This window comes from Ochotona princeps, chromosome 6 (assembly GCF_030435755.1).
Source record: "Ochotona princeps isolate mOchPri1 chromosome 6, mOchPri1.hap1, whole genome shotgun sequence".
Taxonomy (NCBI): domain Eukaryota; kingdom Metazoa; phylum Chordata; class Mammalia; order Lagomorpha; family Ochotonidae; genus Ochotona; species Ochotona princeps.
In genome coordinates, this window is record NC_080837.1 from 80394964 (window position 1) to 80517692 (window position 122729).

Here is a 122729-nt window from a genome sequence, read left to right on the forward strand (position 1 = left end):
GGAGTGATCAGAGTGGACAACCCACTTGGGCTGCTGGCATTGCAGGTGGAGCATTAGTGTACCCCTGACTCAAACATTTTCCATTTGTGGGGCTAAAACAAGGGGCCCATAAAAACCCATCTCCCGCTGCCGTTGGGTTGTCTCCGTTCAACTCTTGGTTCTCAAACTCTTAACGGGCACCTGGCTCCAGGCTGCCGGATGCCTGCCTTTCACAGGACTGAACTCCCTGGGCCTGAAATAAAGAGTGGGAACACACCTGCAAGTTGACATGACGGGCTCAGAGCAGGGAAGCGGCTGGGGGCCTAACTCCCAGGATGCTGTCCCTGGACGCAGGCTCCTGCTGGTCGCATGTCAACCTTTCATTCTGGAGAACAAGAACCCTGAGGGTCGTGGGAGACACTTCAGGCCCCAGGCAGACAAACAGCAGGCAGAGGCCAGAATTTCTCACACCCGGGGAGGGGCGGGCCGGCAAGCACGCGGGCACGAATCCAGTCTCCCGGGCCGCCCCTGCCCTCCAGGGCCCCAGACTCCGAGCAGTACCAAGAGCCTCCTGGCCCTGAGGAGAGAGCGCATCCTCGCTCACCGCACCGGCCCGCCCCGGCCGGGTGTCGGGGCGGAGCCGGGCCGCCAGTGGCTGGGATCGCTGGCACGTCCCGGCGCGCCACGTGTACGTAGGGACGAGCCGGAAGCGGTCGGCTGCAGAGGCGACGCGCCCTGCCGCGGCCGTCATGGAGGCAGAGGGGGACGTGCTGTCCGCGCGGCCGGCCCTGGAGACCGAGGGGCTGCGTTTCCTGCACGTCACGGGTGAGTCGCCGCGGGTCGCGGCCCAGCGCGCCGCCATGATCGGTGGGTCTCCCTGTGCCTGGGCGACCGTGGATGGCCTCACGCAGCCCTGGGCGGGCCGCCGAGCCGGATCTCGGCCGGGCCGGGTGGGCGTAGGGAAGCCGCGGCTTGGCGCGGGGGCGCCCTGCTCTGGGCGAGCGAGCCCCTCGGGTTGCAGTTACCGGGTCCCCGAAACACCTCGTTCCCCATCCCACTCGCGACCTTTCTGAGTCGGGAACCTCCTGGGGGTCCTCCCCAGCCAGTAGCTCTCGGGTCCCCCCCCACCCCGTATGCCCGGTAGGTGGCAAAGTCCCGCAGCCCGGCGGTGCCCCAGGCCGGCCGCGGTCACTGGTTCCCGGTTCTAGAAGCCTGCCGCCTTCTTCCTTGCAGTGGGCTCCTTGCTGGCGAGCTATGGCTGGTACATCCTCTTCAGCGGCATCCTCCTCTACGTGGTCTTCCAGAAGCTCTCTGCCCGCCTCGGGGCCTGGAGGCAGCGGCAGCAGGAGCGCGCCCAGGCCGCCCTCGGTAAGTGCTGGGCCCGGAATCTGGAATCCCGGATCCCCCAAGCCGCAGTCCACACCCATATCTGTCAATATTTAGACGTCAGCTACTTGGGAGCAGTATGTGAGTCTCCTTGTGTGAGGGGAACAGGTCTCGGGCCCCTGAAGCCCACTGTGTGTGGGTTTAGTTTGTTTGTTTTAGGTTTATTTGTTTTTATTTTAAATTTATTTTAAAGGTTTATTTATTTTTATTGGAAAGGCAGTTTTACAGAGAGAAGACAAGACGGAGGAAAAGATCTTCCATCCACTGGTTCACTCCCCAAATGGCCACAACGGCCTGAGCTGAGCTGATCTGAAGCCAGGAGCTTCTTCTGGGTCTCCCACATGGGTGTGGGGTCCCAAGGCCTTGGGCCGTCCTCAACTGCTTTCCCAGGCCACAAGCAGGGAGCTGGATGGGAATTGGGGCTGCTGGGATTAGAACCAGTGCCCATCTGGGATTCTGATGCATGCAAGGCGAGGATTTAGCCACTGGGCTATCACGCCTAGCCGCGTTTTGAAAGGCTGAGTTACAAGCAAGTAAGAGATCTTCCATGCCCTGGTTCACCCTGACTGGGAGCAGTGGCTGTGGCTGGGCCGGCCAAAGCCAGGACCTTTATTGCAGTTCTGCCATGTGGGTGCAGGCGTCTAAGCACTTGGGCCATGCTTCACTGCTTTCCCAGGCACTTCAGCAGGGTGCCGGCGCTGTAGGCTGAGACTTAGGTCATGGTGATGAACATTTTGAGAGCCTGTGTAATTAAGCAAGTGCAGATGGCATTCACCTGAGCCGTTCATTACTGAGGAAGGCTTCCTGTCACGGACTGGACAGAAGCATAGCTCCCCCTGGAGTACCCATGTGCCCGTATCTGTTCTGAACGCTGGATGTTCTGCCTCGTCACCTTTGTCCCAGGCAGGTCTGGGCTCATTACATGGCGGACAGGGCTTGTGACAGCTTTCTCTTCCCTCAGTTGTCTCCTGGAATTCAGGTCACCCTGTCAGGGAGGCGTCCATGTTGTGTAAGGACACCTCACTGTGGCCATCAGATCGTCGCTGGGCAACCACGAGGCGAATACTCTTACATGTGGGACTGCCAGGAGGAGCCCAGAGGTCTTCATTTCTAGATGTGGGTGTTTAGAGCTGAGGGGCCGTCCCCTGTCCCCTGGCTGTGGGATGTGTGCAGAGCAGGTGGGACTGCTGCCGTGAGATCCTGCTGGGCCTGTGATGTGTGCACCCGAGTTTCCAACACTGTATCTCGCCCTTTCTCACGTTTTAGAGCCTGATGTGGTCGTGAAACGACAGGAAGCTTTAGCGGCTGCTCGTTTGAAAATGCAGGAAGAGCTAAATGCGCAAGTGGAAAAACATAAGGAAAAACTAAGACAGGTATGAAGTGGCTTTGGTTTGAATAAGATTTAATGCTGTTTCTCTGAAAGCCAGAATTAGAGATAGATTCCCTTTGCTGGGTTCATCCTCAAGTAGCCGCAACGGCTGAAGCCAGGAACCAGGAGCCTCTTCCAGATCTCCCATGTAGGGACAGGGGCCCAAGCACTCGGTGCATCTGCTGATGCTGTCCCCTGCACGTGAGTAGGGAGGTGGATGGGAAGTCGGACAGCCAGGTCTCACCAGCACCCACATGGGATGCCAGCATTGTAAGGGACAGTGCAACGCCGGCCCCTCTTGCTGCTCTTTGTCGGCCTCAAGAATGGGGTCCTATTCCATCAGAAGCAGCCAGTAATTTAGGGCCTACACTGTGAGGAGTAGTGACGATAGCGAGGGAGATTTGGCTGTGGTCTGGGATGGATGGCCGTGTGAATCTGGTAACATGCAGGGAAACTGCGAGTAGCTTGTCGACTTGTGCCGGTGCGGGCGGAGGATGGCAGCAAAGACGCTGCTTTGGAGAGCATCCGTTGGAGCACATGGACACGGTCTGCTGCTCGCCCTGTCGCTCACAGACCCTCACGTGGTGGAGCCCAGGAGAGACCGCAGCCGAGGGCCTGACCAGGGGTCATGTGAGCAGTGCTGGGGAGCTGGCGTGGGCTTCTCAAAGGTTTCTGGAGATGAGGAGGTCGGCCGTGCAGTGGGAGGGAGGACCAAGGGGTGTGGTGAGTGGCCCTAGTGTTTCCCGAGCCCAGGCCTCACTGCCGCTGCTGGTACTTGCATTGTTCTTAAGATGCTTGAACCAAATCATGACGTAAAAGTCCATGTCGTGGAAATAAAGTGTGTGAGAAAACTTAAAAATTGTAGAGTGGACCTGCTCAAATTTCAAGCGGGCAGCTGAGTTTTAAAATAGTCCAGCTAGGTAGTTCTGGTTGGGTCTGCCAGCCTGTGGCTACATGGGACCTGCTGTTTGTCGAGTCTGCCGTGGCTGTGTTCTGGCTTCCCCTGTGGCCTGCCAGGCACTCAGAACCACCTGCCCTCCAGGGTAGCTCCTCAGGCCCTCCTGTGCTTACAGGCAAGGCAGGCGAGGAGCAAGGGCAGACAGGGGTTTGGGGAAGCAGTGGTGGGACTGGACTCATGGGCCACTTCCAGGATGTTTGTTTTTCAAGGTGACCTTTCACATACCGTTGGGACATCATGCTATGATTGGAACAGGGAGGAACTCGGCTAGGTCTGGATTCTAACAGAAGTGAGAAGTGGAAGTGACCGTGGCGTGGCTGGACGTTGCTGCAAGGAGTGCCACGTAGTGCCTGGGCCTGAGTACTGGGAGCCCATCCACCAGGGACTGCACGCTCCCACTAAGGGACTATGGGGCATGGTTTTCTGCTGAGACTGGTCTTGCCTGAGGTTTCTGGAGTGTTCGACTTGGCGGAGCACCTTCAGGTCTGCTCTAATGCTGACAGCCTGAGCAGCCAGGTGATGACAAGCCTGACTTGGCCCAGTTCTTGCACAGGCCAAACTTGTCTGTGTTTCAGGACTGGCCCTATGTTTGTTGCTTGCCTTACTAGCTTGCGAGTTCAGTTCACACCACCAAATTGCAGATCTTAGGGTGCCTGAGGGAAATGCAGAGGAAGATGTGTTTAAAAGGACCTTTCAGTGTGTGGCTGGCCGCTGCTGAGTTCTCCCTGGTCAACATCTGATTCCTCCGCAGCTGGAAGAAGAGAAGAGGAGACAGAAAATTGAGATGTGGGACAGCATGCAAGAAGGCAAGAGTTACCAAGCCCGAGCGAGGAGGCCCCCGCCGGTAGGACCGGGAGTTTTCGTTGGGGCTGACTTTGGAGCAGGAGGCTTGCTTGGTTCCTAAGCCCGTGTCTATCCCAACAGGAAGAAGATGGTCCTGGGCCTTCTACGTCGTCTGCCGTTCCAAAACGGAAGTCTGACCAAAAGCCTCTGCGGGGAGGGGGTAAGCGCTCGGTGCTGTCGGATGGGAAAGAATGCTGACACTGGTAGACACGGGTCTGTTTGTTTCTTTGAGGGTGACCACGCGCTCAGGTTGTAAAGGGTACACAGAGGCGGGCACCGCGCAGGGCCTGGGGCCTCCCCGCTGTCGGTGCAGGGTGCTCACCTCCAGCACAGCCCTGCAGCAGGACGATGAATGGTTTGGGTCTTTCTCTCCAGGGCCACATTGCTGCTAGTAGATAACTTACCCAAGGAGAGGTAGGCAGGTGGTACTCGGAGTCCAGCCCTGCCCTCTGGGAATGCCCTGGCCTTCTGTCTCCACCCTGTGCCTGAGTTTCACAGCTGGAAAGATGGGATTTGCACAAAAAACAGAAATGAATAATCCTTTGTGGCTGCCCAGAAATTCCAAGTTAACACACAAAAGGAGAGAGCAGGAATGCTGGCATTCTGGGTAGGAGCACTTTCTCCTCCATAGGAGGAGGGGGTCAGGCCAAGGCCTGAGCAGCAGGTCTGAGTCCTTGGGGGAGGCTGGGCAGCGGGCTCCCAGGCAGCACAGCCACGCACTTGACTGAAGTTAAGGCTCGGCTCACTGCAGGGACGTGGACCATCTGGGGAGAGCATGGTGAGATTGAAGAGAGAGGAAATCTTTTTTTTTTTTTTTTTTTTTTTGTTAAATAAAGCAAACATTTATTAAATTGTGATAAAAACATTCCATCAAATTACAAAACCTGAGTAAGAAAAACGGCACATGCTTAACTGTAGTTGACATTCAAATGAAATTTACATTCCCAAAATATTATACAGTAATTAGAAAATACCAGCCAAAGTAATATTAGGATACTTTTAAGTGCAATCTCAACAAATTTGAACAGAAGCAAGTTTTAACAAAGGTAAATTTTACAGTGAAACATAGCAGTAGATTAAGGATCTTAACATGTTTGTTTTACTGCTATTTGACACTATGATACAAAAATAAGAGGATTTACTTGACATTTTTAATAAATATCTCATGGGCTGTTGAGTGCCTTACTAGTGAAAAGATTTAACTGGCTAATCTCATCAATCCATTTTGTACATTTAGTAAGCATCAACTCTGCCCTACATAACTCTTAATGCAATTCACAGCACACAAATGGTTATCATATTAAATACATAATCAACTCGGACTTCTCAACAACGAGGAAATTAGTAAACCATCAAATGGACTGCTTACCATACACTTTCCTCATAACTAAGTAACACACAAAAAAATCAAAATAATATTTGTCATCACTCTAAACTATTGCCAGCAACTGATGGAAACTGCCAATTTGCCATATTCATGTTTACAACATGCTAAATATACTCTGCTGTTACTTCATCCATGGAAATCTTACAGAGGAAATCTTACAGAGCGTACTGCACGTGATATGCTTATGTTCGTGAGTAGCCCAGTGTTCCCACAGTCCGGGACCACCTTGATTTTACAAATAAAGGAAACTGAGGCCCAGAAATTCCATAATTCCACAGCAGCTGAGGAGCAAAAGCAGCTGACTCTGGTTGGCTCCGAGTGCAGGCACTCCACCAAGTCACCAGCCGCACGCTGACGTCAGGAGCTGATGGGTGCCCAGCTCTCACGGGTCCACTCTGCTTTGGTCTTGTGGGGTCATCTCTGTAGCTTGAACAGCCCGTGGTAGAACAGTGCTGCAGGAGTGTCCAGCAGCTTGAATCAGCCAGAGCTTTCCAGGATTGAGAAGCTGCAGGGCTCTCCTGCCCCTCGCCACCAGAAAGTCAGTGCCAACACAATCACAATAGGAAACAGTTTTTGAAAGTAAGATTTATTTATTTACTTGAACGAATTACACAGCAAAAGAGAGAAATCTTGTATCTCCTGGCTCACTCTCCAGATGGCTTCAATGACTGGGGCTGGACCAGGTCAAAACCAGGGGCTTCATCTGGGTCTCCCACCTGGGTGCAGGGGCCCAAGCACTTGTACCATCTTCCGCTGCTTTTCCCAGGCCATTAGCAGGGAGCTGGATCGGAAGTGGAACAGGCAGGACTTGAACCAGCACCATGTGGGATGCCGGTGAGGTAGGCAGCAGCTTTACCCACTATACCACCACACTGGCCCCAGCGTGGAGTTTAAAGTCCTGAAGGGCCCTGGACTCTGTTCATGAACTTGAATCCTCATCCCTGCAACACTGGGCGTGCTGGCCTCTGTATCTGCTGGTGTACCCGGTTTTGTTTTGCATGTAGAATGTTGCCAGATTTCCCAGCCATCAATACCATTCTGCTTCCTTTCTCCCACCCCAGGTTATAACCCTCTGACTGGTGAAGGAGGCGGAACCTGCTCCTGGAGACCTGGACGCAGGGGTGGCCCATCATCCGGTGGATGAGGCTAAGAATCTTGCTAGTGTCACTTTGGACATTAGCAAAGAGAGTCCTTAACCCTCCATTCAATTGCCTTATACACACTTTTCACAGTGACTGGCCAAGGGGAGGTGGGAATTCTTTCCGTTCTTCATCCTACCTGTGTCTTGAAGGGCTTCGGTCATAGGGCATGGGCATTAGCACTAGGCTTTGGTCACACTCCACTTAGAGATGGTGGTTACACTCCTGGATCAGGGTTAACTGCTGGCTGGTAGGTTAAGATCTCCAGCCGCAGAGCAGTGTTGATGAAGGAAGCCTAGTAATGATCCGTTACACTATAGGTCCTGGCCGGTAGGAGTCGCTGTGGCAGGGTGTGTGGAATGATGTCTTCCTTATAAATGGTGAGCCCACCAGTGAGGATTACTGATGCAGACAGTTGATGGGGTTTATTTCTGTATATTTATTTTTGTGTATAGAACTTTGTTTAAAAAAAAACCTATAAATATTAAAAAAAAGTGAATAAAACATTTCTAGCATCCTTGTTAATTCTGTTTATAGACCTAAATCTGTCAAAGATTAAATAGATTTTTCTTCCTCAGTCTCCAGCTGTTACTGCTTCTTCCTCACAAGAAACACGTGTGGCACATGGCTGACTCCCTGGGGTCTGTCTGCAGGAGCCAGCCCCCTTGGGGAGCCCTCACGGGACACAGAGGGCGAAGGCCCCCTGAGACGCCTGCATCCCGTTTAGATGCCGGTTGATGTCCCAGTTGCGCTTCTTTGGATCCAGCTCCCTGCTGACAATGGCCTGGGAAATGCAGCAGATCACACTTGAAGTGTCTGGATCCCTGCCATCCGTGCGGGATACCCGTGTGACACTTCTGGCTTTGGATGGCCCAGTACTAGCCATTATGGCCATCCAGGGATGGGAGAGATCTCTTCCCTCCTCCCTCCCTCCCTCCCTCCATCCCTTCCTCAGTCTCCAGAACTCTGACATTCAAACTACATCTTTAAAAACAAAAAAATGAAGTACAGTAAGTTAGGAGGCACCTGCTTTTTAAAATAGTGGGTTAAGCTGCCACATCAGCATTCCATGTGAGTGCCGGTTTTCATCCCAGCTACTCCACTTCCAAACCACCTGCCTGTTCATATGCCTGTGAAAGCAGCAGCAGATGGCCCAAGTACTTGGGCCCCTGTGCCCACAAGGTGGGACCTGGTTGGAGCTGCAGAACTTCTGGCTGTGGCCTAGAAGATCCAGCCATTTAGGCAGTAAGCAATGGATGGAACATGTCTTATCTCACTCTGTCTCTCAAATCAGTCTAAAGAGATGAAACTAGTCTTGCCTCAGGTGACCACAGCTGGCCAGGACTTTGCAATCCCTGTGGACCACTGCCCTTACATCTCCTTCACTGAGTCCTTTGGTAAAGGCTCTTGGGGATGTTCTACAAAGGGGTGGTGATGTACAGGCTACAGATGGTCTGTGTCGCCCAAGTCCTTGGTCTTTACAATTTTGTATTTAGAAAACAAAAGATCAAGACTTATTAAAGGGCTGTGAGTGCTGGCAACCTCATAGAAAGGATTCTCCCTACCCAGCCTGGGATCATCTTTACTCAGGGTGGCACCTAAGGGATGATCCAAAAGGAAGGTGGGTAAGGGAAAAAGATGCCATCTTCTGTAATCTCTTCAATGCTGAGTCAAGGTGTTGTCCTTAAGGAACCAGAATGAAAAATCCTTTATCAGCTCAAGTTTTCACATTAAAAATATATATATTAGAGTCTGGTGTCATGCCATAGCAAGCAAAGCTGGTGCCTATAACACCATCATCCCATATGGGCACCTGTTCAAGTCCCAGCTGCCTGGCTTCCAGTCCAGTGCCCTGGTAATGACCTGTGAAAAGCAGCAGAAGATGGCTCAGATGTTTAGGTCTTTGTACCCTTTTGGGAGGTGAATAAAGCCATCTGGGGAGTGACCCAACGGATCGAAGCTTCTCTTTCACCTTAATTTAAAAATTATTTTTAAGAAGATTTTTGGCTTGTGGGCTGACATGGCCTGCATGCTGCCATGTGTGAACCCCTGCAGAAGAGCATAGGCCATAGAAGGAGCAAAGTTAACCTTTCCAGGAATGAGATGGAACATTCTGGAGTGATCTCGTGTGAGAGTTGATTAGCACTGTGTTCACATCTGATGCAGACAATCTTCTCTGTCTCTTGACAGAGAAGACAAAGTTCAGTCAGGTTGTGTGGACTTCAGTGTGCTCAAGGCAGGGCGAAGCACTGGGGAGAGCAGGAAACAAGCTGTGCAATTACAGAACCCCACATTTGAGGAGGAAATGCAGGTCGCGGAGGTGGGCCCAGACAAAAGAGAGTGTTGGGAACAAGGAAGAGTCTTGTGAGGTTTGGAGATCCTTCTCTCACTTTCCATTTTTTGACGGGATTGGCTTTCTGCCAGCATGGAAGGTTTGCAATGTGTGAGAGTGTAGATTCATAAAAATATCCCATCCCAATTTGTTGTTTACTTCTGAGAGAGAGAGAGAGCCTTGTAGGACATAAAGAGACTTAAATACTTCCCCTTTGGAGCAGGTAAAGCCACTCAGTTTGAGATACCAGCATTCCATGTAGATGCCGGTTCATGTCCCGGCCACTCCACTTCTGATCCAGCTCCCTGCTATTGGCCTGGGAAAGGAAGCAGCAGATGGCGCAGTTGCATGGGAACCTGCCCCTCAGGGGACACCTGGGTAGAGCTCCTGGCTTTGGCCTCCCCAGATGTGGGGAGTAAACCAGCAGATGGAAGAGCTCTTTCTCTGTAGCTCATGTTCAAATAAAATCCTTTTGTGATCTGCTTTCTCTAGTTGAGATCTTGTGTTCAGGGGCTGTCCATATTCATTGTAGAAGCAGAGGCTCCTGCCATTCCTGCTGTCTGCGTGCCGGAGTTTGGGGTTGAGGGCAAGCTAGCATCTCTTCTCGGGCGCCAGGGTTTGCCCTTAAGCCTCATTCTCCCCATAAATTCACAAAGTATCAGGTCATGAATGCAGGTGAGACATCAAGCACTGGATGTGCAGGCAGGGAGCCTGGTACACGTGATAGCGTTGAAGGGCAGTTACCACGTGGCAGGTACACACAGTTCTATTTAATCCCACTTCAATCCTGTGAGTAAGTACTGCTGCTAACCTTGGTTTTCAGGAACTGAAGCTTAGAGGAGTTAAGTCACCTGCCCGAGGCCCTAATTGGTATTGTCAGGTTAGTCCTTTTGTTTCCGTCAGCCCAGGGCCTTGGGTGACCCAGGTGTGTGTGGTCACTCACCACTGAAGCCACTGTCCTGTGAGGCGGTGAGCGCAGGTTGGAGCTGTGCGCCACACGTGCTGGGCAGTGCCCTTCCGAAGGGACCTGAGGCCTCTGGGGCAGAAAAGGCTGGGCCAGATCCAGGCCGTCTCCCCATTGCCTTGGCCATTCGCAGAGGCTGCAGTGGGGCTGGCAACCGTGCCAGGTCAGGGGGGACGTTGGGGAGCTGTTAGGCTGTCAGTGGGGTTGGCAGCTGTGCCGGAGAGGGGGCGTTGGGGAACTGTTAGGCTGCAGTGGGGCTGCTGGCTGTGCCAGGGGGCATTGGAGAGCTGTTAGGCTGCAGTGGGGCTGGTGGCTGTGCCAGGGGGCATTGGGGAGCTGTTAGGCTGCAGTGGCCCAGTCCCATCTTCGCTGTGGAGCAGCTGTGGTAGCTCTGAAGGCAAGATGTGCTTGTGCTCCTGTGGACAGGTTCCAGTAGGTGGCAGCCTGCCCTTGGCCAGATGCTGGAGGAGAGGCCTGAGCAGTACATTTGTATCTCCCCAACCCTTTCCTCCTCAGGGGTGTTATCCGGTACTGATTGTGCTTCCTCAGTTGTGTAAATCACATGGTTGAGTCCCTTAAAGAACAAGGCCTCATTGTGGCACTGCAGTTCTAGTGTCGGCTGCTCCACTTCCCATCTAGCTCCCTGCTAACGTGCCTGGGAAGGCGGCAGAGAATGGTCAAGGCCTCGGGCCCCTGCCTGCCACTTGGGAGACCCCGGTGGAGATCCAGGCATCTCTGGCTTTGGTCTGGCCCAGCTCTTTTGGGCATTTAGGGAGTGAACCAGAGTATGGAAGATCTCTCTCTCCCTCCCTCTCACTCACCTTACTTTTCAAATAAAGTGTTTTTTGTTTTTTTGTTTTTTTAAAAAAAAGAAGCAAGCAGTTCACCGTTATTCTGATGTCACTGGAAGTGGCCTTGTGGATTCCATAAAATGGGCAAAGGTATCTCCTAGGGATCGTGCAGGTACTTAGAGCATAAACCGATGTCATGTTATGTGTGAAAGATGACATGCGTCCAGGCAGGCCAGGGAGTACAGAGGAGACCATGAAGCACACAGGTGCAGGCCCTGCCCCACTGGCCTTGCCCTGTGTCACGGGAAGACGGGCCATGCACAGTGACAGGCCAGATGACAGATGGGGCTGAAAGCTACAGCCAGAAAGTACAGGCTGCAGTAAGTGGTTTGACCCTCAAGGACCTCTGATCTGTGCTCTGCAGCCACAGGCCCCACCTTCGTGGAGTTGGAGAAGTTGGGGGATAACTTAGAAAAGCCCATTGCTGAGCTGCTCTGGCCAAGCGCTGCAGATTGGTGGCTTGCCGGGAGTCCCAGATCGGGGTTCTGGTGAGGGTCCTCTTCCTAGGTGCCAACAGCTGACCATTCTTTGAATTCTGTGGTGAAGAGCTCTCCTGAGGATGTCCCTTATAAGGGAACTAATCCCATTTCTGAGGGCTGCACCCTGATGGCCTGACCACCTCCCCAAGGCCCTGCCTCTGGATGTCACCACATGAAGCTCAGGGAAATACAAATACTGGTCTATAAGAGCCACAAACCAGGAGAAGCTATAGTGCTCAATACTTGGTCCACATCATGCCGGACCCCAGAAGCTGTGTCCTCAAAATCCAGGCCCCTTGCCACCATCAGAGGGATCAGGAAATCTTCAGGGATAAGGCCTGGTGATCAGAGTGCAGCGAGTGGAGCTGCCCGGTTGGGAAGACGGGTCAGCTTTCTGAGCATCCCACACCCTCTCGGAATGACTTGGCACAAGCCAGACTCTGCTGGGCTGGGCACTGTTGATCTTGGCTGCACTCACTCATGCATCTGTGGTCAGTTGATGGCTCAGCTGGAGGCGGGCTGGGCCAGGGGCCTCCCTCCCGGCAGCCAATGGCTGGCTCATGTGTTTGTCCATCTGCAGGAGGCCAGCCCAGGCTTGTTGACGAAGTGGTTCAGTTCCAAGAACAGCGTGCTTGAGCTTGTCAAGCGTTTGCTTGATTCACAGTCTGCTACTGACGCACTGGCCAAGGCAGGTGGCAAGGGCAGTCCCAATACTAAGGCTGATGGAGGACTCTGCCTCTGCATGGGAGGAGCTGCGAGGCCATGCTGCCGGGGTGTGGGTCTGGGGGTGCTGGAGAGCCTGGTCTTTCCCAGAGTTGTGCTCCAGAGTCAGCTCTGGCAGCTCCCATGTGCCTGCTGCAATCTGCAATGTTTTTCCCAATCTGGATCACCATTGTGGCTTCTAAGGGAGTCCTTCACCAGAACTCCACCATACCGGCACCCACAATGTACCAGTTTAAGCGGATGCAGCCCATGGGATCTCAGTCACAGCTCCATGAGAGACAGCTTGGAAAAATCCTCTCTGTTCCAGCAATTGGCGGGGTTTCTATCCCCTGCCTGGGCTCCTCAGGACACAGTGATTCTTGTGAGACCCTGCGGCCTGTGAGCTCTGCTCCCACGACATCATCAAAGTTGAGGTTGGTTGGCCTGGGCTGCCTCCAGGCCAGCAGGTGAGAGCCTAAGTGACACATCTCACCTTTGCTTTTTTTAATCTCTGCTCTTGGTGGGCAAAGCAGTGGGCTTTATTGCCACTAACTGCTAAAATGTTTTTTGCATTAGCATAAATGTCTGACTTAACAAATGGCATGAATGTTCTCTTGTTAAAAAATATTTGAAAGAGACGCAGATCTTCCATCCTCTCATTCGCTCCCTAGTTGCCGACACCAGTTGAAGCTGGCCAAGACCCAAACCAGGCACTCAGAACTCAGTCCGGGGCTTGTGCGTGGGTGGCAGTGACCGACAACTTGAACTATCACCTGCCGCCTCCCGGGCTGCGCGTTGGATGGAAAGTGGAGCAGAGATTCCAACTGCAGTATCTTGACCACCCTGCCAAAGGCCTGCCCCGGGGTGTGCATTTTGTAGTCATGTAAAAGCATTAACTGGACAATATCAAGACATTTAGTGAAATTTCAGCATCCCTGAAGTGCCGAGATTCTCAGCAAATAGCAGTGCCAACTGTCTACAGGTCACTTGGCATCTGTGATCGTTTCTAAGATTTATTTATTTGAAAGAGTAATAGAGAAAGAGAGAGAGAGAAAGAGAGATCTTCCATCCAGTAGTTCACTCCCCAAATGGCTGCAATGGCCAGGGCTGAGCTAGACTGAAGCCATGAGCCAATTGCTTTAGGGGCCCAAACACTTGGCCATCTTCCATTACTCTTTCCAGGCTGTTAGCAGGGAGCTGGATCTGAAGTGGAGCAAGCCGGGGCATACACTAGTGCCCATATGGCATGCTGGCATCTCAGGTGACGGCACTGACCCATTATGCCACGGCACTCATGTGCGTTAGATTGAGTCAGCCTTCTGTTTACTTGGTAAGAAGCACCATGTTGGGGTGGGATGGGCCCTGTGAGCTCAGGGGTTACCGGGTCTAGGGCCTTTCCTGGGGGATGCAACCAGGGCCAACACTGGGCAGAAACCTGCTCTGCCTGCAGTTCGCACATGCAAACATGGAAAGTGCCATTTTCAGGAGAATTTGCAAAGGAGGACAGAAGGCCAGCCCCCAGGAGGTCAGCAGTGCCTCGCGGGGGAGAGGTGGGCTCCCTGCCGATGGCCTGGTGCCAGGGAGGCCAATGAGAGCCCGATAGCGTGAACAGTCTCCTGGACTGTTAAGCCTGTTCCCTTGCCCCACCCTGACTCCATGCCCAAAGGAGGAATTCCCAGGCAGGGGGCCTACCCTGCGAGGACTGCTACGTCACCTGCATACTTGGACGCTCTCAGAGCAGGCAGTATGAGCAGGATAGTGTCCTGAACAGCTGTCAGTTTTCACAGCCGTGGGGTGCTGCTTCTTCAGACCCTTCAAGTCCAGCCTCACCTGCCTGTGGCCCCCAGGAAGGGGCAAGAAGACAGAAGTTTCCCCCACAGCATCCAGGACCAGAGACCATCAGCCCTGGCTGGGCTGGCTGACGGTTTGCAAGCCCATCTCTCACACAAAAGCAGAGAGTCATAGCTCCCCAGCCCATCTGAGCAGCAGAATCCCTGGGGGTACCTCCCAAACCTGCAGACACGAGCCCTCCCTCACCCTGAATTTCCCCGCTAAGCTCCTGAGGCAAGGGGCAGATTCTAAGCAGATGGCTCTTCAATGCAAACTCCTCTGGCTTTACAGCACCACGAGCCAGCTAACCACATGTCCAGAGCCAGGAAATCACCTTTGGAAATCCTGGGTTGGGTAATAATTACAAATAGGTTACGGTTAACCATAAAATAAGATGTCTGACCATTGAGTAAGAGATGAAAGGAAATCCTTACCGAACAGGAATCGCTGAGGCCTCAAGGGGGCGCCATTGTCATGAAGTTCCAGCATCACCCGCACTAGCCCTTGGTGGTGTCCAGCTCTCCTGGCAGATAGCTAAGAAAACTTGGATGGCTTCCCTCTTTTGTGTGTTTAAGGGTAAAAGAAGATATAGCACAGGACCCAAGATTATGGGAGGCCCAGGAATAGGCTTCAGGAGGAGCATGCAACACCGGGAAGAAGCAGCTGGCCATCTGAGAAGGCCCTTTAATGCTTTCCCATGCTGCAAGAAAATGTCTGGAGAGCCCAGGTTAAGACCAGAAAGTTGTAGTTCAGCGAGTGCTTTCAACCCCCCTCAGCAGTCGCCAGGGCAGGAGAGACAAGATGTGGAAGGAAAAAGGAAATTCTGGGAATTCTTGCTTAGAGACGGAATGGGCATCTGGCCAGGTGGTTAAGTTGGCTGGCCGGATGCCCGGGTTCAAGCCCTGTGTTCAGTTCCAGCTTTCTGCTGACGTGCACCCTGGAAGGCAGCAGGTGAGGGTGTAAGCACTTAGGTCCCTGCCACTAGTGAGAGACCTGGCTTTGGTTCCAGGCACCCTGGCTTTGGACTGGCCCAGCTGTCGTGGGCGTTGGGGGAAATGAACCTGCACATGGAACGTGTGTGCATGCTCACACGTGTGCCTTTCAGATAAACAGAATTAAAGCAAAGCAAGGAGGAAGAGAGGCACTCTGAGCTCGGATTCTGACCCAGGGACCCTGGCTGGCGGCAGCAGTGGCCCCATGCCTCACTCGCTGGCTTTGTCTCCACTGGGCCAGGTGCGCTTTTCGTCAGACCAGAGCAGCTCAAACTGTCAGGCAGGGCCTCCTCTGCCAGGATTTCCAGGCAGCTGGTGGGAGGAAACCCCAGGACCCTTCCGTTACCATTGTTTGGCCCCACAGTGCCCACTCCATACTTCCCTCCTGGCCCCTCATTGGGTATTACTACAATGACAGTCTTGTACCATGGTTGTTGTATCCCAGGATGGTGGGAAGAGAAAACTCAGAAGTAGGGCTGTGGGCCCGCAGTAAATGCACCTGTTGTTGGCCACGTTGGCAAAGCTGCCCTGCACACGCTGGCCCTCCACAGGTGGGTAGAGCTGTTCCCTCCGAGGTCTCCTGAGAGCAGGTGCCATGGTACTGTAACCTGTTGACCCTCTGTTGCGTGGGCATGACAGCCTACCCGGACGGTGTGAGAACCTGTTCTCAGCCCTGCATTGAACCTCAGGGGAGGGAGCGCAGACCTGAATCCCTGCTGCTTTCCTTAGGCACTTCAACTTCTGCAGCTTGAGTGTGTCCCCCAAGCAATTTTACACTACCCTAGATGTGGCACAAACACAAGCCACACACTTGGTGTGGCTCCACAGGTGTCTGCCGGGTGCTGTCCCCAGTTGAGGCGAGCCCTCAGGTAGCCAGGCTGCCGGCCAGCTGGCGCTCCAGCCTCTCTAGCCTGCAGGGACACTGGCAGCACTTTAAAAGTGAGCGCATTTCTTTGCAGCGAATGGGAGAGACAAAATCCTGTTGCCAATCAAGCTTGTGTTGCTTCCGCAGTGAGGTCGTCTCCAAACATCAGGCAGGCTGCTGCCCCAGACGCAGCCAAGGGTTTCTGGAAAGATGACATCCCCACCCGGAAAGCAGTCAGAAGTCTGCTGCTTTTCCTCTCACCTGTGTCACACACCCAAGCAGGCCAAGGGAGCGTGAGGAGCCGTGGGACAGCCTGGCACAAGCAGTGCGGGCCCACAGTGGCCCAGTTCTAAGCTCACGGGCCCTTCCTGGCATCTTTGCTACCAGAAATGTCGCAAAGAGGAAAGGAAGATTGAGCAAAATCAGGACGTTTATGAGGACTTTCCTGGCCGGCTTCCTGGAGTCGAAGGTTGTGTCAGGAGAGGGCTCGATAGAGGGGCTCTTCCTAGTAGGCTATGGACAGAAGCTTCTGGAAGAACAGGTCCTCTCAAAAGAGGGGTCCCTAAAGCTTCCAGGAACCCTGACAATTAGGAAAAGATGGGATTTAATGATGTGTCTTTGGGAATCACACAGCATTGGCAGGAAGTCAGGAGATCCTGCAGCCTTGGGTGGTTTTCTGAATTGTCTGCAAGTGCCACTGGAGGAGTCTGAGCAGCACATGGTGTGCAGACAGGAAGAGCCCCCGAGTGTGGCCCAAGCAGGGTTCACAGACTTGGCACCGGGGTGCAGTGTGTGCCTTCAGGAGGTCTCATGGAGTCAACTCCGAGTTGGGGGGTCTCCCTTACACACTCCTGTCCCTGAGTAACACCACAACTCCTGTTTCTACCACGAGGAAGATGGCCAATGCCACCGGCCACTGGGCAGAGATTTCCAGTACAGTAGATCAAGATCCTGGTCTTCAAGCCCTCGGCTGACCTTTGTGCAACCCGCAGCCCTCCACAGCCTCCCTTCCCCCAGGCCTCTTGCTGGTCAGGCTGGCCAACTCTGGAAGAGTGCCCCATCCCCGAGTCACTGGCCGTCTGGGCTCTGGGAAATCTGTCACCCAAGTCTGGCGCCTTGCATTTGCTTCCGGCCATGAGATCACCACTGAGGAAAGCAAGCAGTCTCCTGACCCAGGTCCCTCATGGAACAATCTGGATCCTCCTGACCAGGGGGCGGGACTTGGCCACCAGCTACTGTGTGCAGGCTGCACGCCATCCCCCAATTCCCAGGAAGCAGCCTGACCCGCTGTGCCTGGAAGGACCTCCCTTCCGTCTTATTCTACCTCTCCTTCTGGGCTCCAACGCCTGTCCAGGCTCTGCCTGGCTAACTGTTCTTCATCAGCAGGCGAACAGCCAGCCCACAGGGTCTGCACAATGAGCATTTTATTTTTAGACGTAGCTCACCTCTTAGGGAGGCTGTGGGAAGGTTCAGGAATGGCCTTTTTTTCTTTTGATACAAGTCACAATGTTTGAGAAAGCGGTAATGCCCCAGAAAGATGGCCATTCGGTGGCAGGGCAGAGATCCACAAGTCCCATAGAAGAGTGGCCAGCGAGCCGAAGGGTACCCAAGCCTGCTTTCCAACTCCCAATTCTTGGGTTCATTTGGTTGAGAGCATCTTGAAGGAGCAGGCCGGTTCACTTCGCTTTTCAAATTTCCTTAGAAAACTCCCGCCCACGGGCCGTTTATACATAACCATCTATCCTAGGCGCACCGCCTCGCCTTCGGGGCCCGCACCCGGAGTTTCTGTCACAGGAGACACTCAAAATCGGCCACAGCAAAGCCAGAACCCCAAGCCTGCCTTTCTCCGGCATCCTCCGGCTCCCCTCACAAGTGGCTTCCAGCCAAGGGGCACCCGCTGGCTGCCCGCTCCCGCGGCCCCGCCCCGGCCTGTCCATCCTCCGCGCCCGCTACACCCGGGCGCCCGCTACACCCGGGAGCCCCGAGCAAGCCTGGGCAGACGTGAAGGACGGGCCTTCCCCGCCCCGGAGCCTCGCCGCCGCGGCCTGCCGCCTCCTGCCCGCCTCACGGCGCGAACAAAGCCGCAGTGTGGAGGGCAGCGCGGCGCCCGAGCCGGGAGGTCGGCCCGGCGGCGGGCGGGGCGCCGGGGTTTATCTGAGGACAGCCCCGGCCAGGGCAACGTGCGCTCCGTGGACCGTCCCGGGGCCGCAGAAGCCCCCTCAGGCAGGCGCCCCGGCGGCTAGCAACACCCCCGGGCGTCCTTCAGGCGACGCCTCGTGCCGGGAGCCAGGGGCGCGACCGCGGGGCCGGCGCTGCCGGCGCGGACCACGGAGCCCGCTCTTCGGCCGGGATTGCCCCGCCGAAGCCCGACGCCCCTCGCCGCGACCCCGGCCGCGCGGTGGGCGGGGCACGCGCGGGGATTTTTTTTTTTTTTGGTCAAACTTTAGCCACGTGAACCGCCCCCCATTCACTTTTGCGCCAATCGCGCGGCGCGGACGGATCCCGAGAGGGGCCACGGCCCGCCGCTTCTGCCGCCGCCGCCGGTGCGCTTCATAACGCGCTGTGCGTGACGTGAGGGGCTTCTGTTGCAATGGCGAGCTAAGCCGGAGGATGTGCAGCGGCGGCGCCGGCCACGAAGAGGACGGGGGCGGGCGCTGCGCGAGCCGAGCCGAGCCAGCCGCGGGACGCCAACGGGGCGGGACGGGGGTCCGGGCCCGGCTGCCACAGCCGTCGCCATCGCGCTGGCCCCGAGCCCCCGCGCACGAGCGGGAGGAGCCGCCGCCGCCGCCGCCGCGTCGCGTCCGGGCATGGTCCCCTCTTAAAGGCGCAGGCGGCGGGGGCGGGCGTGCGGAACAAAGCGCCGGCGCGGGGCCTGCGGGCGGCTCGGGGGCCGCGATGGGCGCGGCGGGCCCGCGGCGGCCGCGGCGCTGCCCGGGCCGGACCTCGCGGCGCTAGGGCGGGCTGGCCTCCGCGGGCGGGGGCGGCGGGCTAAGGGCGCGGGGAGCCTGCGGCGGCGGCGGCCCGGCGGGCGGAGCGGCGCGGGCATGGCCGCGCGTGGCCGGCGCGCCTGGCTCAGCGTGCTGCTCGGGCTTGTGCTGGGTTTCGTGCTGGCCTCGCGGCTCGTCCTGCCCCGCGCCTCGGAGCTGAAGCGAGCGGGCCCGCGGCGCCGCGCCAGCCCGGAGAGCTGCCGGCCCGGGCAGGCGGCCGTGGCGTCCCAGGCCGGTGGGGCGCGCGGCGACGCGCGTGGGGCGCAGCTCTGGCCGCACGGCTCGGACCCGGATGGCGGCCCGCGCGACAGGAACTTTCTCTTCGTGGGAGTCATGACCGCGCAGAAATACCTGCAGACCCGCGCCGTGGCCGCCTACAGGTGAGCCCCGCACCTCCCGTGTGCGGCATCCCAAGGCTCCGGGGCTTCCCGTGCGATCGGGGTACCCCCCCACCCCGGCCGGTGCAGGGCGTGGGTATCAGAGGTGTGCGGCACCCGGGATCGCGGTGGACTTGCAGGGACTCAGAGGGACTAGGGTCACCCCTCGGGGTGTGTGTCTCCCACTGACCTGCCGGGCAAGTCCGCTTGTTGAAAGAGCCCGAGGGCCCTGTTTGTGCTTTCTAGGGCTGTGGAAGACACACAACCCGCACCCGTGACAGTGGTGGCTTCTCCGCCCATGCAAAGCCCGAGCCCATGTCCGGATGCTTTTAGGTTTCCCCGTGGAAGTCATTCCTGTACGTGGAAGGCAGGGCGCCGGCTACACCAGCTCTGCGACGCCGGCTCTGTTGAGCAGAAGGAAAGAGAATCGGGGACCAAGCTGCCCCAAGAGCGGGGTGGGTTCAGTGGAAGGCGTCTTGCTTTGGCCCCCGGTGCAGGGCAATAAGCAGTGTGGGCAGGCTTCCCCTCACAGGAGTCCTGAAAGTGACTGCAGGCGCGTTGGGGATTAACAGGGATTAATGCGAGTCTTTAGTACCGGGAGGTGGTTTTGGAGGGGCAGGCGTGGTTGTGTGGGAGTGTGAGGGCAGTGCAGAGGCGGATGGAGGCCACCTGCTTGACTGACAGAGGCTGGGTTCCCCTCTGTGAGGATCCTGGGGCCGTGGGTGCTGAGCAAGGCTGGCCAGGTTCTGTGTTTGTAAGCAGCACCTTTGCTGGGCGGGGCTGGAATTTGAAGCACTAGATGCTGTTGGGAGGAGAAAAAAGCACCTTGGGGTCTTCCTCACCTAAAGAGGAGGAAGTAAGGGATTGAGAAGAAAGGCGATGAGCAGCCAGTGTGGCTGAGGTCCTAGGCCAGTGCTGTGCCAGGGAGGGCTCTGTTAAAAAGCTTAGAATGCAGCTTGGGCACCGGGTGTAGCAGGCAGGAGCCATGCGCGTGGCCAGCTCCCAGGGTTTGGTGAGAATCCTAAATTGTCTGAGGTCACTACGATGCTAGACACAGGCCAGAGGCTGAGGGTGAGTCGCCACTGTTGGATTTGCAGTTTGGTGGCAGGCCACTGTGAACCCGCAGCCAGCTGCAGGGGCCCTTACAAAGGAGGTCATCCAGGTGGTACGTTAGGTGATCCCTGGTACCCCGGCTCCAGCAAATACCGTGTGCGTGGTCACAGAACCGTGTCATCCATGCTCAGTGTTGTACCAGCCGGAGTTGGCATTGTGCTCTTGGACATGGCTTTCGAGAGCTCAGGCTTTGTCCTACCTCTGCCCGCCTTGCCACATGTCCCACCTGATCTTAACTGTGCATGTAAGATTGTGTCTGGTGTAACTTCTGTTGGGCCGTGAGGGGACCTCTGCCTGTGTGATAAGCAAAAACTGCTACAAGCCAAGGGCTACCTCGCTTCTAGGCCCTTCTCTTCCGGATCTGACAGGCCCATGGGTTCGGGGGCTGCCGGGGTGCCATAAGGGCTAAAAAACCCCACGAATCACTGCGGCAAGGGGAGATAAGGCTGTGTGTGTCACAGACCCTTCCCTTCATGGGCGGAGCAGCCCTGCCATTGCCCACGGTCACTTTACACTGGACGTGGAGAGAGGGTCCACCGCCAGAGAGGCAGCTACAGCTGATCACAGAGCAGATGGAGATATTCGAAGACTCCAGTGTAGGGCAGAGGCCAGTGTGGTGTGTCTCACCCTCCAGGCCCTAGGAGCCCTCGCCTTGCCCTGAGGCTGTGTTAGAGCACTGACCACGCTCCACCCCTGCGGGGCCAGACCCTGAGGGCCTGGCATAGCACCACCCAGAGGCTTTCTCTCCTGGTCAGGGCAAGCCACTCAAAGAGGTTGTTGGCTGCTAATAGGTGCTGGAACGGGACGGAGTGGGGTGGGGTGGGGTGGTATCCTCCCTGCTCTGGGTGTCATGAGGCTTAAGGGAGCATGGCATCAGGCTGAGGCTGCCAGCCAGCAGCCTCCTGTAGGCATCCCTGGTTGGACATGCTGGGCTCAGGGGTTGAGCTGCCTTGCTGTGGGGCAGGAAGAGAAGGGACTGGGAAAGACCTGGACAAGAAAGGCAATCACCTCTAGCCAGGTCCTGGCTCTGTGAGAAAGCACCCCGGCCAGGGCCTTGACGTGGGAAAGGCAGGTGGGTGGCTGGCAGTCCACAGATGAGCAAGAACTTTGCAGTTGTGCCCCAGCTGCAGTGTTTGTGTTTGGACCCCACCAAAGTTGTTTATTATGCTAATTAGTAGCCAGTTGGGAAGACTCTAGCAGGGTTCCTTGTGTTTAGTTAGTAGTCGCAGTTTGATTTCTCAGTTACATTTTGGCTATGAGGAATTTGCAGTTTGGTGTGTAACTTTCCCTTTCTGGTTCGCTTCCCTCACCCCCACTTCAGCTCAGAAAATTACTGGCTTGGGGAGCTCTGTTTATTTATTTTTAAGATTTGTTTTATTTTTTATTTGAAAGGCAGAGTTAAGAGATTGTCCATTCGCTGGCTCATTCTCTGAATGGCTGCAGAGATGGGCTGGGCGTGTCTGGTCTGAAGCTAGGAGCTGGGAACTTCCTCCGGGTCTCCCACACAGGTCCAGGGAGGGCTTTGGGCCATCTTCACTGTTTTCCCAGGCAGGTTAGCAGGGAGCTGGATTGTGAAGGGCAGGGTGGGCCTCGAAGCAGTACCTGTGTGAGAGGCCAGCATTGCAGGCAGTGGCTGTTCACTTTTCCCGACTTCAGGAAGGGTAGGCATCATGTCAGCCGTGTGACTGCCCCTCCCCCAGCAGTGCCTTGTGTCAGCACCATGTGTTGGGTAAGCGCTCATCTCCCTACTGATTCCAAATGCCATCTTTACCACATTCAAACTTCCTCTGGCTCCACTGATCTCTTCTTTTAATCTTGCGCCAGTACCACCCATTGGCATTATTGGAAGTTGAGTAACATTTTAATATCCGGTAGACGAAATTCCCTTAATTCCCATCTGTTTCAAACATTTCTTGGCTCCCTCACCTGACCGTGCCTGCAGAGTTCTGCTGCCGCTGAGACCTGGCTGCAAACATCTGCCCTCACCCTCGTCGGTCCAGCACCTTGGATTTAGTTCAGTTCTTACCTCTCCCAGGCTGCACATGGGTGAGGCTTGTTCTTCCTTTACTTTCTCAAGAGAAAAGAGGCAGCCGCTTTTTCCCAGTGCATGCCCTGGGAGGGCCGTGGGGCAGAGATGGCATCAGTCTGCGGGGACCTGTGGGAAGAAAGCTGGAGAAGCCCTCTGAGGTGCCCGCCTTGCATTTCCCGATCGCGTCACACTGGCCAGTGGCTCTTCCAAGGCTCCGGCTGAGGCCGCCTGTTCCTGTTCCCAGCCTCACCGAGCTCCTCCGGCCTTATCGCGCTCCGAGTTCATTTCCTGTTTCTTGGGTTGAGTAAACTGTGTTTATCTAGAACCAGTTTAGAACACTGCTCGCTTTCCTTGGTGCCCGTTGACCAGGAGACTCCCGGTCAGCAGCCTGCAGGTGAACTTGAGGAACGCAGTGTGTCCAGGCCATGAATGTTCTGTGGGAGATGAAGAGTCGGGGTTCTGTCTCCGTGCAAGGGTCCGGGGTTCCCATGTTGGTGCCTCCGCCCCGGGGTGCCCCCTCGCTGGGCTTGTGTTCTCCTCCTGTTGGTGGATGCCCTTTTCCCAGTCTGTTACTTTAGCTGTCGCTGACACAGAGGTCCCAGTGTTGCTGAGTGCAGTCTACAACAGGAAAGGATGGCGGTTCTGGGAGTGGAGGGACCTGAAGGAGTCGCTGCACCCACTGTGCGGACGGGCACCGTCTTGGAGGATGCCAATGCAGAGACAGCAGCAGGTCCCCTGCAGTGAGCAGTGACAGCCACGGGAAGCAGCCGGGAGAAGGGACAGCTCTGTGGGTGTGAGGTGTGGGCTGTGGACAAGGCTGGTCCCGGGAACGTGGGTTTTGTGTTACAGGTGTCTGGAGCTGACGGGACACATTCCAGCAGGAGGGCACCTGGACAGGATCTGTGTTTAGAGGACCGGCCAGCAGCATTACTGTTAAGTGGGTGGCAAGGACTTCCTGCTGTCAGGAACCATTTATAGCAGCATTTTCAGGCTGTACAGAGTTACCAACTTATATACTAGCCTGCTATAGATGTGTGGAATTTAGAGTCCTGCCTGTGGTTACCTTGGCCAGGCAGGACCAGATGGTGCTGTGCACCCTGTGTGGCCATGGGCCTCATGTGGCCTGGGGGCTGGACGCTTCCCTGGCCAGCCCTGGATGCTGACTCCCATGGGCTACATCTGGTGGTTTTTCCGGCTGGCTGGTTTCTAGGCTCAGCCAGTGGAGGCCCCAGCAAGAGAGTGGAGGGTTGAAGGAGAGAAGGTTGGTGGCCTGCTCACGGCTCCTCCAGGGCTGCATGTGGCGGCACTCTGGGCCCTCCTGACCCCAGACCCAGATGGGCTGCCCTCCCAGGGCCTGCCCTCCTAGCGTAGTTAGCACCAGTTCACCCCCTACGCCTCCATCCCTGGAGTGATGGTGAATGGCTCCCACTGTGGCTGCTCCCTGAGGACCCCAGAATTTCCCCACCTGCTGTTGTCCTTTGCGACCATTGATTATACACAGAATCTGAGGAACAAGACACCCAGGTAGGAGTTAAAGTGTTGGAAGCCACCTGCTTCCCTTAACTGAGGTCGTTCCTGAAGGGAGCCTCAACATTTACTCTATAGACTAATGCAGATGATTAAATGTGAGGGACAGTCTGTGTTGCTTTGTCATTCATCCAGTAGGTTCTTGAAAACCAGAAGGTCAGGGGTGACTGAGTCATAGATCCAATGCCAGGAAGGAGCAGTACAGCTGGAAGAGCTTTGGGCATCGCGCACGAGATGCTAGTGGTGGCCACAGGCACGTGGCGGGTGCCAACCGGACCATGGATCCAGCACACGGAGGGTTTCGGAAGCTCCCGTCTGCATTAGGTGTTCTGGCCTTCAGTTCAGTCCAACCCCAGTTGGTAACTGGCCGGTTTTGTCCGGGTTTTTGTGCAGGCCAGGCAGACAAAGGGCCTGTGAAAGTGGTTGAAGTACGTGTCAGGCTGCCTACCTTATCTGTGAGGACTGTTTCCGCAGCCTTATCAGTAGTGGCTGAGAGACTGGAAAAGAAATGTGGGTGATAACCCCTGGCACCCACGTGTGGGATGGAGCAGTAGCTGCCTGGACTGGCCAGTGCGCTCCGTCACTCCAACCCATCTGTAGCCCAGCTCCAAGCTTCATCAGCTTTCTGGCCTCAAGCCTCAGTCTTCTCACCCATTAAATGTGCGTAATGACCTCCCACACCTCATGGAGATGCTATGCGAGATGGCTTGTTGCAACGCATTAATTGTTCCGTTAAAGGGTAGCCGTTGGTCATTGTTGAGCAACATTCTCTTGCAGAGGGGTCCACACCACACGGCTCCAGCTCCCCCCTTACAGTTAGGTGTTGTTGACATGGCATGCTTGGCATGTGCCACAGCAGCGGGCAGGTGAGGTGAGGTGACGGCAGCATTCGCCAGCTGTCTCCGACCCTGTATGCTCAGATTCTCATGTTTGGGGTGGGACATATCTGTGGTCGCCATTGGTTAACCCTCGCATTGTCTGCTGGAAACCTGGACTCTGCGGACAGGTGGCTGGAGGTGCGTCCCTGGCTGGTGGCCAGGCCGATGCTGAGGTGGGCTCAGCGGGGCTGGCTTTCCCCCGTGTGTGTGTTGTAGCTTGGCAGGAGTGTGATGTGACGTCAGGATTTCTGTTCTGCCTCCCCAAAGCTCTTGTGACTGCTCATGTCCGAAGGATGTGCCCAGCGAGACAGTGAACATTTTTAAAAGAGGAAACTGCACAGCCGGAAACCACATTCTCGGGAGGGGGAGCTGTAACTGAATACATTCACTGCGCTGCCGTGGCCAGGACCCAGGCGGAGCTCCGCGGCGGGGGGCCCGGCAATGCCAGTCACCTCCTGCCGGCTGGCCAGGAACGACCAGGGCTGCTTCGACTGGCAGTGGGGTTCCACCATCCGTGTCCCTTTTGGGGACTGAACTGGGTCCGCACACCAACCACTTCAGGTGGCCCCTGGCCTCTGTCATGGAGCAGTGGCCATTCGAGCTCCTGGGGTCAGTGTTGGAAGCAGGGTTCACCCCTAACCTGGGCACGGGTCCCCAGGGATTCGCTGCGTGGTTTCCTGCTCTAAGGCTGCTGGCCACTCGGGCCCATCTGAGCCCAGCTGAGGGTCACGATGGCACACAGTCCCGCTCCAGTGCTGGTGTGCAGCAGGCGGGGCAGTGCCCACAGGGCGGTGCCAGCGGGGCTGGGGCCTGTGCGCCTTGCCCTCAGGCTCTCCTTCCCGCTTTGCTGAGGCCTCATATCCTTGCTGATTTTTCTTATCCTGTAGGTATTTTAGTTGTCTTAAGTCCCTTTTTGTACAGGGAAGAGCATAAATATCTAAGTTTTACCAAGGAAAACCCTGTTTTCCTGTCCCCTCACTTCAGAGGTGCGTCTGTCCTGAGTGCCTGGGACTTCCTGTTTTGTGACCATGGATGAGTAACAGCGACGGGGGAAACTTGCTGAGTCCCCCCACCATTTAGCAAGCAAATGGGAGTGTAAGTCACACGCTTCAAAACTTAGAACTCCTTTTAGTGTTTCTCTTTCAGTTTTGTGCCTGTTACACAAAGAAAAACTGTTTCTTTTACATAGAAGTGAAATCTCATCAGTCCTTACATTGCTTTGGTTGCTGTTACATTAAACAGCACGCCCAGGTGGTTTTTTTCCTAAGCTTTCGATACACCCCTCCATGGCAGAATGTGCAGGACAGCCGGTGCACACAGCCAGGCACCCTGGGAAGGCGCTTCCAAGTGAGGACCTGCGCCCGTGCTGAGCTCCCTGGGAACAGGGGCAGGTGTGTCGCACCAGGCTGACTGTCACTGTGAAGCTTCAGGAACCTGGCCTGCTGCTGAGGCGGACGGCAGGCCAGCCAGGTCCCCGGCAGCCTGGCATCAGCCCCGGGGTGCTCAGCCCTGTCCTGCTCCCCACTAGGAGTGCGGCTGAAGCTATCCCAGTAGTTGAGATGATCATTCCATCCCTCCCTGCGGTTGGAGTGTGCAGGCTCCCTAAAGAGAAATCTCCGAAGGCCCCAGGGAACAGCTGGGTGCCCTGAAACTTTCCCTGGGTCGCTTAGAAGGCAGCCAAGGATCCCTGGGCAGAGGCACCATGACACTGTGGGGACGCTGTGAAGGCTTTCTGAGGGGGGAACCGGGGCTCCTTGCTTAGGCGACGGGGCGTGTCTGCAGGACACTTGGAGCCCCCGGAGCCCGACAGTGCCACTGGATGGGCTCTCCCTGAAACGAGGGTGCGTTTTACAGTTGCTGCATCACGGGGTGACAGTGGGCTGTCGCATGTTTTCAGTAGGAAGAACCGTGACACATCTTACAGGTGTGTAGGCGAGGAGACCTCAGCCACTGGGCTACCACACCGGGCTCGTAAATTGTTTTTAAACTTAACTAATTCTGTGTTTTAGAATGTCAGTTTTGGGGCCAGTACAGTAGCCTAGTGGCTGAAGTCCTGGCCTTGAATGTGCCGAGATCCCATATGGGCGCCGGTTTTAATCCCAGCAGCCCCACTTCCCATCCAGCTCCTTGCTTGTGGCCTGGGAAAGCGGTTGAGGACGGCCCAAAGCCCTGGGACGCTGCACCCGTGTGTGGGAGAACCGGAGGAGACTCCATGCTCCTGGCTTCAGATTGGCACAGCTCTGGCCATCGCGGCCACTTGGGGAGTGAATCAACAGACGGAAGATCTTCTCTGTCTCTCCTCTCCTTTCCAATAAAATTTTTTAAAAATCTTAAAAAAAAAAAAAAGAAAACGTCAGTTTGATAAGCGGAGAGAAATTTTGTGGCTCAGTTGTAGTGACGGTTACACAACGGGCATAGACTTCGTGCCTTGAAACTGCACTCAGAGGTGCGGAGGCGCTGTGTTCTGGGAGCGTATCTGGTCATGACAGACTTACTGCATTTCTCCCGATGCAGAGATGTGAGGGCAGTAAGTGATAATCACCTCTGCCCACCCCCCTCCCACCTGCTGCACCCAGTTTTCCCACGATGTACCTCTTTCCACACGTTAGGTTCCTTTTCAGGTTGTTCTCTGGGTGGCTGCTTAGCCCAGCACAGCAGAGTGCCTGCCGTCCCTGGGTCTGGCTCGTGGCTGCAGCTTCCTGCCGCCCTGCTGACCCCTGGCTCAGCTCCGGCCACCACGGGCATTTGAAGTACAGGTGCTCCTGCTCTGCCTCTCCCATCGTCCCTCTTTCCTTCAAGCAAACAAAGTACATGGTTCTTCAAATCACTTTTTCACTGTAACATACACAGCTGCAACAGTGAAGTAAGATAATAACGTCCCCTGGGACGAAGAGAAGCACGCACCCGTGACTTTCTTCATCCTGACTTCGCAGTGTCCCCTTTCTTTGTGTTTCCTGGGAGCAGTGGTTGTCGTGGCTGTACGCCCTCAGCTCTTAGCATCCAGCCTGAGGGAGGCGTGGAGGAATGCCGTGGGAAGGTGCCTGCCTCTGATGCCCATCAGTAGCCAGCTGCCAGATGGGCAAACCGTGTCCTTCCTCGCCTGGTCTGCACTGCTGTGGGAGCACATGGCTCTTCTCCCCGTGGCCTGCTGGTTCCTTCCCGCTCTGTCCCCACCCTGGGGACCTCAGAGCACACCTGCATTCCTCGTCTTCTCCATCCTTCTGTGGGTTGAAGAGTGCGGAGATGCCCATGTCTCTGTGGGCTCTGCCAGGCCCTGAGGGGTCTACCTCCATGTCGGCATGACAGCATTGTTTCCCCCCACACACCAGTCTCTGCCTCAGACTCTCCACCGTCCCTCTGCCCTGGAAGAGTCTGGGCTGCCGTCTGTACCCTGCTCTTTTGAATAACTTGTCTCAAGTTTGCAGGCTCTTCTGAAAGCCGTCTGTCTCCTGATGTCAGCTGTGTGTTAGGGGTCGTGCTTGGCACCTGCTGGGCAGAGAAAACATGCTGAGTGAGCAGTTCATTTGTTGGTGGAGATGTTGGTGGTGATTTTATACAGCGGGGAGCTTTGTGGCCAGGGAGTTGGTGGTTTCAGAAAATGAACCTTCCCATCCTGGCCTCACTTCTTTGGCCATTTGGGTTTCTCCTGGAGCCAGGGCTTAGGCCAGGATCTTTAAGGATTGGGCTGCACGATTCCCGGTAGCCTGAACGGCCATTAGAAGGAAGTAGACAGGTCAGGCAGCTTCAGGGAGAACAGCCGGGGAACTTCTGCAATAAGCAGCTCGGTGTCAGCTGTTGGCTAACTGATACTTCCTTTAATTCCAGAACGTGGTCCAAGAGCATTCCTGGGAAGGTGGAGTTCTTCTCCAGCGAGGGCTCGGACACATCGGTGCCGATCCCCGTGGTGCCGCTGCGGGGCGTGGACGACTCATACCCCCCGCAGAAGAAGTCGTTCATGATGCTCAAGTACATGCACGACCACTACCTGGACCGGTATGAGTGGTTCATGCGCGCAGACGACGACGTGTACATCAAAGGAGACCGCCTGGAGAACTTCCTGAGGAGTCTGAACAGCAGCGAGCCCCTCTTCCTGGGGCAGACGGGCCTGGGCACCACGGAGGAGATGGGGAAGCTGGCCCTGGAGCCCGGGGAGAACTTTTGCATGGGGGGACCCGGCGTGATCATGAGCCGCGAGGTCCTGCGCAGGATGGTCCCGCACATCGGGAAGTGCCTGCGGGAGATGTACACCACGCACGAGGACGTGGAGGTGGGGAGGTGTGTCCGGCGCTTCGCAGGTGTGCAGTGTGTCTGGTCGTACGAGGTAAGAACAGAATTCCTTCTTGTGGGAAGAACTTTTGGCCTTGACAGTGCTGGGGAGTCAGCCAGAGAAGCTGGTGGTTAAAGTAGGCCCTAATTGATGACGTGTTTTTAACCTTTCTTTTTAAAATTTGAACTCCTGCCCCTGCCTTTTCTCTTGGCTGCTAGAGCGTCCCTTCAGTCAGTGAGGCATGGAGTGGGGGGCCTGCAGAGACAGAGATGTCACAGTGATGTGTTCATGATCATCCTGCAAGTCGTCCTCTCTGACCTGTGCCAGCGTCCCCTCCTCCGGCCTCCCAGAGGCCCACTCTCCTGTCACGTTGGCCCATGCAGGGCAGGAGCCCACACAAGGAGGAGTGATGACGAAAGGCCGGGATTGATTTTGCGTGGACCTTGACCTTGGCTTCGGGGATGGTCATCCTGTCTGAGTGGGCACTCTGTTTATCCTCTCATCATCAAGGCTGACTGGTGACATCTCAGCTCTTCCGACATGCAAAGAGCGGCGTCCACAGGAGCTGTACTTGTTAGGTGTCGGGGGAGTGGGCTGTTAGCGCTGGCCACTGTATTGGCAGGTGTGTGCCCCTGGCCTGCACCGTGGGAGCCGGCCATGCGGTGTCAGGAGGGGCTGCCAGCCGCTCACGCGGCGACAGCAGTGCGTTTCTGCCAGGTGCGGTTGCCTTTGCTCTGGCGCCAGGTGCAGAGGCCGTAATTCTTGCCCATACTCTTCTCACCCCACATTTGCTGTGACTGTCTTGTCTTTTTTTTTTTTAAAGATTTATTCATTTTATTACAGCCAGATATACACAGAGGAGGAGAGACAGAGAGGAAGATCTTCCATCCGATGATTCACTCCCCAAGTGAGCCGCAACGGGCCGGTGCGCGCCCATCCGAAGCCGGGAACCAGGAACCTCTTCCGGGTCTCCCACTTGGGTGCAGTGTCCCAATGCATTGGGCCGTCCTCAACTGCCTTCCCAGGCCACAAGCAGGGAGCTGGATGGGAAGTGGAGCTGCCGGGATTAGAACCAGCACCCATATGGGATCCCGGGGCTTTCAAGGCGAGGACTTTAACCGCTAGGCCAAGCCGCCGGGCCCTGTGACTGTCTTTTCATGACTGTTTCTCTTGTGGGAACTTTGCCAGTAGTGGGTGGGGTTTCAAGGGTGCTTTTCTATGCGATTTTAGATGATAAATTCATGATGTTACAATTGCTATGTGATCCTGCACATCCAGCTCCAATCTCCCCGTGAACAGACACCTATTCTCAATCCAGGGGAACCCTCTTGGTGAGGTTTCTGCAGCAGAGAAAGTTACTTGGGGCTTCTTTCTGCTTTTTCTGCTTTATGCAGACTACAGCTGATTGTATCTTTTTTTTTTTTTTTTTTTTTTAAATTGGAAAGGCCGAGTTACAGAGAGAGGGAGAGGCAGAAAGATCTTCAGTCTGCTGGTTCATTTCCCAAGTGGCTGCAGTGCTGGAGCTGAGCTGATCTTAAGCTTCTTTGAGGTCTCCCACATAGTTGCAGGGTCCCAAGGCTTTGGGCCATCCTCTACTGCTTTCCCAGGCCACAAACGGAGCTGGATGGGAAGTGGAGTAGCCAGGACACGAACTGGCACCCACATGGAATCCTGGCGCATGCAAGGCAGTCATTTGGCCACTGAGCCAGTATGCCAGGCCCTGGCAGTATCTTTTGAAATTTATTTATTTGAAAGATAATTACAGAGGAAGAGAGAGAGGTCTTCCATCCACTGGTTCACGCCCCAAATGACCACAATGGCCAGCACTTTGCCAGGCCAAAGCCAGGAGCTAGGAGCTTCTCCCAGATCTCCCAACTGGTTCAGAGGCAACTGAACCGTCTTCTGCTCCTTTCCCAGGCGCATTAGCAGGGGGCTAGATTAGAAGAGGAGTAGCCAGGACTCAAGCTGATGTTCACATAGGCTGCTGGCCCCCACTGGTGATATTTCTGCATTTCTCCTATCCTGAATTTTACGCAGTGATAACATTACAGTGAAACTGTGTAATGGCTTTTTGTGTTTTGGAATTCTTTGCGCTTAGAAGCCTTGCTGGAGTTGCATTGGCTAAGACTTGTCTTATGCAGTCCTGATGATCCATGGACATCCAGCAGAGCCAGGATCTTGAACTTTATCATGAACTTCGCTATAGGATTAGTGCCAAGATGGAATTGTGTCATCCAGGAGCCACGAGATCGGAGGCTATCTTCAACCAGTTTTTTCCCCTTCCCCTAAAGGTTTCCAGCACCCTACACTGGGGGGGGCCTGGCGTCACCCTGTCTGGGTGCTTGGAGTCACCCCTTAGACTTGATGTTCCCTGTAAGTGGCCTTGGGGCCTGTGTCAGGGACAGCAGCATTGAGGTCCACCCTGGGGTAGGCGAGTCAAGGGCCCTTGCTGCTTTTTGGTCCTTTGAGTGCATAATGGCAGCAGAGTTCCTGAGCTGGCTCTCCAGGGGCTGTGCCTGCCCACCTCCCCCTGCCTTGTGGGAGCTCGCTCCCTGCTCCTGTCTGTTGCCTGTTTGCAGTCTTGGCCCCACATCTGCTGAGATGCTGCCTGTATGATGGTTTTGTTAGAGCTCTTTGTTCTGGAAGCAGTGTCTTCTCCTGGATGGCATCGTGGGATTTTTACTCTGCATGCGTTGTGAATTCAGGCCCAGTGTCATTCACTATTCTTCCTGATGGGGTTTTTATTCTGCGCACATCACAACTCCAAGCATCATCTAATCCATCATTCTCTCCTCGTGGCTTGTGCTCTGTATGTCTCATTAAAAGCAGTTCTTCCTGTCTCTGGGCCACAAACGTCTGTCCGGTGTATTTTTCAGTGTGCTGCAAGCTTCTCCCTGGCAGCTTCTTGTTATCCTTTGTAAGGGTTTTCTCCTTTGGGATGTTTGCTGTGTGCTGAGGCCTCTCCGTTTCCTTTTCCATGGGGCTTCGGTGCTGCCCGCTGGAGTCCTCAGGGTTTGTTATTGTGCTCCCAGGAGTCCTCCTTCCTGAGTCCAGGAGCTTTCAACACACCAGCCTGTGGTTGGACTATGAGCTCGGACTATTCCAGAATCTTTTGAGAAACATCATTGAAAAATAATTGAAGCAGTAATTTGTTTTATTTAGACAAATATGTGAAACACCATACCATACTGTTATTAATAGGTAACGAAAAGATGGCTTAAGTATTCTTTTCATTTTATTTATTTTTTTATTTAAAGTGTTCTTTTTTTTAATTGGAAAGGCAGATCAGATTTATGGAGAGAAGGAGAGCCACAGAGAGAAATCTTCCATCTGCTGGTTGACTCCCCAAATGGCCAAGCAGCCAGAGTTAAGCTGATCCGGGTCTTCCATGTGGGTGCAGGGGCCCCAGCCCGTCCACCGGTGCACTCCCTATGGGAGCCTGGGACTTAGTTCAAGTCCATGTGGGTGGCAGGAAGCTGAGACCACCCATCAAGAGCCATCATTCCTGTGTGTTAGCAGGAAGCTGGAGTTAGGAGCAAGGCTGAGTCAGACACTCTGCCATGGGATACGGGCGTCCTGCTTGGTGGCTTCATGTCAGGCCGAATGCCCGTCCCACCCCTGGTTTCTGGCTGTCAGACTTGCTTGGAACCCCTCTGTGTGGTTATCCGACTCCCTTGCAGCTTCCTGCCTTCCCTTGGCCACCCAGTGTGGAGTGACTTCCTTGGGTCTGTCATGCTTGGAGTTTGTCGAGCTTCTTGGGTGTGCAGGTTGCTTTTCTTTGGTGTTGAATGTATGTCACTTGTTTCTTTAGATATTGTTTCCACCGCACCTCCACTGCCATGAATGTCCGTCCTACATCTGCTGGTCTCTGTTAACTTTTCTGTATGGGTTGTCTCAATCGATTTTGGCCATTACACTGACTCCTCTGCTCAAATCTGCGGTGAGGTGCTTTTTTGTGTTTTTTTTTTTTTAAGATTTATTTTTATTGGAAAATCAGATATACAGAGAGGAAGAGAGACAGCAAGGAAGATCTTCCATCCACTGATTCACTCCCCAAGTGGCCACAATGGCTGGAACTGAGCCAATCTGAAGCTAGGATCCAGGAGCTTCTTCCAGGTCTCCCAGGTGCAGGGTCCCAAGGTTTTGTGTTGTCCTTGACTCCTTTCCCAAGCCACAGGCAGGAGCTGGACGGAAAGTGAGGCTACCGGGATTAGAACTGGCGCCCATATGGGATCCCGGCGTGTTCAAGGCGAGGACTTTAGCCACTAGGCTACCACGCTGGGCCCTGCAGTGAGATTTTCATTGTAGAAACTGCTTTACAGCTCCAGAATGTTGCTGGACTCTTTAAAATAATAGTCCTAACAGTAATAACAGTAATGTCTGATTGGTTAGTGCTGCCCTTTCTCGGCTGTGAGTGAGCCATGCTGTCTTGTTTCTGTACCCATCTCAACTGTAGGATCTGAGAGTTTATTAATATTGAAATGTCAGACTCTGGCCCCTCCCCAGGGCTTGGCGGTGTTGCTGCCTGTGGTGAGTTCTCAGAAGTGGCCCAGTGAAGTCTGTCCCTGTCGTGTGTGTGCTCCCGCAGGCGCCCACGTGCTTTGCTTAGTGGACAGACATCTTTTGGGTGCCCCAAGGGGAGACACATCCTTGTGTTGGCCGAGAAAGTGTGTACCTGTTCGTGCTTGCCCTGAACATGGGCCAGGCAGTGGAAAGCTGTGTCTTGGCCGTCGCTTCCTGCTTGTGCAATGCCTCCAGGTCAGGTAGTGATGGGGCTTTCAGTCTCCTTCCTGAGCTTGTCAACAACCCCTTGCGTGCCTGTGACCTTCTGGGTTCTCAGGAACCTAGACTGTGGGACTTTGCAGAGTCCCAGACGCACAGCTTCTTCCCCTGCTTCTCTTCTGAAGCGGTTCTCGCCTGTTCTTTGCCCTGTCAGCCACACCCTGGGGCAGTTCAGTATTCAGCAGTTGCTTGTGCTTGATTTTGACAAATGCCCAGAGAGGCTGTAGGGGAGCTCTGGGTAGGCTGGCTAGGACAGCCATGTCAGGGAGGCCTCAGGATCCAACAGAGGTCACATGATGGCAGTTTGCTGGGAATGAGTCTTTGAAGGAGCTCCAGGCCCGCCTGTGACCCTTGTGGTGGCTTCAGGCTGCTCCTTTTCATTGTGATTGTGGGCTTGGGTTTTGAAAGCCAAAGCAGACCCAGGAAGTGGGGGGTGGAAGTAAGGCAAGTTAAAAATGGCACAAAGCTTAGTTCCCATAAACACTCCACATCATTACACACTGTCAGCTCAAACCCAGAGCCTGGAAATGGTCGCCTCTGACAGTGTTGGCAGTGGTCTCTCTACTTTTCTGGAAGAAAGGATGTTCGGGGGTCTTTAATAAAACTCTGCTCCCTTTCATTGAAGCCACCCAAGACCATCCATTGCGGTGTCGCTACACTTGAATTTGCTTTGCCTGCTTATGTGAGCTTCTCTTAAGTATCCCTTTCTATTCTGTTTGGGAAGTCAAAGTGTTGTGCCTTAAGAATTAGAAAAACTTGGGACCGGTTAGTTAAAACATGCCTGCATATCCATTTATTACTTAAGTCATGGTGTCTTGGCAGCAACACACTGCCCACTTGGGGCCACAGCAGCACAGGAAGTGTACTCTGCCATCTTCTAGCCCGGTGGGACTTGGAGTACAGAGGGACAGAAGTGGAAAAAGAAGGGTGGGATGCAGTAAGGTGGAGTGACAAGGTAAAAGGTGGCCCCAGTGGCGCAGGTGGTGGTGGTGAGGATGCACCTGTGACACAAGGAGGGCTGGGCTGGAACCAGTGTTCCACTCAGCTTCATACTTCACTCACGCGGCTCTGGGCAGCAGGTGACCTAAATCCTCGGACCTGTTCCCTTAAATGTAGGCTCCTAGCAGGGATTGCCAGGTTGCAGGATTCTCTCAAGGGCTGAAGAGATTCCTGGGACCACAGCAGGTGACAGGCACAGAGTGCATGTCCAGGAATGAAAGGCAGGCCGTGCGTGTGTTGTGTTCAGTGAAGCCAGCGTGGCTTTGCACTGGCCACCTAGATTACATTTGGGCTGTGAACACGGTGTGTTTCATGGAAAACTTGCATTGTAGTGCATGCCCATGAATTATAAGACATGCTTGTTTGTAAGACTTATTTATTTTTATTTGAAAGGCAGATTAATAGAGGAAAGGAGAAACAGAGTAAGATCTTCCACCTGCTGATTCACTCCCCAAATAGCCACAATGGCCAGAGCTGAACTCATCTGAAACAGATAGGAGCTTCTTCCAGGTCTTCCATATGAGTGCAGAATCCCAAAGACTTGAACCATCCTCTAGTGCTTTCCCAGACCATAAGCAAGCAGCTGAAGCAGAAGTGGAACATCTGGGACACAGATTGGCGCCCATAAGGAATGCTGGCACTGCAAGGCAAAACATTAGCCTGTTGATCCATCATGTTGGCTCCATGAGATCTGTTTTCTGCGAGTAGGGGTTGGGGATGATGGTCCACCAGTATCTGAGAAAGATGGTCATGGGGAATCACTGGGAACTCAGGCCCTCCGTGGGCGCGTGCCTGACGATGACATGTAGAACGTTGGGGTCTTCAAGTCCCTGTTGAGAAACTTGAAGTTACAGGCATCGTCTTCTCAGTTTCTATAAGAGAATTGATCATCTGCATTTTAAGATGTGTCAGTATTCCAAGTGTGATTCAAGTCATTAGTAATGAGAGTAAAGTGATTCCTCAGTTATGAAAATTTATCATTAGTATGTGACAGCGGGTTATTGTGTGTAAAACCTGCCTCACCACCAAGTTGATGAACCAGAGTCCCATGGCATAAGCCACGTGGGAAAGCAGGCTGGGAGGGAGGCTGTGGATGTGCCCGATTACCTGGGTCACCTGGAGTTGTGCACCGCCTAGTTGCCTTGGTGGAGCCTCTCATGGGCTAGATCTTGCAGTTCCAGTGTCAACTTTATCAGACTAATAGGACCATGTGGTGTCTGGGAGGTAATGAGAGAGGGGGAATGGTGAGCGGCCCTGACCCTCGCCGTAGCAGTGTCGTTTGGCTGAGGCGCTGCTCTCTGTGTTAGGGAAGAGGTGGTAACACTGCAGAAGGTCTGCACGTGTAAGGCAGCCTTGCTCAAGCTTGAGCGGTGCAGAGGTCTGTCAGGAAAGTGTGTGCACATATGTGCATTCATAGTACACATTGTTGCCCTTGCAGCTCCTCCACCCACCCGGGTGCTTGTGGAAGGCACGAGACCAGGTGACGTGCCCACCAACAAGCAGATTGCCGGGCCCCACGCCTGGCATCTCGCAGGTGGAGTCCAATGACCTGCACTGGTCACTGGCTTCCTTGGTGACTCCTGCCTTTGCTCCTGTTCGAGAGCGGTTGCTGCTGCTCGTCCACACTCAGATGGCCCCCCACTCCTGTGTTACAGAGATCTGCACTGCGTCCACGCGTGTAGCCCGTGTTCCTCTCCTGCTCTAGACTGTGGTCGCAGCTGCAAGTTGCGTTCCAGTTGGGAGTGGAGGTCAGTGGGCAGCGTGCAGAAAGACCAGGGTTGACCAGGCACTGAAAACAGAGCATTTGTGGCCATAGGTGAAGCTGGCAGACCCTGAAGCCGAAACTAAAAGATGATTTTAAGTGCGGTTGGTTTTTCAAGCGTGTCTGGGTGATCTGGTCAGAAATCTCTCTCAAGCCTCAGATTGACTTATGCAGTGATCGGCACTTTTTAAAAAGTAGTTAGGGAGTGTGGTTGGGTGACTGCGGTGGCTGGAGGGCCTCCTGTGGGGGTAGAGCCTACCTCCACCCCTTGCATTCCCCAGCGTCTCCGCAGCACATCTTGGGTGTGTAGGCTTCCCGGGCCAGCACCCCACCCAGGCAGGAGAAAACCCGACACCTACCTGAGGGTGGCAGCTTTTACAGGATGCCTGGCCTGGGCTCTCCCAAGAGAGGAGAGGGATGCAGGGACTATGATGGTCGTGTGCCGTGAGGTGCCCTGGACGGGGAGAGGGAAGGGATGGTGGGCAGGGACAGATCAGGCGGAAGTCTGTAGTTGGGTTGTAGCCTCTTAGCTTTCATGAGTCTTTGGCGTCAGGGGCCAGCCTCGCAGGCCATGCCTGCTGCCCTTTTGAGGGAGGCGGGGCCCTCTGTGGCTCTGAGTGGACATTGTGTAGGGTGTGACAGGGAGCCTGGAGACTTCTAGGAAATGGCAGACAGGGAGGCCTTTGTTTGCCAGGGCTGCAGGCGTGGAGACCTCATAAAGAGCTTATCATCTGAGCGGGCTTATAATGAACCGTGTTATTACTGCAGAAAATGTGTAACGGTCCGTTAGAGCAGAGCTTCCCCCGGCTGAAAAGGATTCTTGCGTTTTCGCTCAGCAATGTAACGCCAGTGCCCCTGCTGATCTCATCGTGGGTAACCCTGTAGTGTCTGGCTTCTGAGTTTTGTCTCAGAGAAGGGATAAAGAAATCAGAAATGACTTTCTATGAGTTTTTCTCCATACCTCAGAGTAAGGATAAAAGAAATCAGCACAAATATTTTCTTTGGTGCCGGGCCCTGACTTGTGAAGCTTTTCGTTTTGTAAGCCATACCCCTGAGCGGGAACTACTGAAGACATTCTTTGCACACCCATTAGTATGTCAGTGTGTCTCCCACACCAGGGACTCCAGGTTTATGTTCTTAGCCATACTGATGCCGTTTATCAAGCGTGTCCTTGCCTCCTTGAGGAATGTCTGTTTGTCATTTTGGTGTTTATAAACTGACTACGTAATAACTTAGAATTCTATACATTTCATCAGGTAAGATGCATGTGAACATCGGAACACCCCACACAGTGCAAACACGTCACTTTAGAAACAATGGCTAAAGTCACATGAGAACTGTGTGTCTGCTGTGTACTGGGCGCACTGCTGCTCCTACTCTCCCCTTGACTTGACTTCTCAGTGGGAGTGTCAGGAAGTGAGGGCAACGATGCTGAGTTACTTGGAGGGATGGAGTCACCAATGTGGGCGAAGCTGAGGAGGAAGCTGGAGTCAGCCGCGCTTGGATGGTGTTCAAGGGCAGTTGGTGGGGAGAAAGGAAGATCTCTAGGGCGTATGTGCTGGGAATAGTGTGACAGTACTCGGGGACAGGCTTTGTAAGAAGTCAGTAGGTCCTGAGGGTTCTGGCCCCATAAATGGAGGAGAGTTGCCACAAGGGTAGGCTTGATGGGAAGTTGGCCTTGGCCCACTCTTGCCTGTTTTTGTCCTCTGTGTCCAGCTGTGGACCGATGCAGCAACATGCACTCAGCAGGTACAGGTCTTTGACCTTGGACCTGCTGTGCCAGACGTATGAGAGGTCTGGGGTCATGTCCCGGATAGTGGAGGAGGTGCTATCAAAGCAAGCATTTGCTTTAAAAAGTGCCCTCAGAGAATGGACAGGGTAGGAGCGTGCACCCCCTCTTCCCACAGCTGGCTGCCAGCCTGCAGGGTGGCTGGGGACAGCACCTTGGACGAAAGCTGAGTGTGGCTGGTGGGAGTAGTGAGCTGCAACCTGGGCCCTCTGCTAGAGGTTTGACTGTAGCGTGATGTTCACATTCTCACTTAAAACTGCCTTCTAAGAAGAAAGCTGCTTTCCATTTAGAGCTATGTGTGCCCCTCGGAAGTCCCTCACAGCCTTTCCCGGAGCCCCGGGGATGGCCCAGGCACAGCCTTGGTTTGTGCAGCTCCCTTGCCAGGCCGTCTGTCACACTCTAGCTGTCACAGTAGGTCAGTAGCATTTCTGAATGGACACTTAGAAATCAGTGCTGATTTCAGGAGACTGTAACAATGGAACATTGATTCAGCTTTCCAGTAATTTTTTTTTTTCTTTTTTGGCATGGATAAGATCAAGAGGCTCCATTTGCTTTTTGGCGTAGAGAGAAAACTCGTCTAAGCTGTGTTTTCCTAAGCCTGTTTCCTCTTCTCCACGTAATTTACCCACTCAAGGCCACGTTCCTTGTAAGGACAGCTTCGGAACTTGATCTGGGCGGCTGCACTGCAGGGCCTGCGATTCCGCTCATCACAGTCACTCTTTGTAGGTATGAATACAGTATACTCTAAATGGAGCAAATCTAATAATAATAGTAATAAATAAATAGAGCAAATCTTTGTTCTTTTTTTAACTTGTAAATGTTGTCATTATGTACTTGAATCAGTCATTTTCAGTTGTGGACGATTTAAAACAAAGGGAGACTTTTTATGGTTCTTAAATTTACTCATTGGGGTAATTTCTAGTATCTTCATTTTTTTTAAAGATTTGTTTATTTTTTATTTGAAAGAGTTACAGAGAGAGAGAAGCAGAGACAGAGAGATCCTCCATTGGTTCACTCCCCAAATGGCCACAACGCCTTGAGCTGAGCTGGTCTGAAGCCAGGAGCCAGGAGCTTCTCCCAATCTCCCATGTGGCTACAGGTGCTCAAGGACTTGAGCCATTCTCTGCTACTTTCTCAAGCCCATCAGCAGTGATCTAAATTGGAAGTGGAGCAGCTGGACTAGAGCCAGCACCCATATAGGATGCCAGTGCTGCAGGTCGAGGCTTAACCTGCCACACTGTGATTCCAGCCCCTTTGTTCCTTTGTTTAGGAATTTGTTGTGGTGATAATAGGTGTCATGCATTGGCCAGCATGACTTGTTAGTCTTGCCAAGCCAGTGTGGAGGTTAAGGCTGTGGTTCAACTGGATTATTGAAAGTATTATAATTGGAGATTATATTGTAACTGGAGATTTTAGCTCTCCAGTTTCTAGACTCTCTTAGGAAGTTTTCAGTGTTCTGGACCGTTGCTCAAACAACAATAGAAAGTTCTCAAAATACCTTCAGGGTCTCTGGATTCTAGCTTCTTCCATGAGAAGCCTCTGGATCCTCCCGCCTCAACAGTGGGTGTTTTTTAACCATGTGATTTGGCTTGAGAAAGTAGGAGGTGAGAATACTCCTTGGGCAATCAGGTTTGTGTTGTATTCTGAGGTGATCGCAAGAATGAAAAAAGCCTGACAAGTGCTTGTTAAGAAATCTTAATTCTCTGCCATCTTTTTGACTTCTCTGTGGCTGGTTGAACTGTGGTCCCCTCAGGAAGCAGGTGCTAATCCTGGGCATTGCTGGGTGTTATTCTGCCTGGCAAAGGGCTTCTGCAGATGAATTGAGGCTGAGTGTCTGGGGTGTGGACTCTCACTTCGGCCATCCCAAGAGTTCTTAGGGAAGCAGAGGAAGAGCTGACACCCATGAGCAAGAAGGTTGAGATAGGGATTGGAGAGATGTGTCTGCAGTCTCAGAACCCCTGTGGCCGTGAGAAGCCAGTCCAGGTAGGGGTGGTCCCTGCACTGAGAGGGAAGACATGTCTGTGTGCCAAGTCTCCAGAAGGGAATTCAGCACTTCCTGGAGCACAGCCCTCTGAGAGGCCCAGGGAGGACTCTCGGCTCTGTTTCCAGGCAGTGGGGTTCCCACAGTTCCATTGTGCTATGGTGCCTGGTATGCTAATAGTAAACCCTTGGTCCCGGGTACCATCCTCACTTGGCTGGTTTGAAGCAGGGATTCTGATTTTACGGGTGGGGTCCCTGGACCAGGAGTTGCAGCAGCACCTGCCCCTTTGGTACCCGCTCCTGTATCAGGACACTCAGCCTGTAGTGTGCCTCCGCATCACAGGTGTGGGGTCTGATGGATAGACCCACTCTGATAGCTGCTGGGCTAGGGGCTGGGGACGCACAGGAGAGGTCTTGGGAAAGTTGCTGAGCTACCCACACTTCACCCAGAGATGCTTGGCTCTCCCAAGCATGTCCTCATTGCCCCCTGGTCTGTGGCAGTCCTAGGCTGTCCTTTGTTGGCGACCTTGGCAGTGTGGAGTGTTCTGCTCAGATGCTTGTGTGATGCCCCTCTGCATGTCTGCTTCACTGCCTGCAGCCCCCAGGGAAGGCCGTGTGCTCCACCCTGCCAAACATTTAATCCAGAGTTCTCCTGGAGCCTTGGCTTACCCTCTATCTGTGCAGTTGTTTGTTGATGTTAGTATGAGGTTGTGGGTATTGATTTCCTATTTTGGCTTATGCAGCACTTTATTTTGGTTGCTCTAATTTTCCCAGCCTTGAGTGTTGGGTGCTCTGTGGGTTGGACCTGCCTTCCTGGCTCTCAGCACCAGAAGCTGCACTGGACCATCTTGTGTGTTCCCTGCCCCGTTCTCAGGATCAGTTAATTCTTTACGACACCCAGACCCCACAGAGAAAACCGTGGGCACCAAGATCTGGGCACTGGGTATGCTTGTGGCTGTTGGGGTGCTGTTTCCTTCCAGACCTCCTCAGGGCGCAGGGCAAGAAAATGCATGTGTGTGTGTGCCCCAAGCCGTGCGTGCATAAATGTTTGAGGGGCCATCGACCTGCATTAAGGGCGACGTGAATTGATGGTGCCTCCAACTCTAAACTTTAGCATGTGTGTCAGTGCAGCCAGCGTCAGCTTTAGCACCCGCTGTCCGTGGACCCAGTTCCTCCATTCCAATGTGATCCAGGGCTTCAGGCGTGGTCATGCATGTTGTATGGGAAGCACCGTGATATTTAGGGGTTCAAGAGCCTTTATTTAGTCTTGCAGGCTCGGCTTGGGTCCGGACGGACTCAGGTCAGTTTTCTTCCAGCCTCTTCCCAGAGGAGTCCTGTTATTTTTAATTCAGTCATATTGTTCAGTCACTGTGCCATCCTGGCATCTCTAACCTCTTCAGAGGTTTTGTTTTTAGTAATTCATGTGTATGAGATGGTTGACTCTCCTTAAAGCTCCATGTCACATATCCAGCATTCTGAAGAATTTTGCTGCCCTAGGGGTCCCTGTGCTTGCCCTATTCAGGGCTTCCCCCACCTTCACCCCCAGTGCCCTTGACAGCCATTAAGGTTTTGTTGCCTCTTTGGTTTTGCCTTTCCTGGAGTGACGTGTAATTGGAATCACACAGGTTTTTTCTAACTGGCTTTGTTCACTTGGGAGTGTGCATTAATTTATTCCTGTCCTTTTTTATTTCCTTTTCATCACCAAATGATGTTGCTTGGTGGAGCTTCAGGCATGGGGCAGCTATGATTAAAGATGCTGTAAATATCCATAAAACTCAAATGCATGTTTTTGTGTGAACATGTTTTAAATTGGCTGGGTAAACCTCTAGGAGCGTGGTTGCTAGACCACCTATAAGACCATTTAGCCTTGTAGGAGACCGCCGGATGGCGCTGCCACGTGGCTGCAGCGTGTGGCATGGCCAGCAGCCTTGAGTGGGGTTCCAGTGGCTCTCTGGCCTGAGCCATGACTGATGTTGTCAGAGCTGTTAGGATAGGAATCAGTTCAAGTCGGAGCAGGTAGGTGGGGGGAGTGTCTGACAGATGGCTTCCTGGTGGGACACAACCCAGGTTCACTTCCACGTGACAGGTGACTATACATCTCAGGTGGGGGGATGAGAGAAGGTGGCAGCTTCTTGGTAGGCACATGTGAGGAGTGATGGTAGTTCAGGGTGCTTGCCCTGGTGGGCTGAGACAGGCTGGAGTGGTTCCTGCAGGGCGTTCCAGACATTCCTAAGGAGATAAGGCCTAAGTGATCATCCTGGACTCATTCTCACTCCATCCAGCCTAACAGGTGCTCTGGGTTCTAGCTGTTCACTGTTTTGGCTTGGGAAGAGGTTGTTAATGTCTGCTGATGTGTTTTTATTTGATAATATGTTTCTGACTTTGTAATTGGCAAGTAGTTCTTTCCATCTTGGTGTGTCCAGTCCCGTTTAACCTGTATGTATTCATGCCAAACACTCATGAGGATATGGAAGGTGGTTGGACTAATCTTCCTTGAGGCTGGGTTGGCTTCAGGTTTTCTTTCTGCTCTTTTTCTGGCTGTCCATATGCTTGTGCACCTGGACTATTCATCCAGTGTACTTAGCCCTAAGTATACCAACATAAGCCTTAAAAAGTCTGAGCAGTTCACAGAAGGTGGTCATGTGCCATGTTTCATACCCAAGGAGAATTCAGCTGAAGAAGATTTTGAAGATGTGTGTGAATTGCTCATTCATGTTCATTCCTTCTGTGGTGGGGGGGATGGAGCTAGGCAGGGGGTCGAGGGAGTGTACATAAGCCCACCCTCACTATTATGAAGTTTAGTTAATGGGTATAACAGATTTGAACAGTACCATTACAGAGAAATCTTGCACCCGCTGGTTCACTTCCCAGATGGCAGCAGTAGCTGGGGCTGGGCTGGGGTAAAGCTGGGAGCCTGGACCTCTATCATGGTCTCTAAAGTAGGTGCAGGGGTTCAAGTAATTTGGCTATCTCCCACTATTTTCTCAGACACATTAGCAGCGAACTGGGTAAGAAATGGAGCAGCCAGTAGTTGAACTGGCACCTGTATGGGATGCTGGTGTCAGAGACGGTGGCTTAACCTACTGCACCTGTCACCAGCCCCTATGTTGATGTATTTCTGTGATTCATTCAATGCTCAGCACAGTTGACTTTCAGCAAATGCTTGTGCCTACTCTGACAGTCACTGGGCTCAGCCTCAGGACACTGTCCCGTGCACGGCATGCTGTGTGTGACTCCTGCCCCGTGCACAGTGTGTGTGTGGGAGGGATTGTTCCCCTGTTCCTCACAGGCACAGCGCCAAAAGCGTAACCTTCCTGGACTGGCAGCTCAGGGGTGTGGGACCTTCACCTGGATTAGAGTGTTGCCACTGTGGAGGGCCACGGCGGGAGTCCCAGTCTGAGCTGGCTGCTGTCATGTGGCAGAGCCCTGCGTGTCCTGGCCTCCTGGCCTTCATGGGTACGCCTTCCCCAGCTGGTGCTGCACACCGATCCCTTCCCTTCTTCACAGGCAAAGTGCCTGTGGTGTGATGGAATGGACCGTTGCAGAGGAAAGGCGTTCTAGAGAATACATTTTTTATATTTTTATTATGCACTAGAAACATTGCAAATATGTAAGAATAAAAAGTAGTCTCTATCTTGTAGCCAAAGGAAATCTGAGATGAGTAAGACAAGGATTTCCCTGTGCCATGGAATTTGTGGGCCCCAGGAGAGGACACATGTCATATTACATCTCAGGAGAGCACGTGTGTCATAGTGTATTCCGGGTAGATGTCCTGTGTACTAACACATCCCAAATGGATCTCCGGTGACACAGTGTATCCTTGGAGGTAGACAGCCCTGGTCTACCCAGCACGGAACTGGCTTGTCATCAGGCCAAGTGTCGTTTTATTTTAGAGTTCTTAAAAAAAAATTTGTTGTTGTTTAATCATTTTTATTTGAAAGGCTATGAAGAGGTGGGACAAACACAGAAATGTTTTAAACTACTGGTCCATTCCCCAAATGTGCCCGGTAGCTAGGACTGGGCCAGGCAAAAGGCAGTAGCCTGGAAGTCCATCCTTGTCTCCTGTGTGGGCAGCAGGAAGCCAAGGACTCCAGCCCTAACCTGCATGCGACCTTCCAGGATGCACATTGGCTGGAAGCTGGAATCAGGTGCAGGGCCAGGACTTGCACACGAGCGTTGCACTGTGAGATAGCTGTGTCCTAAGTGGTGGCTTGGTTTTTGTCCCAAATGCCTGCCTTGGATTTCTTTTCCGTCTATTGATTTTAAAAAGACAAAGACATAATGACAAAGAAGAGGAGAGATGAAGACCTTCCACGTGTTGGTTCACTCCCAAATGGCTATAACAGTCAGGCTGGGCCAGGCCTAAGGCCAGGAACCATGAGCTCCCTCCAGGTCTCCCCTGAGGAACAGGGAACCAAGTCCCTGGGCTCTCTCTAGTCCACTGCCTGTCTGAACGTATTAGCAGGACCCTGGCCTGACAGCAGAGGAGCCTGGACTCAACCAGAGGGCATTGGCAGCTGGCAGTGCCGCAGTGCCAGTCCCATGGAGTTGCTTCTCACCTTGATAGCCCCCCAGCCTCCTGCCGCTGTGAGCACTGTGTATGTTCTCAGAGGGTAGCCATCCGCAGGAGCAGCCTTGGATTTGGCTGTGTGGCCGACTGAGCAAGATGCATGGCGGCTGCCTCTGCCCCTCCCCTCTTGACTGTGCGGGCTAGTCTTACTGTTGCATAGCAACTGGCCTGGTGTTTGCTGTTTTTATTTAGTTTTTTCCTATGGAACATTGAATTGATCTAACATTTTCCAGTCCATTGAGCATCAGAGATGAAAGTTTTTGTTTAACCCTTGTTCCTGAAAATAAAAAAATGTTTCATGGCCTACAGGCATATATATCCCTGTGGCTTTCCTGTAAACCTGGTGAAAGCTAGCTTCTGTGAAAATGGATGAGATTTTAAATCTAAGTTTCTTTCTCACTTTCCATCTGAAACCAGCCCTCCGACTTGTTTTTTTGTCTTTTGGGTTTTTTGTTTTTTCATGACCATGACACTTGAAGATTCCAGATAGTGGGTTATTTGCATTTTTGTTCTTTTTTTTTTTTTTTAATTTTATGGAAAGTCAGATATACAGAGAGGAGGAGAGACAGAGGAAGATTTTCCATCCGTTGATTCACTTCCCATTTGGCCGCAATGACCAGAACTGAGCCAGGAGCCAGGAGCCTCTTCCAGGTCTCCCACGTGGGTGCAGGGTCCCAAGGCTTTGGGCCATCCTCAACTGCTTTCCCAGGCCACAAGCAGGGAGCTGGATGGGAAGTGGGGTTGCTGGGATTAGAACCGGCACCCATATGGGATTCTGGTGCGTTTCAGACGCCGACTAGGCCACTGCACCAGTCCCAGGTTTTTCATTCTTTTCTGTTAGAATCAAGGTATATGTGATTGTTGGCAGAAGTGGTACCGGCACAATGCTACATCAGGTTCTACAGTCAGTGGGTTCCACCTGTTCATTGCTTGGGCATCCGCCAGCTTCTTGTGCTGGGAGACCGCTCTCAAATTGGTGAGCCTCGCTGTAGGGAGGTGCATGGAGACCTGGGTATCCCCTTTGCCCCTTGCTCGCTCCGGCCGGCTGTGGCATCCCTCCTGCGTTTTTTCTGCTCTGTGAGTTGCATCTTGTCCCTGTTGATTGTGTGTGTGTGTGTGTGTGTGTGTGTGTGTGTGTGTGTTGGTATGGATGTCGGGTGGGTTATCATCTTGTCCCTGTTGATTGAGAGAGAGAGAGAGAGAGAGAGAGAGAGAGAGAGAGAGAGTGTGTGTGTGTGTTGCTATGGACGTCGGCTGGGTTATCATCTTGTATGTGACTGCTGTGTCCCAGACATCTCTGTCTGGCTCTGCCCCTGCTGTCTCTTGGATGGCCTCTTCCTTTCTGGCCCAGTACCTGTCCCTGCCCTGGCCCCCAACCCTGCAGGCCACTGTCTCTCAGAGACCCTGCTTCCTTTTAGTGGAAAAGGGCACAGCAACACCTGAGTGACCTGAGTATTCATCCACGAGTCAGGCTGGACCCCAAATCCACTTGAACTTGAAGGGTTATGCCTGCTGCCACCATCCTGTGTTTGCAGCTCCTGCTGTGACCGTCAGAAGGCCTGCTCCTATGACCGCACATGGACAAGTGGCATCAGTTTCCTTTTCATGTGAGCAATCTCTTGCCCACCGCCTGGCCGCCTGGCTGCCTGGCAGGACTCTGGCCCTGAGCCCCCACCAGGGCCCCTGCTGTGGCCACCCTGAGCCCAAATGGCACCTCCTTTCGGCTCCAGCATTGACACTGGACCGCTGGGCCTGTCCATCCTCACCCCATCATGGGACCCAGCCTGGCTTGACCCCACTAGGGCCTTTTTGTTTCAAGGACGAGGTTGGAGGTGGGGAGTTGGGACTTGGGCAGTCTAATCCGTCTTGCCTTGCGGGTTTTGGCTTTATTTGCTTGGTCCCAGGTAGCACCGACCGTGCCACAGTGCTCATTTGGAAAGTATTCCAGAAGCTTTCTGGGAAATGTATCCAAGCAGAGTATTTCCGATTTGGTGGTCTGGTCTTTGAGGATCTGTTTTCTCTCTGCCTGTCAGCTTTGTCATTCTCTGCTGTGAAGCGTTTCGGCGTTCCAGTCCTCTGAGGTTAATCCAACATGTTGGCCTAAGGACACGTACAGCGGATATGTCAGCATGAAGCGTGTCCTGCCCACGTGCTGGTGGAATGCCGTGGAAGGCATCAGAGGGCCTTGCTGTGGCCGAGGGCAGCTGGCCTGAGGAGCACACAGAGGTTTCCCTCCCTCTTCTCGCAGCCAAAAACATATGGAAGTATCAAAGTATAGTACAATAGTATAGAAGAAAAGCCCTTTGTTCCCACTGTAGGTCATGAGTGGTGTCTTTTCCTTTCTGGCTGGAAATGCTCTTAGTATAGAATGCATTTGGCAGGAGGAAGCTGCCGAACAGCCATGTTGTTTCAGGGAGCTTGGGAGGGCACACCTGTGCAGGCGGGGCTTCCTTGGTCATGTGTCATCCACTCTTGCTTCCCTCTTTTTCAAAGGTTTATTTATTCAAAAGTAGGAATTACAGAGAGAGAGCTCTTTCATCCATTGGTTCACTCCCCAAATGGCCACAGGAGCTTCTTTTAGATCTCCCACGTAGGTGCAGGGGCCCAGGGACTTGTCCCAGACACATTAACAGGGAGCTGGATTGGAAGTGGAGCAGCTGGGTCTCGAACCAGCACCCATATAAGATGTTGCGTCACAAGCAGCATCATTACCGACTGCACCAGAATGTCTGCCCTGCCTCCGTTTTTAAACCTTTGTTTATTTCTTTGAAAGGCAGAGGTGAAGAGACAGAGGGTCCCTCCAGTCCACTCCACGAGTGGCCACAACGGAAAAGGCAGATCTCCCACATGGGTGCGGTGATGCATCTGGGCCGTCCTCCATTGCTTTCCCAGTTGCACTAGCAGGGAGCTGGATCTGAAATGTAGCAGCCGAGACTCAAACCAGCCCCCATATGGGATGCCAGCACGTCATGCAGCCCCTCTACCTGCTGTACCATGATGTTGGCCCCTCTTATTTCTGTGGAATGTAACATTGGAACCAGTTCCCCTGGTGGGAGCAGCTCTGCTCAGGTGGCCTTGAGGACGGACTAGCAGTGTGCACCCTGTGAGCTGCGGGAAGGTTAATTTTACCTGAGGTTTGACGGAGAACATTTGAAGATTTAAACTGAGAAGGAAAAAAGCACACAGAGGACAGCTCTCGGCCGTGGCCCAGGTCGTGGGAGCATTTGTACTGTGTCCTCAGCCAGGGAAGGCGTGTGTGTCAGAGAGGAAGTGAGAGTGCTGCCGCCTGGTTCTCGCAGGTGCTGGAGCTGGTTATACCGACCGCCTTTCCCATAGCCAGTGAGTGCCCACCCGTCTTCCCAAGTGTCCTGTGTGAAGTAGGTCCCGGGGTGCTGGTCCTAGGAGGGTTGTTTTCCCCCCACCCTTTCCTTTTTTCTCTTTCTTTTTTTTTTTAGAGATGTATTTCATTTTGCTTGAAAAAGTTCCAGAGACAGAAGGAGAGGCAGAGAGAGACTTCACCCACTACTTCACTCCACCAATTGGCTGCAGCAGCCTGGGTCGGCCCGAAGTTGGGAGCCAGGAGCTTCTTCCAGGTTTCCCGCAATAGTGCAGGGTCCCTAGGCTTTGGACCGATCTCTGATGCTTTCCCAGGCCACAAGCAGGGAGCTGGATGGGACTGGAACACAAACCCGTGTCCATATGCGATGCCAGGATTAGCGTGCTGTGCCACCATGCCGGCCCCCTCTCCCCCTTTTCTCTAGGAAGCACTTGTGCTGATGCCCGTGCCAGTGGCACACGCTGTCCTCGGTGTGTCCTGGGTACCAGGTGAGTCAGAGGGAGCTGCTCCTGCCTGCAGGAAAGGGTGTGAGGTGTCCTGCACCCCAACCCACCCCTTATCTGTGGCTGAGCTCCTTTCAGTGCTGAGCCACAGGACCTGTTCATCAGTTACAAGCTCTGACTCATTTCACACCTTGGCTGGGGAGTGAGGCAGCCTGTGTGGTCTCTGTCCTGTTGATTAGGCCAGCCCCCCCGGCTCAGACTGCCTTGTGTGGTCTCCGTCTTGTCGATCAAGTCAGCCCCCCGGCTCAGACTGCCTTGTGTGGTCTCCGTCTTGTCGATCAAGTCAGCCCCCTGGCTCAGACTGCCCTGTGTGGTCTCTGTCCTGTTGATTAGGCCAGCCCCCCAGCTCAGACTGCCTTGTGTGGTCTCCATCTTGTCAATCAAGTCAGCCCCCCAGCTCAAACTGCCTTGTGTGGTCTCCAACTTGTCAATCAAGTCAGCCCCCCCGGCTCAGACTGCCCTGTGTGGTCTCCGTCCTGTAGATTAGGCCAGCCCCCCGGCTCGGACTGCCCTGTGTGGTCTCCGTCCTGTAGATTAGGCCAGCCCCCCGGCTCGGACTGCCCTGTGTGGTCTCCGTCCTGTAGATTAGGCCAGCCCCCCGGCTCGGACTGCCCTGTGTGGTCTCCGTCCTGTAGATTAGGCCAGCCCCCCGGCTCGGACTGCCCTGTGTGGTCTCCGTCCTGTAGATTAGGCCAGCCCCCCGGCTCGGACTGCCCTGTGTGGTCTCCGTCCTGTAGATTAGGCCAGCCCCCCGGCTCAGACTGCCCTGTGTGGTCTCCGTCCTGTATTAGGCCAGCCCCCCAGCTCGGACCGCCCTGTGTGGTCTCCGTCCTGTAGATTAGGCCAGCCCCCCGGCTCGGACTGCCCTGTGTGGTCTCCGTCTTGTCAATCAAGTCAGCCCCCCGGCTCAGACTGCCCTTTTTTGAGGGGGAGGGTCTGGGGCACAGGCGTCTCACACAGGTTTGTGTGTTTCATCCTCCAGTGACTCCTTGTGCCGCGGAGCAGCATGACCTTGCACACAGTCCAGGGAAGCTGCAGCCAGCTAGAAGGGATTGAAAGGGAGAGAACAACAGCCAGCACGGGCGGCAGACTGATGTGCTAAGCCATCCTAAGGACTAGGCTTCTGCACTTGGAGCAGGCAAGACCTGGGCTGGCTGCATGCTGCAATGACAGCAGGAGAGACCAATGGGGTCTGGTGATGGGCAGGCTGTTGAGGCAGCTCCGGGTGGCTGTGAACGTGTGGCCCCCGAAGGCTGGTGGCGCTGTTTCTTCTGGTGGTCTCTGCAGGCAGATAAGCCAAGGGGTAGCTGGAGAAGCCGTGCGTGTGCGGGTAGCAGTGTGTCCTGGCTTCTCCCTGCTGAGTCATTGGTGGGGATGGTGGCAATTTAGTAATGAGGAGGCACTGTAAATTATTGGTTATAATAGATTGATGTCGTGCCCACAGCACAGTGAGCAAAAAGGATGAGTTAGAGGCAGAAATAGTAACAGGTTTTTGTCTAGGAAACCTCAGAGTATATAATGAGGTGTTACCATGTTGATTACCTTTTAAAAAGGGGAAAAAGGGCTCGGCGGCGTGGCCTAGTGGCTAAGGTCCTCGCCTTGATCCCATATGGCCACTGGTTCTAATCCCGGCAGCTCCACTTCCTCTCTATCTCTCCTCCTCTCAGTATATCTGACTTTGTAATAAAAATAAAATAAATCTTTAAAAAAAAAAAAGGGGGGGGGGGAATCCAAAAGACAAAATATTGAAACATCAGTCTGAAAGCAGACTGTTGGGATCGAAAGCTTCTTGCTTTATCCTTTTGAAAATCTGAGTAAAGAACATGTGAGCAGCCTCTTGCCATTAACTGGATGCTTTATTTGTTGGTGAATGGAGTCTGAAGTATTGCAAAAATTAATTACTCTAATGGTTGCCAATTGGCAGTGTTTGTCACTCCTCCAGATGGTCATTTTTAACTACTCTTTTTAATGAATTAAAAAAAATTTTTTTGAAACCATTGTAGGCCTGCCAGAAAGTGCCTGCGCTGACCCTTCACCCAGATTCTCACACTCACTTCCAGGAACAGAGTGCAGTCATCAGATGCCGAAGGGACGGGTGATGACATCACTCGCAACTTCACCAGTGGCCCCGGGAACGTCCTTCCCAGCAGAAGGCCAGATGCCTCAGGTGTCCTGGATGCCACGTGGGGTCCACATGTGCTGTCTGTGGATTCTTACCCAGGCTTGTTTTTGCTGTCCGTGACCTTGACTGGCAAGTGGCTGGGCAGGTGTCGCCCCCAGCTGAGCAGCGCTGTGCTGTCTGCAACATAGCATTTCACAGACCACTGGGAGGTATCAGTGTGGTCCAGGGTGTCATGTTGGCTCACTGCCCATGGGGTGTCAGCATGGTCCAGGAGGCCATGTTAGCTCACTGCCCGTGGGGTGTCAGTGTGGTCCAGGAGGCCATGTTAGCTCATTGCCCATGGGGTGTCAGCGGAGTCCTGGTGTCTGTGTTAGCTCACTGCCTGTGAGGTGTCAGCATGGTCCTGGTGTCTGTGTTAGCTCACTGCCCGTGTGGTGTCAGTGTGGTCCAGGAGGCCATGTTAGCTCATTGCCCGTGGGGTGTCAGCATGGTCCTGGTGGCTGTGTTAGCTCACCCCCGCCCGTAGGGTGTCAGCGTGGTCCTGGTGTCTGTGTTAGCTCACTGCCCGTGTGGTGTCAGTGTGGTCCAGGAGGCCATGTTAGCTCATTGCCCGTGGGGTGTCAGCATGGTCCTGGTGGCTGTGTTAGCTCATTGCCCGTGGGGTGTCAGCGTGGTCTGGGTGGCCGTGTTAGCTCACCCCCCCGTGGGGTGTCTCCACTGTACAAGGACTTCCCAAACCCCGTGATTAATGCATGTCTTGGAGGGAGTATTCTGAGAGCCGAGACAGCCTGTTTCTCTGCCAACTTTCACCCGCTTGTGATTGTTACTTGGAGTCGTTGCTGCATTTATTGGGTTCTGGACTCCTCCAGAAGACACTTTTTATTTTGAGCTGGGTTAGGCAGGGTCTGGTGGTGAATGTCTGCTTTCTCAGAAGAAAGCTTGAGTGAATGGGGGAAGCTAGAGTGAATGTCGTGTCAGCTGAACGGGTGTCTGGCTTTGACCTCAGCATCTGAGCTGGTGCTGCAGAGGGGGACTGGATGTGGCTGTTGGGTGGCAGGTGGGCCTGGGATTCTGCCCTGTGGCTTCCGGGACCCAGCAGCCTCTTACCCTAAAGCTTGGCTCTAGTTGTGAACACTGGTCACAGACTCAGTCTGTGCTGATTTTCTCATTTCTTTGAAAACAGCTGCTCCCGAGTCCTACTGGAGGGTTCTGTGCACTCGGGAAGTTTTCCTCTGAACAGACAGCCTGTAGGAGCAGTGCAGAATGGACTTGGAAAGGATAGACTGACTCTGGGTCTCCATCCCGTGGAAAGCCTGCAGACTGTGATGTGTCCCCAGCTCACAGCTGGTTCCTAATGGAGTTTGTAAAAAGCTGTCTGAACAACGTGTTCCGCCCGTGTCTTCAGGTTTCTTTGGAATGGGGACTTTTGCTTTATTTGTTTTCTTTTTGTCATCTTTGTCCTTTAGTCCCAGTCACCTCCCTAGGGTTCCTGATAATGATTTAAAAAAAAAAAAAAGATTTATTTGCAAGGCGGAGGTGCAGAAGTCAAGAGGGAGAGAGAGATCTTCCATCCGCTGGTTCACTCTCCATATGGCTACAATGGGCCAGAGGAAGCCAGGAGCCCGGAACTCCATCCAGGTTCCTTCCTGGGTTCAGGGCTCCCAAGCACACTTGAGCCATCTTCCACTGTTTTCCCAAGCAAATTAATAAGGAGCTGGATTGGAATGGAGCATCTGGGACTCAGATGAGTGTCATTATGGGATGCTGGCATTGTGCCTAGTGGCTTTACTCTGTGTTAACAATGCTGACCCTGAATCAATCTTTTAAAGTTAAAAAAAAGAAGATTCCTCAGTAGGAGCCCCTTATACCACCTACCCTGTGAAGGCCTCCAGGGGTTTAGGGCCCGCAGCCTCCTGCCTCTGTCCTCCACAGCCTCTGAAATTGGTGCCCAGCAGGCTGCCCCATTCCATGAACCCACAGTGAAAGCTGAAGGGTATCCAGAGGCCAGAGGATGGACCCCTGTGGCCGTGGCCTATCCCCGACTGGCCGGCTGCCACATGAAGATGGTCTCCGACCCCTGTCGGTCCCCTCTGAGAGTCACTGTCACTTGGGGCACTGCCTGTCTTCCGGCTGCTGGCTCTGCCGCCCTCACTGAGACTTGCTCCTCTGACTTCCTGCCCTCCAGCTGCCCTCCACACAGCCTGAAGGCCTGCTAAAGAGGAGCCGGACTTCCCTGCTGCACTGTAGGGTCAGGACATGGAGGCGCCAGGCTGGGTCGCTTACCAGCTGCACATGTTCAGCCATCCTCCTGGGCGTCCTCGCCCACACCTCACTGCAGGGGAGCCATGGCGCTCCCGTTTGCAAATGCCTTGCTGGTGTGTTCCCACCAGCTGAGAGGGGTGAGGTGTGAGGAGGGTCAGGGCCAAGAGCCCAGCTGGTGGGGCGTCGGGAGGATTCAGGGACTGTGTCACCAAGACAAAGGTCCCCTAGCTGTGTCTCCTGGGGAGGCAGCAGCAGCCAAGCCGCTCCCTGGTGCCATTTCTTGTTTGCCATGGGAATTCTAGAAGACTGTCCATCCTCCCTCTGTGCCCTGTACCGACACCCCACAGAGCCTGCAGGAAGCCAGGCAGGCTCCAGCCTGTCTCTCCTGTTCCTCGTGTGACCGGCTGCCTTCTGTGACAGCACTGCACGGCCAGCAGGGTTGTGTAAGACTTCTGTTACTTTGTGCCTTGAAAGGTAGGTTCAAAAAAATGATCCTGCACAGAGGCAGGCTCCTGACCTGTCTGCCTGTGGGACCACCATCCGCTTCCTCAGCCTGGACAGCCGTGATGAGAAGGTGCGTTCAGTATTCTGCAGCACAGTTGGCAACTGTACCTTACAAGCAACTGTCATGTCTTAAAAAGAGCTAGAAGGGAGGGGTGAGTACCTGTCAACCAGCTAATGCTTAAGAGGCAGAGCTGCCCAGATTTGACCACTACAAATTGTATATGTGTGTCAGATCATCACAATGTACCCTCCAAATAAGTGCAGCTGTTACATGTCAGTTTAATATGTGTGTGTGTGTGTGTGTGTGTGCATTTGCTGCAGAATGTTGGGAAAGCATGGTTGCGCTTGGCATTTGCTGGCTGTTGAGCAGCTGTGTGTGCTTACACAGAGCAGTGAAAGAAGCCCTCCCGTCCCGGGCCTTGCTCCGGACCCTGCTTCTGAGGGCTCTGTGACTCACTTCTCTCAAGTTGCTGATGTAGCTGCAATCCCGGCTAAAAGCAGGGGTGAATGAACACACTCGGCTGTTCGTGGTCTTGCAGGGTTCTATTTTGGGGAGTGCTATGTCTGCTTTTAGTTTCTGGAAACTGACTTTTATGCACAAAACCAAAGTAAAATGAATGTAGACCACAAAGAATAAGGCCATGCAGAACTTGATACAGTGTTTTGTGCTTCTTCTGTTGTCACCTTCAGATTTTTCATTTAGCTTAATATACGTATTTTAGGAAAAAACACAAGTGGACTTAATGTGCAGTAGGCAATCACAGGAGTGTGATTACCCCAAATGTAAACTTGTTAAAAAATTATTTCCTTTTATTTATTTGAAAGGCAGAGAGAGAAACTGAGCTCTCCTGTCTTCTGTTTTGTATCCATGACAGCTGTGGCTGGGGCAGGCCGTCAGAGCTCAATCCGATGTCGCCCTGTGAGTGGTAGGCACCCAGCTGCTTGAGCTGTGATTGTCGCCTCCCAGAGTGCAGACCAGCAGGAGGCTGGAAAAGAAGTTAGAACCCGGCCTGCACGCGAGGCCCTCTGATACCATGATGGGCCTGACCCGGGGTGCTTCACCACCACGCCACATGTTCACCACTGTGTTTTATTTTGTAATGACTTTTTACTTTTTTTCTGTAATTTATTTATTTGAAGGGCAGAGTGACAGAGACTTGCAGGACATCACTGTGCTAGTCCACTCCCCACATGGCTGCGGGCCGGGTTAAAGCCGGGAGCCAGGAGCTCCACACTGGTCTGGACTGAGGACAGGAACAAGGAATTCCACCCTGGGCCAGGTTGAAGCTGGCATCCTGGAGCTCCAGCCTGGTCTCCCACAGGAACAGCAGGAGGTCAAGTACTTGGGGCATCTTTCATGTCTTCCCAGGAAGCACACAGCCAGGAAGATGGATCAGAAGGGGACGGCCAGGATTTTCCAATAGGGAACGGCAGTGCCATAGGTGACCTCCGAAATGACTTTTAAAAAAATTTGCTTTTATCTATGGTAAATCCACATAATGTGGCACTTGCCATCTTGGTCGTTTCTAAGGGTACAGTTCAGTAGTATTCAGCGTACTCAGGTTAATGAGCAGCCAATCTGCAGAGCTGTTCTTTGGTTTTTGTTTTGTTTTGAATTAGCATTATGGTTTTGAAGCAGCTCTGCTAGCGCTGAAGGGCTAGGAAGGCAGAGGTGTCTTGGCTGGTGACAGGGAGACACAGCTGGCTGTGCCCAGCAGCTTGGGTGGCAGGGAGCTGAGAGCAAGGAGGGGCTCGGTTGGGGAGTGTGGTGGTTTGCCATGAGGTAAGCTCATCTGTGGCTCAGACCCTTTCCAGAGGTGGCAGTGTGGAGGGGAGAGCCTCAGTGGAAACAGCGGTCTTTTTTATTTTTAAGATTTATTTGAAAAGTCAAGTTAATAGAGGGGAGGAGAGGCAGAGAGAAAGATCTTCCATCTGCTGGTTCACTCCTCCACAAGCCAGCACTGGGCCACGCTAAAGCGAGGAGTCAGTAGGTTTATCCAGGTCTCCCATATGCGTGACAGGGACCAAGCCCTTGAGCCATCTCTGCCAGACTCAGCCATTAATAGGGCGTTGGACATCTAGCAGCTGGGTTGTGCATTGGCACCCACATGGGATGTGATGTCTTGGGCAGCAACTGTGTCCCTTGCACCACAGTGGCAGCCTGAGCCAACCAGGTTGGGCATTGGGCACAGTGTGCTAACCCCTGTTCTAGGCCATAGTTGTGGCATCTGTGAGCTGCAGGCAAGTGGAAGTTCCTCAAAGCTCGCCTTCTTCTCTGCCAGGTAGGAGTTGTCCCATGGGCTTCCAAGCAATGCCAGAAGTTGGCATTGAGTCACAGGCTGTTCACATGGCAGGTAATTTCTACTTCGTGTGGCTTCTGATAAGAGCAGTCCGTTGCAGCAGAGCACCAAGCAATAGACAGGGTTTGGAGATGAGCAGGGATCTGCCTGCAGAGGAGCAGTGCAGGGTAGCGGGACACTGTTGCTCGTGGGCATTGGAGCTCCAGGCTCTTCCCTTTGGCTTCCCCCCAGTCTCCTGGGGTGGGGATCCTGTGGGTGCTGACTCAGACTGCAGGAGAGCCAGATCTGGGAGCATGGCACCAGGAACGTCCTGGGGGTGTGGTCAGAGCTCACTGGACAGGAGGCCGGAGCCAGGCTACTACAGTCAGTTGCCACAGGAAGTGAGGGCAGAGGCTGGCCAGCAGGTCGCAGCCTGCTCACAACCTGTGGTGCCTTCTGGTGGCTTTGGTCTCTTCTCTCTATGCGTTAAGCTTTTGTTTCTCAAGTCGCAGGTGATGGCATTGGAATGCGTGGCAGCACACTGAGGCCAGCTGCTCAGAGCCTACAATTGCACAGTACGATGTAATGGACTTCCGACTTGAGTTGGGAATAGACTTCCAGCAGACACTGCCATTGGCAGGCGTCCTTAGTGTTTCGAACCCCATCATTAGGATATTCTATTTGCAGTTTTGGTTTTATGTTTGTTGTATTATAGTTTAACTATATAAATTTATAATTTCATATTATGTAAATGCCAAGTTGGGGGTTTCCTGAGCTACTTGATCTAAATTTTCTCCTGGAAAATCATTCTGACTGCAACAGAAGATGTAATGAGGACTTGGGTTTGTCTCAAAGTGCAGTGTGAACACCAGTCAGTCCAGGCCAGCAGCTGCTCTCTTAGTGTCTTCCTCTAAGTTTTTGTTGTGGCTTTTAGTCCCCTGCCACGCCCCCAGCCCAGGACTGCATTTGGACATGTGGCTGAGATTAAACTTGCATTTGGGGCCTGTGTTACAGGCAGCCAGTTCAGCCTGAGGTGCTAGTGGCCTTCCACGTCCAAACTCCGATTTGAAGTCTTAGCTGCTCTGCTAAGACTCTTAAGATCCATTCCCTGAGAGTGCTCCTGGGAAGGCATCTCTCTCTCTCTCTCTCTCTTTTCTCTCTTCCTCTCTCTTTCTCCCCTCTTTTCCTACTCCCTTTCCTTCTTCCCCTCCTCCCCTCTCCTTTCTCTGATACGCTAAGTAAATCTTTTCAAAGAACCTTGCATTTGGGGGTGGAAAGATGTTGAAAGTCTTGCTAGTTATCATAGCCTAATTTGACTTGCAAAGAAGAAACTTTTAATGGGCTTGCTGTCAATTTTATAAATAGATTGAGAGGCAAAAAAAAAAATCTCAAATTGGAGGATGCCACCTCCTCTGGGAAGAAATAAAGCACAACTTGTAGTTCTTGTTTGTGTGGGTACCTGCTTGTGAGTGAGGGTGGCTCTGGGGACTGCCGGGGTCAGCATGTGTTGGGTGTGCTGCTGTGCCGGCTGATGGCTGTGGGCTGCACCGTCTTAGTCATGCTTCTCCAGATGTGGTGCTGCTCGGTGACATCGGGGGCCGTGCTCCTCTGTGTTCTTTTGCTCTTAATTGGACCCTGAGATAGTGGCTGTTTTTGCGAGGACGCCTGAGGAGTTGCTGGGAAAGAGGAAGTTCTGTCTTGGGCAGGAGCTGAATGGGAGACTGAATGGGAAATGAATGTTCAACTCCTTTGGGCCACTCCCCTGGACTTGCCGTGGCCCCAGTACATGGAAGAGTATGGTTTTAAATAATTAATCAGACAGGGAGTGAGATCTCCCATCCACCGGTTTATTTCCTGAATGACCACAACAGTGGGGGGCAGGACCAGGCCAGAGTCAGGAGCCAGGGATCCCACCTGGGTCTCCCGCGTGGGTAGCAAGGACTCAAACACTTGAGCCATCCTTTGTTTCTTTCCAAGCAAGGAGCTGGAGCAGAAGTTGAGCAGGCCTCTACCTGTCAATCCTGTGTGTGTTGCCAGTGTGGTGATTGGCAGCTTAACTCCCTGCTCCACAGTGCCTGCATGGGTGCTGGGAGTGTTCTGGGTTAATGTTTGCACGAACTGCCCCAATGTTCATTGTGTGTGGTGATGGCTGTGTTCCGCGTTTAGCCCCTCTAACAAGTGTGCCGCAGATGTCATGTTCACTTCACACCCTCATTTGCCGTCTCTGAGTTCTTTGTTGAGATGTCTGGTGAGATTTTTGGCTTCTTTTCAACTGTTTTTTCTTGCTGAGTTTTAGTAGTTCTCTGTATGTTTTGGCCGAGTGTTTCATCTGGTGTTATTGAATATTTATTTTCCTGGTGTGTTGGGCCTCTAGCCCCCAAGCGCTCCCTGAGTCCTGGGCAGGGGCAGCTTGGGAAGACAACCCTTGACATGAGTCATTAGTTCAAGTGGCGTGTAGCGTCTTTGTTTAGTGCAAAATGACATTCGACAGTGAGAAGGAAACAAATGTGAAAGCCTGGTGGTTCTCGCCCCTTTCCTCTCCTGCACTGTCCCCATAACCACATCTGGCCTGTGTCACCACGTGTCTGCGCCGCCACCTCCCCTTCCTGTTCTGTATCCACCTTGCTGCTGAGAGTTGGTTTTTGGTTATATTTTTGTCCTGGTTTACTTTTAGGCAGTCCTCCATACTACAGTCTGAATCGTTTAATCATCCAGAGATTTTGGGGGGTCAGATGTGATGTTGGTGGCGTTGGCGTTGTATGATGGATTAAACCACCACTGACAGTAGTGGCATCCCATATGGGCACTGGTTTGAATCCTAGTTGCTCCACTTCTGATCTGGCTCCTTGCTAATGTGCCTGGGAAGGTAGCAGAGGATGATCTAAGAGCTTGGGCCCCTATATCCCTGTGGAGGATCTTGAAGAGGCTCTTGGCTCCTGGCTTTGGCCTGGCCCAGCCCCAGCTATTAGTGGCCATTTGAAGAGTAAACAGCAGATAGAAGACCTCTGTGTCTGTCTCTCTCTTTCTGTAGCTCCCACTCTCTGTAACTCTGCCTTTCAAATAAAAAATTTTTGCACATATTTCAGCATGTGACATTGGTCAGTGGCCCATACTAGCTTGCTTGAGGACATGTTGCTGTGAGGAGACCAGTGGAGGATCCTGAGACCTGCACCTAGTGGGGTTTGTAAAAGCAGATGGGAACAGCTCCCTCTGCACCCTTGCTGTTGCCCAGGCTGGGGCTGAGGTGCAGCCCCCCATCCCCACTGCCCATTTCTCCCTCTCTGCACGTGGTCCTTTGAGTGCTTGCTGTGTTTGTCAGGGACTGCGTTCATTTAAAGATAGCTCCACCTGTCAGCACGAGGTTGCTGCCTCCTCTTCTTTTTTTTTTTTTTTCCCTAGCAATTTTAAAATTTATTTATTTTTATTTTATTTTTGACAATCTTTACAGTTAATCAGGGTAAAAAGGTTCAAGGGCTACAGGAAAGCGGGTAAGACCATCATTTCCATATTGTTTCCTTCATGTTTAAAGGGGGTTATTTAGGGCGAAAGCCCACCCAATTTCCCACCCTCCCCGGGTCCCGGATGTAGGGCATGCTTTGAGGTTCTTGCTCAAGTGGTTTTGATAGTTCACCAGTTATGAATCACTGCCAATTTTGCCCCTCCAAGTACTATGATGTCTTTGAAGAATCCACTGGTTGACATAGTCCATCATAGAGTCTCCATTTGCCCAGTATTTCGCTGCCAACAAATAGCTGAGATGGTTGATTGACCTGTTCTGTCTTCTGTCTTTTCTTGGTTAGGGTCCTGAGTCCAGCATTTCGATTGGGGTGATCTCCAAAGAAACTTTGTCTGAGGTGTTCTCATGTTCTCAGACCAGATTCTTGTATGAACTAGCAAGTACAGGGCCCGGTACAGTCCATCGCCCTGATCAGCTGGTGGTTGCAATTGCTGGGTTGGTTCTCTTTCCAGCCCCGACTTCCACTGGAACCAATGGGTGTTGCAGTCCAGCCTGGTTCTGCCCAGCACATACTCAGCCCTCGCATAAACCAGTAGGAGCTGCAGCCTAGTCGGAGCGACCCACAATAACCCCCACCAGGCCCGCCCCCACCCTGGTTTGCCAGTATGTGTAGCACTAGTCCAGTCTGTCCCACACCCCATTTGGCTCTCATACATGTCAATGGGTATTAAAACTTTGTTCCCTCTAACCAGCTCCACTATGCAGCCCACACAGATGCTGTTGGGCCCTTCTGTCTAGCCACCCCAGCCCTTTTCCTAGTTTTTATGCCCTCCCATGGAAGTGGTAACCCAAGAGGGAGGAGCCCACTATTTCCCTCCCAGGCCTTTCCCACTCCCAGATTGTGCACTCTCCAGGTAGTTCTGTGGTTTGACTTGACAGAATTAGACCCCAGTGCCAGCTTCTGCCAGCTGATGCTGTGGCTAAGCCCTAACAACCCTCACCCACTCTAATTTTGTTTGCACTAGTAGGAATAATCAGCCCAGCCTGGCTTTTGCCTGATCTAGTCCACATGAGGCGCACAGGTGTTGTACCCCTGCTTAGTCTGGTCTGCCCCCATCCCAGCCCATGCTCTCCAGTGGGAGTAGTTGTCCAGCAAGGGAACCCCCCCATATTCCCCCTGCTGGGTCTGCCCCCTCCCTTCCTGGTTCTCATGCGTGCTGTTTGGGCGCTGCAGTCACATCCGGTACAGGCAATCTCACCTTGGCATTCCATATTGTGCACTAGTTTTTGTTGCGACTGGACCCGGCTCGACCCACACTGTTCTGGTGCTTGGATTTGCCAGTGGATGACGTGAACTGATTCAGCCTGGTATGCCCCCAACCCATGCCAAATATATGCCAGTGGGTAACTTTCCATGGCCTATTCTGGGTTGTTTCCTATCATGTTTCTTGAGCTTACCTGCCGGGTCTGTGTCCTGCCAGAGAAGTTGCCCAGGCTCCTCCATCAGAACCTCTCTCAATGCCAGATTTTGCGCATACCAGTGGGTCCGTGAGCCAGGCCTACTCAGTCCACCTCCTGTCCTAGCAGGAACAGTGACTTTTCCTGACTGGCCTTCAACCCAAACTGGTCCTTGCTGTTGAATGTTTCAGCCCAGCCATGGCTCTTCCATACTCACATATAGCTCACACATGGCTCAGTAGGGGGTTGAGACCTTGCCCAGTCCATCCCACATCTACCCTGGTCCTCCAGGACACCAGAGTGTGTTGGAGTCTGGCCCGGCCTGGTGCATCCAATCCCAGTCCACACTTGTGCCAAGGGAGACTACAACTGTTTCCAGATCAGAACACAGCCCCAATTCCAGCCCACGTGCCCCTTGGTATGAACCTCCACCCAGCTGGGTTTGTCCCCTGAGCTCCCCAGCTGGGCCTGTTCCCAGCCATAGATCATGTGCATGCCAGTGATTGCTCTGAGTCAGCTTGGCACAGCCCCTCACCTGTCCCGACCTCTGCCTTAGACACTGTGGCTTAGCGTTCCTGGCTCATGCAGACCAGTAGGTACATGAGCCTAGCTCGGCATGACCTGTGCTCCATCCTGGTCTCTAATTTCGCTTGTGGGCTAAGGTTTGCTCAGTCCTGCCTGGTCCACCCTGTTCCATTACCAATTGACACATTACCCAGCTGTTGGAGCTACTTTGCCCAACTGGTCCGGCCCCCAGGTCTGGACCACATGTTCACCAGCAGGAGTTATGACTTGCCAAGGGAGTTTCCCAAGTTCCTCCACTTAATCCACTCCCAGACCCAGTTCTCATACATGCCATTGTGTTTAGGTACATGCCATTGTGTTTAGGCCAGGTTCGGGTGAAGTCTGGCCTTCCATTTGGCCTTGTATGAGCTGGTAAACGTTGCAGCCCAGCCCACCCCACACCCTGTTCAGGATGCACATTTGGGTGCTGCTGCCTTGACCAGTCCAGACTGTTGCGGTTCCTTTACCTGCGATTGATGGCAGGCTCCCTGGTCACACCCAGCCTAATCCATCACCACCCCAACTTTTGAGCCAACCAGTGGGGCCAGAATTTCCACAGGGTTTGGCCCACAAATACACCACAGAATCTACCCCCAGATATGGTTCTTGAGTGCTAGTTAATGTAATGGCCTTGCTTAATGTGACCCATCTCCTGATCCATCATCATGTCAGGTAACAGTATGTGATTCTGTTGGACAAGCCCCAAGCGATAGCTTTTGCATGGACTGGTATTTGGTGGTCAGCATTGTTCAGTGATTACAGGTTCTACAAAGGAAGAGTTACTGTCTTTAGGATTGATTCACATCCTAGAAGCATAGTGGGTTCAACCTGGAGCTACCTAGGCAGTGATTCAAAGAACCAAAACCCCAGAAGTCCCGGCCGGGTGGCCAGCAGGCAGAACCTGGCGTCAAATAGTGCACTGGCCGCCCGGGGACAGCTCACCATGTGAACGTGGTGGCTGGCGTGTGGGATCCAGGCGTGAGACGCCCCGCCCTGAGACCCACCAAGTTTAAACTCCCAGTTCCAAGGTTGCGCCCCTCCCCAATCCCATTCACCACCCAGTGAGGGCAGCAGGTGGGCCCTGGACCTGCCCAGTCACGGAGACCTCCCCTCTAGGTGTACTCACCCCGAAGGGAGCAGCCCCCGAGCCCAGGCAGGCCCGGGACAGCTCACCATGTGCACGTGGTGGCTGTCTGGGATCCAGGCATGAGATGCGCCGTCCTGAGACCCACCAGCAGCTGGGCTCCTCCTCTTCTTACCCCTTAAAAAGAAAGGCAGTGGGGGGCTGGTGGGGGGGGCTCTCCTCCCCTCCACTCATACCACGACTGTTCACTTGCAGAGTCTGTTGTTCCTGCTGGATCCCTTACCGCCTTGTGCAGAAGCCTTTGCTGACTGCCAGCCGTGTTTACGTGACTCTGCCAAGCTTAATCCCCAATTATTTTGAAATGGGTCAGACTTGTCCAACAGGTGTTTAGATTCCAGAATTGGATACCAACCGTTACACTCATTGATGTGAATGAGTTCCCATTTTTTACACTAGAGTCTCGGCTTCATTCCCATGGAACATTTAGTTTCGTGAATGGGGCCTTTAAAATGCAAAGTACCTAATCTCTGCACTTAATTAGATGAAATTTGGCAGGCCCTACACAGAACTAATTAGGAGAGACCAGTAGGGTCACCCAGGGTAACCATATGTCCCCAGAGCCTGTGTTCCTGGGCTAATTGTTAACAGTCTCAACCTGCTTTGGGCCGTTATCTGAGAACTCTGCCAGTGGCCATATGTTACTGTAAATACTCAGAAACTGGCAACTGGCTCTTGGAACCAGCAGTGAAGACGTCTGCACAGTTAGCCCACTCAGGTTTTCTTTGAAGGAGTTTTCCAAGTGGAAGAAATGAGAACACAGTGTGGATCTGAATGAGAGCTTGTTGAGCAGAGCGCTGGTCAGTGCCTGTGCACTGGACTGTGCATTCCACAGGGGGAACAGGGAAACCCAGCCCAGAAGCCCCCCGTCCCAGGGTCCATGGCTAATGAGGACCATGGAAGGGACTTGTTAACTTGGAGGTGATTCCCAGCTGGCCTGGTTCAGTCCCTCAGATTTGCTGTGGAATGACTCAGGGTTCTGGGACATCCCCTGGTGAGCATAATGGCTTGGCCAGAGCCAAGGCTGCCGAGACACTTGGCAGCAGCACCATTACAGGCCGGTAAGTCAGTGCCTGCGTTCTACAAAGAATATTTCAGCAAGGTTTTGTAGTTGTTTTTTCTTTTAAAAGCAAAGAATAGCCTGTGATGATTAAATAACTCGTGTACAGTGACCCGTGTTTTCTTCCACAGTGCTTTAAAATTGTCTCAAATTTAGCGGAGAAGTAGAGCAAGCTCCTCCATCTGCTGCCCCATGCCCCCCAATGCCTGCAGGGGCCAAGGCTGGACCCGGGAGCTGGGAGTGCAGTCTGGGTCCCTGTGACTCAGTCTGGGTGACTGAGCAGAAACCAGAATTGAGTGTGATACTGGAACCTGAATCAGGGCCTGACTCGTGGATGGAGGCACCCCAGCAGGTGCCTCAGCTGCTGGGCCAAATGCCTGCCTCCAAGTTCTGCTTTTATTTAATGTGCCAAATCATAGATTATTAACATGCCTATGATAATTCTAAATTTGAGGACTACTCAAAACATGCTGTGTTTGAGGATTTTCAAAATACACTCTATAATTTTTAAAAAATCCTTTTCATGTTTGTGGCCTGGAGTTTACGTAGGGAGTAGGGGAGGTGCAGTTCCTGCTGCGCTTGGAGGGCCTGCAGTGCCTTGGTTCCTGGCGGAGCCGGGGAGAGTCAGGGTTAGGATTTATCCTCCTCCTCTGGGTGGGATCTGATTCCCTTAACAAAACAAAACTGAGATTGCTTTCCTAATTGATTGTGAGATTGCACAGCCCTGCCCTATGCAATTGTCAGTGATACACGTAGGTGACCCGGGCCTGTCCAACCCTCGTCGGGTGCTGGCTTGCCACGTGATTTCTGCAAGGCAGGATTCTTCACAGAGACAAGCTGTGTGGACCCCACCTGCCCATCCACCCCCGTGCTGGCTGCTGACCCTGCATGAGTCCTAGCACAGAGGGACGTGGGCCTGGGATATGGAGCCTTGTGGTTCCAGTTTAGCACTCCAGGTGCCAGGCCCGTGTGGGTGCTGGGGACCCAGGCTGAGCTAGCAGGCTGAGTGAGAGGCACTCCCCATCATCTGCAGGCATGTGGTGGTCTTGCCAGTCTGGGGGGTGGTCTCATGTCACCCTGACTATGCCTCCTTCCAGTGCAGGATGCTCCTGGAGCTGTGGAAGGGGAGCTGCAGGCTTGCTGTTCCAGCCTTCAGCTCAGGGTACCCTCTCCTGCCTGCTGTGCATGACTCAGCCCTTCCTTGGTGGGAATCTTCTTTATCCCATCTGTTGGCTGCGCTTCCCTTGGCCGGCACCGTGTCTCGGGGAAGTCTTGTTTCTTCCAGGCAGTGGTTTTGCGTCTTCGTCTGCTGGACTGTTTGCTGGGCGCTCCCTGGGCCCCTCTGGGGTCTGTGGCCCACGTGCCTTCGTCATTCTTAGATTTTGGTGTCGGCCTTCAGAGCTACACAGGAATGCCCAACCAGAGGAGCCCTTAGGCTGCGAGACTGAAACAGTGTTTTTTTTTTTTCCTCAACAGATGCAGCAGCTTTTTTATGAGAATTACGAGCAGAACAAGAAGGGGTACATCAGAGACCTCCACAACAGTAAAATTCACCGAGCCATCACCCTGCACCCCAACAAGAATCCCCCCTACCAGTACAGACTGCACAGCTACATGCTGAGCCGCAAGATCGCCGAGCTGCGGCACCGCACGATCCAGCTGCACCGGGAGATCGTGCTCATGAGCAAGTACAGCAACACGGAGGCCCACAAGGAGGACCTGCAGCTGGGCATCCCGCCCTCCTTCATGCGCTTCCAGGCCCGCCAGCGCGAGGAGGTTCTTGAGTGGGAGTTTCTGACGGGCAAGTACCTGTACTCGGCCGCCGACGGGCAGCCGCCGCGCCGAGGGATGGACTCGGCACAGCGGGAGGCCCTGGACGACATCGTGATGCAGGTAATGGAGATGATCAACGCCAACGCCAAGACCCGTGGGCGCATCATCGACTTCAAGGAGATCCAGTACGGCTACCGGCGTGTGAACCCCCTGTACGGGGCCGAGTACATCCTGGACCTGTTGCTGCTGTACAAGAAGCACAAAGGCAAGAAGATGACGGTGCCCGTGAGGAGGCACGCCTACCTGCAGCAGACCTTCAGCCGGGTCCAGTTCGTGGAGCATGAGGAGCTGGATGCCAAGGAGCTGGCCAACAAGATCAACCAGGAGTCTGGGTCCCTGTCTTTTCTCTCCAACTCCCTCAAGAAGCTCGTGCCCTTCCAGCTGCCCGGGTCGAAGACGGAGCACAGAGAACCCAGAGACACCAAGATCAACATCCTCATTCCACTGTCGGGCCGCTTTGACATGTTTGCGCGGTTCATGGGCAACTTTGAGAAGACGTGTCTGATCCCCAACCAGAACGTGAAGCTGGTCGTGCTGCTCTTCAACTCGGATTCCAACCCCGACAAGGCCAAGCAGGTGGAGCTGATGCGCGACTACCGCGCCAAGTACCCGAAGGCCGACATGCAGATCCTGCCCGTGGCGGGCGAGTTCTCCCGGGCGCTGGCCCTGGAGGTGGGGTCCTCCCAGTTCAGCAACGAGTCCCTGCTCTTCTTCTGCGACGTGGACCTGGTGTTCACCGCAGACTTCCTGCAGCGGTGTCGCGCCAACACAGTTCTGGGCCAACAGGTGTACTTCCCGGTCATCTTCAGCCAGTACGATCCAAAGATTGTTTATAACGGGAAAGTTCCCAGTGACAACCATTTTGCCTTCACGCAGAAGACTGGATTCTGGAGGAACTACGGGTTTGGCATCACCTGCATTTACAAGGGGGACCTGGTGCGCGTGGGCGGCTTCGACGTCTCCATCCAGGGCTGGGGGCTGGAGGACGTGGACCTCTTCAACAAGGTGGTGCAGGCGGGCCTGCAGACATTCCGGAGCCAGGAGGTCGGCGTCGTGCACGTCCACCACCCCGTCTTCTGTGACCCCAACCTGGACCCTAAGCAGTACAAGATGTGCTTGGGGTCCAAGGCGTCCACGTATGGGTCCACCCAGCAGCTGGCAGAGATGTGGCTGGAGAAGAACGACCCAGGCTACAGTAAAAGCAGCAATAACAGCGGCTCGGTGAGGACAGCCTGATGCCCAGCGCTGCTGGAGAGACCTTTTTAATTATCTAATTTATTTTTCAAGAGTTTTTGTACGATCGGTTTTTGCAGTCCACACGAGGATATATATTTTACCAGTGGTTTTTCTTACACAGGGCTCCTTTGAGCTTTTTGAACAAAACAGCGTGATCAGTGTTTGCCTTGAACGCGCTCTTCTCGCTCAGCGCTCCGTAGCCGAACTGCTTGATTCTGACTTGAAATGTGTCTGACCAACACAGCTGGGTGGTTTGGGTTTTTCTGTTGTTGTTGTTTTGTTCTGTTTTGTTCTGTTTTGACATTTCCTTTCCAGCCTCCCACAGAGTATTACCGTGACGCGGCGCTGGCACCGTCAGCGTTGTGTTGTGACTGTAACATCGCACAGAGTATTACCGTGACGCGGCGCTGGCACCGTCAGCGTTGTGTTGTGACTGTAACATCGCAGAGTCCACCTTTCTTGTCTTCTTTTTTTGTTGTTGTTGTTTTTGTTTTGATCTTTGTCTTTGAAAGCCATCTCGTGTTCCAGCCGTAAAATGAGGAAATGGGGCTGTGGCTGTGCCCCCAGCTGGACTGTGCTTGGCGTGGGCTCGTGGCCGGTTAACGGGAAGGGCACGAGGAAGGCACTGCGCCAGGCCAGCGGCCGTCCCGGCTGGCATCCCTCTGGCCACGCGAGCCCAGCGTTCAGTTTCAAGGAGTCGACAATTTTGTTTTTCCTCTTCCTGACCCTTCTTCTCTCTAAAGGGTTAAAATATTAATATTTAGAAGGACAAAGAAGAATTATTGTAATAAACCTAACTTACGTAAGCTAAAAAGAAAAAAAAACCCTGGTGGAAATATTGGGGGAAATGTCTGGTTTTGTTCCTGTCATGCTGTCCGTGCTGTTGGTGGAGATGGCTGCTTCTCTCTCTAATAGCTGTTTTGTTTTATCCTCTGTATTTCCAATGCGTTTAATTTATTTACTCTCTGTTGGCTCGCACTCTGCCGTGGCTGAGTACTGTTGGTAGTATTTATGTGTGCCAGGAGGCGGGTAGCACGTCCTGTTGGCGGGAAACCCATCTCCAAAGAGTTTCTTTTCCAGATCACTTCCTCCCCTCCCTGATTTTGACATTCCTCATTGTCCTACTCAATATCAAGTGTTCTTGGAGAATTTTGGTGCTCATGTGTTCTGGGGACAAAAGTGAAACATATCCGTCATCACACACCAGGAAGTTTGTTTGAAAATTCACAGATCAAATGTGCCTTAATAAATTTTTGTTTTTCACGTAGGTTCCAAAAAGTGACAGGCTCGCCATGTTTGTTTTTTGTTGTTGTTGTTTTCTTTTTAATACACACCATTGGAGATCCACTTATTTGTACATAGCCAGTTGCTCATTGGGACAAATAAACCAGTGAACACTATTTTTCTATGGTACTTTGAAAGACCCATTTTGTCTCATTATTCCTCACGCACTGTTGTAGCCGAAGCCCTCAGCACACATGGGGAATAACAGGTGAAACTCGGGAAGCTTCCCTTACAGCGGGGGTGGTAGTGGGTCGTCCTGTGACGTCCTGTGGGAGCAGGAGGGGCTAGCTGCCCCGTGCCTTCCTCCTCCTCCTCTGACCTCGGGTGAACTGCTCTTAGTTCCTCCTCAGCTTGGTGACTGTATGGCCTGTAAACCAGCACAGGCCTGTCCTGCCCCACGACAGCCCACCTGTCCAGGCCCCATGAGCACAGGCACTTCCCATAATGCTCTCTGCACAGGTGTCGTGGGGTATTGGGTTCTTGGAATATCGTCATCGTTAGAGAAGATGTTACACACAATTACCATAGAATCCCAATCCCAGAGAAGGGAGACCTTTGCAGAGGGAGCTGGGGGCTGGGGAGGGAGGGAGGGAGGGAGGGAGGGTTCTATGGACGGAACCAGGGAGGTGCAAGTGGCCTGATGCATTATGCTTGCTGCTCGCAGCAGGGACCAGATTCAGCCCGTGGCCACATCCTGGAGGGAGGGGGAATCACTTCAATTATCTGTTGGGAAAGAGCACCATGTCCAACTTCCACCTCATCTCAATGTTGAAAGTGCAAATGCAAGCAGCTTCGGAACGGCCAGTGGGGATTGGGAATGGTGCGTGAGGCATCAATTAGCACAACCTCTGTCTCCCAACTCGCACTGGCCCTCAGGTGGAAACGTGGCCAGTGGTGCTCTGGGGTCCCTGAGCCCACTCCCTAACTCCAGATTCTACTGTCCTCCCAGTTGCATCAGGGTCACTCTGTGCATTCATCCTGACCACAGCAAGGACTCAGCACTCCCCTGTAGCACCTGAGCCCTCAGCCCTGTCCTCTCTGCCACCACCTGCCACGTCCTTGCGTGGGTCTCTCCGCTGATGCACCGTGTGAGTGTGTCTTCCTTGCAAAGTCCCTAGAGCTCAGATCTGGGTCTCTGATCACTGTGGGAAGTAGCAAATCAATGAAACAGGTTTAAACTGAGTCTTCTGAATTTAAGTGCCAGAGGGATTAGAGGGGTGGGGATGGAGGGAAGGGGAGATGCCAAGAGCCAGGGTCAAAGGTCTTAGCCCATCCAGTGGCTGTGGGACTCAGAGAGTGACTGGGTGGCTTCCCAGGGGAGGAACAGCTGTAAAGACCATGTCCTGTGGGTTGGGCTTCCTCACTGCTCTCTAATCTGTACTACCAGGAGCATATGCCAGGAATTTTCAGAAAATACAATGGCCTATAATTCCACACCATGCCAACCCTGTTCACAGCATTTAAAAATCAAGACTCACTCAGACCATGGTTGAGAAAGAGGAGCATGCCACCCTGCATGGTTGGGGCAGGGGGCAGTCCCCCAGCCACAGGGCCCCCCTGGGTTGTGTGCTCAGCTGCAGTCTGAGTGCCTCAGAGATGGGAGGTGCAAGGCCTTCCGGCCTCTCCCACAGGACAGGAGCTCGCTCTGGCCTTGGAAGAATGGTGTGAGAGGCAGGGAGGTGTGGCAACAGAGCTCCGTCTCATGGCCGTCCCACACCTGCGGTGGACCACAGCTTCAGAGACCCTGCTGGTGGGGAAGGGGCCAGTGTCGGCACCCTTCTGAGACCAGTCCTGGGGGTGCAGAAGCAGGGAGCAAGGGCTCAGTGGCAGGTGTCTGCCTTCCCCACCCTCAGCACCCTTCCCCAGGGCCTGCCAGTGAGGTCTCCGCCACCTTCCTGCCCATGTCTTGCCACAGCCTGCTTTACAATTGGTCCAAGAGTGGACATGTACGCCCCTTCCGCAGATGGCAGGCACATGCCTTCAGCGCCCCCCCACCCGCAGCTCGGAATGCTCCCTGGCTCCTGCTGTCTGCCCTACACAAAGCGAAACTCATGCCTTGTCTCTTTACTGTGCCATCTGCAAGCATCTGGGGCTTCTCTGCACTCCCCTCCCCCACCTCGCCCCACCTCCTCCTGTCCCAGGGGGCCAGGGAGTTCCAGTCATCCCACCTCCCTCTGAAGTTCAGCACTTGGCTAGGAGGGCGGGCAGGCTTCCTGCTTCTGGGGCCTTTAAGAGGTTGGTGGCTTGATGACCCTGGGGCTCTCCACGGTGGAAGGAGCCAGGGTATGACCACGCCCTGTGGGTTAGGCTGCCTTGTCACTCTGTAATCTGTTCCGCCAGTAGCTTACGTGACCACCGGCCAGCCAGGGGCTGCCACCTGCCTCAGTGGGCCCCACCTCTGCTAAGGCTGAGGCCGCTGTGTTGTAGGTGCAACAGCATCAGGCACAGCCAATGTGGCACCTCGTGCGAGCTTCCCCACGGGAGACGCACAGGAGCTGCATTCCTTGCTGGTCTGCTGGGGACAGAGGGGAGGGGCCAGACCAAGTCAGGGTCTCGGCTGTCAGGGGTTAATCTACCCTTTGTTATACTGCAGGTGTGAGGATCTTTGTTTCTCTTTTTTAAATTTTATTTTTGATAATTTTTATATATTTGATTAGGGTGAGAAGGGTCAATGGCTGGAGGAAAGTGAGACCATTGTTTTCACATTCCCTTTTGTCCTTCCTGTGTCTGGGGGGGAGGGGACAGATAAGGGAAGAAGCCACACCCAGCCTCCAAACCATCCCCGGTCCCCGATGTGGCGCTTGCTCTGAAGGCACTGCTCAAGTGGTTTTGATAGTTCAGCAGCTCTGTATTACTGCTGACCTTGCCACTCCAATTACAATGAAATCTCTCCAGACTCCACTGGCTGACAAAGTCCACCTTAGAGTCTCCATTTGCCGAGGTATTTACTGACAACTCTTGGCTGGGGTAGTTGATCAATTTATTCTGTCCTCTGTCCTCTACTATGGTACCAGGTGTCCTCTGCAGGCTTCCATGTACTGCCATATCCTCCATGTGCATCTGGAGGTGCTGCCCCCTGCTCCATCTAAGCCACTGAGGAGGTCCAGCTCTGACACATGCACTCCACAATCAGACCATGGAACCTGCAATTCTCTCCATAGTTGGAGTTCTGAGTCCAGTGGTTCAGTTGGGGAGATTCCCAAACAAACTTCATCTGAGGTGATCCCAGTCCTGATTCTTGTGTGTGCATGCCAGCACAGGGTCTGGCACAGTCCGTCTCCCCAAATCAGCCTACACACACACACTGATGGTTGCAGTTGCTGGGTAAATTCTTTCTCCAGCCCTGTCTTCTATGCAAACAAATGGGTGTTGCAGTCCAGCCCAATCCTGCCATCATACACTCAGCCTTCATGCAGACCAGTGGGAGCTGCAGTCTAGTTAGAGCGACACGCGATAACCTTCACCAGGCCTGCCCCCTGACCTGGTTCCTGTACTTGCCAGCATGAACAGCACACTGGTCCAGTCTGTCCCATATCTCATTCTGCTGTCGTACATGTCAGTGGACATTGAAGCTAAGTTCAACTCAACTAACCCCATTTTCCAGTCCACACTGGTGCTGGTGGGTGCCACTCTATCTAGCCATGCCTGTCCTGGTTTCCAGGTTAATTAGTGGAAGTTGCAGCCCATCAGAGAGGTCTGTCTCCCCTATTTCCCTAATGGGCTAGCTCCCGCTCTCCTGGATCTTACACTCTCCAGGTGGGTCTGCAATTTAGCTTGACAGAGTTTGCCCCCCATGCCAGCATCTGCTAGCTGATGCTGCAGCAAAGCCCAACCAACCTGCACCCACTGTAGCTTGTGCATGTACCACCCAGCCTGGCTTCCCCCTGATCCAGCTTACATGCAGGCCAACAGGTGTTGTAGCCATGCCCGGTTTGGTCTGCCCCCAGTCCCAGCTCTCACGCTCGCCAGTGGGACTAGTGGCCCAGCAAAGGGAGCCCCATGCAGCCCCCCTACCGGTTCACCTGCTTTCCTTCGGGTTCACATGTGCTGGTTGGGTGCTGTGGCCCAGTCTGCCATGGCCCACCTCACCTCAACATTTGCCAGTGGGTGCTGTAGCCTGGCCCAGCCTGGCCCACTCCCAGTTCCAGCTCACACTGGTGGGGACTACAGCCTAACCAGCCCAGCCAGCCCCCAGTCCCTGCCCTAATGTGTACTGGCTGGTGTTACAGCCTGACCTGGCATGACCCACACACTATTCTAGTTCTTGGATTTGCCAAAGGGTGATATGAATTGGCCCAGCCTGTCTCGCCCTAGGCCTGAGCGAACCTATGGGTAACATAGCCTATCCTAGTCGGGGCTGCTCCCTTTCTTGGTTCTTGGCTCACCTGCAGGGACTGTGTCCTGCCAGAGGAGTTGCCCAGGTTCCTCCACCAGAACCTCTCCCAATGCCAGATCTTGTGCATACCGGTAGGTCCATGGGCCAGCCCTACTTAGTCCACCTCCTGTCCTAGCAGGAACAGTAGCCTTTCCTGACTGGCCCTCATCCATTCTGGTCCTTACTGTTGGGTACTACAACCCAGCCAAGCCTAGTCCACACTCAGACACAGTTCACACATGCCTCAGCAGGGGCGGAGACCTAACCTAGCTTGTCCTACACCCACTCTGATTCTCACAATCACCAGTGCTGGTGTCCAGGCCAGTCTGGCACACCCCAGACCCAGTCCATACCCATGCCAAGGGATATTGCAGCCATTTCCAGATCAGACAGCAGTCTCCACTCCAGCCCCTGCACTCACTAGTGGGAACCAGAACCCAGCCAAGGCATCCCCTTAGCTCCCCAACCAGGCCTGTTCTTAGCCATAGATCTCACGCACGCCAGTGGTTGCTCTGACCCAGCTTGGCATAGCCCCTCATCTATTCTTAGCCTTTGCCTTCAGATGCTGCAGCATGGGCTGGTCTGGCTGGCCCCGGTTCTAACTCTTACTGGCAGTGCTACAACCTGGCCCTGCTCAGTCTGCTCCCATCCCTGGCTCATGCAAACCAGTAGGTGTGACAGCCTATCCCGGCATGACTTGCACTCCCTCCTAGTTTGTGCACTTGCCAGTGGGCTATGGTTTGCTTGGCCCTGCCCGGTCTGCCCCCTTCCAAAACCAACTCACACACTTGCCAAGGGATGGAGCTATCTTGCCCAGCCTGCCCAACACCCAGGCCTGGACCACGTACTCACCAGCAGGAGCTATAACCCACTAGGGGAGTTTTCCATGTTCCCCCACTCACGTTACTCCAAGATCCAGATCTTATGCATGCCAGCAAGTGCTAGACCCTTACCCGGCATGGCCTGTCCCATCTGTCCTGGCTTTTGTATGAGCTGGTGGATGTTGCAGCCTGGCCTGCCCCACACCCTGTTTTAGGGTACTCATGCAGATGCTGCAGCCTGGACCTGCTCCACTTGTTCCCAGCTCCAGTACCTGTGAATGTTAGTGAGTTCCATGATCATGCCTAGCTCAGCCCAACTCTTAAGCTAACCAGCAGAACTTGTAATTCCATAGGGTTTGGCCCACAGAATCCACCCCCAGACCTGGTTCTTTTGCGTGCTGGTTGATGTTATGGTCCAGCCCAATGTGACCCATCCCCTGATCCAACACTCACTATCAGGTACTGGGATCTAGCCCTGCCAGACAGGCCCCCAGCCCTAGCTTGTGTGGGGGTTGGCGTGTGGTGATCAGTAGTGTTCCATGCTAACAAGCCCAGCTCAGGTCTCCCATGTGGGCTGGTACATTGGTCTGAGCTATGAAAGTCTTCCAATCTCTCCCCTCCAAACCATCAGGTCTCAGTCCCCTCGCTTACCTGCAAGTACAGTGGCCTTGTCTTTGGGAGTCCCTTAGGAGTCAATCCTCACCTGCAAGATACTCCCAGGCTGGTCCTCCCTCCCCCATATCCCCTTGCTTCTTTCCCTAATCAATCCACAATCCTTGTGCCCAGCCCAGCTTTCAGAAGCCCAGTGGGTGGTGTGCTGATCCGAAACTCTGCTGCCCACCAGGGTCGCAAGCTCGTGCCATATGTGCTGGCCTGGTGCCTTACCCCTCCATACACCCAAGATCCAGGCCTGGTCCGCCAGCACACCAGAGCAGCATGCTGACCTGGGGCTCTCCTCTCTGCTCTCCTCACCTTGCCCAGGACTAAACCCTTAAAGAAATCCCCAGGTTCGTTCCACCTGCCTAGAGCTGAGCTCCCAGGTCCTCATATGCCCATCAGTGTTATACCCATAGCCTTCCCCCAACCCAAGCGTGCATCCTTAGGCCCCTTGTGCCAGCAGTATGGGAGCATGGTGATGGGTCGCTGCCTTCCCCTGGTGCCTAGATTTTTATTTCTTATTACTACTGCCCCAGGTGGCATTTGGTAGTTGAGTGGAGAGAGGAGGCTGTTGGGTCTGGCTGCTTTAACGAGGTTGGTCAGTCCGGCTGCTGAGGAGCGGAGGCACAGGGAACTGGCAGGTCTCCGTGAAGCCGACCTTCCTTGCTAGGTCAGTGGGCTCTCTGGCTGCCACCACCTCCACATCCCCTCAGGGACCCATGTTGGGAACACACAAGCAGCAGGTCATGCTGCCACCTGCAGTAGCCTGCAATGTTGGGATCCCGTGTGGAAGTTTCTTTGCTTCCCAGCCATCTTGCTGCCATCACACCCAGGAAAGCTGCTTGGACCCCTCCCTCCGGCCCACGTGGGAGACCCCGATGGGCTTCCTGGCTTTGGCCTGCTGCTTGCAGCCATTTGGGGAGTGAACCTACAGATGGAGGGAAAAAAAATCATTCTCTTTCAAATGAATTGTTCAAAAACCTAAACATCACCTTGGGCAAACCCAGCACTCTGCACACCTCCTGGGAAAGAAAACTGTGAGGTTGGGAGCTGCCGGCAGGCCAGCAGCCTGCTCCCGGGCTGGAGGGAGCCGGGGCGGGCGCTCCTCCTCAGACCCGGACACTGGCTGCGGGGCCCCAGGGAAACCATTCCTAAACCTGCACGTTTGACCCTGTGAATGGCCAGGGGAGCACTTTGCTTGTTTAAATGAATTCTGCTCTCAATGTAAGTGAGTGTAACTGCCTCTCTCTCCCTCTCCCTCTCTCTCTCTCTCTCTCTCTCTCTCTCTCTCTCTCTCTCTCTTTCTCTCTCTCTCTCACACACACACACACACAGGCCAGCCTCCCTGTCTGCATCCTGCGCTCCAGGCCTCTCAGAATCAGACGTGAGCAGACTCTGGTCTCTGTCCTTTCCTGAGTACTGTGGGTCAACACCGTCCCCACAGTGTTCACAATGTGGCAGGAGACACTGGAGGGTGAGCTATACTATTGTGGGCACGGGTCCTGAGCATCTGCAGGTTTGGGGGACATGGGGGTCCCTAGAAGCAGTAGGGCCCTGTGGCGCTAAGGGGCAGCTGTGTAGGAAGTGCAGAAGAGGGTGGCAGACCCATGCTGCCTTTGCTTGTTCCCACTGTGCTCCCTCCAGTTGTTCCCAGGTGCTCCATTCACATGTTCTCACTGTGGCAGAGTCCTCTGGGTGGGGCGGGAAGAGTTGCATGAATGTTGGATATTAGAAAGCCATTCAGCATTGTGTTTTCCCCTCCCTATCGCTTAGAGTGAATGTGTCCTTGACTGCAGAGCAGGGCTCCAAGGCTGCCTACTCCCCTAGGGTCAAAAATCCCCCCACCCCATCCTGATCAGTTGCTAGTGCCCGTCCTGGGCAGTGCCTCCGGGAGCCCCCTGCTTGTGCTTTGAGCCACCGGTGGATTTGCAGGGTGGAGCGTTCACATTCAGGCTCAGGGGACTCTGAGTTTGGCCTCTCCTCCAGTCATCTGGTGCTTTGTTTGGTGAACACCGACATTTCCTACCCATCCTCAGCCATTCAAGTAAATGCTGTTGAAAATACATCCCTTGTAAAAAGGAGCCGAGACAACGCAGGGATGGTTAGAGATGCTGCAGGAACACAGCACGGTTATTCCGCGTTACTTCACTGCGGAAATCAGCAGCTCCGCAGGCCCCACTCGGGCTGCAAACCCTGAGTCACAGCGAAGTGGGGGAAAAAGGCAGACAGATTTACTGATGACTCAGGGTGTGAGCGGCAGCAAGCTCCAGACAGACGGCCTCTGGGGAGGGAATGGGGTGCGCTCCCAGGCCAGCATTGCATGCATGGCGGCTGCCGAAGAAGTGACCGGCTCCAGATAAGAACAGCTCTGCTGACCTTGCAGGGGTCCTGGGCCAGGGCATGGCCACCGTCAGAGGCATCGGGCATCCTGCCATGCAGCCAGAGGGGAGCTTTCTGGGAAAAGTGGACGCGAACAGACTGGTGGGAATGGAATGTGATGTGTAGAGATGCAGTCACTGGCTACCTGCCTACGATCCACACGGGTTTGGAGGCTGGGTGATGTCATTGATGTAATGGCACGTATAAAACTGTGCCTGTCACAGTGAGTGATGATCTGACACCCAGGTTGCCAGGAAGGCACCGTACCTTATTAGCGTGCGGCTGCGGGTGGATTTGGAGATACAGAGCCTGGAGACTCTGACTGTTACTAGAGGAGCAGGTGAGGGTGGGAAGAGAAAAGAGGAGATCTCTGGTCCCGGGTCTGGGTGTTGTGTTTGTGAGAGGGGGCCTTGGGTTCCAGGGAGGCTGCTGCTAACGCCAGGGTGGCCCCAGGTCGGGTGACTCCCCATGCAGTCACCAGGCAGGGAGCTAGCTGTCTGTGCTGTGTGATTCATGGTCCTTCCAGCAAGCACTGGCCAGCCGGGCCCAGTCTCCCAGGCGGTGTGTCAGCACTGTCACAGTCAGGGCCACGTCCTCAGGAAGATGTGACACAGCTGTTCCATCAGCTGGGCAGGAAGTGAGGCCCTGGCCAGCCCCAGCTGGTTTCCCGTGGGTGTGCCAGGAGTTGTTGGGCAGCTCTGCCTGCCTAGAGCCTGGCTGGCTCCCTGTAGCTAGGTCTGGCCCAAAGCAAGCCAAGTCACCAGCTTCTGCTCCCCACCAGATCCAGCGCCTCACTAAGCTCATGCCGCCCATCCTGGGCCTCCTGCACCCCCTGTCCCCATGCCCCAAGGTGCAGAGGGTGCTGAGTTTGTCACAGCATGGCTCCATTTGTCCCTGAGGCTCCATTGCCTTCTTTTCCTGGCTGCATGGATCTGCTTGCTTCTGTTGCCAGACAAGAAGGAAAATCCCCTAAGCCGCAAGACTAGGGAGAAAGGGTGGCCACGCAGGCATCCCCAGCACTGGGTGTCCCTCAACAGGTTGTCGCCATGGATGCTGAGCTGCACCTGTGCAAATCCCATCCACTTGGCAGATGGTCATGTGGGAAACACAGGTATCACAGGCACCCATGACGGCTAATGCAGGCGATCTGCCCGACCGCAGCTCCTGGTTAGGCTCTCCCTGCAGGTGCCAGCCAACAGCAGGGTCTCATGTGTGCCAGTCGTCCCTGTGTCTGAACCTGGCTGTGTGAATATGGCTGGCTCCAGGAGAATACACTCAAACAGCCATCCCAGAATAGCACCACCCAGGGCTGGAGGATCCAAAGAGGGATGGTTCTGCCCTACGTCCCATTTAAAGCTTCATGAGCTATGGTCCTGTAGACCTGGGAGTCTGAGACCAAGGGCAGGGAACGAAGGTCCCAAGCACCTCATCCCTGCCCGGTCTGCCTGTAGCTGCTGGGAAGCCAGCCATACCCACTGCATCGGGGGTGAGCCGGACAGAATCAGCTGGGGTCGGCAGGCACAGCCCAATTCCATGTTCTGCACTTGGTGACGTCAGGCCGCTGACCTGGAATTGGCAGAGGGGCAGTATTTACACCACAGGAAATGGCAAAGGCTTCAGAGCGGGCATTCTCCAAGGTGGGCTCGCCAGCCCAGCCCAAGGTCTGACCAGCTGCTCAGAGGATGGCCAAGCACCCTCCCGTCTGCCTGCAGGACTGGGGACAGGTGGCTCTCCTGTGCTAGAGTGCGGCTGCTCCCTTGGGAGGTGAACATGTCTGCCCTCAGCTCTCAGCACCCATGAGGGTTCAGTGGCCGTCTGCCGTCACTTCTTGTGAGTGATGGCCCAGAAATACCAACTGCTCACAGCCTTCAGTCCCACATTCGAAGAGTCGTCACACCCCACAAATCCCCCCCATAGATAGATAAAGACTCCAGAATGGCCCCTCTCCCTCCACCCTAATCATCTACCAACAAAGCGGCCAGCACCCTCGGGGCACAGCCCACTCATTTCCTGGCCCGCTGGCCCAGCCTCTTCCTTAAAAAGCCTAAATGCCTGCCCCAGACTGCCCGACTGAGACTGAGCTGGTGTGAGCCCAGGCTTCCTGCCTGGCCCGCTGCCCTTGGGCTCGGCCTGCCCAGCCTCCCGCCTCTGCCACCTCCTCGTTGGTTTGTTCGCAGCAGCTCCTGCCCCTCTCACCACACCCGCTCCTCACGCTGCACGCTGCAGGGGAAAGCAGAAAGGCCCAGGCAGCACAGACGGTCTGCCTGTGTGCTCCTGAACCTGAAGGAGCCCCTGCCCTCTGGTTCAGTCTTTTCCCATGCAAGTTCCGGGTCTTCACTGGGGACTTGGTGCTTTCATCTATTTGCTGGTGCCTGGACCCTACACCAGCCAGGCCGAGATCAAGCCTCCATTATCTTCGTGTTCCCCTCAACCTCCTCTCCGCGTCCCTGTGAGTCTGGGAGCTCAGGGCATGTAGCCAGTGGGGGCTTGTCAAAGGCAAATGCCGTATCAGTTTAGGCCAGAACAAGGGCCTTGCCTTGCTTCACCAACGGCTTCCAACGACATCACTCAGCTGCAGGATCATGTGGTTCTGGGTTAGGGGATACTTGACCCAGCTTGCTTCCGCACGCTGCTCCTCGGTCCCTGCGGGATTTGCATCCACAAGCTTGGTTTGCAGTCAGGGAGAGTTTGGTGACACATAAAAATCAGAGGCTAATCAGTGACAGATCTGAAATCTACACGAACTCGACCTGATTTCAAAATTCATGTCTGGAGGTTGGGGTGCAGTATGAGGACGGCACAGTGCACCTGCAAGTCAGGGCTTTGCTGTGCATGGCTGACATGTCCCACAGACCAGTGGGAGGCGACAGCCCCTTCCATGCGTTGTCTTTGGAACTGTAGGTGAGCCCAAGCATTCAGCTTCTCTTTTGAGCTTTTCTTGACCTTTGAAAAGGCCAGTCTTCCAAGAACTCCATAAACATCCCATTTGATACAGGTGTGGCAAAAGCATTTCCAAACAAGCAGAAGGTTCAAGTTCCAGGGATGGTGACATTGCTTGTTTCAGGGTCATCCTGCCATGGATGGAAACTATATAGTCATGGCAACAGTAGTAAAACTCACCAGCAGGGCTATTTTTTTTCTTTAAAGAGTGTTATTTGTTTGAAAGGTAAAGTAAAAAAAAAGGGGGGGTGCTTATATATGGTGGTCCCCTCCCCAAATCACTGCAACAGCTGGGACTATATCAGGCTGAACCAGGACCTTGATCTTGGTCTCCCACAAGGAGGCAGGGGCCCAAATACTTGGAGTGCCACCTGTTGTCTGTCCAGGTGGCTCATACGAGCTGGCTTGCAATGGGGCAGCCGGTCTTTGAGCCAGCAAGCAATACTGGTATTGCAGGCAGTGGCTTAACAACACTGGTTCAAGAATGAGATCTTCAAATCCTCCCTCCAGTGGCCAACCTGGATGGAGCACTGGTATTTAGGGTGCCACCCATTCCATTTTTTCTGGAGCAGGTAGTTCTAGTTGAGTGAGCAGCATCAGGAGCAGTATAGGGCAGCTGGCCTCTCCACAAAGTCACTGTCAGGCATTACCTTAGCTGGCCCAGCTCCAACCCCGAGAAAGCAGTCTAGGATTTGGGAGGGGAACTGGTAGCTTCTGCCACAGACCACCAAATGGAGTTTTCATTGTATTTCCTGGCCCAGCAGCAGTGCTGGCTGTCAGCATTGGATGTGAAGCAATGTGTTAAGGGATCCTCTTTGTAAGCAGTGAGACAGTCTCACAGCACAGCCGGTGCTCAGGATGCCCAACAGCACAGGGCCACCGCCTAAGAACGCGCATACAGCCCCTCTTCACGATGGACGGACTCTGCCTCCCCCTCAGACAGGCAAAGGGGCTATGCCTGCCCTACATTCCTACACAGTCTTTCTGATTACATAACCAAAGGCAGTGGCTTCTGCGTTTTTCATTCATTGTAACCTCCTCGAGGAGGAGTTGCCCCGAGTTCATAATCTTCAAAGAGAGAGGGCAAGGAGAAAGAGAAATATCATCCATCCACTGGTTCACTCCTCAGGTGGTTTCAACAGCCAAGCCAACGCCAGGAGTTTCCTCCAGGTCTCCCATGAAGGTGGCAGGGCCCCGAGCACCTGGGCTGTCTTCTGCTGCTTTTCTCAGACGACTAGCAGGAAGATAGATCAAAAGTGGAACAGCTGGTGCAGCACTCACTGGAACACACGACTGCTGTGTCTAGGGGCCAGCTTAGGAGCGGCTCTAAGGGGCGCCTCGACTAGGCCAAGGGCCCACCCATGAGCAGGAGAATTGGACCTGGGGTCAGGCTGGGTTTGGTCGCTATACCTATGGTGCATGCAAGGGCTGGGGCTAGGCTAGGCCAGATTATTGCATCTGATGCCACGCACAGGAACTGGGGCTGGGCGCCAGCCTGGTAGGGGTGTGGAAGGCCCCTAACCCCAGACCAGGCAGACATACCTACAAATACATAGAGAACATAGGAAAGGTGGCAGCCTTGCCTAGGGAGCAGCACCTGCTGAGGAGCACGGGAACCAGGGATGAGGGTGGGCCAGGTGGAGTGACCTGATTGGGTGTGGGCCCCTGAATCACCTGAGGATCTTAGAGCAACAAGATCCCCAATCCCAGGGACCTCTCATAGACATGTGGTCCAACCATGGAGCACATGTTGCAAGGTCAGACCACTTCTGTTGCAAACTCTAAAGAAAAGAGTGTGATGGCTCAATGGCTAAATCCTTAAATAAGAGAGAGAGATGCAGAAGTGGAGCAACCATGGCTAGAACTAGTGCTCATGTGGGATGCTGGTGCTGCAGGTGGAGGATTAGCCTGTGAGCCACTGCACTGCTGCCATTATATTGCATTTCTTTTTTTAAAGATTTATTTATTTTTATTGCAAAGTCGGATATACAGAGAGGAGGAGAGACAGAGAGGAAGATCTTCCCTCCGATGATTCACTCCCCAAGTGAGCCACAACGGCTGGTTCTGTGCCAATCCGAAGCCGGGAACCTGGAACCTCTTCCAGGTCTCCCACGTGGGTGCAGGGTCCTAAGGCTTTGGGCCGTCCTCGACTGCTTTCCCAGGCCACAAGCAGGGAGCTGGATGGGAAGTGGAGCTGCCGGGATTAGAACTGGCACCCATATGGGATCCCGGGGCTTTCAAGGTGAGGACTTTAGCCGCTAGGCCACGCTGCCGGGCCCATTATATTGCATTTCTAACAGACCCCATTTCTCTGTGTCCTCACAGAAACTTGTTATTTTCACGCTTAAAAATGTATATTTTTAAGCTTTATTTGGAAGGCAGAGACACACCAAGAGAAGGAACACAGAAAGAGCTTCCATCTGCTGGTTCATTCTCCAGCGCCTACGATAGGCCAGGCGGAGCCAGGCTGAAGCCGGAGGCCCGGAACTCAATCCAAGTCTCCTATGAGGGCAGTGGGCATCCAGGCACTTCCCTGGGGAGGAGATGTGAGCAAGAAGCTGGGATCAGAAGCAGATCTGGAACTTGACCCCGGGCATGCCCACATGGGACTTGGATGTTCAGGAGGCAACTTAACCAGTGTGCCGCATGCCAGCCCCACCCCTCCTTTTGAGATGACAGCCTTGGATGGCACGCAAAGCCAGAGACCAGTAAGTAGAGGGAATGGCCCCAGTGGGCTCCCCAGGCGCTCCCCAGGCGCTGTGTGCTGTGGCCCCACCCACCTCTATCTCATTCTGCTTCTCCCGCCCAGCTGGGCCCAGCTCCTGGCCTTGTTAATGCCGCAGCTGCAGCCATGGCCACTGTAGCAGCAGACAGATGGCTCTCTCCTTCATAAATACCATATGCCTTCACTCCAGAAAGGATCCTGGTGGGAACCCTTCCTGACCTGGCCATATCACGGCCCTAGGGGGTCTGCTGGGTGGCAATGCTCCATCACCGCATCACCTGCTGGGTCAGGCATGTGGGCCAGGCCACCCAGGCCTTTAGACAGTTGTTCCTGCTTGGTCTACCAACCAGGTTTGGGATAAGCCTGAGCTAGCTACCTGCACAAAACAACCCATCAGCAGGAAAAAGCAAGTGGTCAGCATGCAGGGGAACCAGAAGTCAAGGAAGGGAAATTGAGTCCCTGGATGCAGCCATACCTGGAGGTGGCTTACCCCTGGCCTAGGCCCAAGGCCAAGAGGGATCCTGACCTGGGGCTAGGATTTCCATGTCCAGTGAACATTGTGTGTGGCAGGGCCTCTGGATCGGACATGAACTCCCCTGGCCTCCCAGGACCATGACAGATATGCACAGCACATCAGATGCAGCATGTTGAAGGCTGGTGGAGAGGTGGAGGTGCTCCATGGACTAGTGGCCTCCAATCTGCCTACACCCCAGGGTTTGGCACCAATATATCAGCTTGGAGGGTTGGAGGAAGGCAAGGAGGTGCAGTTTAGAGAAGATGTCGTTTTAGGAGGTACAGAACTGGGGGAGGGGCGGGAGAATGGGGGATGTGCCTGTACAGACAGAGGGCTTGAAGCCAGGGTTCATTCTGTCTGGGCAGTGGGCAGAGCCTCTGCTTGTTGGGGGCAGTGCAGAGCACCCCAGAGACCCTGACAAGGAGGATGGGGGTGTGTGGAGACGCTGCTGGGAGAAGGTGCTGGTGTATCGACCCAGCAGCTGGTACTGTCCCCCCAGGGTGGGCTTTCCGGAGCAGCAAACACTCCGCCTGCCTGGACATTCTCCGTTTGCGACCCAGTGGATTCCATCAAGCCTTGGCGGCTTCGTAAGTCTTAACACACAGCTTTTTCTGCTTGCTTCTCATTCTGGCTGGACAGACGGCTGCTCCCAATAGAATCAGGAGATGGGAGTTCATTTCCAAGCCCTGGCTCCCCCACTTAAGAGCCTCTGTTGCAGGTGCTCACCATCTTCTGCCTAGGCAACAGTCTGAATCAGGGCAATACCAGGAACCCCTGCCCTGCCCAGGACACCACAAGGCTCTCGGGCAGCAGCCACATCCTCCACCCACATGGCCCAGCCCTGGTGGAGGAGCGCCAACCGCCCCAGCTTCCAGAGGGAGGGTCGCAGAGGTGAGTGACCGCGGAAAAAGTGGCCAGGAGTCACTCGCTGTGGGTGTTTTGTGTGTGTGGCTTCTTTTCTTCTGCAGCAGCTGTGGGCGCCCCCGCCCCCCAGGACCTGCGCAGAGTAGGCTGGCCTAAAAGGACAAGAAGGTGTGACTGTCCCTTCGTCATTTCCTCAGACACCAGGGAGTGCAGGTTTCCAGGGGTGGGAGTGGGAGGCCCAGGGGATAGGCTTTTGTGTTTGTTTGTTTGGAAGATGAGTAACAGAGAGAGAGTGAGGGTACCCTTCGTTTTTCTTCCGCCGCTGGTCAGAGGGTTGTTTCTAGCATCCCACGGGGGTTGGGTAGATTGCAAGCCTTAGTCTCTTCCTTTTACTGATTGCTTTTGGCCACACACTCACAGGTGGTTTTCTGAGTGCCGAAAGATGGAGAACCTTGCTGTGTTTCAAGGAGAGTGGCCAATTTATTGTCAGTGACACTGGGTGCTGCCGTGCAAAACTCAAGATCTGTTTCTTACACTCTCTATAAAGACAAATCAGGGCAGGAAATGATCATCCAACGTCCCCCCAGCCTCGACAGGTGCCAGCCTTAGAGCTTCTGGAAGGTTCTAAGCAGCAGCCCTCCTGTGGTGGAGGAAGACCTAATTAGTTTCTAATTAGTGTAAGAGGCTGGTGAGTGGACCCCGGCTGGGCACCTGATGCAGTTAGTGGAGGCCTCCTACATTGCCAAGCCAAAGGGTCAGTCAGGAGCAAAACCTGGAGGGCAGGGTGCACTGTGCCCTCATGAGCAGAGGGCAGTCAAGGCCACAGCAGAGGATGTGACGAAGGGTGCAGCCTCACTTCCCCTCAGGCACAGGATGGGAGGACGTGTGGGCACAGGAACCTGAAAGGGCTCGCGTGTCATCATGCAGAACAAATGTCAGACCAAACCCAAACCACTTCCTGGGAGCTGAGTTCACCCCTGCTGCCTGCCTCAGCAGCTCCACCTCACTGCACCGGTGGACACGGCCACCCTTCAGGGCTTGCATGTTCATCTGGGGTCGGCTCTGCCTTGAGAGTTTTCTGCTGGACTCATGTCTCATGATGTTGAATCTCATTGGTGGAGCCGTGTCAGGTGCATGAATTGGCTGTGAAGGGAGCTGGAAAGTAGCCCCCTCGAGGTGCAGGGCCCCACACAGAAGCAGCACAATTCTGAAGATGGGGCAGCCAGAGGGTATCCCATGGCCTGTTTCTACTCCTACCCTCTGCTCCACAGCCTGTTTGCCTGTCATCCCACAGGAGCGGTCCACGGGGATCCATCCCCAAGCCCATCTGCCTGCCACCCCTCTCCTCCACTCCACCTGCTAGCCCCATTTCCAGATTGGGATCAGCCCTGTGCTCCGAGTCCCTGTGCCTTCAGATGGCTTGGCTTGGTGGCTCCTTGGGCGTCTCACACCTCCTGGGTGTTGTGCAGAGCCCCAGTTCTCCTGTCTCTGCTCACACCCCTCGACAGTGTGCCTCATTCTACCTGTCCCCTGAGATTTGTGAGTTACCCTAGCTTCCTCTCCCCTCCTGTCATGCCGGCAGCTGGGTTCTGCACACATGCCGGTCCTCCCTGTCTTCCTCTTCTGTGACTCCCATCATGGTAGCCGTAGCCTTGGCTTGGGCTGCTCCCAAGCCCTGCTCACTCCCAGGTCCCTGCTCTGCCGTGCTATTCAGTAGGTAGTGTAGACTTTCCACAAAGCAATGCCTTAGGACTCCTTTGCCTCTCGCTCCCTGGACCTAGCCCAACCCCTGATGTATGTGAAATCTTTACAGACCCAGAGGGCCTGAACACTTGAGCAAATGCTGTAGCATCGTTTTATATGTAAGCAATGGCTTTGCAAGCAAATCCCGCAGCCTACTGAGCCTAGAAGATGTGGTTACAACTCCTCAATCTGATTTTAGACTTTCAGAAGCAGCTGGGACAGGCAGCCAGGAGGTTCACCCTCGGGTGCGCTACACATGTGCCCCTGCTTGGGGTTGGTGCTCCTCGGCTTGTTGCCTGCACGTGCAGGGCAGCTCCTTGGAGACTCTGGGCCCCTGGATGTCTGGCATACTGATGTAGACCAGGAACATCCTCCAAGGGCTCAGAGTGTGTGGAAAGTAGATCTCCCAGGCCCTCCCAAAGGGGTTTGATTCATGAGGCACAGCTCTGAGAACAAGCCAGAGCCCAGGGACAGGCAGTTTTATTCAGGTTTGTGAAGTAAGGGGGCGGCTCTAGACACCTCCAGTATCTGTGAGAGGGGGTCTGGGTGTAGCAGACCCTGGGCACCAGCCCCAGCCACCTCTTACAGACATCACCTTCTATGCCTACGCAACCCTGCCAGGGAATGGCTCTGCATTTTACAGACCAGGCCTTCTGCAGCTGCCGGCACCCTTTCCAAGTCCTCTCAAGCAAGAAGCAGTGTGCCAGGCAGCCAGGGGGTCCGGGGATGCAGGACATGCTGGGGCAAGGCCTCTGGGATCACAAAGCCCAACCGCCTCCCTCACAGCAGGCTGTCACTGCGGGGTGGTCAGCTGCTGAGGCCTTTGCCCGTCCCCTTCTCCCCACCCTGGGATAGCAGAGTGGCAGCAAGCAGACACCTAGCTTGGGGACCACGCTGGCAGCCCTGGCAGAGCAAGGCTGCAGGGTTGACTCTTGTCCCGCTTCTCCTGGCTCCTGTGGTCCCGGGAGGTATCCTTCAGTAACTGGTCTCCACCAGGGTGAGGGGCCAAGGTCAAGGTCTCACCCTCCATGGGTGGGACCTGGCCTTGTATATCTCCTCTCCTATGCTGGTGTCATGGGCCCACCTTTGAGCCCTGGCAGAGAGAGGGTGAGGAGAATGCTTCTCCACTTTCTAAATGCCTGCAATATATAGGACTTGGGCAGGCTGAAGCCTGGAGACAGGCATTCCACCCAGGTCTCCCTGGCGGGTGGCAAGAACCTGAAGATTCGGAGTCATCTCCCACTGGCACCTTGGTGTATCAGCAGGGAGCTGGATTGGAAGTGCAGAGCAGCTGGGACTGGAGCAAGGTACTGCAGTGTGAGCTAACGATGTCCCAAGCAGCAGCTTACCATGCTGCACTAAGACATAAATCCAGCAGTTCTTATCTCTCCAGAAGTCGACTCCTACCCCTTGAAACCTGTCGCAACATCCCCCCCCCCCCCCCCGGGAACGCCAGCACTGTAGACTCATGTGCTCTGTCCAGCACCTGCGCCCCAGCCTGAACACGGCAAGTCTGAAATAGCCACCTGCCCGCAAGGCCTGGGCGGTGGGCTGCCCCGGAGCAGGCGAAACCCCCCAACCAGAAAGCAGTGTTGGGGAGCAGCAAGTCCTGGCTGCTCCACTCCTGCTCCAGCTCCCTGCTAGTGCACCTGGCAAAGCGACATGAGGTGGCCAAGTGCTGGACCCCTGCACCCACGCGGGAGACCCAGAGGAAGCTCTGGCTCCTGGCTTTGGCTTGGGCTGCCTTGGCCATTTGCAAAGTGAACAGTAGATAGAAGATCACTCTCCATCTCTCTCTCTCTCTGTGACTACATTTCAAATAAACACTTTTTTTTAAAGAAAGCAGAACATTTGAGCTTTTATATTTATTAACTTTGAACAGTTTGAAATTTTTACTTCCTATGTAATTAAATATATATACTAACAGAAACACTTTTTTAGAAAAGATTTGTTTATTTTGGAAATCAGACACCTAACACATACACGCAGATCATCGTTTGCTGGGTAACTCTCCAAAAGGTCGCAATGGTCAATGTTGGGTCAGGCCGAAGCCAGGACTCTGGAGCCTCCTCAGAGTCTCCTTCGTGGATTGCAGGGGCCCCAGCACCTGGGAGCTGGAGCAGACATGGAGCAGCTGGCAGGTGAGCCAGCACCCACATGGGATGCCTGTGCCACAGGCCAGTGGCTTTACCTGTTTTGCTGCAGCACTGGCCCCACAAACACACTTGGCACCGTGTGGAAGCATGGTGATCCCTCTGTGGGATGCATTCCAAGACCCCCAGGGGATGCTTGCAACCACGCAGAGTGCCCAACCCCATACAAGCTGTGTTTTGTCCTATGCGTACATACTTAGGAGAAGACTTAACTTACAAATTAGGGGCAGTCTTGGGCCCAGCGGCGTGGCCTAGCGGCTAAAGTCCTCGCCTTGAACGCCCCAGGATCCCATATGGGCTCCGGTTCTAATCCCGGCAGCTCCACTTCCCATCCAGCTCCCTGCTTGTGGCCTGGGAAAGCAGTCGAGGACGGCCCAATGCTTTGGGACCCTGTACCCGTGTGGGAGACCTGGAGGAGGTTCCAGGTTCCCGGTATCGGATCGACCCGTTGCGGATCGCCCGTGGCGGCTCACTTGGGGAGTGGATCATCGGATGGAGGATCTTCCTCTCTGTCTCTCCTCCTCTCTCTGTATATCTGACTTTGTAATAAAAATTAAATCTAAAAAAAAAAAAAAAAAAACAAATTAGGGGCAGTCTGAGACTAACAGTAGTAATTAATAAGACAGAACAATTATAACAACAATTGCATACTGTGATATGTTACTGCGAATGTGAACTCGGTTTCTTTCTTTCGCTGTTCTGTAGCCACACTGTGGGAAGAAGAGGTGGAGGGAGAGGAGTGATGCGGGCATGGATATGCGCAGGTGTCGTGCAGGGGTTGCTGGACGCACGCTCTAGGCTGTTGCATAGGCCTCTGGTGCCTGGGCTGGCTGCTGCATGTCTCAATGGGTAGGAAACACATGGCATGTGGCTCCACTGCATAGGGACAGGCACAGGTCACATCCCAGAGATCCCAGCTTCCACCCCACTTCTCAGAACAGTGGCCCATGGGACACTCCAAAATTGTCTATTTCTGGAATTTACCATAAAGTCTTTTCAGGCCATGGTCAACCTCTGGTAACTGAAACCTTGGAAAGCAAAAATGGATGAGGAGAGCTCCTTGTTCTTCTGCTGCAGGCAGGAAGAGCCCACTGCGGGCCAACCACAAGCTCTCAGGGTGACCTTCTGTCCATGGGGGACAGGCTCCTGGTCTTGATGCCATGGGGCACAGCGTCCTCAAACAGGCCCCAGCCAAGCCTGGCCCTCCGGCACACACACATATGCAGGCACATCCAGGCACACAATACCAATACACAGTGCACACACATATATACACACAGCACAGTGCATAAACATATATACACTTACAATACAATCCAGGCACAACACATGCACATGTACGCTTGCACTCACAGCACACCACACATTGACTACTTTCCCTTCTGGCTGGCTGTTTTTCCTCCATCCTCCCAACTCCAGCCAAGCACAGCATTTCCATTTGTACCTTGTTAGGCCCAGGGGATGGCAGATGCTGTCACGGGAGGGAATGTGTGTCTTTCCTCATTGGCCAGCACCAGTTCAACGCCCAGCAGTGGTAAAGTCGCCCACCCCTGCCCTGGCAGCGATCCTGCACCTCCCCTCCCCGCCCTCCGGGGGTTTAGAGGCTGCAGAAGGTGATGTCATTTTTCCTACCACAGTGGGTAGCCAGGGGGCTGCAGCTGCCAGACTGTGAGAATGTTGATGACATCACCATAGCCTCTGCATGGCCCCAGGCTCCTTGTCAAGTTAGGTGGCCCCTTTCTCTAGCTGAGGCCATGGCCATTCTCTCCAAGGTGGCTGCTGGTAGGGAACCCCACTGGAGGCTGTGTGTAAACAGGAACTGTGTTTAGGAATTAGTGGTAGGGCTTAAGGCATCAACTCTCGGGGAGCTACTCACTCGTTCCTGTCTGGCCTTGAAAATCCCCACTGTCTGGGGTCAAGGCCTTGTCTGCAGGACTGAGACCAAGGGGGAACCATGAACCAGAAATGACCAATACAGAGACCTCTCTTACCCCAGGGAGCCTGAGCAGGGAGGCAGGGAAGTCATGGAGCTTGGCTGCCTGTGTGGGGGCGGGGGCAGATCCCAGCCCTTCCTGGTGGTCAGCTCTTTGATTGGGGAAAGTGAATCATCTTGAAGCTGGCCATAAGCTTGTGAGGACTCAGCCTCCAACTCCCAAGACCCCCGGTGCTGTTTGGCAGAATGGTTGGCTCAGGACCTGGCTATGAACAGCCAGAGGTTGGGCTGGGATGGTGCTGCTGGCTGATCGCAAAGCCTAAAGTGATGCAGACAAGTCCACAGGCCCACGCGATAAGACAAGAAAAGATGAGCAAAGAAAGAAAAAGAGAAAGAGGATGAGAGGGCCAGAGAAAAGCTGTCGGTCTCATTGGAGGGGGACGCCTTCCTCCTGGGAGGAGCACTTGGCCTGCTCACCTGGAAGGAGGGACAGAAAAGTCCCCTGCCACTTGCCCCTCAGGAAAAACTGGGGCAGAGGCCTGGAGGCAGAGCCCCAAATGAAGGTCACCCTGGCCTGAGGGCTCTCCAGGGCCCTTGGAACCACCTGACTCCTGGCTCTACTCCCGCTCCTGCAGGGCCAGGCACCTCCCTCCCCTCTCCCTGCTGACCCTCCCACTCCAAGTGGCTGCCCACCACTCTTCCTTCCCCAAAAGGGCCACCTTGTGTGAGGTGCTCCTGGCCCTGTCCTCTAGGCACTCAACAATGGAGGGCAGCGTCTGGTCACCTGCAAGACCTGCAGGTGGGAGCTGCCTTCCTCCAGAGTGCAGGCTGTGCCCTGGGAGCCTGGCTCAGCCTTCTCAGGGGTGGGGGAAGACCAGGGCTCCCAGTGGTTAGACCGTACCCTGTAGGTGATGAGGTGAGCACACCTGGGAGATGGGTGACTTGTCTTTAGTGTAGACTGAGGCCATTGCAACTCTGCCGCTGAGAAACTCCGAGTCTGACACCAACTCCTAAGGACGGCACATGGCAAGAATGATGCCCTCAACATTCTGGTACTAAGTGACAAAGTCAAGTGGAAACATTGTGTGTGCTAAGAAGCCATTCACTCACGCACACACATGACATGTATACACACACCATCATGCATGAGTACAGCATGTGTTTCTAGTACACACGTGCCTCCCACATGCGCACAATGCGCACAGTGTATACTCAGTGTGTACACATAGCAGGTGCATTCACGGAGCCCTACAGCTATGCACCATGTGATGAGCACAACCTTAAAAATATCTGAATATCACCATCTCCTCAAAATGTGAAATATCTAGAATATTAACTGACATAATGCTTAACCCATACGTGAAATGTGTGAAACATTAGTTAATGTAATGTAATTGTGTATAACCTAGAGTAAGCAACAGTACCTCAAAGCGTGTCAGGACGTGTTTGTGAACTAGGACTAGTTGGTAAGGTGTGTTAAAAAAGTCCAACTCCCCCATTACTAAGCTGTAAGGGGGAGATAGGAGAGCAGTTGAAGCAGAGACAACATCCTCCAAGGACGTGGAGGGTGCAGCTCATTGAGGAACAAGACCCTGTCCCAGGTGCTCTGAGCTCAGGCACTGCGCCACCCTCTCCTGGGACACGGCCACCTCTCCTTCTTCCTTCTCTCTCCAGGGACCACTAAGCAAGTAGGCATGCTGGCCTCGGGAAGCGCCCCCTGACCTGAGACTAAGATGTTCACAAGGGGACCTTTAGGTAGGGGAGTGACAAGAGACTTACTGAATGTGTGAATTAGTGTGTGTTAGAGGACTAACTCAAGCTTGAATTAGTGTGTTGTTAGCATTAGGATAAAGCCTTGAACGGCTGGTGACACACCCTCAGTGGGTTGAGCACTTGCACAAGGCACAAGGAGGGTGGGAGGGGTCTGGCCCCCAACCGACAGCGACAGAGGGAGCGAGCAGAGCGTGGTTCACGGGCACACAAGGGGTTGCCAGTCCTCACACTCTTCCTGTGTCTGGTGGTCAGCTGTGAGTGTGTAAGGGGTCACCCTTGGCCAAGGATGTGCAAGAGATTAGATGTGTCTGTCTTCTCTGTCCCGGCACATTCTGCTACATGAGCCCCATGGGCCACCTCAGTACCTCCTGCAATCCCTTCCATACCCCCTACTTGGGACACAACCACCCATGGTCTTGGGTGCGAATTGTGCAGTGTGTCATTCCTCTGAGCCACTTGGCCCCAGTTCCTGTCTAGGGTATGCTGGCTTGGGACTGTTAAACCATTTCACAGAAGAGAAAAACAAGGCTCTTTTAAGATTCCCCCCACTAAAGGTCAGTGCCAAGGAAATCCTGTTGGTTTGGGCAACTACTTTGGCCCTCTGGGCTCTGGGACCCCAGACTGTGTGGTGTGGTTCTAGCCCCAGGGCCCTCCTGCCAGGTTGGGCATGCTTCCAGGCCTGCCTGTGCAACTCCAGCCTCAGGCCATCTCCAGGGGAGGCCCAGGTTCCCTCCGGCTCAGGCCTCAGACACTTCCAAGGACCTGGTCTGCACCAACTGGTCCAGGCTCCAGGCCATCTCCCAGGCCCTTCCCAGGAGAGGGAAGGGGAGGGGCTGAGGAAGGGAAGGGAAGAGTTGCTCTAATTCTAGTTTTGACTGTACTGTTTAACATTGACACAAGGATTCTAGTCTTTCCACATCCTGCAAGCACTTGTTACTTTCTGTTTAGTTTTTTTTAAAGACCTATTTATTTTCATTTGAAAGGCAGATTTTATAGAGAGAGACAGAGAGAGGTCTTCCTTTCCCTGGTTAGCTCCCCAAACAGCCTCAGCAGCTCCTGCTGAGCTGCTCTGGAGCTGGAAGCCAGGAGCTTCTTCCAGAAGCCCTTGGGCCATCCTCCCCTGCTTTTCCAGGCTCTAGACTGGGAGCTGGATGGAAAGTGGAACAGTCGTTTGGGATACTGGCACCACCGAGCTGAGGATCCGCCCGCTATGCCAACGCCCTGCCCCTCCCCCCTTTGGTTTTGATGGTGTCCCTCCTGATGTGTCTGAGGTGCTGTCACTGTCATTTTGATTGGCATTCACCTTATGGTAATGTTTATTGATCTTCTTTGGAATTCTTGCCTTCCCCTACCCACCTGAATTGCCTGTTCTGTTGTGGAGTTCCCTGTGTAATCTGGAAGTCTTGGAGGCCTGCTTCCCTGCAGGGAGTAACCTTGGACCTCAGGACACACACCCCAAACGCCCTCCCTACCCCTTTAGGCCCCGCCCCAGACCTGAAAGGGGATGGTTTCTCTTGATCCCTCTCCATTGCTAGAAGGACATTCCTGTGGCAGCTGTTCTGTAAAGAGGTTTTTTCAGCTACTGCTCTAGTCCAAGGTTGGAGGGGCCACACCTGGCCATGGCGTTCATGGCAAGAGGCAGGAGAACACACTGGGTGGCCTCGGTTGCTCCTCCTTCCCCAGGGTTCAACCATGGGGGCTCCACCCACGTGACTCACCTTCCCCTAGGCAGTGCAGCTGAGTTAAAGTTTCCACCTGTTTGATACCTCCTGGCAGAGATTAAACCACAGGAGCCCTGAGGGTGGTGTGGGCGCTCAGGCCTGTGGGAACCACAGCAGGGTCTTCCGTTACACTTGCCTGGCCTCAGGGACACACCTGACCCACGTGACAGAGCCCGGTTGTCCCCACAACACTGATGCGTCCACCAAGCCCCTGCTCCAGCACCTATCAGCACAGGGACATGCCCATTGCAGGGTGGCAAGTGGTACAAGCCGGGTGCTGAGTATGGGTGGGGGCTGGAAGGGACACAGCCTGGGCCACGCAGAGGGGCTCTTTGCTGACCAGTGCCACCTGGGTAGATGTCCAGCTTGTGTGTTGATCAGCTTTTCCTGTCCAGATCCCACAAACCAGGTGGTGACTTACACAGAACGCATTTATCACATTAATTCCTCACACTGCTTGAGAAGGCCGGAGGTGCTGTGAGGCTCAGCTCCTGGGGAGAACTCTCTAGCTGGCTTGTGCCGATGGCTACCTTCTTGCTGGGTTCTCAGAAGCCAAGAAAGTTCTGGTATGTGTCTTTTCTTCTTCCAAGGACACTAGTCCTCATCCAGCCGTAATGATCTCCTGAGAAGGCCCTGTCTCCTAATGCAGCCACTCTGGGAGCTAGGGTTTCAACACGTGTGTGTGTGTGTGTGTGTGTGTGTGTGTGTGCATGTGTGTGTGTGCACGCATGCATCTGGTGACAGTCCTTAGCAGCTTGCTTCCACATCTGCAAGCTGTGCCATAAGAACAGAATGGGGTGTCGGGCAACCTGCCTGCCCAGCGCCTTCGCACCAGATGCCCCAGCAGCTGCAGGCCCCCGCCAAGCCCTGGTTCCGTGATGCTTTGCTGTCATGACCTCCGCCCGCTGAGCTGGCAGCTCACAGAGGTGACGGGCGTACATCCAGCTCCACTGGGGCATGAAACTGCGCAGCTTTGTCTGTCTAATTAGCAGCCCCAGATGCAGCTAGCATATCTTGGATGTGTTTCTTGTTATTCCTGATGGACTGTTAAGCTTTCCAGAAATCGCCTCCAAGGCTATTGAACCTCAAGTCTCACTTGTTCCAGCCAAGAGTGACACGGACTGTGACGGTCATGTTCAAAGAAAACCGTCATCCTGGTGCAGACCAGTCACTCCTTCTTATTCCTCAGTTGCTTACACAGGCGTTCCCAGCTCGGCACATAGAAGTCAACCTCTTCAAGCCAGGCCACTATTTTGTTAACTCATGAGTTCCTTGGCCAGAGGGTTAATGAACTTGAACACACGGCTCGGGAGCACTTAGGGTTTAGAAGCATGGCTTCCACACCGTTGCCGGCAGTCCCTGCAGTTCTCAGGCAGGCCTCATTCTGCCCGTGTTTAGGTTTCTAGAGGGGAACCTTCCAGAAGTGTATAAAAGAGGCTGGCAGGGTGTTAGATGATCCAAGGTGTGTGTGTGTGTGTGTGGGGGTGAACACCTGAATTTCCCGCCTCTTTTGCCGCTAGAGATGGTGAACTTTGAATAAGCGGTTCTCATGAAGACCAAGTGCCGCTCCCCACCCCACCACTGGTGGCGCCCATTGAAGGCCACGATATAAGCACTCCCACCACGCAGTTCCCATGACTCCCTTGGAGACAAAACCGCAGCTGTGTGCACAATTGGCTCTTGCCAGCCCCAACCCAGGCCTACCAGCTCCTCCCATAGCACGGAGTGTCAGCGGCCAAGTCTGTCCTCCCACTGCTGTGCTCGGCTGTTTCTCCTGGCGGCCCACGTCCAGGGCTTTGGCCCATACCAGCAGCCCACTCTTTGTTCAGACCACGCGTGGGGGCCCCGGCCATGTGGCAGATATTGCTCCGAGGTGCCGTGCCCACAGCATCATCGTGTGTCCCTGGACTCCTGCCTTTGTGCCTTGCCCTGATGTTGCTTCCCCCCACCCCTGCCCCGAATGGACACCCTGGCAGATCTAAGTGGAAGCTGAAACCATCCTTCTCTGTTTTCGTTCTAAGCAGTTGGGCCTTTCCCCAGGGCTGGCCACTCACCTGTGTATGCAGGGGATCTTAACGACTTATGACACCCCGGAAAACAAGAAGGAGAACATTGGCACTACCAAGAGATTTCTGGAAGTTTGTGGAGAAAGTGTGTTATGCAAAAGCCTTGTGTGTAGATTCAAGAATCTTTTTCTTTTTTATACAAAAATAATCTTGTAATTCCATTGTTGCACAAGCTCTTTGGGGGTCTTCTTGCGTTTATCTCGGTCAGTTCAGTCCAATCCCTTTGTGGGCCTGGCCAGGTCGTCTGTCTGCACCCCCTGCCTGGCAGCTTGAGCTGTTGAGAAGATGGAGTTTCCCAGGCACTCCAGACAGTGCTGATCCACTCGGGGCTCATCTGGGGAACAGTGCTTCGGCGGGAATGTGGGGCTGCAGGGCTGCATGTCCAGATGGGGGCAGCAGCCTGGGGAAGAGGTTCTGTGGGATATCCCTTGGGCTCCCTTAAAGAGCATGTCCTTGGTTGAGGGCAGACAGCAGCTGAGAAAGGAGCTGCTGGTGGCAGCTCTCTGTGTGAGCTCTGTGTGAATGAATGTTCAGCTCCAGCAGGCCCATGTGGAAACAGCAGTTCCTAAGAGAGAGGCACAGCCTGAATGAGCTGGAGAGCCAGGGCTGGGGCCGGGGGTGAGCTCAGGCATGGACAGACTAGGGCCCTAGAGCTGGGCCTGGGGACCAACGTGGCCAATAAGTGGGGTTCAACAGAACCCACTCCCAGGCTGTGTTCCCTCCTGCTAGCACTTGGACAAGCCTCTGCCCTCCTTTGGGCTCTTTGTGTTGTAACTTCTCATTAGGATAGAGCCTAATGACAAGTCCGGGAGCCCTAGGGAAGCAGGCTGGGTGGAGGGTTCTGGGTGTCTGCCCGTAGGCTGTAAGGTGATGTATGTGCAAGAATCAGGTGTATTGGGCCCGGCGGCATGGCCTAGCAGCTAAAGTCCTCACCTTGAAAGCCCTGGGATCCCATATGGGCGCTGGTTCTAATCCCGGCAGCTCCACTTCCCATCCAGCTCCCTGCTTGTGGCCTGGGAAAGCAGTCGAGGATGGCCCAAAGCTTTGGGACCCTGCACCCGCGTGGGAGACCCGGAAGAGGTTCCTGGTCCCGGCATCGGATTGGCGCATACCGGCCCGTTGCGGCTCACTTGGGGAGTGAAACATCGGATGGAAGATCTTCCTCTCTGTCTCTCCTCCTCCCTGTATATCCGGCTTTCCAATAATAATAAAATCTTAAAAAAAAAAAAAAAAGAATCAGGTGTATGAGTATGTGCATGTGTGTCACCTGGATGATCAAATGCTCCTCTCCAGGAAAAGTTAGTGCCAGTTTTAAATATGTTCAACAACTGGTGTAAATGTTACAGTGAGTATTACATGTGCTATAAACAGACGTGATTTGCTTTTCCTGTAATAGACTGCGTTCTACATAAAGTTTATTTTGAAGAGCTCTCAAGTATACAGTTGGTTCAGAAATATGCTTTTCCAAAGTCAATGGTGAGGGGCCTTGGAGCTGCTCTGGGCACAAGTCCTCTCTCCAGGACCAAGACATCAGACAGTCCCAGGTTTCCATGGTGGATTCATTGACACAGCAGCCCTGGCTCCGGGAGCAGCAGGACGAAGACATAGTTGCATTGCTTGGCGTGGCCACCGAAGTGTTTGCTTGTGTTTAAAATGCATGTGACGGTGCAACAGCGCCAAGCCTCAAGGTGAGGGCAGATTTTGGTTTGCATGGGGAGCATTGTGCCAGCCTGAAATAGCATCTTCAACACTGAAGCATGTTCTTTCAGAATTGTTCATTTAAGGGTTGGGTCTTTGGGGCAGCAGTCCTGCCACAGCCTGGAACATGAAGACTGTGTTGGAGTGCCTGGTTCGAGTCCTGGCTTTGGTCCCAAATTCCAGTGACCAATGGTTGTGCACCCTGGAAGGCAGCAGCTGCTGATGGCTCAAGAACTTAGGTCCCTGCTACCCAGATGGGAGATGCAGACGGAGCTCTTGGCTCCTGGTTTTGGGGCTGCTCCACTCTGGCATTTTGGGAGTGATCCCCCAAATGGGAGATTTCTGCCTATCTGGAGGTCTAACTCTCTGTCTTTGAAATAAGTTTAAAATAGCTTTTAAAATACAAATTTAAAACCAAAGGGCAAATCAAGAAATTTTAAAAGTCACAAAAAAATCTTGTAGTTGTCTGAGGTTTGTTTTTAGCAGGTGTTTAGGTATTTGTTGTTTTGACTGAGATGTAATTCATGTTCTGAAAAATGCGCCATTTTAAATTGTAAATTCAGTGGTTTTTAAGCCAGGCTCCAGGCTCCATGCAGCCGGCACCACGGTCTAATTCTGTGCTGAGGCCAGACACTGTGGTCGCTCACCTGGCTTCACTGGCCCTTGTGCGGCTAGAGCAGTGCGTGAACAGCCACTCAAGCTCGTGGCCCTTGGAGCCACCTTTTTCCTTTTTCTTTTTTAAAGAATATTTATTTTTATTGGAAAGGCAAGAGGGAGAGTCAGAGAGAAAGATTTTCCATCTGCTGGTTCACTCCACAAATGGCCGTAATGGTGGAAGCTGAACTGATCTGAAACCAAGAGCCAGGAGCTTCTTCTGGGTCTCCCACATGGATGCAGGGTCCCAAGGCTTTGGGCCGTCCTCGACTGCTTTCCCAGGCCACAAACAGGGAGCTGGTTGGGAAGTGGAGCAGCCGGGACATGAACCAAAACCCACATGGGGTCCTAGTGCTTGCAAGAGGAGGACTAGCCAATTGAGCCACTGCACCAAGCCTTCCCACCCACTCCCAGTCCTCAAAGCCATCTTGCTCTGACTGCTGTTCTATCCTGTATTTGTTTCCATCACCTGCAAAACACACCTCATGCCATTTAGCGCTCACTCCTCCCAGCCCACGGTTGTTGTGAATCTAGGCCTGCAGGTATTTGCCTAGTGTGGTGTTCAGGAGAAATGGAATCTTCCAGTACAGAGCAGGGCATTTAGCGGCTGGGTTCTTCCATCGCCCTCCTTTTCACGCCTGGATGGTAGCTCACCGTATGAGTCTGCCACACTTTTGAGAATCCCTTCATCTGCAGGTTGGCATTTGGCAGTGACTCTGCATGCCTGTTTCCATGAGGAGATTGTGCATGAATGAATGGCTTCATCTTTCTCCAGGAATGACGTTGCTGGTCCAAAGGAAGTGCCTACGTTTTGGGGAAAGCACCATACTGCTTTAAGGTGGTGGCTGCATTTCCCATTCCCTCCTTGGCTTTAACTTCTCCATGGTCTCAGTAGCACCTGCTAGCTGCCTTCAAAGCATCTGTGGTCATTTGAGTAGGTACAGAGTGGTGTTTCACTGTGGTTTTGATGTCTTTTCCCTAATGGCTTGTCAGGTGCTTGTTGGTCACTTGAATGTCTTATTTTTTCCGCCGAGATAAACGTCTATTCAAATTCTTTGACCGCTGACTTTTTTATTAGAGGAAAAAAAAGAGGGATGGAGGGGTGGGGAAAGAGAGAGCTTGCTCTTCCATCCATGTGTTCATTCCCTAAATGCTCACAATAATTGGGTTGGGGCAGAACATGAGCCAAGAGTTGGGAGCACAGTCTGGATCTCCCAGCTGTGAGCAGGAACCAGTGACTTGGGCCGTCACTGCCTCCTGGGGTCTGCAGTAGCAGGTAGCTGAAGTCAAGACGCAAAATTCAGCAGGTGCTCCCATGTGGACTAGAGGTGTGGTAACAGATAGGCTTAATGCCTACTTCTCCGCTGGTCATTTTATATTTGGTTATTAGTCTTTCCACTGTTGAGTTTTAAGATTCTATTTTTTAAGATTTATTTTTATCAGAAGGGCAGATTTACAGAGAGAAGGGGAAACAGAGCTTCCTTCCACTGATTCACTCCCCAAGTGGATGTAATGGCCAGAGCTGAGTCGATCTGAAGCCAGGAGCCTGGAGCATCTTCTGGGTCTGCCGTGCGGATGTAGGGTCCCAAGGCTGTGGGTCATCCTCTACTGCCTTTCCCATGCCACAGAGAGGGAGATAGAAGGGAAGTACAGCAGCTGGGACATGAACTGGAGCCTATATGGGATCCTGGCGCATGCTAGGCAGATTAGCTCTTGAGCCATTATGCTGGACCCATAGGACTATATATATTCTAGAAATAAATCCCATATTTTGTAGTGTATGATTTGGAAGCACTCTAGCATTTTGTCAATTATCTTTTCACTTGTTTCATGGTGTCTTGGCAACACAAAAGTGTTTCATGTTGGTGATGTCCAACTTATCTCTATTTTTCGCCTTTCGTGGCTTGTAGAGTGTCTCCAAGAGGCCACTGCCTTGCCCACAGTCAGGAGGCCTCACATGCGCATGCGCGCACACATACCCTGAGGTTCTCTGTTTCATTGTGTGCTGGCGGCCTGAGTTCATCCTTTGGCAGGTGCAGAGCCAGCACCATTATTGAAGAGAGTATTCTTCCTCTCTGGGCTTCTCTTGACAACTCTGGGAGGACTGGTTGACCGAGATCCAACTACCAGTTGTACGATTTCTGTTTCTCCTCCAGTTGCATTTATTTGTTCAGCTCAGTGTGCTGGCCATGGTTACCCTGGTAGACGCACCTTCCATCAACCCTCCCTGAGCCTCGTGACCCCCCTACCTCCCTGTGAGTCAGCCGGGGCTGCTGGCAGGTCCCTCGGCTTCTCCACCCATCAGCTGAGGCTTCCTCATGGGGGCTTGGATCCCCAAGGACTGAGCAGAATCTCCAAGGTCTTGATTGGAGGCACGTGGGGTCACTTGAACCACACTTGCTTGATCAAGGAGCAGTGCGGAAGCAGGCTGCACTTCCCAGTGGTAGAAGCTACAAAGTAGCACTTATGCAATTAAGAAACACTTATGCATTTCTTCTCATATTGTTTGAAAGGCAGAAAGGCAATATAGAGAAAGACAAATGGAGAGAGAGCTTCTATTTGCTGGTTCACTCCCTAGAATTCCTACAACAAGCAGGGACAGGAGAGCTGGACCAGGGCCCTAGGCCTCCATTTGGATCTCCCTCCTATGATGTGTGTTAGCTCGAAGCCGAACCTGGATGCACTCTACCGTCAGGCACGGGCATCCGAGGTGGTGACGTACTGCTGGCTCTGCTCTGTTTTTTCACTCATGATCTCTGAACTGACAGTACTGATCTGTACAAGGAGATTCTCCTGGACTGTCACAGATAGTTGCAAAGTGAATCTTTTCAGAGGAGAGCATTGAAGAGAGACCTGAGTGAAGTGCTGGATGAAACCTGGGGCAGAGTGTGTAAGGCAGGAAGAGGAACCTGTGCGAGGGTCCCGTGGCAGGAGAGTGGGCATGAAAGCAGCGTGATGTGAGGGAGTGAGCTGGGGCTAGTGGGAGCTTCTGTGGATCCAATCCACTAGAACGAAAGGTTGTGCCACAGAACCATAACACGATGATATTATGTTAGTGTGTATAAGGGGACAGGAGAGGGAGACCATTTCTCATTTCTGATACTCTCAAGGTGCTGCCGATGGTGAGAGAGGCCAGGTAAGGAGACACCTCCAGTAGTGACCCTTAGCTGGGGACCTGTGTCCCATATCATTGTGCCTGCTTTGAGTCCCCACTCTACCGTTTTCAAAAAATATTTATTTATTTTTACTGCAAAGTCAGATATACAGAGAGGAGGAGAGACAGAGAGGAAGATCGTCCATCCAATGATTCACTCCCCAAGTGACCACAATGGCCAGTGCTATGCTGATCCGAAGCTAGGATCCAGGAGCTTCTTCCGGGGTCCCACGCGGGTGCAGGGTCCCAAGGCTCTGGGCCGTCCTTGACTGCTTTCCTAGGCTACAAGCAGGGAGCTGGATGGGAAGTGGAGCAGCTGGGACACGAATCAGCACCCACATGGGATCCTGGCACATTCAAGGCTAGGACTTTAGCTGCTAGGCCACCGTGCCAGGCCCTAATTTTATTTTTTAAAATTAATTTATTTGAAAGGCAGAGTTACAGAGAGAGAGAGGCAACACACACACACACACACATCTTCCATCTGTTGGGTTACTCTCCAAATGGACCAGGCGGAAGCCAGAAGCCAGGAGCTTCATCCAGGTTTCCCACTTGGGTGGAAGGGACCCAGGAACTCGGGTCATCTTCTGTTGCGTTCCCTGCTTTTCTAGCAGGGAGGCTAGATCAGAAGTGGAGCCCCCGGGATTGGAACTTTGAGCTGATGCCTCACACCTGCTGCCCCACTTCTGATCCTGCTCCCTGTCGGTGTGCACCTTGGGAAGACAGCAGATCAACGTCACGTATCCACACGGGAGCTCTGGGCGGAGTTCCTGGCTTTGGTTTCACTCGATACTGGCTGTAGCAGGCTCTTTTGGCGATGTGCTCTGTGAAGTAGCTGCTGAAAGCCCTCTCTCTGTCTCTTTCAAGCAACGACTTTAACCAGATCAGGGGCCTGGCTCAGCCTCAACTGCCAGCCATCCAGAGCTAGTGGCTCTTGCTGCCTCGAGCTGGCACTGCTGCTAGAGGTGGAGCACCTGCCTAGGGGCCCTGTCTCTCCTGGCTGCCCAGCCCCAGCTCAGCCATCCTCTCGTGTGCGAGGCTATACCGGTGCTTAGGTTCCTGGGGGTCTAAGACTTGTAGGGTGTCCCGCTCTGAGAGCTGCAGATCCTGCCTAGGGGCAGCTCTGGTCCCTGGGGTCTGTGCTAGAGTCTGCAGGGGCAAGGTTGTGCTCTGAGCAGGGTCCTGCAACAGTGCCTCGGTGTGGGGGGTTAGGGGTTCATGGAGCAGCAGGCTCAAGGAGCTGGCCACTGTGCTCCATGAAGCTTTTGCTGTCTTAAAAAGAAAAAAAAAAAAAAAAAAAAAAGGAGGGCCCAGAGCAGGCTGACATGCCTTGGGTGTTTTCCAAATTCATGCTCCACAAACTGATAGGGTTTTAGTCCCCATAATCCTACTCCCAGAACAGCCATGGACTTGCCGAAAATCCATCCTCACTCCCAGCATATCCCAGTTTGGCAGAGGCCTGGTCAGCAGCAGCTGCTTCCAGGCCTGCCCAGGAGCACCGTGTGACCCTGGGCCCCACAAGGTCATCCAGAAAGCCCCCCGAGCACAGTCACCCAGGGCTGTAGGGGCTGGCAAGGGAGCCGCTAGACAGACAGAAGCTGTGCCCGGCTGCTGTGCTCCATCCTTGGACCAGCCGCCCTAACCCTTCCCCCTGCTCCTTCGCTAGATCTCTTTTACCTACAACTGTTTCTTCTGCCTCTGTCTGTTTCTCTCCCAGTCCCAGCCCGGGCCCCTCACTCCAGATGTTGAAGCAGAGCTTCCACTGTGCCTGCTGCCTGCCTAACCCCCTTGGGGCATGGCTGCGCCTGGGAGTCTGGCACTGGGACACAGCGGAGGGTAGCTGTCCTGCCTGGGCTGGCTTCCATCCAGCCTAGCTCAGCCCATGGATCCCCTGCTGTGTGTGGTTTCTGCCCTTGGCCATGGCCAGGGTAGTGTGGTGTCTGGTGTCGCTGTAGAGTTATATGGCTGGCCGGGGTGCCTCTGGGGCTGCTGCTGCTGTGCAGGGCGAGTGTCCCCCTTCGCATAGCCTCCTGTTTTCCTCTGTGGGGCAGGAGGGAAGGTCACTGTCTCCCCCAGGTCCCTGAGAACAAGACTGGAGCTGCAGAGCAGGGCTCGTCCACAGCTGGGCTGGGGCTGTCATCGCCTGCCCGTTTGTGGGACACAGCAGGCCTCGGGTGCGGCCAGGGGCCTGACTGGGCTGCATACATGTGGTGTTTAGATATTTATTTTTAGTGGCTGCTGGCTAAATAGCAGCCTTCAGTTTGGTGGGGGCAACTCTGAAAAGTAAAAAATAAACCCAGTCCTGGTCAGTCAATCTTGCCCTCCAGCTGTGTCCCACAGGCCCAGAGCGAGCCGCGAGGCCGGTGACTTGAGGGCCAGGCCAGCCTGTGACCACAGCTCCTTGTGGAGAAGGCCGCAGCCCTTCCCTGCCTGGCCTCCAGGGCTGGCCTGTGCCCAGCTCACCAGTCTCCCACGGGTGCATCTGTGGCTGGCCAGGCCAAGGGGCTGAGCTCACCTGGTTGCTGGCTCTTGGTCTGACCTCCACTGGGGTCAACAACAGCCCCTGGCCATGTTCAGAGGTGCGTGTGGCTCCCTTGGCCTCCAGTGGGGCTCGGACACCTCGGGAATCTGTCATGTTCCCTGCTGGCCCCAGCTCTTGGCTGCACCTGTGTCCCAGGGGTCCTGCTGGCTCCAGGCTAAGCTGGCCCAGGGAGGTGAGAGGCCAGGCCATCTCCTCTCCTCTCCTGACTGGGCCCCTGCTAGTGTTTAAGGTCACGGCAAGATGAGCTCATTCTTTGGGTCATAATCAAAAGTGTTGGAGTTGGGGGAGGAATCCTTGCCCACAGTGGGAGGGGCGGCTGGCCCTGAGTCCTCTCCCAGACCTTGTCCTATGACGTTGGCCGTGGGTCCAGGGGGAAGGACTTTTCCAGGGTCAAGCTTCTTTTCTGATCTGAGACTAGGCTCAGGAAGGTGAGCCCCACCTCTGTCAGAGCTCAGAAAGGAACCGCAACTGGCACAGGCACCCCCGACCCCTTCAGGGCAAGTCCAGCTGCTAAGTCACTTGTTGCAATCCCGCAAAGTCACTTATGACATCATCACAGCATCTGTCACAAGGGTGGACCCTCCCTCTCCACTTCAGAGGGATACGTTGTGGGGACCAATGCTGTGGCATAGCAAGTTAAGCTGCTACCTGCGACTCTGGCATCCTGTAAGAGAACTGATTCAAGTCCCAGCTGCACCACTTCTGATTCAGCTTTCTGGTAATGTGCTTGGGAAAGCAGCAGAGAGTGGCCCCAGTGCTTGGGCCCCTGCTCCCAGGTGGGAGGCCTGAATAGAGTTCCAAGTTCCTGTTTCCTGCTTCTGGCCTGGCCCAGCCTTGGCCATTTCTACCATATGGGAAGCGAACCACTGGATGTGAGATTCTCTACTGTAACTAACTCTGCCTTTCAGATAACTAAATATATTTTTAAAGATTGTCTTGGTCTCCTAATGTTGACTTATATAATTTTATTACATTGTGACTTAAACACATGCAAGCAGCAATCAGCCGTAATCTCCTTGTGTTGACAGCTGCCATGGGCCACGCCACCCAGACCCACTCGAAAACTGAGTGCGAGCTGAACAAAAAGGGGCCATGTTTCCAGTGAACCCTGTGGTCTTTGTGGGGCGGAGGGCTCAGGCTCGGGGTTGATGAGTCACCCTCTGTCATCCTGGGTTCCATGCTCTCGCTCTGCACAGTACATGGAGGGGCTGTTCCTCCACTTGCCAGCCTGGTCACCACTTGTAGCTGGCCTTAGAAGGTGCTGTAGAGCCGAGTTGGGATCTGGGCCCAGGTCAGGACTGGGATGGGACCTTGGATCTCTTCTATCCAAAGCAGGAGTCCCAGGATGCACATGTCCAGGACCCTCCCCGACTCCCGTGGAGTGCAGCGGTGGGGGTGGGGGGTGGCAGCGAGAAACACCCAAGCATCTCCTGGACTCCCCTCTTCAGGTCTCTGCCTCCCCAGACTTGCCAGAGAATCTGTGCCCCCAGGAAAGCTTGACTTTAGGATGCCCTGGGTTGGAGGGCCTGATCAGGCTGTGGGGGGCAGAGGGACTGTCCTGTAACAGCACTGCAGAGCTAGCTGGTGGGGGTGGCTGGCCTGCCAAGAAGGCAGGAGGTCCTGAATCGAGCTGTACCTGTAGTTGATTTAGACATATGGCTGTGTAAGTTCCCCTACCTCCCTTTTTGTTTTAGAGAAGGTGGCTTACAGTAAGGAAGAGGCCTATCCACCAGGTGCCCTTGGGCCAAGTCTGCTGGGGGGGGACAGGAGCTGAGGGCACAGAGATGCATTATGTCTTTAGTCAGGGTCTCAGTTGGCTATGGAGCAGACATGGGGCCAAGCCAGGAGGCCCTGCACTGGGGCCTCGAGGGTAGGGTAGTGGGTAGCAGGGCAGAGAGTGTAAGGAGTTATTAGAACACCCCACCCTGATGAAGTCCTACAGGTGGTCCCACAGTGTGCTGTGTAAACAGATGTTTATATTTGTTGATTGATAGCTTAATAATTATAACAATGAATGCTTCATCTTCTAGTTCCAACAGATACTATTGCATCCATTGCAGATAGAGCTAAAGTTAAACAGTAAGCTACAGGTTCCAACTGAAAGCATCTTTAATTCAGGTTACTAAGAGCAAGAAACCTGACAATTCTTTTATATGTAAGCTTGAAAGCCCAAGTATTCCAACTGGGTTTCTAACTGAACAACCTGCAAGGTTGGCAAAGATTATAACTACGTTATGTTTTGTTATTTAGACATCAACTAAAAGAAGCCTTCAAGTGCCAGGCTATACTTTGGACACCTGATGAATTCTACCTTCTACCAGGAACCTGTGGAACCCCCTACTGCTGCTGTTACTCAATAGCGCCCCCTTTCAGCTCAAAGTAGCTAGAGCGGTCGCTGTCCCTTTGTCCCTAAGAGCAGGAGTTAGATAGGATGATAGGCAGTCAGGGTCTCTGGTTCCTGGTGAAGCTACATTGTCTATGTTGACCATACAGGAGTAATGAAGAATCAATGATCAAAGTACAAGAAGGCCTGGCTACGAGAAAAAAAGAACTCAAGCTGCCTTTGCAAAAGGACTCTTAATAACCCCTCCCCCATTCCTGTGTCATCCACTCAAATGTAGAAAAAAAAAATTTTCTAACCAAACCATTAACCAGTTTCTTTTGCAGGACTAAGAGTGTCCCTCCATTTCCCATTCCTCTCACCAGGCTGCAACCACTGCCAAGAGTAAACTCAGCTTGAAGAAGCCATAGACAACAATGCCCCTCTTCCTTTGTATGCAACAAAAGGGAGGAATATAAGGAGTTATTAGAATACCCCACCCTGGACCCGGCACTATTTCCTCTTCCTCACAGCTCACGAAATTTGCGCCAGTCCAGCCGTCCACCAATCAGATGTAACCCAGCATTTCACCTGAGAATCCCACCCCCAATCTCCCAGCCCCTTCCCCATCTCCGCCCACTTACCATTCTTAGGCAATCACCTGTGACAGTTTCAAGCACCAATCCCCTGGGGCCTGCCCTCCATCCCTCCCAGTCCCCGCCCCCACACCTTGAGGACTCACATGAATGGCGTCAAGGCCCCAGGTGCAGCTCTGTCTCTCTCTTTTCCTTCTGGCTTTCCCCCCTTTTCCTTCCTTTTTTCCTGCTGCTCTCCACCAGCCTGTCCTGTTCCTGCCCCGCTGGAATAAACCTCCTAAGATACCTCGTTGCATCTGGGGTTTTCAGCTCACGGTAAAAAGCCAGGTTGTGGGAATTAGCTGCGTATAATATCATAATAATAACGTAAAACCACACTTTAACTGTTTTAAATAACCGACAGGGAGTAATTCAGTCTGGGAGGGCTTCCCAGAGGAGGTGACAGTCAAGGAAAGCACCGGGTTCATTGCAAACGGATGAGAGTAGCGCCTGTGGTTTGAGAGCATGTGCAGAGATGGCCAGCAGCAAGTCAGCCCTCTCTTGCCTGCTGGTGAGTGTGGACGGTGGGAGGCAAGACAGCTTCAAGCTGCTACCCGGCTCCTGCAGGGGCCTGGGGGCTGGCCATTCAGGCTGGGGCGCTTGCAGGAAGAGGCAGGAGGGAAGTGGGGTGATACGCATGGCTGGAGCGGCAGTGACAGAAGGAGCGTCAGGCAGGTTTCTTTCCAGTCTGAGCGGTGCAGAGGTGACAGCCATTTTCTCCTACACAAGCTGGGCATCCCAGTGAGAGGAGTTAGACTGGGTGGTAGGCAGGCAGGGTATTCTGGGTCCCTGAGTCATCATTTTTTTCTCAAATATAAAAGGGTATTTTCTGGACCATGTCTTGGATTCACCAGAGCACGTCTCTCCCGAGACAAGTGCATATTTTGACATATCAAGAACACGCTTCCCCATGAGGAAGGGCGACATTAACATACCAGTTCCCCACCTGACTGTCAGCCCAGTTCTGTCTCTGGCCATTGCCAAGGGGGAGGGCCTCAGACTGGTCTCTTTATCATTAGAAAGGGACCAAGAAATTTGGCTGGTAACACCTTTCTGGCCTTTTGTCCCAGGGCTAGGTACCGTGGAAACCAGGAATTCTCCTTTGTTTATGGAGAAATATCTTTGAGGGGAACCTTTAAAAGATGCTTTCCCCACCATTAATATGGGTCTTTCTTTCCCACTTTTCCGCTTGCCACAATGGCAGAGGTCTAGGGTTTTTCTCTCTTTCTTCCTCCTGCCACCATGGCAGGGGTAACGGTCCTTTCTATCACAAACCCCCTCCTGTCACTACGACAGGAGCCTTCTTTCTTTAAAACTTCCTGCTTTAAAACTAAACTGTGTCCGCATGAAAATTCTTTCCTGTGAGACAAGAATTGAGGTTGCTGTCATATTCAGGGTTAAAAATCTTACAACACCAGGGGCTGGGAAAGGGGCTGGAGCCACCTCCGACCCCACACCACGGTGACTGTCCTGTGGGCCCTGGGCCCTCCCCAGGTCCCGGCTGGCGACTCTTGGCTCCATCGCAGCTGTGGGTTTTATGCCGTATCCTCAGGAGAGCTTGCAAGATGGATCTGTGCGGTTCTACCCCCACCATCTCCCTTCCCGAAAGCCAGTCACAACGTCATAAAGCGATCTTTGTTCCCTGCAAGCTCAAGGTTAGCTCTTGCAGGAACAAACCCATCAGCGATTGGGAGGGGAGGCTCGTTGCATCAGGAGTGTGCTCTGTGTTGGGGCCCAGGCAGTCGGCAGGGTGCAGGGTGGGTGAGAGATGGCTGGCACGGGGAGCAGCTTTGTGGGCCTCTGGGACCCTGGATCCAAGAACAGCTCTCAGAGTGCGGGGCCAGGGAGCAGGGTTCAAGCACACTCCAGGACTCTTCTGCCCTTCTGAAACTTTGATTTGATTTCAATTAAAAATGTATTTATTGATTTGAATGAGTTACAGAGAGAGAGAGAGAGAGATAGTATTCCATCTGTTGGTCCATTCCTCAAATGGCCATAATGGCCAGGGCTGGTCCAGACAGGAGCCAGGAGCTTCTTCTGGGTATATCACATGGGTGCAGGGTCCCAAGGTTTCGGGCCGTCCTCTGCTGCTTTCCCAGGCCACAAGCAGGGAGCTGGATGGGAAGTGGATCAGGCAGGACATGAAACTGCTCATAATGTATGCTGGCATCCCAGGAAACAGTTTAATCCACTGTCCCATGGGGCTTGTGCCTCCATTTTATTTTTTATTTTTTAAGACTTATTTATTTTTATTGGAAAGTCAAATAGAGGTGGAGAGACAGAGAGGAAGATCTTCCTTCTGTTGATTCACTCCCAAAACGGCTGCAATGGCCAGAGCTGAACCAATCCAAAGTCAGGAGCCAGAAACTTCTTCTGGGTCTCCCAAGTGGGTGCAGGATCCCAAGGCTTTGGGCCTTCCTCAACTGCTTTCCCAGGCCACAAGCAGGGAGCTGGATGGGAAGTGGGGTCGCTGGGACAGGAACTGGAGCCCATATGAGATCTCAGCAAGTGCAAGGGGAGGACTTTAGCTGCAAAGCTACCACGCTGGGCCTGCCTTTGTTTTATTTCAGAAAATGCTTCTAAGCTAGTTTGTAAAGGATTAGCCCCAGGGGACCAGCAGCTGAGAGTTAGGAGACCCCATGCGCCTGCCAGCAGGCTGGCTCAGTCCTTCTGAGCCTCCATGCCTGCTGTGGAGTACAGTAGCAGCTGTGTGTCAGGTGCCGAGCCCAGGCCTGGGGGGCTTGGGGCCCACAGTCAGGGGAGTGATTAGGCTGCCCTGCCCTGTGTGAAGCCAGCCTTGGGCAGTCTGAGAAGCTTGTCTGGTGCACCTGGCAGCCCTGTCCAGCACAGGCCTGTTATCCAATGGCTCCCCACACCCTAGCCAGCGAGAGCAGGTGGGATCTGAGTGCAACAAGATGGGGGACTTCTCTGGTGCTGGAGGCGAGCCTGACAGCCTCAACTCACCTTCCTCAAGGTGTCACAAGTGCATTAGGGTTAGGGAGAGCAGAGGCGCTCGGAGGCAGGGCAGGCGCTTGGAGGCAGGGCAGGAGCCCAGGGAGGCACGCAGGGATCTTGGGAAGGTCACACCTTCAGCTTCCCACCACCTGCTTCCTGCTCCTGGGAGAGATGTGGCCACCCCTGGCCGGGTGCTGGGGAATCCCTGAAGAAAAACTCAGGAGGGGGAAGGGACAGCTCCAGGGCGAGTTCCTGGGAAGCCAGCTGGATAAGAAGAGCCTGGGAGGTCCTCCCGGCATGGCCTGTGATCCAGATCTTTCTACAGCATTGCAGAACAGCAAGTCAGGCCCACGTGATGTCTGACACTCTGGCCCTGCCCCAGCTTGCTCAGAAATAACCCTTCCCTGGGGTTGCCAGATTGTTTATGAGGGCTGGGGTCTGGGGCCAGCCTCCCTTGCCTGTCAGGCCATTGCATCTGCCGATAAACATCAGCTTGAAGGTGTTGAGCCATCACTGGCCTTGCAGAAGCTCCAGAAGCTCAGGGCTGCTGGAGAGACAGGCATGTGGCTGCAACCAAAGCTCTGGGGTGACCGTTGATCCACACCATGTGACTTGAAAGTCGCTGTTTCTGCAACACTGGCTGCCCTATTCCCGCGTACATGAAGAGGGAGGTGGCAGGCTCCCTCTGCCAAGCCAGGGCTGTGCAGCCCGGACATGCTCGGCTCTGCAGGGGGCCTCTGGTTCAGGCAGGTCTGCCCCCGGTGGTCCTGGGCTGCTGTGGTCCTCCACCACCTGGGCACGGATGCAATTCTCCTGACTTTACGGACAGGAAAGATGAGGTACACAAAGGCTATGGAGGTTAGGTGTGGGGCCCTGGATATCTCCCCTTTGGAGAGGGGAATGGCACGCTCATCTCCCACCCTTTTTGGGGTCCTACTTGGTGCCAGGCATTTTGCCTCCAGTTAAAGCTGCATGTTACTCCTGGGTAGTAGGTATCAACTTTTAGCATCTTCACAAAGGATAGGCTTGGTCCCAATTGTGGAGGTCCCTGCTACCAATTCCCTCTCCCCCAAGCCTCCAGGCCTTTCCATTCAAAGGACAGCTTGATAATATGTGTGACATTGTTACAGCCAGGAGTGGCACAATGGGTGAGGCTGCGCTTGGAAAGTGAGAGTTACAGAGAGGGGCTTGGGGTGTTCAAGATGGGGGTGGGGATTGAACCAGGTTGGGTATGAGTGCACTCTGAAAGGGGCAAAGGAACAGAGTATATTCTAGGCAGGTGTAGAAAGGGCCACCAGAGGAAACGCAGTGCCCAGTCACCCCATGGGGAGCCCTGGATACCACATTAATGAGTGGGACTTTTGGGCAGCAGGAAAAGTGTCAGGGACATAGCCTGTGTTCCAAAGGTAAGAGAAGCCACAGCCAGCAGGCTTTTGCCAACAGGTCACTTTCCCTAGTGTCCTCCAAGGTGAGTGGAGCTGGACAGTGGCTGGCTGCCTTCCACCCAGCACCCCTTGGGAATAGCTGTTGATGGCTCTGGCACCTCCCTGGCTTTTCAAAATATCAAGTGGCAGGATATTTTGTGAGGGGAATTTTGAAAGGTTTGGGGTATCAATTAGCAAGTCACAAAGTTAGAAATTTCTCTACATGACCTGTTCTCTACTGTGGGAGCCCACATGCTGTGACTTTCCATGGAAACAGCGCCTTTGTCTCTGGTGCTCCTGGATGAAAGTGCCATGGCGAGTTTTGAAAACCGCATGCATAATACCTCAGCATATCCTGAAGAATTAATGAGTTTTTAAAAAGATATTCACCTATTCATTTGAAAGCCAGAGTGACAGAGAAAGGGAGAGATGAGTAGGGGAGGGAGGAGAGAGAGAAAGATAGAGATCTTCCACCCACAGGCTCGCTCCACAAATGACAGCAATGGCTAGAAGCTGGGCAGATCCAAAGCCACGTGCTGCCTTCTGGTCTCCCAAGTAGATACAGGGGCCTGAGAGCTTGGGGCATCTTCTGCTGCTTTCCCAGGCCACAAGCAGGGAGCTGGATGGGAAGTGGAGCAGCTGGGACAGCCAGGACATAAATCAGTGCCCACAGGGGATGCCTGGGCAGCAGGTGGCTGCTTTACGCTACTGCAGTGCCGACCCCTCGGATTATTCCTGAGCATCTGGGGGGCGCCCTATAGTTGCTGGACGGGCAGGTCACTGTACCTGCGGTGGGGAGCACGACTAGAACAAAGCCTCTTTGCCCTGCCCATCCTGAGCCCTTGGTTCTGCTCTCTGGACCATCTCCTCACTCCCCTTCAATGAGTAACATCACCCTCACCAGGAACTCAGGGTGCCCTTAGGACCAGCGTGACAGGTGACTCACATGCCATTCCTCTCCAGGGCTCTAGGCCTCACCCGCTGCCCGCAGGCCACCCCAGGGGTGGGCACAAAGAGGCACTTACATGCTATACACAAAAATATCCACAAATTACAAGCTAAGCTATTTCTAACACTATGCTTGCTTTCTTTAATAAATACATATGGTGTGGAAGATGTGGTTCAAATGAGGCTTTGTGTGTGTGTGTGTGTGTGTGTGTGTGTGCATGTCTGTGTGTGTGTGGGGTATGTGGGTGCCCACCCTTGGTCTGTGCCATCTTCCTCCCACCCCAGGCTCCACCTGCTGCAGGGAGCAGCTGTGAGGCCACAGCTTCAGCCCCACCCAGCTCTCCTTGGCCACCTGCGACTGTGCATCACTGGGATGTGGCTCCTCGGGGAGGACAGGCCTGAGCTGTTTCAGGGAGGATTTTTGGCCCTGAGACAGAGGTTGTGGCTGGGCCCGTCTGCTGTGCCCCACACACTCCTGGCCCAGCCAGAGGTGAGCAGGGCTGGCGGCACGCCCAGGGCCCAATGGACTCGGCTTGCATGGCAGGTGCTGCCACCGCACACAGCTGCAGTCCACAGATGACAGGCCTCCACTGTGTGTGGGACCCTTGGATTCCCAGACCTGGCCAAGATAGGCACCCAGGTCCTTCTGGGTATCTCCCGTGCTTCCTGGAGGCCTGTGGGAGTGAAGACAGCTTCCTGAGCTCCCAGAGCAGGGGTGGGGGAAGCCACAGCCCAGGGGTAGCCCCCACACCTATGTGCAGTTGTGGGGTGACATCACCTTCAGGACCAGCCGTCAGAGGGGGACAGGGGCTGGGGCCAGTGAGCAGAACCTGCATCCTGTGACTCAACCAACCACCCACTCATTTCCTCGGATTTCAAACCTTTGACCGTTCGGGGTAGCTGGGGTCCCACTAAGCAACGAGGAAAGTACCTTGATGTCCTCACGGGGCTGGCAGTGCACAAGGCTGTGTAGGAGGGGTTGATGGGGTGGGGAGCAGATGGGGACAGGGCACAGGCAGGGGGGATAGAGCAAACGCTTGGAGATCTGGATTCACTGGAAGCAACACACCACGCTCCTTTGCAGCCAGCCTAGCTGCGGGGCCAGCCTAGCTGTGGGGCCAGCCTCTCATTGGCCTCTGCCTGTGACCACTGTGTGTCACCCATTCATCCCTGCCCGGCTGGTGTCACCTCCTCTGGCTCCTACCTTCTACCCCTGCCAAAGCCCCTGCTGCTGGCCCTTCTTCCCCCCCTCCACACCAGCCTTGCCCCCACACTGGTGGTCCCCCTGGCCACAGCTGCCCCCAGGTGTCTGCCCTCAGCCTCACTGGTTCTCAACAGGTTACAGGTCAAAGTGCAGGGGGCTGATGCCTAACAGAAGACAAGGGCCCTGGTCCTACACGTGCTGCTCTGGCTTGTGCCCTGGCTGACCCTAAAGTGTGGTTTTTGGATGGCTCCAAGGCCTGATTTCCATCGTGGGCATGGCTGCCTGCATGGACAGGAGAGTGAGGAACCCTGATGAGTGTGTGTTGGGAGTGAGGCAGCCTTGGAGAGGGCCAACTCAGGGTTGGCAAATGCATAAAGACATGATTTGGCTAATGTTGGTCTAAGTACATCAGCCAGCTGGCCAGGTGACATTACATGACAAGTTTAGTTTGGAAAAATAGTCATCTGCTAAAATGCAATCAACTCTCAACAAAGTCTTTGACTACCTAAATATGTTTTGAACCCTGTGGAAGAGACCTCAAAGCATGCCTTTGGTCAGATGCTCATTGGCAGCCAGGAAACCCGGTGCTCACCGTCACTCATTGGTTTTCATCAATGTGGCATCCAATAATGCCCAGTGTCACTGTTGGTGCTGGTTCTGCAGGAGTGGGATACTGCAGCAACCAGGGGCTTTATGCCTGGCCTGCTGGGACACAGTCCACTAGGAGGGTCAATGAAGGCTGTGGTTGACACTCCAAGGGGCAGCAAGGTTACAAGAGAGACCCCCACTTCGGGGGAAATGTCTTCCCTATCCCAGGAGGGAGCATCCAGGCTCCTCCTTGAATGCTCCCTCCTGACTGGTCCAGCTGGGGAGGCACTTACCTGCAGTTTGGGGGAATGTCCAAGGTCCTGTGATGAACCATGTGGCTACTGCACACACAGATTCTGGAGGTGACCCCAGGGCTGCCCAAGTCACGACTGCAGGAAGACCCAGCCTAGGGCAGAAGGGGACACCCACAGGCTCTTGCCCATGTCTTCAATGGGAGCCAGGTCTATGGTCCTGAGTGCCTTGGCCCTCAGTGTGGTGCACGTCACACGTGCTTCATGTGGGCAGTCACTCCAAAATGTGTCTCAAGGTGTTGAGGCCTGGCATCAGGGATTAACAGAACTTGCTCATGTAGGGCTTATGAAGGCACATGGCTTTGAAGAAAGCGAAAAAAAGTTGGCAAGAAGCCACTATTGAAAGGAGATACCATTTCCGAGCAAAACCCTCCTGGCCTGGCACCATCAGCTTGAGTTTTCCATTTCCAGGCGAGTTTGGAGGAAAAAATGACAACGTGTTTTGCATTTATCAGAGGAGTGGATGGGGCAATACGGCTCCAGTCCCCCAGGGAGAATGCTCAGGGCTGGCTGGTTTGAGGGCTATGTCCCCAGGCGAGGATGTCTGTGCCACCTCCTGCCAGCTCCACCCCCAGGCAGCCATCCCTAATCTATCACAGCACCTCCACCCTGAACCCTACACCCCCTCCCACATTGTTCTGCTGACAATATGCCCTGGGTCATATTATCTAACAGTTCCCATGCACCAGACACTGAGATGGGTGTTGAGAAGGTGACAGAGCTTCGAAAAACCTGGGAAAAAAGGAACCAAAAGATAAAAGTTTATTCTGTAATGAAAACCCTTCAAATCCACATCTTTTCCATGAAATTTTGTAAAGCTCCTTCTCCTTCCACAGTGATCCAAAGGAAAAACATGTTCTTGGGGCTCTGGGGGTGTCTGTGGTCTTGGGAGTAGGTGTGGCAAGTGGGGGGACCCCAGGAAGGACTGTGCAGTTACAGCAGTGGGTGGACAGGGCATGATCTTGGGGCACCCACAGTGGGGAGTCGGGGAGCAGGAGGTGTCTGGGAGACTCAGCCAAGGAATGTGTGGGACAGGGTCTAGAAGGTCAAGTGCAGGAGGAGCAAAGCTGCCCCAGCTTTCAGGAGCTGCCCTGCCCCCCAGCCTGCCACCCCAGCCTCCCAGGGCACCGCCATCCTTGGCATGTCCTCCCAACAAGCAGGACCCCTTGCTCTGCAGGGACAGTGGTTTTTCCCAGTCCCCCATGTGGCTGAGCCAGCTCCCCATCCTTCTGCCCCCAGGCTGTCAGGGTCTGACTGCACAGCTTGCAGGTTCTGACACGGTTCACTTGGCAAGGATATCTGCACAACCAGGGACCGGCAGGACCTGGTGAGGACAGCCACTTTCCCGTGGGTGCTCCAGCCACATCAAGCTGCTCAAGCTCTCCGTGGGGGCTCCTGCTGACTATGGGATGCCTGTTCTTCTGTGGGCTCTCAGCTCTGGGGCCCTGGAGCCTTTTGAGCTCTGGGGGACCCCCAGGCACTCAGCCCAGCTCACATTCTACAGCAGATGCGGCTCCTGCTTTGACGACCCCATAGCAGAAGGTTTTTCATTGAATGTGACTAGGCTTTACAGCAGAAATTGAATTTGCATGAACTTACGGACCAACATGGAGGAATAGCTGATGTCTGGTTGGCTTTGCCTCTGGCCCACGTGACTTTTGTGCGTTTTCTTGTTGTATCTCTGCTGTAGTCCTGGGGGTGCAATTCTGCCTTTCCCATGAGTGCATCCTTGGACACTGGGTGGTCCGAAAGTTGTGCTGATGTCTGGTGGAGAGGGGGGTGATGATCCCCCAGCTCGAGCCTACGTGGAGGAGACCCCCCCAGCTGCCATTGTGAGGGGACCCCGGGGGTGGGGGGGTAAAGGACCTAGGCCTTGGCCTCCCAGGAGTTCCTGAAGACCCCTCTCCCTACCTGGACTGTCATTAGACCCTCACTCAGGCCAGCCTGGGTGGTCATGTTGGGGTCGGCAGCCTTGGGCTGTTGGCCCCGAGGGTGCCACATTGCAAAACTCACATGGTTTTTGTTTTGACTTTTGCTCCTGGCTTCCCTGAAGTCTAATTTACAGCAGTAAGATTTTATAAATTTTTTTTATGGTGGTGAAACATGCATGGTACGAAATTCACTGCTTAACTATTTTAAGTGCGCAGTTCCCTGTCATGAATCCCCAGTGGGTTCATTCCCACGTTGTGGTCTGTTTCCAGAACTTTCTCATCCTCCCCAACAAGCACTCTTCCTCACTGAGTGCTCAGCACTGGCTAAGGGCTTCCTGCTTTCTGGCTCTGGACTGACTCGCCCTGTCATCCCTTGGAACGCCTCATCAGGAAGGGCTCTTCTGTGACTGGCTTGTTGACTTTGGCCCGATGTTGTCCAGAGGTACACACGCTATGGCACATCTCAGAGCACCTTTCTTCAGTAAGGCCATCGTATGGTCATCCCACACTTCGCATATCTAGTCCCCTGTCGATAGGCATTTGGGTTGTTTGTATTTTTATTAATTCTGAACAATGTCCATATGAATTTGGGGCTACAAATATCTACTTGAAGCCCTTTTCACATTCTTCTTTTATTTTGGTTTGAATTCCCCAAGCTGGACATTGCTAAGTGCCACCCCCAGGTCCCCTTGCTATGTCCCTTTAGCATGGTCAGTCTTTTTAAAAAATTTTGGTCATCAGACCTGGCATCATGATGACCAATGGCTAAATCCTGACCTTGCAAGCGCTGGGATCTCATATGGGTGTCTGTTCCTGGCTGGTCCGTTTCGTTTCTTTTCTTTTCTTTTCTTTCTTTTTCTTTCTTCTTCCTTCCTTTTCTTTCTTCCTTCCTTCTCTCTTTTCTTTTTTCTTCCCTCCTTCCTTCCCTCCTTCCTTCCTTCCTTTCATTTTCTTATTTTTTATTGGAAAGGCAGACTTACAGAGAGGAAGAGAGATAGAGAGATCTTTTGCCCACTAGTTCCCTCTTTAAGTGGATGCAATGGCTGGAGCTGAGCCAATCTGGAGACAGGAGCCAGGAGCTTCTTCTAGGTCTCCCATGTGGGTTCAGGGTCCCAAGGCTTTGGGCCATCCTCTGTTGCTTTCCCAGGCCACAAGCAGGGAGCTGGATGGGAAGTAGAGTAGCCAGGACAGGAACTGGTACCCATATGGGATCTTGGAACATGCAAAGCAAGGATTTAGCCATTGTGCCAGGCCCTGCTCCATTTCCCATCCAGCTTCCTGCTTGTGGCCTGGGAAAGCAGTAGAGAAAGGCGCAAAGCAAGGGTGGTCCTGCACCCACGTGGGAGACTCAGAAGAAACTCCTGGCTTCGGATCAACTCAACTCCAGCTGTTGTGGCCATTTGGGGAGTGAACCAGTGGATGGAAGGTCTTTCTGTCTTTCCTTCTCTTTGTGAATGTGTCTTTCCAGTACAAATAAGTAAATCTGTCTGCAGGGGCATCCTCAGATACGGTGGTGCCACAGCAAGGGGCCTGGTGAGCACAGACTTGCTTTCAGCAGTCCTGCAGCTCCTGGACTTTGGAATCTGAACTGCCTGCTGGGGTTTGGTGGCCGAGAGGTGGTGGCTGTCCCCGCTGGGTGCAGTAGGTCTGAGTTATGCCTATGACCTGAGGCCTGAAGCGATGGAAGGGATATGTAGCCAGGCTCAGGTGGGGGCTCCTGTAGCCAGGCCCAGGTGGGGGCTCCTGTAGCCAGGCCCAGGTGTGGGCTCCTGTAGCCAGGCCCAGGTGGGGGCTCCTGTAGCCAGGCCCCCACCTGGGGGCTCCTCCCTGGCCTGAGGTTCCTCACTTTGGAAAGTAGCCACTCGGATCCTGTCCCGGTGATGTCTGTATGTCACAATCAAAGCCTACAGCTGCCACAGATGTGTAACAATGTCTGTGACCTCCAGATTTCTGTACCTTTGATTCCTCCATGAAAGCTGTTGATAGAATGCAATAGAATCTGGGGGTTGACATTGTGATATAGCGGGTTCAGCTGCTACCTGCAATGATACCAGCATCCCATATAGGCGCCAGTTTGAGTCCCGGCTGCTCCATTTCCAGCCTAGGTGCCCTGCTATTGTGCCTGGGAGAGCAGCAGAGGATAGTTCAGGGCATGTGGACCCATGTAGCCAGTGAGAGACCCGGGTGGAGTTCCTGGCTTCAGTCTGCCATTTGCACTCTGGGAACTGAACCAGTAGATGGATAAATCTCTCTGCAACTCTGCCTTTCAAATAAAAACACAAATGAACCCTTAAAAAACAAAACAAAACAAATAGACCCTCTGGCTCCAGGGCAGGTGGAACCAGAACCGGACTGTCCACCGGAAGTAAGGCAGAGCTGAGGGTGTCGGCTGGGGCGTGAAGGACTCAACTCGAATCCCACTTGGAGCGGTCCCTTTAGCCTGGAGCAGCATTTTAAAGAGCGGATTTGGTTCAGGCTTTTTAAAAACCCAAATGAAACAAACACCCCTTCCTCCGACTCCAGCCCACCCCGTGATGAACAGCAGATTTTCCCAGGCTGGCCAGCGCTGCGGCCAGGTTGCCCATGGCAACGACACATTTTGGGTTGGCAGCTTCTCCAAGCCTCTGTTTCCCATGTGTGCCACGGGGATGGGAGAATGTCAAGGTCATTGCCAGCTCCACAATCTGAGAGGCCAAACCCACACCTTGGGCCTCCCTCCTGTGCTTTGGGCCAATGTCTCAGTCAATGCTCTGTGGGGCAGCACCCACCCTGTTCCACCAGAGCCTCAGACCTGGACACAGGGAGAGTCTTGTGGCCTGGGATGGCAGCTGCTGACCGGCTGGCCCCGGCCGCTGCTGGCCACTAAAGACCCAGAGGCATGGGCCTCACTCAGGCTGCCCTGTCAGGACCTGTCAGCCGTCCCTGCTCCCTTCCTGGAAACTCCTGTCCGTCTGGCCATCCCCCAAGGTCAGAGTGGCTGGTGGAGAGGAGGCCCCCATGGTAGCCCAGGCCAACACAAAGTGTGTTTCCTTTCCAGGTTTGACACCGCATCACAGTTGCTGTGATCTGGGCTTGCTCCATGGGAGGAGTTGGTTGCCATGGTAACCTTCCCACTCCCAAAGCCCCCCATTCATGTAATGGGTGCAGAGACACTAAGCATGGCATAGAACTTGGCCCTGGAGCTCCGCCAGGCTAAGTGGCCACCAACACCTTGCTTGGGTCTGGGGTTGGGAAGAGAGGCTACTGGCTTAGTCCAGAAGGGGTGTGTACAGGCTCCAGGGCGGTGGGACCTCAGAGATGAGCTGTTTCCCAGTAGTCAGCTGCTGAGACGGGCTTACAGAGAGGGCAGCTCTGAGTGTAACCCGTGACTGCCAGGCCCCTGCAGCGGCTGTGTCTGTGGGAAGATGGGGAACACGATTTGCTGGACCCCTTCCTTGGCCACCCATGCCAATGGCTGTTTCTTAACAAAGCAGCCCAACACTTAGTAGAATGCAACACCCAACTTCCCATCTGTGGGCTGGAACTCGGACCAAGCCTGGTAAGGCAGTCTCATATCCGCCCCGGCAGCTGCCCCAAGTCTACGACTGGGAGGCTGGGCAGCTGGGATGCCCTGAGGCTGTCTCCTGCTTTCTCTCACGCCAGCAGTGGGTGGGTACCTCAGCAGAGTCTCTGGGCCAAACACTCAGGCACGGCCTTGGGTACCCTCACATGGTGGCAGCCTCCATCCTGGCGGTGCAGGTTCCCAGCTCTCCCATCTTCTCAGACTGACCTGGAGCAGTCACAAGGTGTGTCTTTCTGCCAGTGTTCCTGGTGACAGGCCCCCAGGGGTGAAGGGGTGTGGGCGCAGACCCTGCTTCTAGAAGGACTGATGCAATGGAGAGGCTGTGAAGATCGTTTCTGTGCCTGGCCCCGCCGCAGACCCGCTGCACGGATGGCCTGGGTGGGCCTGCTCTGGGGCCATCTCTTCTCATGCCAGAGAGGTGTGCGCACACCTATGTACACACAGACGTGCACAGAGAGCAGACTCTCACAAGCCTGTTGCATAGTAAGAAAAGTCAAGTAAAATTTTTCAAAAGTTTCTATGACATAAGGAAAGTGAGATGTCAATCAGAAAGTTAAAAAAAAAAAAAAAATCACCTCTCCCCTCCCCAAGCTGTTTCCCTGGCCGGCCCCAGCTCCTCTGGGAATCTGTAGTCACACCTGCCCACAAGGCTTCTTCATCCCGCCGTTGGCTCCTACTTGGAGATACTTGGTAAAGTAGTGTCATCAAGCCCACAAGCTCCCGGCCTGATCCAGCTGCCCTGCAAACGCTGGGCCAGGGCACAGCCGCCCAGGGCCAAGGCTGGGCTGCTCGGAGCAGGCTGCCCCCTGGTGGCGGGCAGTGGAATCGCCCCACCCACCCCAGAGCAGGACCCAGGAGGAGAGGGCAGCCCAGGTGGCGCCCACTGTCACATACCCCGAACTCCAAGAAGAGAGGGAGAGGAGAACTCATATTTTGGCAGCCAGTACATTTCTTCAGCCAAGCACACATATGGGAACATAAGGACACATGCACAACCATGTACACACATTTTATACATGGATATGCCCTGTGTGCCCCTTGCACCCTGTCCTTAACCCAGCCCCGTGTTTTCTTCCCATCTGTGGGTGAGGGCACGTGGATCCTGGCCCAGGTCTCCCTGTGGGCAGTCAGCAGAGGCAGGCTTGAAAGCTTCAACCCCACCCGCCGTCACACCAAGGGATGGACCTGGGGCTTTGCCCAGCGATTGTCCTGCTTCTCCGGGCAAGCACTAGTGGGAGTCTCAGGGGAAAATTCTGGTGTCAGCTTTGGGGGGCTGAAGGGCCAGGCAGGTGGGGGTGTCTCCTGGTAGGTAAGACACCAACATGCCATGTTGGAGTACCCAGGGTCTGCTCCCACTTCGGGCTGCTGGCTCCAGCTTCCTGCAGACACACACCCTTGGAGGAGACAGAGATGGCCTAAATGCTCGGCTCACACACCCTGCTTTTGGCCTGGCCCAGTCCTGGTCGTTGCAGGTGTTTGGGCCAGTGGGCCAGTGAGCGGGAGCTTTCTCAGTGTCCAAGCAGAGACTGCTGCCCTTGGCCGTCCCTGCCTGAGCTCAGGGCACCAGTGGGGACGGGGGTCTTCTGTCCCCAGGCACACCGGTCTCTGCTGTGATGAACGGAGCTGGGTGGTTTGCTGGGTCTACACTTGATTCTTCCTCGGCCCCAGCCACCCAGGGAAGGAGGAGCTCGCGTGGGCCAGGCAGCCTGTGGTGGTGGTGGCAAAGCAGACTCAGCGTTCTGCCTCTCACCCCCAGCGGTGGCTTGGTGAAGCTTCACTTTCTGGACTCTGAACCTGAAGATACGAGTGAAACAAACAGGAAGCCAAGGGGGGTGTGCATATCTAAGCCAGGAGTCCAGGGCTGGAAGGGCAGGAAGGGGTCCCGGCCTGGCTGCTCCATTCCGGCCTTGGGTCCCTTCCCAGAGAACCTCAGGGGTCTCCTTGGCCCTCCCCCGCCCCCAAGGCACTGAAGGTCATGATCCGTGTGTGCTTTGGGCCGCATAGAAACCACTTTTCTAAATAAAATCCATGCTTTCACTTCTGCAGCCACACCTGCAGTGAGGCTTGGCTGGCCTGAAGTGGCTATTTCTGAGGTGGAGATGTTCTCTGGCTTCTTCTACATGTCCCTGCCCTTCATCTGACCCTGCTCCCCTGCCCCTTGTCCTCCGCCACAGTCCTGGCCAGAGGTCATGCTGCAAGGTAGACCCTGGCTGTCCTCAGCTTTTTCTACAGCAAGGGCCTCCCTGACTGCCCGGGCACAAAAGGCCCCTTGGCATCCTGTCCTGACCCTGTCCTGGCTCCAGCCCAGATGTCAGCAGGGCCTGGTTGTGTGGGGCGAGTGTGGGTACAGCCAGCAGTTTGCCCAGCACCCCCTGAGAAACTGCAGTAGGGAGGGAGCTGGAAGCCTGGATGTAGAGTCTGGCCCGGGCCCTCAGTCCTGTGTGAAGGGCAGATGAGGGGTGCGCCAGTTGAGAGGGAGCCAGGAGGCCCCACTTCTGTGGCAATGATGGTGGTAATGACATGGGTGTGGCGCCAGCAGCAAGGCCAGCGAGACGCTGAGCAAGGCCCATGGTCAACTGGGCAGTGCAAGGCCTTCACATGAGGGGAGAGCTGCCCTGCCTCTCAGTCCTGCCCCCAGTCCACCCCCAAGAACTCAGGTGCAGGAGGCAAGGCTGTTTCCAGGAATTCCCTCCGTCCTGACTCCAGCCAGACCCACCCGAGGCCTGAGACCTGGTCCCAAAGGGTCCCACTCTGCTGGGCGGTGGCTACATAGCAGCTGTCCACTCCGTGCACGGCAGCTCAAGTCGGCTCCAGGAAGCCGTGGCTGTGTCCCACGGGGGCGTCCTTTTCTCCGTATCCCCACGTCCTCTGGGTATGGGGGATGCAGCTGGCTGGGAATCCCTTGAAGTTGGGTGGTTTCTAATTCCGGGATTGCGTAGCTGACCGAGGGACTCCCCGGGCTGTGGCTGCTGGGAAACTCGGGGTCCCCAGGGCTGGAGCCGCACAGCAAGACGTGCGCTCTTAGCCTCAGCAGAAAAGCAAATCCTTTTTCTCATCACTTTTATCTGTTTCTTCTGACAAAGGAAATAACAAGCCAGGATCAAAAGAACTAAAACTCGGGAATGCTCGCATCAGCCAGAGAAAACCACCATTGACATTTCCATCTGCACCCGTGCAGCCTCTTCACTTCACATTTAGGAAAGAACACCAAGTGTATACTTTTTTTTCCCCCAAAGATTTATTAACTTATTCAAAAGGCAGAATTTAGAGAGCATTCACTCCCTAAATGGCTGTGTCAGGCTGAAGCCAGGAGGTTCAACCTTGTCTCCCAAGTGAGTTTAGGGACCCAAGCACTCGGTCCACCCTTTGTGGCTTTCCCAGGAGCATCAGTGAGCAGTTGGATCAGAGGTGGAGCAGCAGGGGCTCCAAGTGTCCACAGTGGATGCTCACATCACAGGCAGCAGATGAGCCCGCTGCGCCGTAACACTGGCCCCAAGGGGCTGTGGTTTTACAGGAGCAACACCCTGCTGAGGAGTCCAGCTGAGTCCTCCGAGTCCCTGCCCCCGCTCGAGGCAGCCACAGTCCCCACTCAGCCCAGCTTCCCTCACATGGGTGGCAGGGCCTGGAGTACCTGAGCCTGTTGGGGTACACTCCAACAGGATATGGGGGAAAGTGGAGCAGAGACTTGCATCAGGGAGTGTGTGTGTATGTCCCAAGAGGCCCAACACCCCTGTCATTCCCAGGTAGCTGGACCCCTGGGCTTCCCCACGGTGCTTCTGGGGGAAGAGCCACGGAGGCCAGGGAATGGGAAGCCAGGTCGGGCCAGGGCTGTCACACGCATAATTTCTGCTAATGGCCAAGCCAGTCTCCATGGGGCAAGAGGCCATCATTACTGTTCCACACAGGAGAAACCAGGACCATGGGGCTGGGGGTGGACTGAGGGAACCCAGACACCAAAGCCAC

The 122729-nt window shown here is 54.0% G+C and overlaps 2 protein-coding genes across 6 annotated transcripts; both read left to right on the forward strand.

The window, feature by feature from the left end:
* The first annotated feature begins 662 nt into the window (after nucleotides 1-662).
* On the forward strand, nucleotides 663-14814 carry SELENOS (selenoprotein S). Of its 5 annotated transcripts, none has more exons than XM_058666563.1 (6): nucleotides 663-804; nucleotides 1213-1347; nucleotides 2632-2738; nucleotides 4444-4536; nucleotides 4617-4695; nucleotides 14056-14171. In XM_058666563.1, exons 1-6 carry the CDS (start codon nucleotides 729-731, stop codon nucleotides 14154-14156), a joined length of 591 nt encoding a protein of 196 aa, XP_058522546.1. In that variant the 5' UTR covers nucleotides 663-728; the 3' UTR covers nucleotides 14157-14171. The 5 variants fall into 5 exon arrangements, with proteins under 5 accessions (XP_058522546.1, XP_004593207.2, XP_058522547.1 ...); XM_004593150.4 differs by lacking the exon at nucleotides 14056-14171 and adding an exon at nucleotides 6984-7638; XM_058666564.1 differs by lacking the exon at nucleotides 14056-14171 and adding an exon at nucleotides 14795-14814 and having other exon boundaries at nucleotides 709-846.
* Nucleotides 14815-18981: 4167 nt separating this feature from the next.
* Nucleotides 18982-67270, forward strand: CHSY1 (chondroitin sulfate synthase 1). Its single transcript, XM_036495455.2, has 3 exons — nucleotides 18982-19443; nucleotides 28813-29308; nucleotides 65300-67270. The coding sequence occupies exons 1-3, from the start codon at nucleotides 19121-19123 to the stop codon at nucleotides 66890-66892; spliced, it is 2412 nt and encodes an 803-aa protein (XP_036351348.2). The 5' UTR covers nucleotides 18982-19120; the 3' UTR covers nucleotides 66893-67270.
* Nucleotides 67271-122729: the final 55459 nt, after the last annotated feature.

Coding starts and splice junctions, on each gene's coding strand:
- CHSY1 (XM_036495455.2), top strand. CDS start 19,121: ATGGCCGCGCGTGGCCGGCGCGCCTGGCTCAGCGTGCTGCTCGGGCTT. Junction 19,444..28,812: donor CGCGCCGTGGCCGCCTACAG/GTGAGCCCCGCA, acceptor CTTTAATTCCAG/AACGTGGTCCAAGAGCATTC. Junction 29,309..65,299: donor AGTGTGTCTGGTCGTACGAG/GTAAGAACAGAA, acceptor TTTCCTCAACAG/ATGCAGCAGCTTTTTTATGA.
- SELENOS (XM_058666561.1), top strand. CDS start 729: ATGGAGGCAGAGGGGGACGTGCTGTCCGCGCGGCCGGCCCTGGAGACC. Junction 4,537..4,616: donor GAGCGAGGAGGCCCCCGCCG/GTAGGACCGGGA, acceptor CTATCCCAACAG/GAAGAAGATGGTCCTGGGCC. Junction 4,696..14,055: donor AAAGCCTCTGCGGGGAGGGG/GTAAGCGCTCGG, acceptor CCATGCCCAAAG/GAGGAATTCCCAGGCAGGGG.